This window comes from Carya illinoinensis, chromosome 7 (assembly GCF_018687715.1).
Source record: "Carya illinoinensis cultivar Pawnee chromosome 7, C.illinoinensisPawnee_v1, whole genome shotgun sequence".
Taxonomy (NCBI): Eukaryota; Viridiplantae; Streptophyta; class Magnoliopsida; order Fagales; family Juglandaceae; genus Carya; species Carya illinoinensis.
In genome coordinates, this window is record NC_056758.1 from 43,486,672 (window position 1) to 43,624,568 (window position 137,897).

Here is a 137,897-nt window from a genome sequence, read left to right on the forward strand (position 1 = left end):
AGGGGCAGTGCTCTTAATTTGCAACAGAGGTAGTCAGGTTAAGGTAGCTGGTTTACTTAACAAACCCACAACCATAATTCACAGCGTTTACGGTGGTCAAGGTTCCCAGAATGTCGGTCCATTTATGAATACATTTTTAGATCAAAAATTTCGGTCCATTCATATTTTAGATCGAGACGACGGACCGATTAAAAAAAAATTAAAATCATATTTTCGTCCAACTATATAAAAAAATCCAAATTCTTTCTCTTTTTTAATATCAACTATTTAATTTTATTCAGACATTTTATTCTTGAAAATAATTTAAATAAAGATTTAACAAATTATCAAAATTATTTATAACCATCCGAGAAATAGCAATTATCATAATAAAGTTAAAAATAAAAAATAGAGAACAAAATTAAAAAAATATAATATTATTAAAACTTCAAATAAAATATAATAGAAAATAAATGAAAAAATAGACATAATATATAATGTTTTAAAAAATTATATATATACTTTGGTTTGTCCGGTCCTGTGTATAAAAAAAGAATAATACTTTATCCACAGAAAGTGGACACCGATTGTACTTTCTATTTTTTTTAATATATATATTTTTAATTAGTGATTAATAAAGTGTTTTTAAATGATGTTGTGATTTTTGTTTATTTTTTAAAAATATTTAAACATATTAAAAAAATACATATAAAAATGAAAAAAAAATTATTTTACCTTTTTGGTGGCGTTTCTCTGTAGATGTAACATTTATCTGTAGACGTAGCAGCGTCCATAAAAAAATACACATTGGGACAAAACAAAAGTTATAAGATTATAAATACCAAAACATACTAATATATATTTAATGGTGAGGTTGGTCTTGACTAGAAGCATTTGGTAGAGTCGAGTTTTTCGATCTGAACTGATAAATTTACTCCCCTTGACATTATCATTTTCATTTAAAAATATATATAAATAATTAAGAAAAACGTCATAAAACTATAAAACAAAATTACCGCTCACCTAGCACACAGTTAACCTTTTTGAACGATGAGTAATATTACTCATCATTTTAATTCTTATTATCTTATAATTTGATATTAAATAATTATAAATTATTTATTATATTTTATTTATAAATTCATCATTTAATGACCTTATGATTGGAAGACTGAAAAAAATTAAAATAGTAAATAGATTTTTTCTTTGAATGATTTAAGCACGCAGTGATTAGTCAAATTGACCAACCGTGACTTGTATGTCTTAAATAATCTGTGATCTTTGCCGGGATTAGCCCACTTGTATATGAATCTACCTCTACGTAAGCTATCTGGAAGAGACTGTTGTTGGGCTCAAAATTCAAATTGGTCACTGGAATTTAATTTCCCGGTACTTTCCTAATCTATTTATTATTGTTCAACTTTAAGGTAAAGGTAAACTCATTGAATAAACATGACATCTCAACTAAATTACATTCCATACCAATTTTGGCCAAAATTCCTATCCACTTTATGTCAAAACGAGCCTATACCATACACATGCAACGTCGTTGTCGTTGTTCATGTCCAATCAAACCCCATCTGCAAAATTTACCCTTTTTTTTTTTTTTTGTCTCTTTCTAAAACACAATAGCTAGTGCATGACATATGGAATAATCCAACGCAAAGTTCTGTGCATAACGTATGCACCCTTGATAGTTTTAGTGGTGGAGGATGTTTAATACATGACCAATGGAATTTTAAATAATTTATTTTTTTAAAATTTTAAAATAAAAATAATATTAAAAAATAATATTTTAATAATATTTTATTTAATTATTAATTTTTATCTAATTTTATTTTATTTATGTAACCAAACAAGACTATCTAAAAAGTTTAACTATAAGTAATTATTCAATTGGATAGATTAATAATAATAGTTGGTTGGTTGATGGCTTCTCGTATCCTACTCTTATCACATCATATTGGACCACAAACTGTCGTTAATTATACATTACATCATTCGTATGGATTTGTTATCGTGCATGTAATTAATAGTCGAGCAATTTCATTCATTAACTTAGGACTTTGGACCACAAACGAAAAGGACAGTCTCGTGAGCATGCAATGCAAACAAAGCTGTATATTTAATCATTGATTACTATTGGACACCATTTCCGATACCTCCATGCAAGTTATAGTATGATTAAGATTAAATGCCCAAAACATAAAATTAAAAAACATTCAGATTCATATATTACAAATTTATGAATTTTGTTGGAACACGAAACTGTTTGCATACACAGATTAGACATAAAATTCTTAAAGTTTATCATAAATTTAATTTCAAGATATTATTCAAACAAGAAATATATTTTAGTTTTAAATATTTAACTTTAACATCTAATCATCATTTAATTATTATTTAAATATAAAAATTAATACAATTTTTACTAATTCTAAAATAAAATATAAAAATAAATATAATTCAGAGAAGTGTCCAACCATCCCTATATCAAACTCTCAAAAACTCTGAAAATAAATAAAAACGCAGTCAACTTGATGGTCCCAGAGCTACACATGAAGTTGAAGCTACACATGAAGTTGAAGGGCAGGGCCGGCGGGGTAAGAGTAGGGGACCTTAGGCAGCACATGCATGACTCACATAGCCTACGTTATTCGAAAAATTTGGCTTTCACATTGAGTTTCAGACGCCGAGTCACGACTCACATATCCCATTAATTACAACTACCTCATCATAGTTAGTCCCCTCAACTACTTATGGTCCTAATCTAGCTAAACACACAAATTAAGGTATGCATTATATATATATATATCTACAAATAAAAATAAATTGAAGGGAATTTGCCAAATGCAACTAAGGATGTTGGGATACTATATGCAAACTAAGCATCTCTAGATCAGAAGCTCGTTCTTATACTTTGGTTACTGAGGTTTTCTTCCCTTTTATGTGTATATATACGTTGGTAATGATTGTAAATGGTTAGGGTGATGTAGTGGTGGGGCGGAAAATACAGCTTTTTACCGATCGAGGTGTGATGGGTGAGCACAGATGGTACGTGTGTTTTTAGTTTTTTTTTTTTTTTTTTTTTTTTTAAATAGTTTGAGAAAAAGGCATAAGTTGGCAGTGAAATGATGAGCATGTGTGTCTGGCTAGCTGTTGTATAGAATAAATTTACTGGTGAAATTAGGCGTGGGAATAAAAAGCATCATAAAAATATATATTAATGATGATGGAAAAGATGGCTATGGGGGGAGCTAGGTTCCCCTAATGTCATAATGGTTGGGGGCGTGAGTGGATGGGCTTTTCATTAGCAATGTCCGGTGGTGGTGGGGTGCCCCCTTTCTGCCCTACCTCCTTTCCTGCTCCCTTCCTTCTTATTTTTTGGGTGCTGTTCTTGCTGGGTTGCAACTCCTGCAGATTCTCTCCAGGTTTCATGCTCTAATAAAGTCAGCGTAATGGTTATGACATATGATTTTCTAAATAAAAAACTTAGATTCAAAACCCCTAATCCCTTATTAAAAATAGAGAGTCTGGCATCACTGTACGAATTACTCACTCAGGTATTACTTCTTAGATAGAACAAAGTCCTATACCACATAATTGTATCTAATTAATGCGTGGTTTGTCATTTTTTTTATTTAAAGATATATATTTAAGTATTAAGATAAAAAAATAAAAATTACATATTAATTAGGTGAATATGTGTTGGATAAGACTTCTATGTAAAATTTATCTAAAAAAAGTGAAATTTTTTATTAAAAAATAAATCATTTTTTTCAAAAATTATACTGAACTTATGAATTCTAGAATTATATAAATTATTTTCTTATAACACATTTCCTTTCCCTTAGTGCACAAAATTAAAATGGTTGATACTTGGTGGACAAAATTGCTTGTGAGATAAGTGGGTTGGGACAGAAGTGCTTGTGAGATGTGGGCTTGAGCCTAGTACCTGCTCAAAGTGATTGGAGTTGTTTTGCTGCCATAGGCTCTACATTCTCCTCTTATATATATTGCCAGGCTTCAGTGGCGGGCCTTACCTGATTCGCTCCATCGACCTAAGCGGATATTTTTGCTTACTTTTGGACTTGGGCTTTTCTACTCAGTGTTTATCGTTTCTCGAGAGAACGATAGTAATCTAAAGTCACCACCGTACCCAGTCAAACCGGAGGGACAAACCCAGCTCCCCAGCTCCTTCCTATTTCTTATTATTGACTGTCTCGCCCTTCCATCCTACTATATACAGCTGCGATTTACGAATCTCCCAGATCTCTCGCCCTCTCCGTCCCAAACGAAACGCCATGGCGTTTCGAAGATCGCTCGCTGTCCGTACTCTCTCGATCTCTGCACTCCTTCTGATTCTGGTCCATGGCAGCTTCTGCTTCTATCTCCCCGGTGTCGCTCCCGAGGACTTCAATAAGGTCAGCTCTCTCTCTCTCTCTCTCTCTCTCTCTCTCTCTCTCTATATATATATATATATATTTCTCACACGCATATTGTTACATACAGATGCATCTATGTTCTTGTAGACGTGTAAAGTGCTTGATCTTTATCCATAGCTCGGATCTGTGTGTGGTATAGGCCTTTGATTGTCTCCACTCACTTTGGATTCCAAGAAATTTAATCATATGATTGTACCGTCTTGTTGAATTGTGAATCACTAAATTAAAACAATACTATTGTAACTATACAAGTCTCGGGTGCGCTTTGGTATTTCCATCACCAGATCCCAATCTTGTTGGGAATTGTGAGATTTAGAGGGAAGCAAACTCTTTTTCAGCGAACAAATTCGCTCTTTCTGGAAATACTTGTTTAGAGTTTGTGAAACACAACGGCTTCTTTTATTATTAGCTAAGGTGACGGAGCCAATTGGTCAAGTCTTTTGAGCATGATTATGTACTCTTTTGATTGTAGGAGCGTTTAGGATAGCATTTCAACGTCTTTGAATATACTTCAGATAAGAAAAGAACTTGTTTTAACATTATTAATAATTTTTTGAGTGACAATTCTGGCAGCTAAAAACAAAGAAATTCTTTTATAGGGATTACGTAGTAAGAAATTGTCGTGGATAATAACCTCCAAGCACACTGAAGTGAATGGGCTGTGATCATATGAGGGCTATTTCGGTGCATATGCCTTCCTAATTGACTCAACAAATTAAGTAAAAATGATCAAATCAATTATATGGTGGTGGTGTGACAAGAACTGCGACTCCTCCTGCCACTATCTCAATGTATACAATACTCCAATATGATGGATCATTGAATTTAATGCGATATTTTGGTGGACTGAATGTATGAGGAATATAAACAACTTTCGCACCCAAGTAGTATGCTTGATGCATTTTTTTTATATCGTCTTGAGATGAAGCTACTCAGCTTGAACAATTCAATCTTACAACTGCTGGAGTGGGGGTGTTGGTTTTTCATTTTTTCCTGAAGGTGAATAAGATGGTTTGCTGACCGCATCAAATGACTTGAATTCTGGCCAATGAGTGGTCTAGAAGTATGTAATCCTGCACCATATAGTTTTTATAAATTTATTGATTGGTAAAAGCAGGTTGGGGAACTTGGCTTTATCATTGTGCCAAGTGGAGCTACTTATCCAAAAATTGTGCCGGGTGAAGCTTACGGAAAAGTTTTGGGATTTATCCTGTTCAATTGGCCTATATCTAATAATACAAAAATCACAGTGCTTCTAGGGGAATGAAGAAAACAGAAAAAGATTAAAAAAAAAGTCAGAAAATTACCCAACTGGAATGCAAAATTAGACTGTGTGAGACAACTTACCGTCATGCCCACATGACTCTCTAATGGAGATCTTGATCAATTCTTTGTATGTGCCAAATAGCTAGCTTATACAAAAATGTACCAAAAAGTGAGAGAAATTGGTAAGAATATCCTAGTCCCTAGCTTGTATTTAGGTGCTTCTTCTTATATACTTCCTTGTACTTGGACTATGCCTCTCTCTCTCTCTCTCTCTCTCTCTCTCTCTCTCTCTCTCTCTCTCTCTCTCTCTCTTTAAATTTTATTTTATAAGTAAATGGTAGTATTAATAGTAATAGATATAGCCCAAGTACACAAGATGGTATACAAGAGATTAGACCTATCTAGGTTGCTATAGAGGACACAAGAAAATCATGTTCACTTAGGCCATTAAAGTCTATAGCTATAGCCCAAAGAAATAAAGTGCTGAAAAATAAAGAACGAAACTCCTCTAGTGTCCGCTCCTTCTCTTCGAATGTCTGCTCGTTACGCTCTCGCCATATGCACCACATAATGTAGATAGGGACCATCTTCCACATAATTTTGATTTGTGGAGCGTCACCTGGCATCACCTAACTAGCCAATAATTCAACCATTGTAGCAGGCATCACCTAGTTTAACCCTATTCGAGTAAAGATTTCGCACCATAGGACTCTAGCTGTCTCACAATATAGCAAGAGATGATCCACTATCTCACCGGTTTTCTTACACATACAACACCAATCTAAAATGATTACCAGTCACTTTCGTAGATTATCGGTAGTCAAAATCTTATCCAGGACCGTTGCCCAAATGAAGAAAAGAGCTTTGGAAGGTGCCGTATTCCTCCACAATCTTCTCCATGGGAAATGAGAATTTGGTATAAATGTAAGGGACTTATAGAATGAGTGAATCGAGAAAGTACCCTTACCCGCTAGTGTCCACCACAGCTTGTCGTCATGTAGTCCATTCAACTTCGTAGAGTACACTAGACTAAAAAAAGCCTTGAAACTGTCTAGTTCCCAGTCTTGGGCTGCTCTACTAAAGGTGACATTCCATTGGACTTGGTTCCCTAAACGAACCATGAGACGCGCCGCCGAAGCTTCTTGATAACATGCCGCTCAGAAAACGGATGGAAAATAGTCCTTTAGTGCCACCTTCCCACACCAGATGTCTCTCCAAAATTTTATAGAGTGCCATCGCCCACCATCAATTTAGTGTGGGTAGCAAACACCCCCCACCCTCGTCTTATATGCTTCCAGTTCCCCACACCATAAGACCCATTCCCCTCTCTAGTACACCAACCTCCCAATGAACTACCATGTTTACAATCAACTAATAATTTCCATAGTGCTTTCGGTTCCATATTGTATCTCCAAAGCCATTTTCCAAGAAGTGTCCAGTTAAACCTTCTCAAGTTCTCAAGCCATTTCCCAAGAACTACTAATTTCCATAGTGCTTCCGATTCCATATTGTATCTCCAAAGCCATGCCTATTTACTTGCATTAATACAATCTCTTATTACTTATAAAAAAGAAATTGGTAAAAATTATGGGCCCGCACTGAGATGTGCTTCATAATTCATGTTGTCTAAAATGTGTTAGCTGTTCTCGTGTTTGCTATTATTTAATAGTGATAACTTTTTGGTAAGTGCTATTATTTTATGATAATAATTTTTGGCTCTCTAGGATGCTCGAATTTGTTCTCTGTGCCAAAACACATGTTAGAAAGAAAAAATCTATTTATAAGTCTTGTGGATAACACACCTAATAAATTTTTCAGAAATGATACAATGCCGCTTGCATTGTACTGCTCAAGTGTACCGCTTAACATTTAATTTTTTTTTTTACTTAATGATTAAGGAAGTGATTTTTAATATATTGATATATTTTTTTAAAATTTTTTAAAATATTTAAATATATTAAAAAAATGTGAAAAGAAAAAAAAAAAAAAACAAAAAAATAAAAAACCACAGATGTGCTTGGGTGGTCATTGCTGAGGGCAGCCTAGCACAACTCTAAAGTTTTTACATGGCATAATTTGATTTGGAGGAGAAATTTAGAATTTGAATCTTACAAATCAAATATTGTCATTTAAGTGATATGGATGGTGTGTTCTACACACTAGTTTGATAATAGAATAACTTTGTTAAAAATCATTCTAATAAATTGTGATTTAATTTTCTTTGGATGCAGGATGATACTCTAAAAGTGAAAGTGAACAAATTAATCTCTACAAGGACTCAGCTTCCTTACACATATTATTCTCTTCCTTATTGCCCGCCTAAAAAGATAGTGGACAGTGCAGAGAATCTTGGGGAAGTACTTCGTGGTGATCGTATTGAAAACTCTCCCTATGAGGTTAGTTTTGAATATAGTTTTGCAAGTCTACATCTTATAATTTATGATAATTGAGTTATCTTAGTTGACTGGGAATTTTTGCAGTTTAAAATGCGAGTACCAAAAATGTGCAAGGTTGTTTGCCGGATTACACTAGATGCCAAATCTGCGAAGGAGTTTAAAGCGAAAATTGATGATGAGTATCGGGTCAACATGTATGGGATTCTCTTTTTCATAATAAACACCTTTTCGCTAGTGTCTGTTGGACCTGCCTTCAAGTTACATTCGTTTAAATGCATCTGTCGTGACAGGATCCTTGATAATCTTCCACTGGTTGTGCCCATACAAAGGCGGGAGCCGGAATCAACCACTGTTTATCAGCTTGGATTTCATGTTGGGCTCAAAGCCCATATTCCTGGGGTAGGTACTTTTATTTTTGGCATTTACCTTTGTTCTCTTCATGGGTGTGCCATTTCTTTTGCTTTTTCTCATTTTAAATGATTATGCACAGAGCAAGGGTGACAAGTACTTTATTCACAACCATTTGGCATTTACTGTCAAGTTTCATAGAGATTTGCAAACAGACTCTGCAAGAATTGTGGGATTTGAGGTTAGACCATTTAGGTAAGTTTTCTGGGTCCCCTTCTTCTTACTGAATTATTCCTCCTTGCTGATTCTTGTATTCCATAGTTTCTCATGGTGATGCTATTTGCATGCTGGATAAATACAGCGTTAAACATGAATATGATGGAAAGTGGGATGAGAATACTCGTTTAACAACCTGTGACCCTCATGCAAAACACACAGTTATGAATTCCAACTCTCCCCAAGAGGTTGAAGAGAACAAAGAGATTATATTCACATATGATGTTGAATTCCAGGTAAGGTTTTATAAATTATAGCTTTATTTTGCTATTAGCGTTTTCTTTTGAGCTTGAAATTTGCTTTGTCATCACATCATTTTTCAGGAGAGTGATGTGAAGTGGGCATCTAGATGGGATGCTTATCTACTAATGAGTGATGATCAAATTCACTGGTTCTCAATTGTCAATTCTTTGATGATTGTTCTTTTCCTCTCGGGCATGGTGGCAATGATAATGCTACGGACACTTTACCGTGACATCTCCAAGTACAATGAACTTGAGACCCAAGAAGAAGCCCAAGAGGAGACAGGATGGAAGCTTGTCCATGGGGATGTCTTCCGGCCACCAAATAACTCAACTCTGCTATGTGTCTATGTTGGAACTGGCGTTCAGTTTTTTGGGATGACACTGGTGACTATGATGTTTGCCATCCTTGGATTCCTCTCCCCCTCAAACCGGGGTGGTCTCATGACAGCAATGCTCTTGCTCTGGGTTTTCATGGGTCTTTTTGCTGGTTACTCTTCTGCTCGTTTGTACAAGATGTTTAAGGGAACAGAATGGAAGAAAACTGCTTTCCGGACCGCAATCATGTTCCCGGCAATTGTCTCTTCCATTTTCTTTGTCTTAAACGCTATCATATGGGGACAGAAATCATCTGGGGCTGTGCCTTTTGGTACTATGTTTGCACTTGTCTTCCTATGGTTTGGGATTTCCGTCCCACTTGTATTTGTAGGTAGCTATGTTGGGTTCAAGAAACCAGCAATTGAGGATCCTGTGAAGACAAATAAAATCCCCAGGCAGATTCCCGAGCAAGCCTGGTATATGAACCCAGTCTTTTCGATTCTGATCGGAGGAATACTACCATTTGGAGCTGTTTTTATTGAACTATTCTTCATCCTTACCTCAATCTGGTTGAATCAGTTTTACTACATCTTTGGTTTCCTCTTCTTGGTCTTTGTAATCCTCATCATCACTTGTGCGGAAATAACTGTCGTGCTCTGCTACTTCCAACTCTGCAGTGAGGACTACCTGTGGTGGTGGAGGTCATACCTTACATCAGGCTCGTCTGCACTATACCTCTTTCTCTATGCGACGTTCTACTTCTTCACAAAGCTTGAAATCACAAAGCTTGTCTCTGGGATATTGTACTTTGGATACATGCTAATTGCCTCGTATGCGTTCTTTGTTCTAACTGGTTCCATCGGATTTTATGCATGCTTTTGGTTCACAAGGCTCATCTACTCATCGGTGAAGATTGATTAATCAATGCAATTGGGTGTGCCGGGTGGTCTTTTTCTTTTAAGGCTTCAATAATTGTGTAAGATCTAAAATTACAAGTACCAATATGTTTTTAGATGTAAAACTATACTCAGATTTTGAATTGTGACAAGGCCATGATCTGGCTGTTACAGTAGCTTTTATTTGTTTAATTTTTAGAAGATTCTATCAGAATATTTGTGTTTCGTTTAATAGCCAGACTTGCTGTGTAGATTGTTGGCTAACATAGACATTATATATTTGCCATTGTTTCTTGTGTCGTTATGGTGTTCGTCCTAGAAGATTGCAAAGGAAATGTTTTAACTGGAACGCCATTTATTTGAGAATGCTGAGCAGTGAGAGGCCAGACCTCTCTGCATATGGAGTGTGAATCTTCATTTTGTTTACAATTTCGGGCTTAATTCCCTTCTTGTTGCCTTGTTCTTGAGGTGATGCCAATCAGCTTGTGTCTCGGTTTTGTAATGATTGCCTTATAACCACAGGTAGTATTAATAGGATTTGGATTACTAACTTTTGTTTTCCCATTATGGCCCCAGCCAATTAAATCGTTGTTCGTAATTATTGCAAAAAAAAAAAAAAAAAAAAAAAAGGTTGTCTTGTAGGGATTTTTAGTTTTGAACCTTAAACATGGGTTAAATTCTTGGAGGAAATTGAGGAGGGTGGATGAGTTAGCGGGGAGCATCCCTTGGACTCCAAGCAATTCATCATTTGTCTGAGTGTCCTGGTAGGATAAATTTATTTATGAAACAAAAGATTTCACCTGCCTCGATACATTATGACAGTTCGTATATGTTTCTTCAGGCGCAGACTTCTTCCGTAAGGACCAAAATGGAGCGGCGTGGCGGGGATCTATGTTGTAAGCACTGGGGTGATGCTCACTGGCATCTCAGGCCACTTTGCTTGAAATGGGTGCCGAATAAAGAAAGAAGTCGGCCTTTGAAGTTACGCAATACACGAACGGACCAAGATAATCTGCTTATTCACGGAAAACAAACATGAGACTGTTTTGTTAACAGGTTCGAAATATGAAAAAAATTAAAAAATTATTTTTTTAATGATAAATTCCGTACACGAATGATAAATTAGGGTTTAACGTAGCAAACCCACCAGGCGAGCCAGGCATAATGAATGTAGACAACATTTCCTATATTTTATGCACCTTATTTTTTTCCCTCTTCATTTTGGTTAATGCAAGTTCTTTTTTCTTGCAACCTACTCATGAAAAAAACCTGAAGAGTGAGATCACTTATCGATGACGCATATATGATTAATAGCTGCACTGATAAAACATTTGAGCGTATGTTTATATTAATCTGATTATATCAAGAGCATTTGATCATATTCCCATACCCAAGAAAATATTGCAAAAAGAATGTCCAACAAAACAAACATTTACAAGCAAAACCGCATCTCGGACAACTGATCATAAACATGATTTGCTAAACGTTTTTTTAAATACGATCGAGGAGCTAGCCACTAAGTACTACTTCCTTGGCCGAGTGTCCTCCGGTTCGGCGGCTCCAATAGTCACCTTGGCGACATCTCGGGCGGAGGCTTCGGGCTTTTTCTTGAGGTACAACGTGAAGTAAGCAATGGAGGCTGTAATAAGGAGGCCTCCGATGGCCATGGTCTTATAACTGAAGGGCAGCCTGCTCCTCTGGTGCAGTACTTCCCCAGGGTGTTGGCCAGGGGGCCTCTTGGAGCCCTCTAATCCCGCTGCCTTTACGTCTTCCGGTTTCATTTTGTGGGTGTCTGCTGTTTTCCTCCACTCCTCATCTCCTCCCATGATCTCTCTCTCTCTCTCTCTCTCTCTGTGTGGGTGAAGGTTCTATAGAGAGCTCTGGTGTGTGCGTATATGTTTTCTATTGTATTGGTATATGAGGGCAGGTGGTGGTTGTTGGACACGTAGCTGTGCACGTTTGAGCAATGCAGGGACACGTAGCTGTGGCATGCAACCTTAGCACGACAAGTGTAAATGTTTCCAGTAAACTGTTAGTTTACTATTGGAACCAATCCAGCTTTCAATTGGGTTGGACAATAATACGAAGGTTTCTGAAGAAAATCTCAACCCAATATTTAACGTTAACCCAGCTGGTCAGGTTCGATTGGGTTCTACAAGGAATTGGGTTCTATACGACCCTGCTTATCATCAAAGCACGCACACTCCTATACATTAATAGATTGCGTTCTATAGGGGGACGAGGCGCGCAATCAAGTTGTTCGATATATATATATATATACGACCTTGGTTCAATTGGAATGGGACTGATCTGCTGCTTATTCATCAGGGGCAGTAGCCTAGCCAGGCGTCTACGTGAATGCGTCCTCTGCACGGTTTTCACCAATTGCTCTATGAAATGGCTGTATTATTACCCTTTAGAAAAATTAAGATTAACAATTCCTTATCAATAACGAATGGAATATTTGGGTATGGATATTTTTTCGATTCGTGTTATGTTGGAATTTTTCTGGAATATTGATATGTATAATTTTTCAACTCTCTCTCTCTCTCTCTCTCTCTCTCTCTCACACACACACACACACACACACACACGACATTAAACTTACAGCGACCGGGGTATGAGAAGTAAATATCAGTAACACATGATTGCACAAATCGACATTTGAAAGCGCTTTTTTTTCAGTTACATAAACAGATTAAATACCGAGAATGCAAAAGATAGGTATTAATCATGATATATATTCCGATGATAGCCAAGAGCACAAAACAACACTTGGTGCAAAAGGTCCAACAAAAGCAAACATTTTACAATTAGTACATGCAAGCGAAAAACGCTCATGATCATACACAGAAGTGCTACTGCCACGAGCTACTTCCTGGATAGGTTGTCAGCGGGTTCCGAGGCTCTAACAGTCTTGGCTACATGTCGGGAGGTGGTGAGTTCGGGCCTTTTCTTGGCGTACAAGTATCCAACAATGGCTGCAGTTATAAGGATGCCTCCGATGGCCATGTTCTTATAGCTTAAGGGCAGTCTGCGCCTCTGGTGCAGTGCTTCCCTTTCCCCTTGGTTTCTTCCAGGCTGCCTCTTGGAGCCCTCATCTTCTCCCATGATCTCTCTCTCTCTCTCTCTCTCTCTCTCTCATCTTCTCCCATGATCTCCCTCTCTCTCTCTCTCTCATCTTCTCCCATGATCTCCCTCTCTCTCTCTCTCTCTCTCTCTCTCTCTCCCTCTCTCTCTCCAGGTAATGTATGCTTGAAACCTGCTGTAGTGCTGGGTCTATGTCGGTTTAAGAGGCAGAATTGCCAACCTCGCACAAAATGAAAGGTAGAATAGCCACGTTTGAGCAAGGCGGGCTGCTTTTCTCGTGACGCGTAGCTGCGCAGCATTGAGCACTGCGGGCACACGGAACCGAATCGTGGCGTGGCACAGTCAGCTCGACAAGTGTTGTCTTGGCAGGAGAAAGAGAAACGATGACTTTTTTTTGTTTGTGTATGTAAGGCAGCAGCCCAATCCACCTTTTTATTGGGCTCCACGATATTAACGCATTTAGCCCAGCTTAATGACATGACCCAAGCCCAACTTTTGCAAAGATTTTCACTCGAACACCCTCTCTTCAAAAGTGAGAGAGGCTTTGACCGTTGCTCTTCTCCGTACTACTTTTTATGCTATAAAAAATTGTTATGTATAATACTTTTGTGTATTTTTATACATTTTATTAATATCATTAATTACATTATTTTTTTAATATAAATTAATTAATTTAACTAATCACATCAATTGAGTGTATAAAAAATATATAAAAGTGATTGTATTACAAAATTCTGGACGGTATTCCGACCGTTTCAAGATAGTTTTGAGCATATTTCAGCAGTATCTTTAAACGTTATATAGTCTTTTAAATTTTAAATTTTTTTTATCTTCTTACCGTTAAGATGAATGATAGAGGACAAAACTCAGTAAAGCCAGAGGTCGCAACGGCTATTTTTCTTTCGGCCTTCTTAAATACGCCAAACCCCTAATCCTCCACCTCAATCATCTCTCTCTCTCTCTGAAAGAAAATAAACACACAACTCTACTTCTCTCAGCGTATTTCATTATTTGCTGGTAGTGCTCCTGATGTCCATGGCAGTTTTTTCAAGAGCAATTTCAGCTTTTGTGCTCTTGTTACTCTACAACTTCTCTGAAGCTAGAGAGATATTGGTTGGAGGTAATGCAGATGGATGGAAGATTCCGTCCACTCAATCTGAATCCCTCAATCAATGGGCCGGAAATTCTCGTTTTGTCGTTGGTGACTCTCTCGGTAAATGTCCTTCTTCAATCCCACCTGAATCGGGATTCTATCAGACCGGTCTTTTTCTTCAGTTATGGGGTTTTTTTCTAACACGCCTATTTTCATTTTTCATGCAGTGTGGAAATATGACAGCGGGAAAGACTCTGTATTGCAAGTGAACAAGGAAGATTATATGAACTGCAATACATCTAAACCCATTGAAGAGTACAAAGACGGAAATACTAAGGTGAAACTTGACCGATCTGGGCCATTCTACTTCATCAGCGGAGCTGAAGGACACTGTGACAAGGGTCAGAAGTTGGTTGTGGTGGTTCTTTCTTCAAGACGCGGGTACACTGGCATTTCTCCAACGCCTTCTCCAGTGGAGTTCGAGGGTCCGGCAGTTGCTCCGACTAGCAGTGGTACGAGTTTGCAAGGCGGTTTGATGGTTGCGCTGTGGGTTTTTGCTTTCGGGATTTTTTGATGTGATTCCAAACAAAAGAGGAAGAGGGTGGGTAGGGGGATTCGTTTGATTACCAGCTTTGAGTTATTGAGCTTATTATTTGATTTTTCCTTTAAATATGAAAAACCGGATTCTTATGGAATCCGGATTCAGACTTTATACCCAACGAACAATTGAACACATTAGTTAATTGTTATTCCTTAATTTCTTCTCAGACTAGCCTTTTTGACGTTTTCTTATCGGCTTCATAAAAATATTGCGAAGGAACAATGAATTCATATAAATTTTGCAATTTAAAATTTCAGTAGAGAAAATGCTATATAGGAGCCATGCATCTCCTATCTCCTTAAACTCTGGGCAGAGAACGCTTTCTTCAGTGTAAATTGACCGGCTACAAGATTCGTAGCCATCTGCTAAAAAGAAAAAAATAATATAACCTATGGGTGCCAAGGCTCCGTAGCCGTTCTTCACTTCTGCAAAAAATGTATGCCCTATATTAAAAAGCACGCTAGACTGCGATAGGTTTTATAGAAAAAGAGAGCCTCCGGCCGCCCGGGGGGCGGGGTGAACACTGAAAAAAAAAAAATTATTCATCACACTGAAACCATACCATACAGACAAAAAACATATAAAATTATTATATGATGAATCTTTTTATCAATTGTAATTTTTTTTTCTCTACTCTAAAAACCAATTAAGGGGGTAATTTGATTGATATATATTTTTTCTCCATGGGGCTGAAAATATGCGGAATTTTAGACCTTCAAAGCAATTTGATCTTTTTTTATTGGATATTTTTCTTCCGTTGTCCTTTGTTGTTGTTGATCAAGCGATTCTTTGGCCGCTTCTCCACTCTCAGTGCCTCCCCAACTTTCTTGTCCAGGCTCGGTTCTCCGTCATTCTACAATGACAGCGACAACACATAAAAAACTCATACGCAACAAAGATATTTTTTTGTCAATCCAAAAGGTTTATTACCGAAATAGGTTTCACATCCAGAACTGGATATTGATGTTTTGGAACAGCTTCACCATTATAGTGTATATCTGAATTTTTTCGCTGTACAAATTCTGGTTCACTTTTGGGCGATTGCACCTTCAATAAATATTTATGTCTTTTTCTTAAAAATCTGTAATCAGAACAAAAGGAAAATTAGAAAGGAAAAATGAGCCAGGTTTTTATGTTACTACTGCTTGTAGAAAACATCAAAATCCATCCAAGGAAAAGAAGAAGATTATACCGGACTTCAGCCAAAAGGGTTTCTCTATTCACTGTTGCATTCTGCAAACTTTTCTTCTTTGAAACGAATTCCTATTAAAAATTGACAACAAACATTTGACAAAAAAGCTACATAAAATATATGATACAAAAATATACCAAAAAAAAAAAAAAAATCAAATAATCAAATTATCTAGTTGTCAAAACAAAATCATATCGTGGCCAAGCCAAATTCGATTACTGAGTAAATTTTATTCTATCCATAAAATTTCTGGCGTGATGATAAATCCATAGCCTCCAGAAATATGCAGACGTGGAGATAGGAGTTATTATTTAAAGTGGCCGTTTTTTAGGATGGACAATGTTATGGCTGATATAGAACATCTGGGAGCATGGGTAGTTCAGATTAGTTTATAGCAGTTATTAATAGTTATGTCTTATTTGTGTGGCAGTTTCCTTCTAAGTATACATGTAAATGGCAGTGTGACGAAGAGGCAGATCAGGAATTATCTGTCTTGTGGTTTCCTTCACACCCAAAGCTAAGTGAAGATTTATCCTAATATAAATTCTTATTTAGTTGTATACAATCTGGGACCTATCATTGGTATGAGAGATGGGCACTAACAAAGAACGTATCAAGAAATTGGAGATTGATGTTCAAACAGTCCGTGACGGGGTGTGGCATTTGGAGCACGAGAAGTTAGCCGATATTGACACTCCTCTGAAAGAGATCATGAGCTTCTTGGCTACACTGAAGCCTCATGACCTGTCTGGAGGAGTGTAAGGAGAAGAGCTCCATGTTGTCGGGAGCATCAACATTGGAGGACTCAATGGCTAAAGTTGCAGCTCCGAGATTTACCAAGATGGCTTTCCTCGGTTTACGGTAGATGATCCTACTGAAAGGCTTAACAAAGTTACAATTTTTTTGAGTTTCAAGGAACCTCTCCAAATCAGCGGGTGTCCTTGGCATCATTCCATTTGGAAGGTCAGGCAAACCAATGGTGGCAGTGGACTTTGAAGAATGCTGCGAGAGACAGGAGAACCACTAACATGGGAGCTGTTTGAGAATGAGCTCATCCCCAGATTCGGTCCTACAAAGTATGAGAATTTTGATGAGGCGTTGGCACGAGTCAAACAACAAGGATCTTTATGGGATTGTCAATGAGAGTTTGAACGACAGGCAAACTGAGTTGAAGGATGGCCACAGGATGCTTTAGTTGGGACCTTCCTTGCAAGGTTAAAGGATGAGATTGCCGATGAAGTTAGAATGTTCAATCCATGTACACTGAAGGAAACAATCGGAATTTATAGGATGAGAGATGACAGGATATCACGTAATAAGAAAACAGATAAAATAGAGATGGCTCCACCCAAACCACAGTTACAAAACCCCTTGCTGAAAGCAACTTCAGGGAAAGCAACTTCAGGGACAGCAATGAAAAGCTCTCTTGGGAGGAAATGCAGTGTAGGTGGGAACAAGGTTTGTGCCTTAATTGTAACGAGAGATTTACTCCAGGGCATCGCTGCAACGCAGCACAAGCCTTTCTCATCGAAGGACCACCACAATGGGAGCATGAAGTGGCAGTTAAAGAAGAGATTGATAACTCAGACAACAAAGGAAATATTACTGTTAAACCTTGGGGACAAGGTTCCGGTGGAGGGGAAGGCAGATGATAGAACCCGTAGCCTCCAGAAATATCCAGATGTGGATATAGGAGTTATTATGTAAAGTAGCCGTTTTTAAGGATGGACAATGTTATGGCTGATATGGAAAATCTGGGAACATGGGTAGTTCAGATTAGTTTATAGCAGTTATTAATAGTTTTTTTTTTTTTGATAAACATTTATTAATAGTTATGTCTTATGTGTATTTGTAGTAATCATTATATAACGTGTACTGGTGGTTATTTGTGTGGCAGTTTCCTTCTAAGTAGTGTATATATGTAAATGGCAGTGTGAGGAAGAGGCAGATCAGGAATTATCTTTGTCTTGTCGTTTCCTTCACACCCGAAGTGAAGAATTGTGTGGTCTACTCCCACCCTAAGTGGAGATTTATCCTAAGATAAATTCTTATTTGGTTGTGTACAATCTGGGACCTATCACGTGATTGAGGTCACTGTGGTCATAAACCACCCAGAAACAAATTTTTATTTATTTATTTTTATTTTTATATCGAGGACTTCTACTGGCAAGGCCGACTCACTCTTGTAGAGTAAAATTCAGTCCTGTACACTGTATCTGTAGAAGTTTCTCTATAGGAAACTGATTAAATCGCTGACTTTCACCAGGGATGTGGCCCTAAAAGATTATTTGCACTTATGAAATGTTAAACTTTAGACCTTGAAGGGAGTGATTATCCAAGACCAAGGCCTTCACCAACAGAAACAAAATTTTTTGTCTTCTTTCACACGCACTCAGAAACCACCCAGAGGCTAAGCCGCCAGAGAACCATCATAAGTATAATTACAAATTACAAGAACAACAAGGGGACTTTAATTGAATTCAAAAAAGACGTTGAATTTAAAGACATATATACCATAAAGACTCACACCCAGATAATAATCAATGTTAAAAAAACCATAAAAAATAGAGAATGTGGTTAATTGAAGAGAAAATACTAACCTTCTGCAGTTCCAAGTACTCCTGCAATAAAATTTGATATTTCAGGTTAACCCTAGCCTCTTCATTGATAGGATGAGATTGATAAGGATCCATAGAGACGACCCCTTTCATCTTAGTCTTCAACATTGCGCTCTCAATGAATACAAATGAAAACACCTTTCGCCCTTTACTCCAAAATTGCGTCTTTAAATACGATCCTAAAACCGGCAGTCAGGGAATAGACGAATCCTATTCGAATTGGGACTTTTAGAGATATAAAGGTCAAGACTGAAGATTGATAAGAACCCACCAAAACCACAATTCCAAGACCAAACGAAACTGCAAAGTAAAAAGCTCACCTAATAGGAGTAGGAAACGATGATTTGAGATTATAGAGAGAGAAAGAAAGGGGATATAATACCAATAATAACAATAAAAAGGTAATTTTAGAGAGAGGTGACTCTGTGTATCTTGGTTTGGCTCTCTTTCCGCAGAGTCCTTGAATGTAAGAACCCAAAAAGGCCCATGAAGGTTGGAGATAGAAGGGGAGGAACGAGTGACGAAGATGGGATTCGCAGGAGGGCATTTGTGGCAAGTAGAGTTTGTCTTTGGGAGAGCGCTGTGGTTGGAGGACAATAGAAGACATATCTTTCTTTCCTTCTTCCCGTCCTTCCAATTCTATCTTTCTTTTTTTCTTTTTTTCCTTTTTTCCTTCTCTACAAATTTTGGTCCAGCTGGGTCATTCTTAGAGAGAGAGAGAGAGGGTCTGTTTGTGTAGACTGTAATGTAAAAAGACATTTATGTAGCCTGTTTGGAAGGTTCGGGTATGGCATGAGAGAGAGAGAGAGAGAGAGGGAATAGGGTGGTGAAGAAAAGGCAGGAGATGAATGGCTGCTGTTTGCTGCTGGTTGCAGTTTTAGCCCAGGACTACTTTACTTGCCTTGGAAGTTGGAACGGTAATAAGAGGAGGAGTTGAAAGTACCAATACACCCCTGTTAAATTTTTAGGCTTACAATTACAGACATGTAGAAAAGAACAACTATTAATGAAGTCTGATACAAAAAATAAATACCATCTTAAAATACTATCGTGGGTTAAAAAATAAAATACGTACAGAATTCCTTTTACCGAATCCAATACTTTGTACTAAAAATACCAATGTGCTTTGGACCGTTGGATGAACTCAACAGCCTCGTTTATTTTTAAAAATGAGATCAAATAAGATAAATTAAAATTAAAATTATAAATTAAATAAAATATTATTAAAATGTATTAAAATTTGAAAAAATTAAATTATTTATTTTATTTTTATATTAAAATTTAAAAAAATTGAATTATTTATTTTATTTGGTATAAAAATTAAAAAAATTATAATAACTAAAATGAGATGAGAGTTTTCTAAAAATAAACAAGGTTACCAGTGATTACATATGGTTAAAAAAAAAGAAGAGAAATTATTCTCTCAAAAAGTAGACTGGTTTATCTCTTTTGGGGTAGGGCTTAAAAATTGGGTGTACCAATTATTTCCTTTGGTCCAGCCAAACAACATCCTACTGATTTGTAGCCATATGCTTATATGATGTTTTTTCCTCTGTCCTTTGTATTTAAATACCACTTTTTAGGTTGGAAAAAAAACTGTCTTTTTCGATGCCATTTTTTCAAAACGGAGAAAGATATGAAACACTTCTCATTTCTTTATCCCGAGTAGTCCAGTGCGTGAGATGGGGGAGAAGGAAAGCAGAGGTGCATGAATTATAATTGGTAGGCAAACGGACGGTGGGAATGCGCACCTGCTGTAATTCCCACGAAACACTTTGCAGTCATCATGCGGATTGTTATGAAACTGTACATTTTTTATTCAAGTTTGTGGCATCGAAAAATTCTCAAACCTAAACAAGCACATCGATTACACCCATTTTTCTTAATAATTGATCCCAATATCTTCTAACAAAGCCATCTACAGTTAAATACCTGAGAGCCCATAATTTCAAGAAAATAGGGATTCTCTCGTTTTCTTCTGGTGAAAGTTATCCAGTATAGGATCTGATTTGTGGCTATATGGCAGCAACTATTTTGATTTGCCTTCCTCAATTTCTGATTCAGGATCAGCTAGTTTGGATGGTGAGGATTGATCATTAGCAGATGCTGTGGGCAGAATGTGTTTCTTGAATTGCACCAAGATCATGGTCATGTTGTCACATCCCTCGCCTATGGCTGTTGATGGTGCCAAACACTTATCGAGCACTCTCTCACACACCACAGAGAGCTTGCTTTCCTGCATGATTTACAATGTTTATAGTCAAACAGGACGCAGTACTTTTTAAGACATACAGCTCCATCAGATCAAACAATATGCATGACCTTAACCAGCCAAATATTATAGTCTTCCCTACTAACTATCGAATTGCATTTTCATTCACACAAATTAACCCCATCAAAGTTCTCCCAGAGCAAGATCCTGGTAGAGGTGATTTGTCTGGATTTTGGATAAAAAAAGATATAAAGCAAGCAATGTGTGTTCTAGAAATAGTAATAATAATAATAATAACAATAAATAGGGCTGTTCATCCGGGCCGGATTTTATCCGGCCCAGCCCGGGTCAAATCCGGGCCAGCATCCGAATTTAAAAAATCGGATTAATCTGGTACGGGTATCGGATTTTAAATCCGGATCCAGGTTTTATAAACCAAAAAGAAAAAACCCTAGTTCTAGCGCCACCCCCCCTCTTCTGATTTCCCTCTCTCTCTCTCTCTCTCTCTCTCTCTCTCTCTCTCTCTCTCTCTCTCTCTCTCTCTCTCTCTCTCGGTCTCTGCTCTACGAAGACTACGATGAACTCCTTCGCCTCCCTCCCCAGCTTTTTTTCTGCAGCTTCTTCTTCGTCTTTCTCGGTTCAGCTTCACCCACGAGACTTTCTCGGTTCAGCTTCACGACTCGGCCCGAGTCAGATTGCTCACCACCAAGCTCCAGGTATCCCTCGACGGCGTGAGTGAGTCGGATCTTGAACCCATGAAGACGGAGCTTCGCCCTGAGGACCTGTCCACTCCGATCGTGTCCGGGACGAGCCAGGGTAGCGGCGAGTACTTCTCGCGCGTGGGTGTGGGAAGCCCGCCCAAGCCCTTCTACATGGTCCTCGACACTGGTGGTGACATCAACTGGCTCCAATGCCAACCGTGTCCTGCTTCGAGGCCCAGCCCTGTTCGGACTGCTACCAGCAATCCGATCCGAAAGGTTACAATATTAAAAAAAAAAAAAAAAAAAACCTGGTTTTGATCCGAAACCCGGATTTCCGGGTTGTAAAAACCCGGATTAATCCGGGTTTCGGACCGAGTCATAACCCGGATATAACTGGGCCGGAATCCGGTCCGGATTTTGAATCCGGATTCCGGCCCGGATATACCCGGATACCCGGTCCGAAACCCGGTTGAACACCCCTAACAATAAAGTAATAATAATAATAATAATAACAATAAAACCATAGTAACAAATTACTAAAATGAGAGGGCTAGATACCCATGCACTCACCAAGGTTAGTTGTTCATGAACAAAATCAACCAGTTGCTGGCTCGACATGCAATCCCTGAAAGCAATTAACAGAGACAGTAATCTCCATATAAAGATTCAAAATCACATACCAAGGAGTTATAAGGGTGATAACAGTTAATTACATAATGAAACTCACTAGAAGGACAAATATATCAATAATACTTGTTTGTAGGAATAAACAAAACTACAGTATTTCTTATATTGATTAAAGGCTTTCTATTGGGTGTTCTTGCGTGACAAACAGAACAAAAGAATGCTCAATAGGAATCTGTCACCCAAAGTCACATCCAACTCCCCTGCACAAAATGGTGCCATTCAACATCTCCATACATCCATTTTAATCAGAACAGGCTACCTTGCTCTCTAGTTTCCACAAAGAAAGAGAAACAATTCTCACATTGGTTGAGAAGACACTGAATCTTACTTCTTATTAGCTTTAAACCTTTACCAGGGGAGACAACATGAAAGAAAGAAAATACGAAGGTTACTGCAGTAAAACATGATCTTTTTTACTCAATATGACCACTTAGAAAAGGATACACTAAATTGTAGGGAGAAGAGATTTCATGAGATTTGGGGCGGCTTTGGTGAAGAAACACCTATGTACTTCTACCTCTGATGTTCCCTGACGCAGCTTGGCTTTGCAACCATTCTTTGCATCTTCTATCCAAGTAGACCACAGGTACAATTCATAGAAGTTTGAAGGTAAAGGTACATTTTGTAGAAGTTTGAAGGTTAAGTAAATTTAATTGTACAATCAAGTTTCTTAAAGATCCCCTTCATCAGTGCAATTCCATGATTGGTTTGGCAGAACGTAATTTGACAGTTGAACATCTCCGATAGAACGGACTAACGAGTAACGAGTAGAAAACGTCATATACATTGAAATCATCCGTTGCTGCATTACCCAACTACATAGTTATTAGAGGAGCATGTCTAGCACAATTCTTGATTGCTTGAATGCTATATGTCCACATTAGGAATATTCCTCATACCTTGTTATATTCTCGGAAATAGTAATATGTTGAAATTAAGAGCATGATCAAACATATGTTGGGATATTAATACCAATTGTTATGGCCTGTCCAGTTAAAATAACTTGAGATTTCCCAACAGCCGTTGATTGCAAAATTTATTGATATGGATCGGATGCACATAGCTCCACAGTTATCTATATTTGTAACAGCCAAAGTAAAGCTTCCTTCCAATCTTAACATCCAGTAAGGGGCAACCAATTAAGATGTAAAATCTTGTTTGATGGAAGGATGCAAAATCTTATAACTAGTCATTTTCTTTTGTATACTTCTTGTGTACTCAAGAAAGTTAGGTGACAGCCCTAATGGGTCATTTGAAGGCAGCTGAACGAGAGCCCCTGTAGAAACATCAATCTTTATTTGACATTTTGTTGGTCAGGCTAGCTGTGCATGTCTTGTCACTCAGGGTAATAACTTTATTCTATCTATAAGTAAGAAATGAAAACCTGACCAAACAAGACTGCATACAATTCTTGCAATCAAAAAACTGTGGAAATCTGCAATCTCATTCAATAGAAGGATTGTATGATGCACCTTGCACTTGCAATCAAACAAGAGTGTATGAAAACCACAGCCGCAATGAAATCTAGCAAACCAAAACCACAATTGAAATGACATACACCTCATTAAAAGACACTCCATTTCTTTAAACAAGATGAGCTTCAATTCATTATATTAGCTTTCAGATTTAAATGGTTTGAAAGCATGAAAGCACTCTTGGCTTGGTAAGTCTTATTCCATCATAATAAGCTAAAGCATAAAGGAAAAGAAAAGAATGCTTACCAGATGCCATCACATGCTAACACGATAAAATCATCATCATCCCAAAGCTCAACCTTCAGAGTACAAGTAATTACATATCAATGTCAAGGAAAATTCAATCTTGACAGAGAAATAGATGTTAAAGTATCTATACAAAATGTTTGGAGATTGTAAATTTTAGAACCCAAGATTTATCACATGAGCGCATAATATAAATACCAATTTTTTCAAATTGCCACAAGAATATACATACAGCGTTTATATCTGGATTAGCAGTTACAATTTGCTTTTCAGCAGGCAAAAATTTATTTTGCTTGAATTCCATGTCACCTGCAGTAAATGGAACCTAATCAAATTCTGGAAAATACACAAAAAAAGTTTCCCTCTCCCCTAACAACCATGTAATGTATACCGATATATTTACACACAGGTAATTCACAAAAGCAATAGCTCTAGGCCTGTACTAAAAGAATCTAGCTGCCTACATGGAGGAAGCTCCAAAGAACATGTCCACAAGTTTTGTGTCTTCAATTGAGCTCAAATAATAAAGGCGAAGCACAAGCCAGCAGCTCAATAACTTAAAGAGTAAAAAATATTTTAAAAAATAATTAGAATTTCAAAATCTGGTTTTTAGAGGTTCACATGCATGTAGCCAAGATACCTATAGCTCGAGCGAGATTTAAACTGCCATTGACTCGTCCTGCATGTATAAAACCACCAGCCTTTAAAATCCTTTCCTTCTCAACTTCAAGATCAGGTTTGTGATCCCTAGACAAATTGTATGCCTGAAAAAGAGAAGCCCGGTAAAAAGGAGAGAGAGAGAGAGAGAGAGAGAGAGAGAGAGAGAGAGAGAGAGAGAGAGAGAGAGAGAGAGAGAGAGAGAGAGAGAGAGAGAGAGAGAGAGAGAGGCCACATGGCCACATAAACAGCCAGTAAAGTAAAGTCTAAACCGGATATTTTTATTGGGATCTGCTCCAGTATTAGCTTATGTACTGTGTTAATTAATTTGGGCAAACATCAAGTTTAGTCTCAGCATGCCTGTAGAGTGAGTCCCAGAGGACTTTCATGTTTCCAAATCTAAGAAATGAGTTGTTCTACGGACTTTTCTATGGATCTTTAAGCCCCCATTAAGGATAAAATCTTGTGCTTCAAGTGATATTTTCGTGCAACCGGGGGAGAGAACCCATCAATTGAACGGAGAATAAGCTGATTTAATTTTAATTGAAAGGGAGGTTTACTGATGGGCTCCATAAAATGGGGAGTTGATTTATGATTACTCCTACCCACGAGAGAATAAAGCTAAAGTGTTTTACCCATTACCATACTAAGTGGACAGCATCTTTAACAGCTAAAGCTTATCAAAATAAAATAATAATACTTATCAACAATCAGCAACATATATACTACAGAACTCCAGTAATTTAAAAGTTACCTGACCCTTTCTAGATATCACACAACGAGAATCACCAGCATTTGCAACAACAAGTTGGTTGTTTCTAATAATTGCAACACAGGCCGTGCTCCCAGAAGTTGGTCCAGAAAAGTCAGAATGAGGCCCCTGGCAACAATAAGTTCTCTCTTTAAAACTCGTTTCCTAAAGACTCGGAAAACAAGATTGCAGTCTATGATTGCTCCAGAGAATTACCATTCAGGAAACACACGCTTGTTCAAACTTTGGAGGCTCAAAGGTCTATTTGAAACTCATATAATGGTCAAAGTCAAAGTGTACTCAGTACTGTCATTTATTTATTTATGGAAAACTGTTGTCACTTTTATGAACCAGCATTGTTGACGTCACTTACATTTCATACCTAGGCGTGATGAATTCTGAATGTATGTGTTTGTTCATAATGCACACACATGGAATAAAATTTTTAAATTATGACATTAATCCATTATCAAGTCTAAAAGAAACATCAACGCCTCCAAAGTTTCTATTGACTGATTTCACTTTAAGGTTGGCCTGTCATATGCAGTGATCCAAGTAGAAAACTGGTATACCATGCCTAACATTTTTTTTCCTCAACCTTGCACTACCACTTACCCAGTGACCCAAGCATTGACTAAACAAAATAGCAATATCAGATCAAGCAGATCAGTGTTGACAGTATATAAGGAGAATAACTTTATCTCGTTTTCACCCTACCTCCTCAAAAGCCCAATCATCAGCCTGTTCACTGCTATCACTGCTCCTTGGAGACCAAATCAACCCTTCTATCATGCCAGTAAACTTGTTTATTTTATCACCTAAAACAGCTAATTCCCTCCAGCCCCTTTGTCCGCGCATCATTTCATCCATTCTGCAAAACCAAAACATCAAGCGCTGGAACCAAGAAGAGACTGTACGTGTAAACTCAGGGGATGCTTGGGGAATGAGATGAGATGAGATGAAAAATCTGTGAATACTAGTGAAATGGTTTGTAAATAGTAGTGAAAATGTTTGAGTTATGATATTTTATGGGATTTTGGGAAAGGAGAGAGAAAAGTTGAATAAAAATATTGTTATAAGATAATTTTTCATACTATTTTTTGTTTTGGGATTTGAAAAAGTTGAATTGTTTTTTGTATTTTGTTTGGGAGTTTGGAAACGTTGCAATAATTAGGTAATGATTACATAAAAAAGTTAAAGATTTAAAATTGAAAAGTGTTTGTATTTGAATGATGTTTGAGAAGAAAATGAGATAAAATGAAAGAGATGGGATGAGATGAAACGATCCCATCTTCCAAACAAACCCTTAGCATGGTTGACATCAGAAACATAAATGCACAAACCAGTTGAAAGCCACTTGTAAATGAGCAAATAATGGGATATACAACAGCCTATCCCTCAAGCCATGAAGCATTAACTCCCCATCACAAAAGCAACTCATGCACGAATATGCATGCAATAACACATACTAACATATACACACAAGTGTGTGTGCAGAAAATAATAGATATAGCAGGTATCCATACATAACCTTTTTGCAAAAGAAAAAAAAAACGATGCCACTAAAAGTTTTTGGTGTATACGCATCAGGAGTAGAGTTTTTGGTATGTTTATTACTAAGCAGAACAGCAGCTTTTGAAACAGCATCCAGCACCAATATAGATCCTTATTATAAATGTGATCACATCAATCACAAGAAAGTGATGAGAAAAAACTGGATTATCCAGAAATAAAATTGTTTAACCTGAAAAAGGCTTTCTTAACCGAGGTTCCTATATCTCCAGCAGCATATGCATCACTCTTGAGCACCTGTTGGTGAAGATACTTAGCACAGAACTTTGCAACCACCTTGCCTGCAAAGCTATTGGGTTTACATTAGTATAATTACCTTAGTTGTAACAAAAAGATGAGGTACGTATTTAATTAAGAACAGAGGGGATTCAGCCTTTGTGCTGGGTATTTATCTAACATATAATACACAATTTCAATTTCATCTGGGAAAAAAGAATCTAAGTATATAAGAGCTATTTCTGTAAATGTTGAATTAAGACTATTTTGTGTAAGCCCTCACAACAAAATGCTAATCAAGAAACCCTTCCCTCATCTGCACAGAGATCAGGAACACCAAGTTAGAGCAGAGGAGAGGCCAATTATAAACAGGGTTTAAAATCCATTTCTTTTATCTTAATCATAAGCAGCCTATGGGCAAAAGCAACACCAGAGAATCTAATCTTTAAATGATGCAGGTAGATGAGTCTACTTCTAATGACAATCAATTTTGAGCAGAATGACAGACAACCTTCATCCTTCTAAGATGCACAATAATTTTCCAGCATGCTTAAAGATTCATGCCATGTGGTAAAATCAATCCTTGTTGACCAAAGCATTGGAATAAGGCTTGCTTCTTAGAACCGAAAAAAAACTTTTTGTTTTTGTGTATGGGATATAAATAATTTATAGGCATACTAGCAGGAGTAGATCCTAGGCATTGCCCACGCCTCCTGAACGGTTTGTGGAAGGCTAATCAAACATAAAGTATAAGCTAGAAGAATCTACAGACAAATGAACTGCCAATTTCACATACACCTCTTGACCTTTTGTGATATCCCATTCTGATAAGTGATAAGGGTAGGTGATGCATGAGATCTCACATTACTTGGGAATGAGAAGTTCTTACTCTTTATAATATTCAAATGGGGTTCCAATTGTATCATTGACTAGTCTTTTTGAAGTATAGACTATGTGGTTTGAGCCTTTCATTGAAACGTTACAAATGGCATTAGAGTCTATCCCAACGAAAAAATATGGGACTTGAGCCGTGCCACCTATAACAGAGATTGTGATATCATTTGTAAGTGGGGGAGATTGTGATACCCTATCCTAATAAGTGATAAGGGTAGGTAGTGTATGGAATCCCACATTACTTATGCATGAGAAGTTCTTGCTCTTTATAATGTTCAAATGAGGCTTCAATTGTATTATTGACTAGTCATTTTGAAGTATAGGTTATGTGGTTTGGACCTTTCATTGGGGTGTTACACCTTTGCTAGAAGCTAATACGTGCACACATGCAAATTTCATGGGAAGTTCATAACTAGAGAAATCAAATCAAGTTCAGAGATGATTTCTAAGACTTTGAAATGGACACTTGCAAGTAAAGTTTTTTAATGAATACACATAATGGAACCAATTGAGCAACCATTGTTAGAGCAGTAGAAGCTTGGAAATATTGAATATATTTACGAAAAGATAAAGTTTCACCATAACAACCAATCTGCATGATTAATGCATATAGAAGTTTAATCCTTTTTTTTCGGATAAGTAGAGTTTAATTCAATTATACGCAAGCACACTGTAGACCTCAGAAAATGTAACTAAATAGAAACAGATTGGATCTGACAGAACCCCCTTCTCATAATTTTGTGACATAAGCAATCACCCCTCAGATTTATCTATTAAGTTATATGATTCCAAACGACAGAATGAGCAATGACTGGAAAGCTACAGAAAGATAAATCAACAATGATGCCAAACGAAGAAATCCCAATTACATGAGTCAAAATATATAGATGCAAATATCTGAATCTGACAATTCTTACCTCCATGACCATCAAAAACACCAAAGAACGAAGTAGACGGATCAAGATCAGGATTTGCAGTATGCTGACAAGAGCAATATAAATATCAATGAACAGGATATTAATGATTTTATAAAAAAAATATAATCTAGGTTAAACAGATATAATCAGATAAGTCCAGCAAATGCTAAATCAAGGGAGACCAATAAGTCATTATTTGTGATGTTCCGCATTCCCAAAGAAGCAACTCCAAATACCAAAGATATTGTTATAAGAAAACATTATACCGCTATTAAAAGTGAAAATACTTTAAACTATACTGATGTTTGTTGAAAGCGTGCATAATCAAAGAAAACTATCCATGTTTTATGCTCTTTTTGAATAAGTATATATATGTTGTATGTACTAGATAAACTGTAGTAAGTGAGGCACAAAAAAATTTTCACTAATTACTCACAGCATCCTCCATGGTTGCACGCCAGCCTTGCATGGATGATAAACCAAATCTAAGCCGATCGTTCTCCCCATCTTCAGAGAACTTTTCGGTTTTGGGAGTGCTGAGATATACACCCATATCTGTCTTAAACCATACAAAACCCAATTAAAAACCTTTGCATTGGCTTGTGTGGATAATTATTAAGTTTATTAACAAAATCTTAATAAAAAAATGTGGCATTTCAACCCACAAAATATACCATGTAAGACCATAAGTCCCTACCACAAATCAGCAACATTAATGTCTCTGACTACAAAATGAGCGTAAATGGTAATATTATGTTCGGTTGCGGGGGGAAATGCATGGGAACAGATAAAAGCGGAAAAAAGTACTAGAAATTCTGAATCAGCCAACAGAACCACTTGTCACTTTTTGGAAATGGTAAAACAGATGAAACATAAGATTCAACTTCTTTCGTAGTTCTTTACTGCTTTTCCCTGTTACCTTAGCAAGCAAACCAAGAACCACGTCATCCATACATCGAATACAAACTGCAGGATTAATAGGATGAGATCACACCCACATCATTAAACCCGATCCAGCATCGAACTGTGTCCAAAACGCGTTATTTGAAACAACTAATTGGCTTTCATTGGAAACAGAAAAATTGGATCAGAGCTTGGAGGAGCCTCACAGATCATTTCAGAATCCAATTATTGATTGTATACATAAAGGATAAAATAGAAAACCATACACGTTATTTGAAAACAACCATTTGGCTTTCATTAAAAAAAAAAAAAAAATTATCAGAGTTTGGAAGAACCTCACATATCATTGCAGAATCTAATTATTGATTGTAACCATAAAATGACAAAAAAAAATGAAAGAGAAGAAAACCATACTCAAGATTTACAAAGATATATGCAAGGTGCAGAAGCTGATTTCAAATTTGGATCGCTCAACGATAACACTTCATCATAATAATTGCAGAGAAAAGTGACTAAAATGGAGTAAAGATTAGCTAAAATGGCGTCCGTACAGAGTTGGAGAAGAGGACCTATGAAGGAGGCTTCTTTTGAAGAGTTAGAACGACCCACCAAAACTTTCGGGGAATCCAAGGAAAAAGTACAGGACTTGGCGAGAGACTCAATGAACGGAATTTCCACTGTTCAAAAGGGAGACTCTGATATGAACAGAGACGAGGGAAGAGAGAAGACTTTTTAGAGGACTCGACGGTATGAAGTTTAGGGAATGGATCAGTGACTTGTTGGACTAGGCCAATATTTTCAATCCTCTCTCTCTCTCTCTCTACCCCCCTGTCCTGTATCATCCTCTCTCTCACACACGTTATATCCAATTAATTTATTGGGTAAGATGCATTTATTAACGCCATAGTCACAGAGATATCTTTAATATCCTCCTAAACTATATTATTTGCAATAAACAACCCAATTTACAATGTTACCCGGTCATTCTTTCTATTCGTGAACACACTAGTAAAACACATGTTTGCCTTGCGAACGTAACTAAGAACGCATTTATTCTCTACTCAGGCGCTCGATACCCTCAAAACGTCTTGAGCTGTCGAATGCACTCCATCTTTATCGGGGCAATCCATCAAACAATTAGCGAGCATACACGTGGCTCTTGCAAATGTTCATATCTCTTGTCTTTGTATTTTCTTTTTCCACATGGCACGTGCAAGAAGTTCTGATACACAAATAAAGGCATGAAATAACCGTCAAACTGCCATATTCTGAAAACAACGTTGGATGGGAATATTCATTTGCAGCCAAATGGCCAAATCAGCAAGCAATAGCATATGGCCATTTGAATTTTCTTCGAACATGCTGTATGCAATTCAGCATTTAGATTAATACCTTTGAAGCAGAGTTCGGACAGCAGAATTATCATGTATCGACGTAGAACTATCCACTTGGAGGTTGAAACAACAGTAAGTTGTTAAATAAAGGGCCGGCCGCCTGCCTACGCCAATTAGGGAACCAGCTCCCATCATTTTCAAACTCGATATCATTTATTTTGACACCACGAAAGACTACCAAATCGGTCGGCAAAAACAGAAGGAAAATATATATATATATATATATATGGTTTAATAAATGTGATATTATGTGTGAAAATAAAGAAAAAAAAGAAAAAAAAATATCCATCGTCTATTTTTTTATTATTCTATAATATAATATTAGATAATAAATTTATAAATAAAATATAATACATAATTTTCAATCATCTAATACTATATTATAAAATGATAAAAATTAAGACGAGGCTCCTCAAAAAAGAAAGAGAAGCGTGATGGCTTTTAAATTATGAAATCTTGATTTACAGTGCAGCAAGTAAAAAAGTGCACCAATATATATGCATGCAAGTTAAGAGTTAGGCGGTGCTGTTCCTTTCTACTTCATCGTCTGTCTACTCGCAAACAGCATGAAATTAGAGAATGGGACGACGAGAAAAAGGGCAAAAAGGGGAAAACATGTGCATGCATCCACGTGACGCATCATGTCCTCCCTCCAATGCATCATGTTCATCTAATTAAATCCTAAACAGGAATTAAGATGAATGTCCCCAACGTACAAGACGTGTAATTATGATTATGATCACCCTTTAAAAGATGGCGTCCAAATCATTATAGAATTAATAGTTGGAGATTGCAAAAAAAAACTCATAATCCAAATCCTCTCTCGTGCGTATCTTCTATTCCCTATCAACATGATCACAGTTTGTTGTTATTTATAATTATTATTATAGCCGCAATGAAAATACTATTAGAACACGGGCAAGTTGTAAGCATATTTTTGATCTGTTTAAATAATAATAATAATAATGTTAGATATTTGTTACAGAATTAGTTGATGATGTGGCGAATTAAGAGAATTCTTCTATGTAAACACCAATGACAAGCAAGATTTTATCTTCTCAATGACATGAATATCCATGTTATACTTAAAAAACAATGAATTAAATAAATTAATTTGAGTAAAGTCTGGGGCTAACAATGAATTCCAAAAGAAGAACAGAAGGACGACCACGTGTAGCCACAACTTCCACCGAAACTGGCCACCTTTGGCTCTCTAGTCTTTAGAGACCAGTCCACGGCACGATTCACATTCAACTGGCAACCTTCTTTCCGTGCTTCAACTCTCGAGACATCCTAGTTCTGAAACAAACGAAAATGGCTGCCATGCCTTTGTCTGCTTCTTTGTATGGTTTTTCTCGAACCAAAATGACTCCAAGTTCTTATTCTCTACGGTCTTCAATGGCTTTCTCGATCCCATCCATCAAAACCGCACTCGGGTCCTCCAAATCAGCCATTTTTCAACACGGGATCTCTTTGCAACCGTCAAGTTTTCCCGGGGTTCTGCAATCTCGTTCGTTCACAGTAAACGCCAGAGCGGCTACCGAGAAGAGTATCTACGATTTCACTGTCAAAGTAATTGTTTTAGGGAAGAACCCCTTCTTTTGTCCCCCTTTTGATTCTTTTGTCGTCTCTCTTAGCTGTAAAACTGTCGGTTACTGTTCACATTTCGACTCTTCTGTATTTATTTATTTTTTAAGTCATGAGGTGTGATCACTGGGTGTTAGATGAGTGATATAATACCCGAGTGTATTCTTGTGGTATATTTTGTTTGTGTATATATGGGACTTTCCAGCATCTAATTGGACGTGACATAGGAAAAGAATCAAAATTTATGAACTGGCAAGTGGAAACTCTGTCCTGTATTTTGGCCTTTTTTTTTCAAAAACTGGAAAATTTTTTTTATTGGAAAAACTTGGACAATTAACATGAAAATCGGCCAAATTTATGGCCGATTCGTGGGGAAGTGAAAGTCTAGTTGATTTTCATTGGTATATAGACGTGAAGCGAATTCAATTTTATGTACAGACACGTGTTTTCTACTAGTTTTAAGTTCAGGGCAACTGTATTTGGGGAGGAACGTGGAAATATGTATAATATTTTGTGCTAATGTGTGGAGGTTGTGGATGCAGGATATTGACCAGAACGATGTTTCTCTTAGCAAGTTTAAGGGCAAGGTTCTCTTGATCGTTAATGTTGCTTCAAAATGGTATCCACGCCTCAATAATGATTTGCAACTCTGTTTACTTGTGTTTGAGCCGATGTTTAACCTTTCTTTGTTCAAATCACAGTGGTTTGGCGACTGCAAATTACTTGGAACTGTCCGACATATATGAGAAGTACAAAACTCAAGGTATTCTATAGTAAATGGAGGGTAGTGCCTGGATTTTGTTTGTTTGTAATTTTAGGATCTATGACACTTGCACAAAAAGAACTGTGATTAATGTCTGGCTGTGTACTTTTCATAAAAGTTTCCCTGCTGTTTCCATATGATGTAATTGAAAAAAACAGTAGTGGTCTCTTGAGTATGGAAACGGGGACTCTGAAGTTTGTATACCTTAGTGTTCAAGGATGTGGAGATCAGTCAAACATGCAGTTCGTTTTTGTCTCTCTAATTGTCTTAGAAATATCGTAACAGATTACAATGCATCATCATACATTGTTTCCTTGCTGCAGTGGTTTGGTTCATGCACTGCACATATCATAAAATTGCTAGTATATAATTTATTCAGAGTCAACAAATGATCCAGAAGAGACAAAATGTGGAAATTTTGATTGCCTTTCCCACACACTGCCACCTACATAGACATGCATATATGTATCTACATACGTGTACACACACACACACACATATAGATACATGTACATATTTAAAGCGTCTGAAAAGTCCTGGAATAATTCACATGACTTATTGTTGGTTGTTGATAAATCCCCATAATGTTTCTTTCACATGCTGGGAAGATATTGTTTCCTGTTTTTTTTTTTTTTTAATAGGTGAAAGAGGTTTTATTGATCCACGTAAATAAGCAAAGCCCGAGTATGTTAAATATGTTAGTTCTAAATTGTTTTCTGATTGCAGGACTTGAGATTCTAGCTTTCCCTTGCAATCAGTTTGGGGGGCAAGAACCAGGATCAAACCCAGAAATCAAGCAGTTTGCATGTACAAGGTTTAAAGCAGAATATCCAATTTTCGATAAGGTGTGTTAAATGCTTTTTTCTTCTCTACATAATTTGGTTGGCATGGAATGGTACTCAAGCACTTAGCGTTCCTGAAATCAACAGGTTGATGTCAATGGGCCAAATACAGCTCCAGTCTACCAGTTCCTGAAATCAAGTGCTGGAGGTTTTTTAGGTGATCTTGTCAAGTGGAACTTTGAGAAGTTCTTAGTGGACAAAAATGGTCAAGTTGTTGAAAGATATCCGCCAACAACCTCGCCTTTTCAAATTGAGGTATTCCTTTTATTGTGCAGCCAGTTCTGGAGTTTTGGAAGCTCCTTGATATTAAATACTAGTTGAATTAAAAGATTCAACAGTTACAAATTATTGGCAACATTCATGAGTACCTACACAAACTTGGACATGTAATCATTATAAAAATAATTTTTTTTGGATAACTCCTATGGCGAAGTCAGACAAAATGCCTTTATAATACAGGAATGAGATACAAAGTGAAAAGTTTTCAAAGTACGTGTATGTTAACATAAGTGCACTTTACAATCTATTCTACACCGTTTTCTATTGATGCGTGCACGACTAAGTTAAATAAATAGGCATGTGGATCTAATGGTTTCCTAAATTTACTGGTTGAGAGAAATGTATTACTATTCCTGAAGGCACTAGGGGTTTGGATTTGTTGTTGATTGCAATCCATCTGAAATAAAGGGATTATACCTTACTCCCTTGAAGCTTTTTAGTAAATGGATGAACCTTTTGTTTGAGTCATGACTTGTGCTTGGCTCTATGTTATGGTTTAACTGGTATACATTTGGAACTATTAGCAGCTTCATACCCAAGGTTCCCTCCGTTAAGAAGTTTATGATGTTGGTAGTGAACTAAGACTGTGAATGATGCTACTACAAAACTTTGCAAGTTAGTTCACATGTAATTGGGTTTTAAAAAGAGAATCCTAGTTACATGTCATAGGGTTCTAAAAAGAGAAATCACTGCTCATCACTTTATTATTTGGGGGGATTGGGGGCACAACTTTTGTTTGAATTTCAAGGTGGTTAATCTGCAAAGACCAATAAATAAATGATATCATGTGATGATGCTTCTAGCCATTGGATTTTCTGTTTATATTTCTAAGATAAGTGTTTACCTGTTGACAATGAATTCTTCCGAAACTTTTACCTGCATGCATGTGCATGAGTGTCCTCATACATATTCTTTACATGTAACAAGCACTGGAAGAAATTACTCTCTGCTTCTCTGATGTGTATTGCTTCAATTATTTCAGAAGGATATCCAACGGCTCCTTGCGGCATCATAGAACTGCGAAGGATCAGCTATGCTGAGGGGAAAATAATGTTGGGGAATATCTAATGTAGGGGTATATCTATGTATATATCTGGATTACTCGTTACTGAAGCAGACGTAGCTTCTATGCAATTTATAATTCTAAAGTTGCTCCCTTTTTCCCCCTTCCCCACCCCCAATTTTCTGCGCTGGTATTAATAAATTGCTTAATACAGGTCTACAGCAAGAGAGCCTCTGTGTGCGCATCTGGGTTTGTGATTGTGATTGTGATTGTTTGTCATAACTTCAGCAGGGAACTTAAATCCAGACACGCACATATTCAACGAAAAGGGAACTTAAATCACATATTAACTACGAGTCATCCCCATATTTTTTTCATTGGGTTGAGATTGGATTTAGCAAGCCATTAACTAATATTTATGATTGTGGCAAAGTCTTTTAGAAATATATAAAAGCCGAAACAATTGACCCGCATTAAATAGTTGCAGCACCAAAGTAAAAAGATGGAGGAACATGAAAAGAAAAGGAATTTCAATGATGATTATCAGCCATGCGTCTTGGACGCATTTTTCTTGTTTCCCATGATTATCATAGCCACTTTGACATGCATGCATTGTGAGTTGCCCTGCAAAATTACATGAAGACCTTCGTACTGACTGAATCATCAAGTAACCATGCAGATCATACCTCTCAATAACTGGGTAACAAATTACGACAAAAGCTGACGTTATATTATGTGAGCCTTCCTTTCCAGAACTACAATCTTGTATGACAGGCAGCTATGGATTTGTGGCCTGTTCGGGAAGTCAAAGCCATGAATTTGTATGACACTTTTGTGTTCAAACCCGCGTGGTCTGTCGTCCAACTCTGGCCTGAAATCCTTACCCCGCGCAAATTGCATCCATCCTTTCCGTTAAATACCAAGAGTTTTGATTTTGAAAATAAATAAATAAACAAATGGCGCATCTCGATACTTTTGGAAATCGAGAAGATTATTGTCCAACCACTGAGCATTATGTATCACGCTAGCTGATGAAGATTTTAAAATATTCAATGCTCAAGAATACACCTTCCCCAGTCGTGTTTGATCGATCTGTATTGCCATATAATAATTTTATAGAACTCTATTGGAAACTATTGTCCTAACCACCACAAAGTCAATACTTACGAGTTTACGTTTCTGTAGAATCCCAAAAACTTGCTGAAACACCTGGATAGTGGTGGATATATCACCCTCTTGCGTCGCCTTCTCAGATCTGTTTTCCCTCCCATGCCTCAGCCATGGATGCTAATTTAGAAACCGAAAAGCTCGTCAAAAAACCTGTCCATCCCTCTCAGCTGTCCCCCAATCAAACTTCAAATCATAATGTTCGTCATTTTCTATTAAATTGCTCAATTACTACTACTCCTGTTCTTTCTATCCTTCTTCAACCTTTTCAATGGCTACAAATGCTCTCTTCCCAGCTAAACGCGAGCTTCGTCCTCGGCATATTTCTCGTTCACGGCCTTAGCCAAGGGTTTTCCGGATCTTACTTCAAAGTAGTCTCTGACTACTACTGGAAAGACGTCCAGAAAGTCCAACCCTCAGTGGTACAGCTGTTCTTAGGCCTCTACTACATTCCATGGGTCATAAAGCCAGTCTGGGGCCTCCTCACCGATCTCTTTCCAGTCGGAGGATATCGGCGTCGCCCATATTTTATTTTAGCAGGCGCTCTCGGAACGGTTTCTGCAACAGTGGTTGCACTTGGCGGAAGTATGGCTGTGGTGGTGGCGTTGGGTAGTTTGATAGGCGTAACTGCAGCCATGGCGATCGCAAGCGTGACCATTGACGCTTGTATTGCAAGAAACAGTATCGAGATCCGGTCATTGGCGCCGGACCTCCAGAGCCTTTGTGGGTTCTGCTCGTCGGTCGGTTCTCTTGTTGGGTATTCCTCCAGTGGGTTTTTTGTTCACCATCTTGGAGCTCAGGTCAACTTTCTTTTTCCTTCTTTAAAAAAGAATTCTACGTCGAACTCTTCTCCCATGCGAGATAAAATATTAGTTGATGGTAACTATAACGTGAATCGAATTCATAATATCATATCCCAACATCATATTTTAACTCATTACGTAGCCGTCATATTTTTTTATTTTCTAACTTTGTATCGTTTTCTCTTGGCTTCTATTTAAGATATTAGATCCGTGACAGCTACCATCTTATAAATATATATTTTCAACTACTCATATCAGGACAACTAAATTACTGAGTAATTCAAGTGATCTTATTTCTATGAACTTGAACTGTTGTTAGAGATCAGTTGCTTCAGTTCATTAAAATTATGACATATTGTGTTGCCTATGAACAACTGTTTTTGAAATATTCTGATATAACATTTTAATTCTTTATATTACTCGTAATTCAATCTGTCTATCGTTCTTTGACGTAGGAAGCATTGGGTCTGTTGGCAGTCCCACAAGCCTTATTGATAGTGCTGGGTTTCCTGTTTTACGAAACGAAATCTTCCGTCCGTTCTGGGAAGAAGGTTTCCTTCATTATTTCCCTTTCTTGTACCCTGTAATTTTACTACTGCAGCAGTGCTTATATATGTTTTCTATCATGAAAACTATATATATATATATATATATTCTTTTTTATATGCTTAGGTTACTGATAAAAAATATATACAAACAAAAAAAAAAAAAATCCCCATTGCCACGTACGTACGTACGTACGCCATTTTGGTTTGCAAACTGAATCTAGCTAGTTTGTGTGTATCTATATGTCTTCTGAGTTAGGCAGTGGAGAAAGTAGGAGTGGCAATGAAGGGAATGCAGGAAACAATCAGATGCCCCCAGGTGTGGAAGCCAACACTTTACATTTACCTATCTTTGGCTCTCAGTATAAGTACTCAAGAAGGGCAGTTTTATTGGTACACTGACCCTAAAGCTGGTCCTGCATTTTCTCAGGTTAATTATCCTCTCTCCCATATTTCTCCCTAAAGACACATTGACGTCGATGTTTATTAAATATTATCAAAAGCTAATTTTGCTCTATATATGCATGCAGGAGTTTGTTGGGATTGTCCATGCATTTGGTGCGTTGGCGTCTGTGGCAGGGGTTCTAATCTATCACAAATTTCTGAAAGACTACCCATTTAGAAAGCTACTGTCTTTGGCTCAGCTGCTCTATGCTTCATCCGGTATGCTTGACCTAATTTTCATGCTTAGGTGGAACTTGATTCTGGGAGTTCCGGACTATTTGTTTGTTGTTATGGAGGAATGTGTGTCCAGTACAGTAAGTAAAATTCGATGGATGCCCATGATCGTGTTGAGCACACAGCTATGCCCTATTGGCATTGAAGGTACATTTTTTGCACTACTGATGTGCATTGATAGCCTTGGTACCCTTTCGTCTAAATGGGGAGGAGGAATCGTTCTTCATATATTCCATGTCACAAGGACTAATTTCACAAACTTATGGTTAGTCGTTTTAATTAGAAATATGTTGAGAATGGGAACACTTGCTTTGGTTTTTCTGGTTCCCAATGCTGTTCAGTCAGATAACCTACTTCCATCGGATCTTTTGACAAAGAATTCGACTGAGAGCATAGATGATGAGAGCTTGCAACTTGTTTCTATGGAGAAGGAAACACAAGGAGCAAATGGAAGTATTAGTAGAAATAATTGACCTATCAAAGTAGAATAATGGTTGAAAAACCAGAGCCACAACGAGGATTATCTAAATTGATTAATTTACATGACTTTTTACATATTCTTCTACTGTGTATAAATAACACCATTACAGCTAGCGCATCATTACTCTCTTCTCTCTCTCTCTTTTTTTTTTTTTTAACTGAACTTTTTCACAACAGTTCACGTCTATTATTACAGCATCTTAATTAAATAAATACACGAGGATACCGTGTTAAGAATAGTGAAATTTGACTTCACATCCAGACACACAGCAGGCTCAGCAACACGCATAGCCGCTTGTTGTTGTCCTCAAAAAGGATTACAAACCAATTAAGAACCAAGATCGGTGGCTTCAAGTTTTCGGGTTTTCAAAACACGCAACTCTCCAATCGATTAAGAACTTTACTCGTTCGCCGCTGTTAACCAAATTCAAATTTTAAATTTGCAACCGGAATACATCTTGTTAAAACGTAATTAAGCAAAACGGAAGAAGATTTACTCCTTGAGGTTTATTACAGGAAAGGGAAGGAAACGTTCTTTTCATAACGCGACTTGATATAACCGTTTCATGGCAGCCAGTCTGGCCCAACTAAATGGAAACTCCTCCAAAACATTCCACCTTGATTCTCAAAAGCCGACCCTGCAAATGGCTTACTTCGGTCGTCTCCTCCTATCCCTGTCCCTTTCTCTGCCCCTGTCATGGTCATCCCTCTCTCTGCTTCCACTCTTCTCACGGTCCCGCTCCCTCTCCCTCCCTCTCTCGTTTTGAATATCATGAGTTCTATCTCTATCCCTGTCTAACGTGTGTTCCCTTTCCTTGTCTCGATGTGATGATTTCCGTGGTGGGCTCTCACTTTGGCTCTGGCTGCGGTGCCTCTTTCTTGAAGAGTCACGGGCATCATCCCGTCTGTCCCTCCTCTCTGAAGATGTTCTCTCTGCAAGTTGAAAAGTAAAGGAAAAATATCCTATCAACATCAACCCTAAGCATGAACAATCAGAATCTTGAAATTTACCCTGAGCGTGTTCTGTGTGCGCAATGCTAAAAGAGGACTATAATTGTCAAGACTATGCATTGTTCAACTACTACATAAGGCATTAAGTATATTAAAAACCATACTTAAACACCCTTTAATTATAGCATAAACTGCATAGTCAGTCTAGCAAATACCCATCTTTACAATCAAGCTAAACAAAGAAAAAAGTAATAAATTTTAAATTCTCGACGATTTTGAAAGATCTAACATGCAGCATTTGCCTTTGGTAAACATGGTCTATCGGGAGAATCAATCACTGCAGCTTTTGAAGCACTGATTAACGCTAGAACATTTAATCATTCTAGTTAGCTAGTTCGGAAGAAGGAATACAATATTATATATCCATTGCACCCCCATCATTATTAGTTACACAGGTGCCCATATATTTCTTAAAAGGTAACACAAGATTGTCAAATAACAAAAAGAGTGGGGTTCATTTGAGCACACAAAACCTTTCGGCAAAAGATTGTTGAGAATGTATTCGAATATCCCCACTAGCAACCTGATTCCAACAAGAATAAGCTGGGATTGTTTGGTTATCAGTAATTAACAAGATCTCTACAGAATGAAGCTACAGTTAAGTTGCAGAGACTTCACCTCTAGTTCTATACAATACCAATGAAGATTACCCTTTCAGAAATTGTTTGTCAAGAAATCTCTGATGTCCACAGATAGGTTTTCAGAAAATTTCAGGATTTCCCTCGATCAAAATAATTTTGTTTTTCTAAGGAATCCAGGCAACTAATATTGAGTTGTTGTCCCACTTCTAACAAAATGATAGACAAAACTAAAAGGCTTGGAAAGCAATAGGAAAACCTAAAACTAGCACAGAATAAGGAACAAAACATTACAAATGGAAAGAAATTCACAAATTCAAATTAGATCTTGCCTGCTTACAAAATGAGAACTTACTATTTCCTGACGAATCGTTGTTAGAATCTAATAACCCATATTCAGATTGCAACTGTTTCCGACGGATTGCAACTTTCCTCTCGATTTCATCTGAACTTTTGATTCCCCGTTCTTCAAGGGATTCACGATATTCTATTAAAGCCACCTCTAGACGTCTCAGCTTTTGTCTGTGTAACATAAGCACATTCACGTACTGTAAACACAAATGGACCACAAAATAAAGCAGCCTACACACTTAAGCCCCGTTTTGATACAGAAACGGTTTCATCTCATCATTACAAATTTTTCCAATTTCCACACAAAATATAATAAACAGTTCAACTTTTTCAAATCCCAAAACAATAATAATATTAAAAAATAATATTCTAACAATATTTTAGTCAACTTTTATCTAAAATCATCTCATCTCATCTCACCATCCAAACTGCACCTTAATTGCCAGCAGGCAACATTAAACGGTAGATGTAAATAAACTCATTAAAAGCATAGCTTTCAATAACTTCAAATTTAAATAATTAAGCTCCACCACTCCAGAAAAGGAAAAGAGGACCAAAGGAAAATTGAAAAGAATGAAACTAAGGCAGCAGGTTACTACCATTACCTCTGCTCTTCATTCATTCCGTTGTCAGGCTGCACTGGGATGCTTGTACCAGTTGCAAAGTCCATCTCATCACCCTTGCTAGTGTCGTCACCAGCATTCTCACTTCCAGAAGATGAGTAGCTCAACCCCAAACCCCTAGCACTACCCTTTTGTTCATCATCGCTTTCATCATCCTCTCGAGCCCATTTAGATGCTGGCAGAACAGGATCAACTCTCTCTTTCTTTGTGAAAGCTTTCAGTTCGGGGTTTGGAATGGGAAAGGTTGGAGCCAAAGGAACAGACTCTTCACATTTTGATTGCAAATCGTCCTCCCCATATTGGCTCCATCCAGACAGACCCACTGGCTCTGCTTCCACAGTAGTCCCTTTACGACTATTGGAATATCTACCAGTACTCGAATGGCTCTGTGCATATTTCAAGTCATCATCTAGTTCATAGCCCCTCAGTTTTTCTGCCTCTTCCAAACTTAGCAACCGTGCAACCATCATTTCTCTACCACCAACAAGAGACAATCCATTATGTCTGCAACGTCTCTCCAGCTCAGCAAGGGGAAGATGCATTAGCTCCTTCGTTGCTGCTCCTTTGCCCATTGCCAATGCAGCATCTTGGTTGATCTTAACTCCATCACCTGCATCTTCAGAACTAGTCTTTTTTTCTAGTTCATGCGTATCACCAGATATAGAATGAAATGGGATGACACCAGAGCTCCCAAGTCGAACAAACGTAGCTCGCAAACCATTAACATATGCATCTGAAAACAAAAACCAGTCTGACCATACTTGCAAGACTTTGAGCACTCGTTCCTTTAGAATTGCAGAAACCATTTCAACAAAATCAGAAACAAACAAATAAATTATGAAGGCTCAAAACCCAGAAACAAATTTGCAGAGCTTACCTTAAGAGCCTCTGCAGTAATCCTTCCAGTAACACTACGAAACAAATCATTAAAACTCTCCATAATATCAGGTAATGTTGCTTCAAATTTGGTGCGGTATGCAGATGCATTCTTTACAGGAGCACTACTATTATGAAGAACATCAGAAACGAGCATAAGCCTTGCAACTTTGGTTGGAATGGGAGTTTCCTTAAGTGTCAAAGATTCTGTCAGCACTTCGACTATCTGCAGTACAAAAGATACCAGTTAAAAAACTGAAAGTTAAAAGTAAATTTCATAAGATAACCTCAGCTTGGTCTTCCTCTTTTGTTTTTTTTTTATTACTTTGTTTTAATTAAAATCTAATGAATCTCTGCTTAAATAAGCTTCTTATTAGCAAATGTAACTGGAATAAAGGTGTGGAAAAGTATCAATGGTAGACTAGATGAAAAAATACACAGTTTAAATTTGAAGTATCAATTCCATTGTTCCATCCGCAGAGTCAATTGTGGTAAAGGTAGCTAAACGGAATGACCCTAATATCAGCATTACCTCTCCAGCTGCATCAGCATTATCCAGGGCAAACCCCATAGCTTCCTTTATCTGATTCCTCTCTAATGTTAAAGCACGCAGCATATCCTCGAACTCATCCCTCTGTGAATCAGTAAGTGTTCTTTCTGGTTCCACACGCTTTAGAATTTAAGGAAGAAAGGGAGGGTTAAAGCATGAAACAACACGGACACATCAAACTAATGCTGCTCATGGATTTAAAACTGATAAATACCCTGCTTCTTCCTGCAGCAAATGTGGATCCAGACTCCTTCTCATGCTCTGGGCTCTTTACCAATGGCAGAGGTGGTGGAATCCATCTGGCAATGATAATAAAACAAATATCACATCATAATTGTAGTATACTTCACCAACTTGCAGCAAGACTGGACACCAATAGTCACTGAAATAGATAACAAAAGGTGAAATTACCTTCCACTACCAGTTATCATGATAAAAGGTTCTGTTCGCCATCTTTGAAGGGTATCACCCTGCATTCAAGCCAATATATAAGAACAATTTATATCTCTACACAACAAATACACCTTTCCTTTTTCCAAATTAAGACCAATATATTTTAACGGCATAGCATTAAATAACCAGCAAGCTATGCCTAAGAACAAAATTTAATGTTATTCTTATAAAAAAAAAAAAGCCTGAAATTTTTATAAAATCTACAAGGCAACTGACATGATTCAATTCGATTCAGGAAAATAATATATTTCCCTTCTATTTTGGTGGCTGGAAGGAAAGATGATAAGATGTACCTGAGCAAAGGAATAGAGCCTCCAGACATAGTAAGTATGTTCCTTCGAGCCAAGCTCAAACAAGAAGTTGAAGAGAGGATTCCCACGACCTCTCTCCATAATAGCTTGTTCGAAGGCACATCCTCCATCCAGAACATAGAGAGCCATTGTGTCAATCACATGGTGTAGATGATCATCATTGGGTGGAACCACCGTTATATCGGGAACATTTGGTGTAAGAACCTAGTCACCCATAGGAAATAATCAAGAAAACAATTAAAATAAAAACAATGAAGTCAAATCACTGGCTTAAACATAACGTAAAAACTATAAAATTAGAGAACAAACCACCCCCCTCCCCCCCCCCCCCCCCCACCCCCCCCCCCCCCCCAAAAAAAAAAAATTATTCTGTAATTTTTTAATGACATAAAACCTCACAAAGGAAAGGCCCTTCAAATCCACCCCTGAGGAGTAAAGCCTAGTAGATACATGACCCAGCCTGCCAGAACTATGCATCAGGTAATCCATGAGAACTCCTAGTGTGGAATCAAACCTAATATGTTTTGAGTGTACAGCTGATCCCAAGTACGCCCTTCGACGACTAGGCTGCACTCTAATGAGTGAAGTATTTTGTAAAAATGAAATAACAAAAACTTAAGACCTACCAGTTCAGAATTCTGACTTGGAACAGAGGTGACCGGAGGGCCTGATGGACCAGATAAAATTACAGTGGCACCCTGTCAACCAGAAAAGAAAAATATGTAGCAGTTATCTCCTTTGATATTAACAAATAGCCAAATCATAACAGAAAGTCAAAGTATCAGCCATTTTGAACTGTTCATTTGATAATGAGAATAATGAATGAAGCAGTGTGGAATTAGCTCCACAGCACAAAAAAGCTTAGCATGAGTACACAATTATTTCATCTGAGTATTCTTTAACAGACCTCCTTACTCCTGATTGCCATCTGTCCAGGTGGAGGAGCAGGTAGAGCTTGCGATGGAAGCGCAACAGACTTACCCCATCCAATCTTCAACTCATATTCATATACGACGACTCCTGCACATAAAATACTTTGCTTCAATCCCTTAATGTCTGGATGGAGTGAGGATATTTTAAAAATGGGTATTATGTAACAATAAAAAAACTCCAATCAATCCTAGACTAAGAACTCATAAAAGAATGATTACACAAGTATTGAACATTTTAGCACCCCATGAGAACTAAAACAGTGAGTTTGGATGGTATGATCTAGAGCCTTGCAGGCAACCAACCAACAGAAGTCATTCAAAGGGACCAGAGCCACACGGAGGCACATTTCAATATCATGCTACATTGCAACACAACCAAGGGCACAAGGGGTAATTGATTTATACATTGCAACACAACCAAGGCACATTCAAAGTGTGCTTTCTTATCTGCAAACAACTTTATAAACATAGAAAGCAACTAAACAATACGCATATCAAGCAATATAATTTGAGACAATCATCCAAATTATAGCAAAGAAAAACAGGCTTGAAGGAATCAGACCTTGCATTTCATCCTTTGCAGCTTGCCCATCGGCTCTATTCATGAAAGCTACAAAGCCACAATTTCTTTGCCGCCTTCGTTCCTCTTCAGTCCTAGGCCACATTATTTTCACACTAGCAATGGGCCCAAATCTTCCAAAAGTCCGCAGAAGAAAATTTTCATCGACCTGGAATTATTGAGAAAATAGGAAAAGATGAATGTGACAGGTCATTATTCTCAGAAGCAACAAGTTATGAGAAATTAAAGAACCAAACATATTTAAAGAAAATGATCTTGCCTGGGGTGAGAGATTTCCAACATAGAGATTAGTAGTTTGGGGATCACCGTCATCAAAAGACCCAGGAAGCTTTCCACTTGGGTCAAAATCATCAGGCAGTTCATCAAAGCGACTAGATGGCTGAAAACAGTAACATTACAAACTTCATATAAGAAAAACGAAAGATGAGAAATTGGTGCCAACAATTCAGTGCTTGACAAAGTATAGACAAAGTGATGCAAAAAATCCTAAATGACATCTGCTGTGCTGTTATCACACCATACAATTAATCTTATACATTTTTTTTTATAGGTAGTCAATCTTATATATTTAAGGGTGTGTGATGTGTGCACCTATTTGCCTATGTTTTCCACAACCCACCCTGACAGCCTTGCTCAAGTGCTAGAGAAACACAATAAAAGAAAATATATAGATCAATCAAACAGTGCTGAAGGTATATCTAAAATCAACGGATAAACTTGTCATTGCCTTTTCCAAAAGATTGAAAAAATGCCAGTACGGAATGACACTTACAGCAGAATGCTCATTGTGGCGCCCGTCACGCCAATGTTCACGATCTTGATTTCGCCTCTCCCTCATCTCTTGCTCATGCTTCAGCTCCTCCATGAAATGATCTATGTTTCGAGACTTTCCTTTTTCTTTTTCCTTTGGTTTGTCATCTTCCTTCTACAAAGTTGAATACAGTTATCATTATAGATACCAGCAAATGACTTCTAAATTCTTAAAATAAAGTTCATAACTTCCTATCTATTCACTAACTTTCTTTTCCGATTCTTTCCCCTTAGCAGCCAGTGGAGGTGGTATGAAAGATGGAACATACCTGCAAGAAGAGAAATTGAAGGCAAAGTTTCATTAATTTGAAGGGGTAAAATAAAAGACAGAACCATACCACGGAGAAATGTCAGATTGACCACTTAGTGAAAGCCTAATTTTCAAAGGCATGGAAAGCAATTATCTGCTAGTGTTATGGCCAGGCAAACAACTAAAACACTTAGTTCCTTTAATCATTGGTAAGGTTTTAGCCTAACTCTGCCTTTGTCAAGCTTAATGCACTATACATTTCTTTTTTTTTATAAGTAATAAGGTATTTCATTGATATAAAGAAAGGCATAGCCCAAGTATACTAGAGGAATACAAAAGCATACAACTATTTAAGAACTAGAAACCGTTACAAGGAAATCATGGAAGTTGAGACCATTTAGATCTAAAAATGCACTATACATTACCACCAATGAGTACCTACCAAATATGCCTTAGGCACATATGCAAGATCTTTTCAACCATTCCCACCAGTTCCTTCAGGAACAACAACATAAATATTGCATTGCCCACTGCCATATTCCCCCACTACCAGAAAACAACAATGGGAATTTGAACCACAATGTGCAAAGAAAGCTTTGTTCCCAACCCTTGAGGTCCTCACATATTCCTTCTTCCCTTCTGCTTGTTTCAGACCTTTCACAGTATACCACAAACTGCCAACACACAATCTACCCAGTGAAATTGAACAGTACACACCCCTAATCTTAGTGATTCGAAGCCGAACTGCCCCTTCCTAAAATGGCAAAAACACAGACTTTGGACTCTGAACAATCAATGTGAAAACCCCATAACAAAAATATCTTAAAAAGAAAGAAGATAAACAAAAAAAAAAAAAAAATCAAAACAATACAAAATGTGTCACTGGTGAGAATTAACTCAACTCTGGTAATCAGAACAACCAACTCCAAGAACTTAGTCACCATCACAACCTCCATCTAACTCCACCAAAGAAACTCATAAAGCAACCAAAATGGTGCATGATTCCTAAGCATTAACTCTCATAATCCTGTAGATTCCCATGTGATCTACATGAAAACTCTTTCTCTATGTTCACATTTTAGCTTATATAATCGCACAATTTCATGACATTAAAAGAAACTTTCAACTATTTTGATCTAAACTTCTCATAAAAGGCACTGCTGAAATCATGAGAAGCGAGGAATGAGCGAAACCCTATAAAGCTAAAGATAGTTTATAAATAGCTTGGCGTACATGATTTATACCATGTATCAATTCTATGGAGCCTGAGCTGGTGGTTATGCCTTGGAAGTTCTGGATAGTAGGGATGGTTTTATGTCGATTGGTCTTAATGCTAGAACACTTTGATTACTGTTGTTTTTTTAGGGGCATTTCGTAATTTTACTTTTGTCGGTTAGGATGGTGCATTAATGTTGGGGGGTCTTGTCTTTCTCATCCTCTTTCTTCTTCTGCTAAGTTGGCTTTGTGATACACCATACCAACTAAAAAGTGATAAGGTAGGTAATGTATGGGATCTCATATTGCTTAGGAAGAATTTTTTGCTCTTTATAATAGTTCTAACGGAGCTCCAATTTTATAATTGACTAGCTCTTTTGGAGTATAGGCCCAGATGTGGCTTGGGCCTTCCTTGGGGCATTACAAACTCTCTCTTGTATACTTCCTGTGTACTTTGTGCATTCTTTGGTTGTAATGAATTCCAATTACTTATTTTTTTAAAAAATGCTTTGTACCATTAAAAAAATACAATTATATTAACGAATTGAAAAGTAACAATTTACCCAAAGGTGCCTAAAACTCTGTTTTTGCATGCAACAAAATTTTAGTAGAAAACAAAAAAGGTGCAACCCTAGTACACATGATAATACAAGAGAGACACATATCTAGAAGGAGAAAAAGATACAAGAAAATTGTGAAAGCTAAGCCCATTGTATTCTATAGAAGCTGTCCAAGTATTAATAAAGAAATTTTCGACTTTGCTCAATGTTCCTTCATGATGCTTTGAGTTTCTAACGTTACTTTCCGTCCAAATACACCTTATGAGATGAATAGGAACCAAGTAAGATACCACCAAGCCCATTTCAAGAGTAAAAAAGGCAACTGTTGGAACACACTATGTGAGATAAATAGGAACCGTCTTCCAAAGCAATCTAATTGAGTAAGTTGCTTCACAAAGTAATAGATCAGTCCCAAGATGCCACGACTCTTCCCACAAACTACTCAAACCAGTTAATTCATCCCATAATTTTTTTTTTTGATTAAGAGAAAAAATATTATTGATCTGATAATTCATCCCATAAAATCTTCTTTCGTGATCACAATTAGGCCCATAAACTCCCAAACATTCAAAGAAAAAAATCTTCAACATTCCTAAAAGAACAATCACAATGTATTCTCCCACACACTCCTCCACTTTCTCCACCACCCTTCTGTCACACAAGTAAAATCATTCAGAAGCCCTCTAGAGGCTAAGGAAAACCAATCCATCTGTTGGCATCCCCACAAGCTTCAAAGTCATCTTCTAGAAACAAATTCCATCTGTCTCTTGCATACAAATTATATCCACTTCATATTGTCGAATAAGATTTTTATTTCTAAAACAGTTCTCAGGATCATACAAACCCCTGACATTCAGGCCCGGATTGGTTACACAAAACCAAAAATCTCATCTCATCCCAACTCATCATTATAACTTTTTCATATCCTCATACAAAATATAATAATCACTTTAACCTTTTCAAATCCCAATACAAAATTAATATTAAAAAATTATATTATAACAATATTTTATTAATTACTATTTAAAACATCTCATCTGTGTAACCAAACGGGGCCTCAAAGAAAGTTATTTTAAGTAATGGGAAAAATGGACTTGAAAAGATATAAAAGGAACATCGGAAACAAATACTACGGACAAGAAATATGAACATAGAAAATAACCCATTAAGCAAACCAAAAAGAAAACAAAGTTATGACGATAAAATAAGAAAAAAGACTGTTAGTTTAATTGCTCATAAACAACCCATAGAAAAATAAGAAAGCACGTAAAATCTTACTGAAATGTTACAGCCTTTGTAACCATTTAATTGAAATGTCAACTGAGATGTAAAGGTAATAAATTAGTAGTTCCTAAGAATAGCAAGACCTAATAGATGGGGTACAAAAACATGAGTCTTTTGAGGACAAAATCTCATCTACATTGAGAAGCCAACAACATCAACACGATGGATCTCGTTATAAATTGCAAGTTCCAAAATTATTCGATAAAAAGTTTAAAAGAACTAACTCTACTTTAATTGTGTAATAAACTATAAAGTTCTTTTTTTTATCAGTAATTGTGTGCTCAAAGATAAATTTCTTTTCCAGCCAACAAAATGCTTTGACCAGCAATCAGTTTGTCTTTTGAGTCAAAATACATGCAATAGTCATATACCAAAAAAGAATTTTTTTGATAAGTAAAAAATAAATAAATAAATAAATAATATTAATACTACAGCATATTTTCCGTAGTCTTACATGATTCCATCATCAAGCACCATGTAACGTAACGTGAACGAACGAATAAGTAAAAAAAACTATGACTTTCTGAATGATGAGATTTCAGCTTGTTTTCTCAACCATATGAATATGATTTTCTCTATCAAAGGTAGAAAAAGAACATCTCAAATAGCCTCCTAGGACAGTATTAGAATGAATCTGACTAATATTATTACCAAAATAATTATCCTATTGATGATGTCTGATCAAAACAGTATTGCAACATGGTTAATCAAAAGCATTTCTTTACCTACTTCCCTTCTTTGGAACAGATACCCCATCTTTGGACTTTTCACCTGCCATCCGCGAATGAATAAAAAGGCCCATGCTTTTATTAATGTGTCCCCATAATAATAGAAAATCTATTTATTTATCCATAGTTTTAAAAAAATAAACATGTTGAAAACTGAAACTGTAGGAAGTAAATAAGAGGAGATATAAATTTTTACAGTGACACTGACCTTCAGAATCAGCCTTCACTTTCTCATTGGGGTTTATTGTTCCACCTCGAACAAAAGCCTTCGACCCAGGCGTAATATCCCCTTGAAATGATTCCACAAACTCTTGGTATAGTCGTGCTGTTTCATCCTCTGCCCTCTGCAAAACAAAACGCCATTCACGTGTCCGGTAAATCACTTTTTAGTCAAAAGTCATCAGCTTAGCAGGTTTAATTTATAAAAAAAAAAAAAAAAAAAAAAAAAAAACCTTCTTCTTTGCCTCTTCTTCCTCTCTATGCTTCTGAAAAGGCGTCTTCTTCCGCGTGATGGAGAAAGAACTCATCTTTGCATCCACTTCTGAAAACCAATTTTAAAAGAATGCACCAAAATTAAGGACTCGGCTCCAAACCATGTCAAAGATAAGCATCGAGACTTAAACGACAAAGTCCTAATTTAAAACCTAAACCCTGATCATTGATGTTGACAATGCTCGACCAAAGTTCACAAACCCATACCATGTAATGCCATAAATTAGGATTAAACTTGTAAAATTCCTATCAGAGCTGGTTATAAAATATGAAAAAAGATAAAGAACCAACATCAGACAGCTAGCTAAAAATCCCTATAGTTTACAATTTTTTTTAAACCTAATTGTTATTATTTTTCGAACCAGCGAGCCATACTCAATTAATTCAACTAGGGTTTTCAAATAAGAAGAATCTGAACCAAAACGCCAAAACTCATTCAACTCATACAACAAAAAGCGTCATCTGGAAAACGAAAGCAAAGTAATGATAACGAACGAACCGAGTTAGACCGGAGCGGAGCGATTCGAATCAGTGTCCGTTTCTAGGGATGCTGAAGAAGACAGCTTGCGCGAGTTGGGAGAGAGCTACCAAGCCGAGCGGGACGTGTCGGATCGTAATAGAAGACCGGAGTGAGAAAGAACAACCACCAAAATGGAGAGAGAGAGAGAGAGAGAGAGGGAGGGAGTAGAGAATTCACGTTTGGGGTACCGTTTATTAGCCCCTATGGAGATATTAAATTACTGTAGCGGAAGGACAATTGAGTGGCCCACTTCCAGCCCAAATCTCAGATTAGAGACTTCCAAGTCTTTGGGCCAATTCGCCACACTATTGACCCTTGACAAGCCCTTCTCAATAATGATTTGTTACACTTTACTGGGCTGTGAGGGAAGACTGGGAGCAAATCCTAACGCCATCAAAGGACATGGTCCTGCATTCAAGCTCATCTTCAGAGAAATTAACTGTTGTTCTTGCAAACAAGGGGCAACAGTACAGGGTCCTCGAAAGACTTTTTTATTTTTTTCTGCAAAGGAAATTATAGAAATATTAGGAAAGTTGAAATTTAAATAAAATTTTATTAGAATTTTATATTTTTAATAATATTATTATTTTGAAATTTAAAAAAATTAAGTTGTTTATTATATTTTATATAAGAGTTTGAAAAAATTATAATAATTAGATGAGATAAATTGAAGGGACTTTTGTATCCAAACCAGGCCTACCGATGTTATAAGATCTATACATATTAATTTTACGTAAAGAACATAAGGCACAATTTTGAATTTGGTAATCACAGCTTTTCTCCTCTAAAAATGAGGATTTATAAATAAAGTTTAATAAGAAAAGATTTGTTCAATTTTGAGGTTTCGTATCACATATCCATATATGCATAAAAACTTCAATTCCAATGGAAACTTAACCAGATACTAGCATTGCCTAACATTAAATGTGACCATCGAATGGCTGGCGAAAAATTCACATTTTTCATTTATTCCAAAAAAAAAAAACTTACATATTGATCCAACACCCGTGAAATATAAATCAATCAATTCAATTAGGATTTTAACCACGAAACATTTGAGCTAAAACAGGAATATTAAGGATAAAGAAAGCGCCGAACCAGTCCGAGTGGAGCGATTCAAATTATGTGAATTCTCCTGTTGCAGTAGAGGGCGTGTTGCACTATTTTTTAGAGAGTTTTCAAGAGAGAGAGATCGAGCCGGTCGGATCGGGACTGGGGAGCGGAGGATTGGAATGCCCGTATTATTGGGCCTGGGGGGCCAGCCGCGCCACAATTGAGAGAAGCCCATATTTGCCTGTAGTTTCTTTTTCATTTTCATCATCTGGGATGAGATAATATCCGATTAGCCGAGCTTACTTGGGATGGCAGGCTGTTTTATTTTAATAAATTACTGCATTATAAATGGTACCCCACATAAACCTTTCAAATCTGACCGTCCATAAAAACACTCAAGGAACACTGAGCGTGTATTGCATCATCAATTAACTAAATTCCAATTTGTCATCAGGTTTAAAACAAGGTCGTTTTAATCAGTAAGAGAGAAAGGGAGGGGGGGCAGATAAACTAACAACTTAGGCAAGCACATTCCGGAAAACCATAGAAGTTCACAGAAAAGTACCAGAACCCAATATCACCATCAACCTCCCTGGACACGGGAGCACTTCCATAAGGGAATAATACGAACAAACAACAATAGTTGCTATTCTTTTGAAATCAGAGCATAGAGCCACCTTTGTCCTATAATATAGGAGCACAAAAGAGGTTACAATATGCGTATTAAACACCTTGGGTCAAATGCAAAGCCCACGCACAAATTAATTCTACAGACAATCTGGTAGTGTAACTACAGACTTAAGCTGCAGAATCATACTAAATTTAATGTGCCAATTTCTTTAGATGATGAAATGTCCGCTGTTTGATCCATTGTCTATCATACGGTAAATAGGCATGGATGGAGTGATCATAACTGTAAACCAGAACCAAATGAAAAATATATCAGTTTTCACATCGAAGTGTTGTTGGGGAAACATAACACATTCCCCAAGTTTCCATAGAAAAGTTAATAACCACTATCAACAAAATACTTGGTGTGATGGGTAAACATATATATTCCTTAAGTTTTTATGGTAAAGCAGCGGATCAAAAAAAGAGTTTCTGTAGAAAAAAGAATATTCACTATCACCAAAATAAATTGCACATGCATGTTGCCTGGTTTGGTTTGGTAGATGAGATGAGTTTATCTTCTCATATAATCATTACAACTTTTCCAAACTCCCACACAAAATATAATAAACAATTCAACTTTTTCAAATCCCAAAACAAAAGTTATATTAAAAAATTATGTTCCAACAATATTTTATTCAACTTTCAACTTTTATTTCATCTCATCTCATCTGTGTAACCAAACGAGGCTATCTCTTAAGTTTTGTAATTCACTTTGTTGTTGTTTTGTTAGCAAGTTTTAGGGATTATGGACATGTGCTTCTTTCAAGAGATAACAAGAAGGAAGGGGAGAGAGGGAGGGACATACACTAAGGCGCTCATATCCGCAAGGCCGTCAATAAAATTGTAGAGATCTGCAATGTCATACGTGATGTTTCTGATGGCTGGATTTAACTCTTTAAGCTTCCTTTCGTATAGCCCACATATACCTGTTACACAGAGTAATATAACCTCTAGTAAATGCAAGACCATCAATAGACCAACCACATTAAAGTTTTGGAGCCATTAGGTTTTATTATTTTCCAAAGGATCAACTCCATCAACAAAGCAGACCCATCCCCCGAAAAAGTCCTTAACCATGGACATAATATGGGGGTTGTTGGAACAAGGGCTACATAGGCAAGTAATACCTATTCTGGTCTTATCCTTCTTCAGCTAGCAGATATTTTAAGTCAGAGCTTGGTCCGAGGTATATTTCTTGTCAGAAGCCCTCTTCATTTTATTTTGGGCCTCATGAAACAAATAGTAGTGGATGTTGAGTTTATAGAATCAGGAAAGGAATAAAATGACAGTCGTGTCCTGACCTCTTACAACCAACATTTCAGAAGGTTATTTTTAAGGAATTTCATAGAGCTAGTTCAGATCCTGTTTAAAGGCTACTCTATTAGCTATACTAACAGTTACCAGCACTGAAGAGCAACCTTAAACAATGGATGCAGATGACGATGACTGGTAACTAACAACCATATGTAATATATACACGGTTCATCACATACCATCCATAGCTTGGCTTATCGATTCATAATCCATAAATGTTCTAGAGGCCTTGTTTGGGGAAGTTTGCATCAAAATAATGGTATGCTTATTAGCCTACATATGAAGACAGAAAAAAATTAGTTGGCATCCTATCCGATAAGCATGCAATTAATCACCAGAGGAAAAGTGAACTATTTCACACAAAAATTTGCATGATTGTGAAAGATCAATCATCGGGTTTAACACGAGAAACTAATAGATATTTGATAAGTAATAGATCTTTTATTAAAAAGCACAAACAGTCCAACTCAAGAACACATATTCTGATATATATAACTGCAATGTTATATTGCCACACTCACATGTGTAAATAAAAACAACCAAGTTATAAGTAAGTGTTAATTTTTTTTGTCAGTAAAATAGAAGTTATGTGGAAGTGATAATACTGGATCTGAAGAGTAAAAATGCAAATAGGAGCAAGGAAATATGGGCAACACTTATTCCTCTACACAAGTACAGAATGTTCAGGAACAAATCAATAATTGGCAGTTTATTAATAAAAATAAAACTATGACCACACAGATTCATTGTCCATCATATATTATGAACTCAATTGTTCAATGCACCCTATGGAAGACTTCTATATCTACTATAACCACATCCAATTTGATAAATCACCCGAAGTTTTTAAAGAAGCATAAATAAATGTGATCAGAAAAATGGTAAGGAGGAATACATAATGACTTTTCAAAGATAGGAAAACCAAGATATACTCTCATACCAGAGATCATTTTAGGCCTCAAATGCAAGAATATGTAGATAAACAAATATCGAGAGTTTAAAGCATCAAACATCGCATGCTTAAACTTTGCGCCATCCAATTTCAGTTCAAAATAAAATTACAGATGTAAATCTATTGTACCGGCTTATGCATTAGGGAATCAACTAGAAGTAATCTTATATTTTTTTTTCGCGACAACTGCAATATAATCTAAAAATTTAATGTTTTACCGTTCTTTTTATTCCTGAAAAGGTTATCTTACAAGAAAAAATCCCTGATGAGTTTTCTAACAAAAGCATATTTAATACTTCAATATACATCATATCATACTAATAAAAAAAAATACTTTAATATGCATCGCAGTTACTCTTGGTGAAACAAAACAAATATAGCCCGTGGAAAAAGCTAATAAATCAATAATTTAAAACCTTACCCAACCGTTTGGTTTCATAGAAAACGGACAAAGAGTGGGCAGAGAAAGAATAAAGCCTAATGTTCGATGCTGTTTTCGTTCCCAATCACATTGAAAAACAATCCAAGATTGGTAAAACGTAAAGACGTCTTAAATACTGTTTTTCTTTCCCATAATAAGCACGTAACCAAACAAACCCAAGACTTACCTTAAAAATTTGGTCAAATAGCAGGGCCATGGATGGAAGGAAAAACAAAAAAAGAAGGAAGATCGGAATTTGAGAATAAATTTTTTTTTTTTTTTTAAAGAAAAGGCATGAGATGAAAAGGCTGTAGCACAGTACGGAAACCCTAATAGTTAACGAAAGATCGAACGATTACGTAAAGTAGTCTGTGATTCTCAAGATTAAGGCGAATTTGAATTGAATTAGTTATAAACAAACAAACATATAAATGAATATTAAAAGAAATACTACCATGAGGAACAGTAACCAGACAAAGCTCCAAGCAAGACAATGGTTTGCGTGCAGGTGCAGCGACGAGAGAGACCGTGAATTGGTGGGAATGAGCGATGTTGGAGGGCGATTTGGACATGGACTGGCATATTGCCAGGTCACCAAAGAGGGCAAAAATGGAAATTAATATGTTGGGCCCGACTTGACATGGGTGTAACTAATGACTTTTGGGCTGGTGTTTGGTAGGTTGGGGGAAGAAAAAGTATACTGATATTAGCCCAGTTTAGATCTGCCCGATCGAAAATTTAGAGGTGAACAAAAAAATCTGGCGACTCCGACTCAGGCCGGACTCCGACTTTTCCGACTCCGACACTCTCAAAATCAACCCCCTTTAGGCTTTAATGCCTCAGCCTTACCATTGAACATCGATCTATTTCATAACTAAATGTTAATCACCTTCAGAATAATCCATCTTACCAATCAGAACCGCATATCAAGTAATTTCAACGTTAAGGGACTGACTGTAATCATTCTATCGGATCAAAATCCTTGTTTTCCTACAAATATTAACAAAGCAACTAACAAAAATCTTTTCCTCTTTTTTGCAAATTCAAGAAGAATATACATTTACAAACTAAAGCATCTAATCCAGTCAAGAAAACACTTTTGTTACTCAAAAGTGAGAGATTCGAGACAAAATGGATGTCACTCTCGAAATAAGAAGCTCTAATACTACCGAGGAAGTTTTCTTAATAACCATTTCTTTCTCAGAGCGATATCCAATGCCAAAAACGTTTTTGCTTTTTTCTCATCTTCCATAAGATCGCAAGCATCCAACATTAGCTCATCATCCATGTCAGGTATTGCTTGGAGAGCATCGATTGCACTTTCTATCAATTTATAATTCTTATTCTCCTTGTTATGCACCAATCTTTTTACCACACCCGCCATCTCGGAAATAGCTTCTTCCATTCTTTTGCCAGTCTTTTGTGCCTTTCCAGGACGCTGTGATTTGGATGTTGTCTCAGTTGGTCGCTTCCTTGGATCATCACATGGTTCAGTATTCCCAGCTGGAACTTGTGGATCATCACACGGTCTATCCATTTCTATTTCCATCCCCAGAAACTGATCACTGTGTCTTCCATCCCATACTTTATTTCCAAAGATCTTGCATAGGTCGCTAAAACTGCATAGCAATTTACCTCTGTATGAAATAGCATCAGGGTAGCCCTGCATAATGCGTACATAAACAACTTGTGATTGGCAGGATCAATAATCGATAATTTTGGCTAACATTGAACTTATTTTTACAGTCAGTACAATTATGCTGGAGGCATTGCCGCAATCCCACATTTAAAATAAAATAAAAATAAAAATAAAAAAAGAAAAGGAAAGGCAGCAGCATTAGCTGTTCAACTGCTAAAATTTCCTTCTCTCTCTCAATAAAGCATAGTTCTCACTCCTATGTGATGTGTTGGAGATGGAGCACTAACAGGTGCTGCCCAAAAGAACAACATTAGCATTAGCAGAGAGGGAGGAATGCACCTTAACATAATCTTCCCAGACATTATTTTCAGCCGTAACCATTTGTTGAGATTCATCCCACATAAAACCACTACGATTGAGAATGCTGCTGATGTCATCATACTGTTTCATCAAGCATATATACCAATCTTCTAGAAAATTCTTGCTACATTGGAGCCCGAATTTCCCATTAAATGATTCAATCATATCAGCCCACGCTTGCTCAGTGAATGTGTGAGTCACCTTATTGCCTCTCTGCACTTGGTCTATCATGAGGTCAATAAAATAGAGTTCCATTGACGGTGTCCGATCCATCCTCAAAGGAATCTCACCAGCAGGGGATTGATCATTGTTTGGCTCACCTACAAAATGAGGAAAACCATGAGGATACAAAAGCCGTTATTTTATTTTATTTTATGGATACAACGAAAACAAAATAATTCAGGTTCACACAGCACGCAATACATTTCCTGGCACATGAGACAAATCCTTTACCCAGTATTCATGCTATCATCTAACTTGTAGTTTAATCACAACAGAAAGATAATGACCTGTTCAATTTCATTCCAAGATGATTCATCCAATTCCAGCAATAACTTTGTTTTGCAGGTTTAAAAGCTATTGAGATCAGAACGTACAATTTTGAGCAATTCTCAATTAACAAATATAAAGTGTCAAGAAAATATGTGCATAACAAACGCTAAAGGCATTAGCTTACACCGGCTTAACTAATGCAGGAGATTGCAGCTCACATAAACCCATCCATGTGATCCTCAGACACACAAAGGTTTATAAAAGTGAACTTCTAGAGAATCCAGATGATTTATCTTCGATCACGCATTCAACAAAAGTTTATTATTATACATTGCTGTAGGCAAATGTGTGCATGGGTGAAAGAAGGAAATAAAACCACATGGTATGAGGGGAACTGACATATGCGTAATTATAATTGTTAAAATCTAGAAATGACACAAATGGTTGTCTTATATTCCTAGACACGTCATATCAAGAACAAATCCTCTCAAAGGATGAGTTAATTGTTCCCTTTGTTCAATATGATTGCGTACAATTTTGTTCCTTCGAGTTAGCCTAAGTTCACATAATACACTTCCAATAACTGGAAGCTGTAAATGTATTCTAAAGCCACGCTCTTCATACTAAAGCCACGCTCTTCATACTAAACTCGTGACTCGAGATAATACTTTTGACCACTGCAGCCATCAGGATTTTCAGTAAGATACATACCAGTCATCAGCATAGGTAATTCACCACTGGGTTCTTCATTGCGTGACAAACGGCTGTACCTACCATCAGAATGTTCTTCCCCAAAGATAGCACACAATTTTTGATAGCTTGGAAGAGTTTTAACTCTGTATGATCGAGCATCAGGATGTTCCTGTATGCACTCTGTGTTAGGTGCAGTAGGGCAAAACAAAGTAAAATTAGAATAGACAGTGGTTCACCTTGGTATAAGCATCCCAAACACAATCATTAGCTGTTACCATTTCTCTTCTTTCATCCCACGAAAACCCACTCTGCTCCAGAAGAATCTTTACATCATTGTATTGCCTCCTCAAATGTTTGTATCGATTCTTCAGAACATCTTTGTCATGATGAGATCTGAATTTTGCATTAAAAGATGTAACCATGTCAACCCAAGCCTGGGTTATGAAAGTCTGTCCAAGTTTATTTCCTCCATGCACCTGTTCTAGTAACAAATCTATAAGATAACGGTCCATTGGTGGTGTCCAATATGTTCTTGTACGATCGCTAAAAGTAGGGGTCTGTACCCCCTCTCTTTCACCTACAAACCCAAAGTTATAGTTATAGGAGTTCATCAAAGGTTTCAAACAAATGAAAGATACCAGCATTGGCAAGTACTCAAGACATCTCAAATGAAGAAGCAGCCTTTCTTGCATGACTACACTTTATAACCATCTTCCGAATATTACCATCTTCATCCTTGTAACTCTTTGGCCATGAAAATGTTACAAGAGAACCTTGCTATGATATATAGCCTTGAGAACTCACGTAAATATTGATTGACCAGAGAGATGTGATTAGGAAACCAGAAGACCCAACTACTAAGTTTCATCTGATAGAGGGACTTTAAACATTTATGATTTATAGGCTTGAGAACATGTGTAAATATTGATTGACAGGAGAGATGTGATAAGACCGACAACTAAGTTTCATCTGAGAGAGACTCTAAACATTTACAAAATTGATAAATACTGGTGAGGTTCCAATTTCTCTCTCCATATGATTTCCATTTGATCGATGTTAAGCAAAAACTATCTTATAAAAGTCAAAATCGAGAGAAGCAAGTCGTAACTCACCAGCCTTTCTGTCTGATAAGTCGTCTTCAAGGTTTTTTTCTTGATGTAAATCGCAGGGGATCCCACCATCAATTTCATTTCCATATATTAGAAGCAAATCATAGTAGTTTGGCAAGGTTCTTGTTCTATATGCACGCGCATGCGGGTGTGCCTACATATATTATATGTCAGTAAAGAAACTTTAGAGAAGAAAGAGAACAAAAATATTAAGAACGATGTACCTTGATATATGCATCCCAAACATCATCATCAGCTGCAATCAGTAGTTGTGTTTCATCCCAGGAAAAGCCATTTTGTTTAAGAAGAAGTGTAATGTCACTATAGTACTTCCACAATTTCTTATATCGATGCCTTAAAACCCTTTTCCCATGTTGAGGACCAAATTTTCCTTTGAACGAAACAAGCATATCAGTCCAGGCTTGTTTATTGAAAGTATTATCTGATTTATTGCCTCTTCCTACTTGGTCCAGCATAAGCTCAATGAAAAACTGGTCCATGGCTGGAGTCCAATCAGTCCTCGTTCGCTCATTACTTGAAGGGCCAAGGCAGCCCATTCCGTCAACTACAATTTGAGGAAAACAATTGTAAACATAGTCATATCAGGTTATCAGAGTACATCCTTATTTACATTGAAGAACATTCTGGGAAACAAACCATCACAGAAGCAGTAATCCTACATATTTAGAGTTTTATGCAGCTCATGTTCGGTTGTCCACTAAGAAAGGTCATCTTTTTTTATTTTGATAAGTGAAGAAAGGTCATATCTATTAAACCATATAACATGACAACTAGGCTGCAACTTTTTGTAGAAACAATTTGAAACACTTTCCATTTTGAAGATCGTAAGACTGAATTCCAACTGCATCTTGATTATTCCATATCTCATGTGCAAGTTTCATACACCATGAATAGGACAAGCAGGTCAGAGTTTTTTCAAAATGTGTGTAAAAGCTTAGCAGCAAATAAATAAATCATTATAAAACTAGTCTATAAAACAGAGTATCAACACTATCATATTCAGTCCCCACAATAAAGCCAACTCCACAGCAGGAAAAAGGATAAATACCCATATTTACTCCTTGCACTTCCTCGTCAAAGTCTAGATCATGACTTGATCGGCTGTACCTTCCATCAGCAGTTGTATACCCATATATCAGGCACAAATCGCTAAAATTCAGCACTGCTTTAGTTCTGTAGGAGCGTGCATCAGGGTAAGCCTGCATGCACTTTATGTTCTTAAAAATTATGGACTAGATGCGTTCATGATATTATTTTTTGGATAAGTAATTGGAGACTTTATTTAAAAACACAGAAGGCATAGCCCAAGTACACTGAATATATATGCTTTTATGATATCAACAAATAGAAAAGTAATGTACCTTAATGTAAGCATCCCAGATATAATCATCAGCCACCACCATTTGTCGATTTTCATCCCAAGAAAATCCATTCTGACCAAGAAGATTCTTCACATCATTGAATTGCTTCCACATATTTGTATAACGACTTTTTAGAACATCTTTGTCATATTGAGATCCAAAATTCGCATTGAACACATTGAGCATGTCCGTCCATGCTTGCTTGTTGAAAGTGTGGCCAATTCGATTGCCTCTATGCATCTGCTCTAGCATAAGGTCGATAAAATAACGTTCCATTATTGGCGTCCAATATGTCCTTGATCGATCATTGCTTGCAGCAGTTTGGCTACCCATACCTGGCCCTAAAAATAAGCAATATTATTAGTCAGTTCATTTTGGTTGTATAAACAGGTAGCTGATAGACAAGAATTGCAACAAAGGTCGCAATAGTACAAATTGATATTGAGATATCTCAAAAGAATTAGAATAAGAAAAAGAAATAACAAGATTTTAAATTGAGACGGAAAGGAGTAACCTTCTTAACAAAAAAATGTTCTTAATATAGTATCTTTCGGCGGTAAATAAATTGTTTAGTATAAGGAATTTGACTTCATCTGTTTATCTGAAGAATGATCTTGAACAAATGTCCTATTCAGTACTTGACTGCCTAGATTTTCAAGACTGAAAAACATATAGCCAAACGGTAAGTTTTTTGAGATTTTATAGTTTATCTTCGGAGCCAGGTAGCAGGTTGCTTAATAGCACCTTACCAAGCCAATCTAAACGAGAGCAGTTGATTTTACTCTTCAAAAAAAAAAAAAAAAAAACCAGTTCCAAATAAGTAATAACGTGAGATCATCACATTTCATGTCTAAAAATTTTGTGTTGATTTTCCTACGGATTCGAAGTAACGAGTAAAGTTTCCTATGTTCGACAATAGGATTTAATTTATCGCATTGATGCTGACATGCTGCCAATATAATTATATATCTTACTAGTTATTACTTGAAACTCTATTGCATCAGCTAGCTTAAAGATAAATGAAAAAGAAGAAGCAATACTACTCAAAGATGGTCTCGGATGAGATTAGCAGTGGAAAAGGGCTTGTCCAATGCTTTCGATAACATGGACTACCAACCAAACATCCATGTGAATGAGAGTACAAATTTAGAAAAACCAAAGCATTGCTACTATTAGAACTCATTATATGTAAGAAATAAATTACACAAAGGGATTTGTCTATGACTTCTACTCTTTCCGAAAAGATGGAGGAGCTAACGACTTTTGATTCATCACATCCCAACTATGATCTGATCAGATAATCAGAACCGAGGTTCAGTCAAAATATGAATGCAATTCAACGGACCCTGGAATTTTGTAAATACTCGAGCATTTCGTCCAACAATGGCGTTTTCCAACCATGAAATCCATGACAGAGATAAAGCAGAATCCAGAAGGAGAAAACAAAAACAATACAGAGAAGAAAGCGTAAAAACTTTCTAAGAACTGAAAGATTTTACCTGACGGTGAAAAGTTTACAGCTTTAGCCTGTTTGTACCGACACGAGAGAGGCTGAGTTGCAAGCGCTTTGGTTGGCGCCTAAAGCGAGCCTGTGAACTGCGATTGTGAAGAGTGTAACCCTAATCCGGAATAAGGGCAAAACGACCGAGGTGTTTGGTCACAGAGGAAGTCTGTTATCTACGCCGTGGTCGTCAATCATCGAGTAGGCCTCCCTATGTTATATATATCAGGCCGGCTAAGGCCCATATATCTAAAGCCCATAGTAGCCCAACTTAATCACAACCGTATTTAGACCCAAGTATATGAGGTCCAACCCAGACAAAATGTTGGAGAGCAGGGAACGTAACAGAATTTAGGCTAAGTTTGGATAGTGAGACGATATCACATGACCTATAAATAGTAATAAAAAATTGATGAAAAAATAATGATAAAATATTAAATAGTTGTAATCTTATATCATCACATTATCTAAATGCAATGGGTCTCGTTTGTTTCACAAATGAAATGAGATAAGTATAAATGAATTAAAATTAAAGTTAAAAATTGAATAAAATATTATTATAATTTTTTTTAAATTTAAAAAAATTAAATTATTTATTTTATTTTATATAAAAATTTAATAAAATTATAATAATTAAATAACATAGATGAATTGAATTGAATTGAAAAATCAATCTTCAGTCAAGTCTTGGGTAAACGAAGAATAAAGTGCAAACACATGGAGGACTTGATTAAAAAAAAAAAAAAAATGAGCGCATAAGTTTCAAACTTATATTCTCCATTTCAAGATATACCAATCCAGCTTTCAGTTAGTCATCAAGGTTGAATTTAGCTGTTGAATCAAATTTAATTCATTTCAAACTAATCATTAATAATATCCATTACTTTTTTAATTTCTTATAAAAAAAAGTTAAATTCATCTCAACTCACTTCATATATATCTAAAAAGTTAAACTCAACTCATCTGAATCTATTTTATATATTTTAACTTATAAAGTTAAACTTATCTTAATCTAAAAAATAAATCCAATTTAATAAATTTATAAAATATTATTAATTGATAATTTAACTCACCTCATCTCACCATCTAAATGTAAACCAATCTCGTTTTGCTTGGATTCATTTTATTTTCCCAGTTGGGATATACGTGCACATGTAAATTATACAAGGATTTTGTTTTTTTTTAGGACTGGATTGTAAATACACGTGAAAATAGAACGCGTATTTTCCGAAGAAAACCATGAAATTTTGTCAACGAAAACCGATAAAACAAAACATTTTTAGTCTTATTATTAATTGTTTTGTGTAAAGTTGAATATTGACAATTAATTGAATAATATAAATAAATAATAGAATAAAGCGTGGCTCCGTACTTTTTAAATTTCTCATAAATAGTACTAAATCATTTTAATATCTAAAAATATCTAAACTCATATTAAATTGATTCTATAAAATTTATTCTATTATCTCAACTCACTACTATTTATAAAGAATTAAACTCAGCTCAACTAATCTCAAATTTCAAACGCAACCTAATTAGTTAAACTCAACTCATCTCAACCTAATTAATATATTTTAACACTCAACTCATCTCAATTTATTTCATATATTTTAACATAAAAAATTAAGGATAGCACTACTATACATTCTCAATTTGCTTACTTGTTGTGCCTTTAGTATAGGGCTGTTCATCCAGGCAGGATAAAATCCGGCCTGGACCGGAACCGATTTTCGGCCCGGATCAAATCCGGGCCGGAATCTGGATTTAAAAAACCGGATTAATCCGGTTCGGGTACCGGATTTTAAATCCGGGACCCGGGTTTAAAACCCGGTACCCGGATGTTATAAACTAAAAAAAAAAAAACCCTAATTCTTCCCCCCCGAGAGACCCATTTCAAATCGGATTGAATCATCGATCTCTCTCTCTCTCTCTCTCTCTCTCTCTCTCTCTCTCTCTCTCTCTCTCTCTCTCTCTCTCTCTCTCTCTCTCTCTCTCTCTCTCTCTCTCTCTCTCTCTCTCTCTCTCTCTCTCTCTCTCTCTTCTGCTCTGCGAAGTGCTTCGCCTCCCTCCCCCAATTTCCTCTCTCTCTCTTCTCTGCTCTGCAAAGTGATCTGCTCCGTGAAGTGTGTGAAGTGTTCTGTCTGCGAAGTGATCTGCTCGATTTACTCCATTTGCACACCCACGATCTCGTCGTGGTCTCATCGGAGTAGAAGGTTGCGATTTTGGTGAAAAACTGGGATGGGTTTTGGAGATCGGCATATTTGGTGAAAAACTGGGATGGGTTTTGGATTTTGTTGTTCTTTTTCAGTTGTGTTTCAATCTCCCTCCCTTGGTTTAGTTTTTATTTTTTTTCCTTCTCTCTTTTTCTCTTCGAGTTTCATCTAATTTATGAAGCTGGGTCTACCTCAAACTTGGTTGTTATTGAGCTTGAACATGGCAAAGCAAGTTTCAATTACAGAGCATGTAAATAACAGAGCATATTTATCCTTTCATTGCAGAGCTTGAACATGGCGAAGCAAGGCTAATCTGTTTGACCCAAATAAAACCTTTCAGTTGTGTTTCATTTATCATATTAAAAAAGAAAAAAAAATGATACGGGTTTAATTCGAAATCCGGAATCCGGGATTTGAAAAACCCGGATTCATCTGGGTTCCTGCCCGTTTCTGATCCGGGATAACCCGGTCTGGGTTTCGGCCCGGATTTAAAATCCTGGTTCTGGTTTGGGTCTAACCGGATTTATGGGTCGGAACCCAGATGAACAGCCCTGCCTTAGTGTAAATTGAATGTTTTTTGTTTTGTTTTTTATTTCAAATGTTTTTTAAACATGTTTAAATATTTTCAAAAAATAAAAAAAAAAATATCAATATACTAATAGTTATTTCTTTAATTATTAATTTTTTTTAAGAAATAAATAAATATTTAAACGGTCAAAATGAAGGAACATATTAGTATTATTCAAAAGTTAAATTCATCTCAATATAAAAAATTTAAATCCAATTAAACAGATCTTATAAAATATACAATTCAACTTAATTTATCTCATTTTAAAATTTAAATATATTTCAATTTCGTCTTCGATTCATCTTAATTTCCCAAAGGGGAATATACGTGCACGTGTAAATTAAACACGTATTTTGTGTTTTTGTTTTTTGGACGGGATTGTAAATAAACGTGAAAATAGAACACGTATTTTCCGAAGAAAATTATGAAATTTTGTCAACGAAAACTGATAAAATAAAACTTTTTTTTTTCTTATTATTAATTGTTTTATGTAAAGTGTAATATTGATAAAAATAATGTTATATATAGTTGTTGAGTGTATAAATACTATACAATTATTTTAAAAAAAATAAAATTAATAATTAAAAAATTATTTTATTTTTTATGTGAGTCTTGTATTAAAAAATAATTACGTAACATTTATATATAATTAAAAATTTATTTTATTTTTTATATGAATTTTATATTTAAAAAAAATTATGACTATAAATATTATTTTTTTGTTTATAATTATCTGTGGAACGTGGAACTCAACTCGAGTAGTTTGAGAAACTTTATTGACCGAATCGGAAAGGGAAGGGGGGCGGCGCAGAGGCACAAACGTGGCCGCCCTGGGTTCGCTCTCATAAAGTACACGGCGCTGGCCGACATTCTTCCCCAAAATTTGAAGGGCCATACCTGACACCACTACGGCTGCTTTACCATTTTCCACTTCTCATCAACTCCTTCACCACCACGTGTTGACACAAGGTGCCTCTCTTTACCATTGTTAATGTACATTTGGTTGAAAAATATAAAGACCCAATGATCAGATGTCTTATAATTTATGCTCGATACCCAAGCGATCATACCCAACAACATCAGTTTTGGAATTTATCAAATCAAGAACTCGATTTCATCTTGCATATGAGAATTACAAATCAAGGCTCATCACAAATTTTCAAAACCAAAACGTCATAACAACATGTGTTTTGAATTTGAGTTTTACTATTTGTCATTCTAGTACACTATAAATTATAATTTAAAAAAATAATTTTATTTTTCTTTAAATTAAATTTTTCTATTTATCATAGATATCACATATTTAATGTGAGAAAAAAATATAATATTTAGTGTACCAAGATAATGAATTTATTTTCTTTTGATTTTATCAATTCAGCAACCAGAGACCAAAACATTTGAAATCCTGGAGATAGCCATTTTTATTCTTGTATCACGATTCACCTATTACCTTTTGCCAAGCCGTTGAAATACTCGTAGGCCGCCATTCTTTTTTTTTGTAACGAAAATTCTCCAATCGGTCATTCTAGGGGACAGAAAGAATATGGGACGGCAACAGTCCAACCCCACCCGCACGAGGTATTCGGTCGATTCCCAACCGCCAAGTCTTGTGATGTGTTACTTAATTTACTGTACAAAGAAGGGGGAAGGAAGCGACTCCTTCAACCGCACCCACGCTCTGCTCCATTCTCACGAGTTTCCCACTTACTAGTGTGTGAAACCCTATCGCGTGGTGAATAGGATAGATTACATGGTTTATGACACAATCTTCCTTCTTATCAAAGTCAATGCCTATATACCTCATCTCTGATTATCAGAAGAAATCAAAGCAACCCAAAGTTAAAAATAAAAAGCAAATAGAATTGACGAATGAATATGCATGCATTTCTTCTTATAGCCATAGGGGGGACGGATTGACGTAAATGTTCCCCTTCTTCACACAAGAGAGGGTTATGGACACAAGTACAAAAGCATCAAAATGATATAAATATTAATAATAATAGATATGCGAAATGAAAGTACTTTCCTCATATAGTCTTACTTTCCGTTTTCTAACGATGGCCCAAATACGAAAGGGACACACTTTGCATACGACAGTGGGAATCACATGTTATATCGACACACGCTCTGATTGGGAGTTTCTATCCAATTAATTCACCTTAAATTTGGACACAAAACCCCTGAATCCCAGTCTATATATTCATGAACAGCTTCTGAATCCATTCCACCCAGGCCGGACACGGACAGCACGCCTGGCTTGGTCTATTACAACATACTTTCATTCACCATGTCTCCGACCAGCCTTCACTTCCTGAATTTTCCCTGCATTTTTCTCTTCGTTTTCTTCCAAATGTTTATCCCCTTTGCCCATCCACTTTCCTTCCGTTTTGATCGTGATTTCGGTAATCTAAACATCAGCTATGAAGGCGATGCCAAGCATTCCAGCGGAAAAATTGTGATCCCCGCATCAGATTCGCAGTATCGCGTGGGGTGGGCTAACTACCCCAAGCCCCTGCACCTATGGGACAGCTGCTTAACGGGGAGTTATGGGGCCGACTTTACAACCCATTTCTCTTTCACCATTGACAATGTTAATGTTAGCGGGCCTAGCGGCGGCCTTGCCTTTTTTCTGGTTAGTGTTGGGTACGACCTTCCGCCCAACTCTGCTGGTGGAGAACTGGGATTATTCAACTCCACCAGCGACTCCGACATGACCAAGAACCGTATCGTGATGGTTGAGTTCAACACTTCGATGCAGCTCGTTGGAATCTGTGAAAACTCACCCCATTCATCCGACAACAAAAGTTGGGATGTTAAATCGCATGCTGGGAAGACGGCTAACGTGTGGATAACTTACAAAGCTTCGACCAAGAACCTTAGTGTGTTCTGGACATATGAGAATAACCCTGTTTTCATGGGTAATTCCTCTCTTTCTTCCATTCTCGATCTAAAAGACGTTCTGCCCCAGTATATAAAGATTGGTTTCTCAGCTTCTACAGGCTCGACGCATGAGCGGTATACCATTCATTCATGGGATTTTCACTCAAATTTGACTCAAAGCTGCAATAAAATGAGGAGGACAATTTTGGCAACGTCTGTTGCTGCGGGTTTCTTGATTATGATGTTGCTGATGAGCATCATCAGTTGGATAGTTCTGAAGAGGAGGAGAATCGGCAATGATCAAAGCAATGGAAATGACGCGGATTCAGAATCCTCCATAAGTACAAATCTTGAGAGAGGAGCGTTGCCCAGGAAATTTTCTTACCTAGAACTATTAGCAGCCACCAACGGTTTTGCCAAGGATGGAAGGCTAGGACAAGGAGGGTCTGGCCTAGTCTACAAAGGAACGTTGTCCGATCTAGGACGCCCAGTTGCTGTGAAGAGAATCTTCACTGAATCCGAACACTCTCAGTCTCTATTCATCAACGAGGTGAAGATAATTAGTCGTTTAATACATCGGAATCTGGTTCAGTTCATCGGGTGGTGTCATGAGCAAGGTGAATTCTTGCTTGTTTACGAGCACATGACTAATGGCAGCCTCGATCATCACCTCTTTGGCAAGGGAGAAGCGCTCCCATGGAATGCCAGATACAAGATAGCTTCAGGCTTGGCCTCAGCCCTTCATTATCTCCATGAAGAAGCGGAGCAGTACTGTGTCCTTCACAGAGACATCAAGTCTGCTAACATATTGTTGGACACAGATTTCAGCACCAAGCTTGGTGATTTTGGGGTTGCTAAGTTGGTGGATCCTCGGTTGACTCCTCGGAGAACTAGCGTGGTAGGGACTTATGGCTACTTGGCCCCGGAATATGCAAATGAAGGGAGGGCCAGTAAAGAATCAGACATGTTTAGTTTTGGAGTAGTGGCTTTAGAAATCGCTTGTGGCAGGAGAACTTTTCAGGATGGAGAATTTCATGTCTCACTTGTGACGTGGGTTTGGGAGCTCTACCTTGCAGGAGATATTCTCAAAGCAGCTGATGAGAAATTGGGCATGGATTTTGACGAGGATGAAATAAAACGCTTGTTGGTTGTGGGATTATGGTGTGCTCAACCAAATGACAGGGAAAGGCCAAAGGCAGGGCAAGTAATTAAGGTTCTTCGGTTTGAAGCACCGTTGCCAGAGCTTCCACATGACATGCATGACCCTGGGTTTCATCAATTTCTCCCTCAATCCCAGGATCAAAGTTATTCCTTTCAACTTACCTCAAGCCTCGACGACTTGGGTCGGTAAAGTAGTGGTGCTGCTGCAAATACCAAGCAAAACCCTGCTGGAATTTTTACTGTTTTTCCCAGTCGGACCCTTGTATAATTTCGCCCCTTGAAACTCATTACATTATTTTCCAAGTTAGGCAACCATCAACTAGGAGTTTTTTTCTGGTAATTTTTCCCAGATAAATGTTTCTATGGAATCTCTTATTTTCTTCTCGAACAATATTTTTTTGTTGTTGTTGTTTCCTCTAACGCCCTTCGCGCGTCTTTTTTATGTGGTCTGGGCTGCGCATATTTTTCAATCAATAAAATTTGATCTTATAAAAAAATGAAAGTAAAACCTTTTCCTACTACTGGCAAGGTCTAGTTTGGCACTATTGTTACAACATTAAATTGTTTTTTTTTTTTTTAATGTCCTTTGAATCCTACAATCCCCATTGTTTTGGGCTCAGGTGGTGGTACTCCCAAGGTTTTTTGCAATGGTAGCTTGTGAGCTATTAAAGTCAATCAATCTGCTTCTAAGGACAGTTTTATAATTTGAATGGAAAAGACAGTATAAGTGACTGCTAATTTTGGATTTTATTTTTTCCTTTGTCATTATTCTATGAAAGATGACTCAATTTGTAGTTAAATACAAGCCTTTTCTATCTGATATGTCCCCTTCTTTTTTTTTTTTTTTTTTTTTTTGTGTTTATTTATTTATTTTATGTCTTTGGATTTGTTGTCCTTTTTTAGCTATTTATATTTCATTTGTCGTTTTTTTTTAGAGATTGACATGGGAACCTTGGTCTTGGGGTATCACTCCCCTCAATGTTCAAGATTTAACACTTCATAGGTGCAAACAATTTTTTGGGACCACACTCCCTGGTTAAAAGTCAACGATTTAACCAGTTCCATCTAGAAAAATTTTGGAGGGTGCGGTGCAAGGGACCGGAGTTTACTCTGCAGGGGTGGGTCTGAAGGGCCCTACCTTGGAGAGGTTCTCCGACGTCCAAAAAAAAAAAAAAAAGATATTTGATTTAACCTAGAGATAATTGGTGTACAATTATATTACCAACAGTTAAACTTTTGCCCGGTACAATTAGCATAGACAGATGTTATTTATGTACAAGAGGCATCACCAGTCATGGTATTTATTTATGCCCCCAAAATCAGGAGGCCCATAAAAGCTGCATTGGCTGCTGCCTCAGAGCATCTTGCTGGTTTGCTTCCTCTTCATCTTGTCTACAGTCAAGCTCATGGAACTGCTATTGAGGTATGTCATATGTCACTATGAGAAAACTATACTGATGCATTGTGTTTTATAATGATTTTATAATCAAAGTAGCACTGACAGGTCTAGTTAGTTTTCCCTCTGACTGTAATGATGAGGTTGTATGATGATCCTATTGTGCTGGCATTGATCTTCCATGTTCTAAGGCATGCACTGAAAAGATGAATGAATCTAGGCCCCCGCGCGGGGGGTGGGGGGAAAGGAAAGATCGCATGTAATAAAGTAACAGACATGCTTATTCTGGCAAGAAGCAGATATCTGTGATTCCTCTCGATTTGTAATTCAATTTGGGTTTTTCATACCAAGGGTTTGAATCCCTCTCTTTCCGCTTTTGTCAATGAACATGACAGGTATGGGAAACACTAAAGGTACTAAAGAAACAGGAACAACAACTACTAATTCATCAGCTAATCATGACTTCCTATACACACTTATATTTAGGGAGTATATTTATGCACTTTCTCATGATCATGGTTTGATTAGATCTATTTTGTTGGAAAATATAGTTTATGATAATAAATCTAGTTTACTGATTGTAAAATGTTTAATTACGCTAATTTATCAACAGAATCATTTGATGAATTCCACATGTTTAATTGTGTGAATGTATCAACAGAATCATTTGATGATTTCCACAATGACTGCAAATCCTTCTGATATAATTTGAGAATACAAATTCTTGTTGTATCCTAAAAATGGATTTTGGTTTGGGGTGGGGGTGTTGCTCAATGCTCACTGCATTATTAGAAACACTCATATGGAATAAAGTAAAAGGTTAGGTTTAATATTGTTTTGATGAGTAAAAGATTGGATTTAATATGTAAATGCCATACATGCTTTTGTATAGCCTTCTCATTAGGGACTGGTGCTTGAATTACTAATAGCTTTAATATCTGTGTGGCATTCCTGTATGTTTACCATTTTAAATTTTGATTATACCTCTCTCTCTCTCTCTCTGGGTATGTGCTTTTGTCTTTGTATGTATGGGAGTGCATGTGTACACTCATTTATGCTGAGGCTTTTGGAAGTTTTGTCTGTGGAAGTTTGCATTTCCTGTCGTAATTTGGTTGAACTGCTATTTTTCAGAAAATAAACGTCTGCAATTTGGTAGGATTGGATATGGTCGGTAGGATGCAACCCTTTTTCTGTTACTTCTCAAGGCTGGCATATATCACAGTATTAGTCTGATACAATTGCCCGGAGCTATATCATCACAACGCTTGAAGAGTCTAGTCAACTGGTTAATTCAGCCATTCATCTTCTAGTCATGGAGCATACAAGTATCCTTTCAATTAGCTGTATGTGCCATATGTATTTGGATAGTGACTTTGTGCTCATTAATAAATTATCTAATGAAAAATAGTATTGCAACAAATGAACAGTACGAAGTTTTCTTTCTGAAAAAAGTCGGAATACTCAGTAGAATGGTGAGATGAGGAAGGGAAACCTAGTTTACCAATCCATATAAGATCTCCTTGTTAGATGTTATTGGATCTGGTCTGGCAGCAGCTTTATGTATTTAGTACTCAACTGCATTACCTTAAGTTATGGCCTCTCTCTCCCTCTCTGTTGTTTTTTAACTTATATGAGTATATAACAATGTATGTAAAAGTTGTTAAAGTTTTCTTCTACCGTGCAATAAAATTTTTCTTCTAGTTTCAATTGATAGAGACTTAACCAAAAACCAGTGGAAAATACCTTTCAACTCTTTCAGGGTCAGGAGCGTGAGCTAGTGAACAAATATAATTACGTTGTAAGCTTGTGGAGAAGGGTGAGTAGCTTATTCTTACTCTGCTGTCAGTATTTACTCTGCCCTTTAGTATTTCTCTGGTTTCTTCTTTTGTTGTCATATATTATTATATTTATTTCATTTTTTGTTTAATCTCTTCACTTTTACAATCGTATAGAAAAATGTGGCTTTTCAGGTTTCAACTGTTACTGGAGAATTGCGTTATGTGGATGCCCTAAGGCTGCTATATATTCTAGAGGAAGGATCGAAAGGGTAGGCACTTGAACCTGAACCTTAATTTCTTGTTACCATTGGTCATCAATAGTGGGTTAATGAAAATCTCCTTGAGCAAAAAAAGGAAGAAAAAACTTTATGTGCCTGTGTGGTTTAAGCTTCGCGTAATTAAACATTCCTGCTGTCCCTAGAAGTAGTCAATCACTATTCGTGGTGCAGTGTACGTTAAGTGCATGACAACAGTTTATAGTGCTTGTTTATTTGGTCTCTAGACATGTCATTATTAAAAGGAACTGGACTTCAGAAACCAAGCCATATAATATATATACTCATATCATTTGTAAATATTGGTAAGTGTTGCTTGTAGGTGCTACCTGCCCCAAACGGGCGTGTAGCCGCCTTCCCTGCACCCTGCCCCCTGCCCCCGCCTGGGTGGTGTGGCAGATTTCAACTCTGCCCTTGTACCCCCGCACTCAGCTCCTATCCAACGGGCGGGTGGATTGCACTGCCCATTGCCCGGATCTCCCACCGATCAAAACCCAATCAACTCAAAATCAAACAAATCAACCCGAAAACAAAACAAATCATCCCAAATAAGGGTATGAGGGAACCAAATCAACCCAAAGATTCAAACAGAGATCCAAGGAAGGGAGGGAGGGAGGGTAGGTAGGTAGGTATCATCTTTAAATTCAAATTCGGTGTCTCAAACATGTTAATTACTGATGTGATCAATTCTGTTTGAACGAATAAAATCTTTTACTCATAAAAATACTAATATGGTAAATTTGAAAGTGATAACTGCTGATGTGGCAAAATCCTTGCCATAGAATTTGAGAATAGTGGTTGATACTTGGATAAATCCACCTGGTAGAACTTCCTAAGAATTCTAGGGGATCTTCATCCTTACCTAAATATTTATCTTTTGATAGTTTTTTTCCAGTCCCAAATGCTTAAAATCCACTGTAGAACATGTACCCTGAAAAGAAAGCCTAAATACAATAATTACCTCAGATGGGTAAGGTGTAATTTTTTCAACCCAAGGTCGACAATTTGAACTTCACCTGAATTGCCGTGGGCTCTTGAATTGTATGCCCTGATTATTTCTAGCTCTATCAAGTTTCATGCTTGTTTGCATCTTGTGTAAAAACATTTTTCAATGTTATTGGAAATTGGGCTATTTTCAAATCTCTTCGGGACAGTTTGTTTGTATATTAGATAGAACTACGGGAAGGACAATGATGAAAAATGATCAAGGAAGCTGTTTATGAGAAATTTCCCCTTCTATCTCTTATTATTCCTGAATTCAATTAGACCTTGAGATTTAGGATTTACTTCCTAATTGCTCAGTTGGGCAGAGATACGTGTCATACAAGGTTGTATAACAAGAACGCTAGACCTGTTTTGTTTAATGCTCTTCTGAGCATTTATTGTCACTAAATTAATAACTGGTGTAATTCTTGTGCGTTGTCTTGTAAGAAAGTCGATTTGAATGATTGCCTTTCACACTTGAAAATAGAATTTGAAATAGCAAAGGCAAGCATTTGACTCATGTTTGTACGTAAAGATGGCTTATTTCTGAATTTCATCTCTCACAGGTTTGTTGATCAAGTAAATGCAACTATAGCCCTTCTCCACCCAATTCATTGCATGAAGGAAAGAAAAGTACATGTATTGTTCTACGTGACTACAAGTCCTGCTTTCTTGGTTGTTTTAGGCATACTCTATTTTGTGTTGAGGCCAAAACGACCAAAGCCTAAAATTAATTGAGTTTCTAAGAAAAGGTAATGACCGTAGAACATTGTGTTATTGAACAGCTTTAGGTGGTCCAACGTTGATCAATTTGGCCTTACGGGAATGCAAGGCTAAATTTTACTGTATTCGAATGTTGGTCTGCGGGAAAAATAGGAATACAATGCGGTGAAATAGCCACCCAGCCAAAAATTTATCTTAAAGTGGAAAACTTACTAAGCTTCAACCAAGAACCTCAGGTTGTTGTGGACTTATTTGAAAAACCTTGTTTTCATGGTAACTCTTCTCTTTCTTGCAAGGTTGATCTAAAAGAAGTTCTGTCCCCACTGTGTGAAGATTGATTTCTCGGCTTCTACAGGCTCGAATCTTGAGCGGCATTCTGTTCGTTCATGGGATTTTGACAAAATTTTAAATTCCTTGAAGGTAAGCTTCAGCAAAATGAAGAGGATAATTTTGACGTCTGTTGCTGCGAGTTTCATGATTGTGATGCTTCCAGCGGACATCGGCTGGTTGGTTCTGAAGAGGAGGAGAACTGATATTAATGATCACAGCCATGGAAATGATCAGAATTCAGACTCCTCCGTAAGTACAAATGTTGAGAAACGCCAGAGGAGCGTTGCCAAGGAAATTTTCTTGCCCAGAACTAGCCGCAGCGAAGATTTTTCCTATGGTAGATGCCTGGGACGAGGGGCTGGTCAAGTCTACAGAGTGTATTAGGAGGCCGCCGGGTTGCTGTGAAGAGAATCTTCGCTGAACCTGAACACTTTCAATTTTCATCAACGATGTGAAGATAATATGTCGCCTAATAAATCGAAACCTGGTGCAGCCCGACTAAGTCATGAGCAAGGCCAATTCTTGCTAGTTTATGCCTACTGGCAGCCTCGACCCTGCACTTTGGCAATGAAGAAACTGCCAGATGCAGGATAGGTAAAAGTTCGGCCTCAGCTCTTCATTACATGATCTCCATGAAGAAGTGGAGCTGTAATGTGTCGTCATTGAGACATCGTCTGCCAACGTACTGTTGGGGACAGAATTCAGCACTAAGCTTGGTGATTTTGGGGTTGCTACGTTGGTGAAACCCTGGTTGAGGACTCGTAGAACTTGTGCGGTAGGGACTTGTGTCATTGGCGCCAGAGCTTGCAAATGAACGGATATATGGCCAGTACTAAAGAATCGGACACGTTTAGTTTTGGAGTAGTGGCTGTGGAAATCGCATGTAGCAGGAGTAGTAGTTTACAGATGGAGCATTAATTTCATGTTTCACTCGTGATCGAGGTGGGCTTGGGAGCTCTACCTTGCAGGAGATATTCCCAAAGAAGCACATCGGAGATTGAGCATGAGTTCTGATGGGGGGGTGAAATGAAATGCTTGTTGGTTAACCAAACCACAAAAAAAGACTGAAGGCAGGACAAAGTTGACAGAGTTAAGGAAACCAACCCGATACGTGTGGGTTTAGAAGGGCCGCGTTGTTTTAAGCCACGCAATGAGCATGGCATGGCTAAGAATGTTCGCGCATCAGGAGCCATTACCTCATTCATGTTGTTGAAAGCATCCCAATACTGGAAATTCCATTCACGCCAACCTGAAGAAACAGGTTTGGTGACAAAGAATATCAAATAGTGACTGATGGGCATATCACATGGGTGGTGGTCATAGATCCATTAACACCAATCATCAGGAGGAAGAGAATCTATGGATTTAAATTTATTACGTCGTCACGTGGCTGGCCATTCAACTTTTAAACGTCGATTAATTTCTTCAACTGCCAATTGGAGTAGCAAATGGAACGAGCTGTCAAAGCCCCCCCCCCCCCCCCCCCCCCCAGTTTAAAAAAAAAAAAAAAACATAGTACACCACTTAGAGCGGAAACTGAAGGGATTTGTTTCCTTGTTTATCGCGAAATAAAATACAATAAAAATGGAAAAAATAATAATACAATATTCATGACGAAAGTGGGCTGATAGTTCAACGGGAAAGGACCGAAAGGTTGAAAACTTCTTGTAGCAATTTAACATATAACTAGACATTAGGCTTCATGAGTAAATGAGCGATAACGGTATCAAAATTTTTTGGTCTTTCATCCAGTCAATATTCTATGAACATTAATTCTAAAAACCCTGCAACAAAAGTCTGAGGGAAAGACTGAAGAGAAGATAAATGCTACAATCAAATTAGGGCCACCCACATAATTTCAAGAATGCACCTCTCCAGCCTCAGGCCTGCAACTTTAGCTTCATCTACATATGTTTGTAATTGAAAATCCAAGAATATTTCGCTCTGAATAACTTTGTATTTAGCTATTTGACATCAACATCATTTATGAGGGAAACCAATTCAATATTCTCAGTTTCTTGCCTTTCAATCCCCTCTTTTGTACCCAAGACTTCACTTGGAAGAATGGAGGAGTTCGGATCACCTCTGGGTATCAGATACAGCAGACAAAGTGGACTAATTCTCAACAAGTTCCGAATCAATATGGCCAACCATAGACCATCGAATTTGGTCCGGGTAACCTCCAATATATGAAGGAGGAAGCCTCCTCCCCATGATGCTGAGAGAATTCCGACGTTGTCAATTGACATGAGCAGAGCAAAGAAAGTGCCTGCAATACCTGAGGGACAAAGCTTTGAGCTGAGGACAAGAAGAGGCATCCATTTGAGCCTTGCAATCATTTGATATACACTTTCATCAATAACTATGAAAAAGTAATCTGACAAGCCAAATTTCAAATTCAATCGCAACACCAAGATCAAATCCAGCATTCCTGATAAACCAAAAAGCAGCTGAGTCCAGAAGAGCAAGTCTCGGAAGGGGTAATCCTTAAGAACATTCTGGTAGAGGATCGCCCCCAAGAGGGAGCCAACTGAACCAATTGAGAATATATAGCCAACACTCTCCTGCATAAATAATAAGAACCAAAAATTTAATAGCATGCACAAAGTTCTCTTCATAAAGCCACAAATTAGAAGCAAGATTTTCATCTAGTCACTAAATCATAACTTGCCCAGAAAAATTAAACCATTCTAACATATAATCAATCCTGTCTTATATTGTGCAATTCAGAGCTGACACAGCATCTCATCTATATATGTTTGTTACTGTGTGTGGTGTGTGCATAAATTCATTTGTAAAAAATACAATGGACTAGGTTCTATATTCCTGCCAAGGCCTGAGAGTGAATTTTAGCTGGAAGTCACTATTGCCTATCACTTTGCAACTCCTTTGTCTTCTTCCCATATTCCAAATTCACACTATCATACTGTTCAACAATCTCATGGGTTTTAGATTCCTCTTGGCTGTCTTAAGGATTGGGAATTGCTTAATGACAATTGCTAGATCAAATACCTGAGATAAAGAGGGCCCCCCCTTTGAGTCGGTGTACCAATAGAACATTCCCTCATGGATATCCAAGCTCAATGCAATGGATAAGTACATATATAAGCATGGCTTCCAAACGTCTGGGCATTTCAGTGTTGTCCACATAGCCTTGACAGCATCTAGAAACTTCTGGTTTACCTGAGTCCAGCCATATATTAGACCTTGAGCTTAAAAGGATCAAAGATTTCACGGGGGTAAAGATTACCTGTCTGTAAGCGAAGTTGGGCATATAAGGCTCGTCAAGCAGACTTCCAACTAAAAATACAAGTCCAGCTGGGATAGTCAGCAAGCCAAAGACTCCCTACCAGGAAAAAGAAAAGAAAAATCTGAAAAATACAAAAAAATGATACTTTAAATTGAAGATATGAAAAATATAAAATAGCTTTTAAATTTGAAGATACGAGGATAACCTTAGGGCCTATGAGGTGAACAAAGATCCCACTTATGAAGAATCCTACCAGTGCTCCAATTGAGGAACTCAACGCACACAAGCTTTGCATGTCAGCTGCAAGAGAGGGATGTTTAATACTGTTCTGTGCCACACAGGCATCTATGGTCACATCTGCTATTGCTACCCCAGCACTTCCCGCTGTCAATGACAGTAGGGCCAATACAAGATGTAGCTTTTCATGCAATGCTAACAAGAGCATGGAGATCACACCGAGAAAACCTGAATTACACAACAGGAACTGTCTAATGAGAGAACTGCATCAATCCTTCATGTAATAGGTTACTCACTAAATAAAGACTAACTTTTGTTAAAATCTTATGGACAAATCAGGTCTAAGAATATAAAACTTGAACTGAAAATCTCACAAGAATTTACTTTTTCACTCTCCCCCTTTTAGGCTTCTTGTACTTTTGTTAAGTGACCACATTGCAGATCATATGAGAATTCTCAACATAGATGCTGTTGTCATTATAATTTCCACTAAAGGAACAAGGGGAAAACGTCCCTGCTAGTTGAATAGTCTAATTGGATAAACCAAAAAGATATGTAGAGATTGATTGTGAACCCCTGTGATGATTGCAGGGAAAACAATATGAACAAGAGTATAGAGTAAATATAAGGTAGGAATGTTCTTGCTACTGTTGCTTCTGTTTCAGACTCATGGATCTCCTTCCCACCTCCATTTTCCCCACCGGAAATGGGTCCCTATCCATGTTCTTTCTGTGTCACTCATTTACAATTGAAGCCCACTTTGATAGAACAATCACCCATGATTCCCAAGTACATCTAAATATAAGATGATTCGATCTTTAATGACTAAAATCTTTCTTAAGGGTGCAACCTCTGTTCACATCATCATCACTTTATCTCTCACTTTTCACAAAATATCCAATAAATGCTTCCGCATAAAATATGAAGAAGAATTCTTAGTCATATGCAGATATCTAGCGTTGTTACTAACATGGAAACAAAAATAAATAAATATATAAATCTAGCTTTGTTACTTACCATTTGAAAATTCAGTGAAACAACGTGGAAACAAATTTTTATTCACTAAAATAAGCAACTATAGAATGAAATTAATTCCATTTTGAACACTCAAAATGGAATCTAAATTTGACGCTTTTATGGTAAACTATAAACATATCAGCGAGATCCCATAAAGCTAAATTGCATATTCAAGAATGACTTTAGAGGTGAAAGTTATATGATGTGTCATTTACCAGCTAAAATGAAATAAGGCCGCCTGTGATACCCCAAAATGGGAAGAACATCGGTAAGAAGGCCCCAGAGAGGCTTGACAATCCAAGGAATGGAAGTTATCGCTGTATAAATCTGTGCTTCAGAAGGCTGCACCTTCTGGACATCCTTCATGTAATACTCCATGCCTACACGATTAAGAGCTCCACCCAATCCCTGACTTATTCCATAAACAACCACCACCCCAAATACAAAACTCCAATGCATCTCAGAGGCAAGCATTTTAAACCAACGGATTGGAATGCAAAAACAACCACAAAAATCCCTTTGAGACTCTTTTTCCCTCTCAGTATAACCAGAGGCTTCTTCGAGATTCTCGTCCTCCACCATTATTCACTTCTTCTGATACAAACTTTGAGAAAACAACAAAAACCCAGTGCACGAATCAGTGTCTCCTGATCTGGAAATATCAAAGTGATCGAGTTTCCTCAGGGAAAAAATAAATTCCTGAAGTCAGTTGTGTTTTCGACACCATATTTCTTGAAAAACAAGAAGTCAACAGAACAACATTTACTGAAATGGGCAACACCAGAGAAGATTGAAAATAAAATAAGATCTCTGATCCGAGCTCTGTTTCCTGAACTGGGCTTCTTCAAACCGACGGAAATTCCTCAGGAAAGATTGAGATTTCGAAACTGGGTTCTGGTTTTTGCTTGGACCATCTTTGACTTAAAGCAAGCAATTTTTGAAAAGAGACCGGTAATATTCCAAAGCCACATCACAGATTGGGAAGCGATTTGTTTGGAGGTAGATCAGAAATGTGGTTGTTCTTGAGGTTGCAGATGGATCTCTGACAACAGGTTTTGTTTTACCAACTAAACGGTAAAACCCTATTTTTCCAACCCATTGGTTTATTACTGGCTTTACTGCCGGGGTAACCATTAACAAGTAGAAAACAAATTACTTCTTGTTTGTGAGCCTGAAAAAAAAAACATAAAAAAGAGAGAGAGAGAGAGAGAGGGGGGGGGGGGGGGGGGGGGGGGGGAGGAGGAGACAGAGAGGAATATAAAGGAAAAGACCAAGAACCCAAAATCTACAGTTACTAGTTAGATAAGATCAAAACATTTTCAGCCATCAGAAATTATTGAAAAATAAATAAAGCGCCAAGCTTTTATTTATTTATTTACTTAACCAATTAGCATTAAAATGTTGAGGAGAAGGAAAGTTTCAACAATCATAGCCTCGTAGCAGGTCCCTTGCTTGTTTTACAGACACGCGTCGATGTCAGTTTTGCTGAAAATTGAAGTACTTACGCCAGCCAGCAGTAATTAGTAAAGATGATTTTATATAAGGTTTGTTAACAACTAATTATTGGACACAGTTTGTAGAATAATTGGTTGTTTGACTTCTCCTTCAATAGGTGACGTCGTCAACACGTCGTTTTATTCCTTTTAGGGGAGCCGCAAAGCAACCTCATAATACGACACTGCCGAGCTCCTCGGCCCTCTAGCTTGCTCCTTGTGGTTCTGTAAAGAGTCAAAATCGAGTTTTACAAATAATTAAATCGCTTTCACACCATTCTTTCTTCCCTCTTCTTTTTTTTTTTTTTTTTTTTTTTTCTTTTTTTAGCTGTGGTTCCCATAATGCTTCTAAGATATTGGCCTTCTGCAAGTGAATTGAAAAACTCGTCTACAAAGTCCACAGTGCACGGAGTTCTAATACCATGGTTGGGGAAGCAGTTTATCTAACATTTAGGTAATCTGGAAACAAAATCTGAAGAAAACAACAAACATTAGAAGTAAAAATAAAGGAAAATGAGTATCTCCATTTACTGAAAATGAGATATTTTGATCATTTAACTTCAAATATCACTTGTTTTATGTTAAATAGATAGTAATAAATAATCCATGAACATCGGAGTAATAGGGATGCGTCACAAGATTATTAATTGACAGATTTTTACATCATCGAACCTAGTAGTTGATATCGGATAGAGTTGGGTTCTCAGATTACACGAGTTACGAACCCCCAATGCTTGGGTAATGAAAGTACTTCAAAAAAAATAATGTGAAAAAGTGTGAGACTGCTGTGTAAATTTTTTGTTCATAAAATCATTTTATAAAAAACTCACCACAAAGACAAGCGTTGTAAAAGATAATTACGTGTATTTTTTTTATTTTTATTTTTCAGTTTGAACATTAAGACCACATTTTTTAAACTAATAATTTGGCTCTATGCAGTTTCATCCAATTTAAATCGAAGGCTTCCATCAATATTTCCCCACATTATAGATGAAAAGTTACTCAAAATGAGACCCACACAAGACAACATTTCATGGAAGAAGAAGAAGCAGCAGCATAAGCAAAACAAGTCTTCGATAGGGCCTCTACATGGAGAGAAGCATGTTCTGCATGGTAAAGAAGAAGCATGATGATTGAAATGGAGCATAGGCCAAGGAGTTTCCAGGAGTATTGTGAGCATACATAACCTTGTGAGCATACATAACCATTGTGAGAAACCCAACAAAAGAAACCCTCTTTGCGATGACATATGGTAGTGAGGCAGTGACGCCCATGGAAATCGACATACCAAGTCACCATGTTCAACATTACTACGAGGAAGCAAATAATAATGCCTGGAAAGGAACCACAACTTTGTAGAAGAAAAGAGGGGAGAAGCCGAGGCAAGAGCAACAACCTAATGGAGAAAGAAAACGGAGTGCTTCAACAAGAAAACGGGAATTACAGTTACTCAACACTTCTCAATATACTCTACTACTGTTTATTATTTTATTATTACTTTTCACTTACTTTTTATTACTATTTATTATTTTTTACTACTATTCAATATTATATTATTACTTTTTATCTACCATTTTACTATTGTTCACAACATACCACAATACTTATCAACACCCAAACTTAAAGCAGTCGCCATTTTCATTAATGTTTTTCTTTACTCTTCTCCCCATCTATCAGAAAGAGAAAACTGTTCACCACAAAGCGTGCAGAGAACTTGCCCGGTGATTTCTACTTCTACAGAAAAGCTACTTCATATTTTACAAAAGAACATGACAATGAGACTGCTATATAATGAGCATAACATTCATAATTTCATAGTGTTTAGGACATATATTGCAGGGTAATGAGATAACACCCCGAAACCAATCGTCATTTATGTGGCCAATCACAAATTGAAGACCACCCGTGAGTAGAATCCAGATTAAAATAGAACGCCTTTAGTCGTGAAGTTTTATTTTGCAAAAGTGAAAAAATCTTGAGCGAAAATGTTGTTAAATGGCTGAACAAGAGATTGGCTGTGTGTAGGGTGATTATGGCTTAACCTTGACAACCTGTGAATTATGACGATGTTCATGCCCTCCAGGCCAATTGATTTCAAGTTTTCAAGCTTGAAAACTCCCATCAACAATTAGGAAGTCTTTCTTTTGCTCCGTCTCATTGGTTTTTCTTGACTCTTTAACTGGCCTTAAATGACGTAGAAAGCCCATTTCATGCTCTGCCAACCGTCAGCCTGATCGGTTATAAAACACTCTTCAGCAACATCCAGGAATGGGAATAAATGTGTCCCTCAGTGGGGAGATTGGCAGGTAACTCAAATCCTCGTTGGCTTTGTGGTAAAGCATTTTCTGCACGTAAAACATCATATAACACTGTGAAGCTCTCACCATCGCCTCATCAACCTCATTAATCCAAGCATCATCACATTTGTACCATTGGTTTCTCAAGCGTAGATAAGTAACATAATGGCCAGATTCAAGCGTTCCTGCATGAGTAACCACAGCAAAAATCTCAAATTCTGTAGAAATGTCTGACTCGTCACCCTCAAAAGCAAAGATTCTGTTCCCAAATCTGTTTCTGACAATCGAGGAGGACAAATATGGGGTCATATCCAAGGAGAAAGGAAAGTGCAGATAGCGGTCAATTTTTCTTGACATTCTTCTGACAGAAGAATGCTCAAATCGTTTAATATGCAAACACAGCACCAATGGGAGCCTCTTTATGGACATCTGCTTCACCGAGTCTCGCCTTTCTTGACAGTTTTGGCAGTAAAGTTTCGGATCTGATCCCAACTTCTCCTGCCTTGTGAACAAATCTAAACAACCAAGAAGGGTAGACATACTACTGTTTCCATCCGGTTTGATAGGCTTGTTAGCTATATTTGTTGGAGGGAAATTGCTTGTGTCCAGGTCAAGTGAGACGTCCACACAGGGGTCAAAGGTTGTTGAAGTGAATCCACAGGTCATGCAGGTGACATCTGATCTCAGGAGTCCAGAGAATACCCTATGAGCGATACATTGGCAATCTCCATTATCTGTAAAAAAGATTAATGATTTATATAAGAGGCATAACCACTAAGAACCAAAACAAAACTATTAACTATGCGTCTTCTTAGTGAATTATACCCACATTTTCGTTGCACTACTTCAAAAAGTTCAAGGAACGTTTTTAGTTATGTCCGAAAACTGGCCTGTTCATTCACTTAATAGGATACATCCAGTCCAAACTCTCAATTGTAGATGCTACATGACTAAGAACCAGACAAGCCTCCTTTTTCTTGGGAATTAAATAAACCTAATAGATGTCCAATTTTAATTACCTCTACTTTGGTTCCTTGATTTGCCCTCTTTCTCATGGATCCCATCTAAGACTGAAATGAAAAACTCATGAGCATCCTGCTGCTCATTACTTGCCAGATTTGCTGAATGCTGCCACCAACTTGAAACGTAAACAAAGTTTCATCATTTCAGTGTAGTTTTATCTCCGGAAATTATTTGAGGAGGAAAAAAAAAAAAAAAAAGCTAAAGAATTAATAAAATATCCAGATCCAGGATCCCATCGAACAAAACCAATGACATTATTGTAAGTGATTCCGTGCAGCTTTCAATTAAACTGTGTAGATCCAGCTCCAAACACATAACAGGTGATGCAAAAATGACGTTCACAACAATATGGATAACTTAATTCAAAATCTATGAAAAGAATTCTCATTATGTAACTTTGCATCGGATAAAACATGCTCCAAAAAATATAGATCATGAAATCATTAAATTCAATCCAATCGATTGATCTGCTGAGGAGGCTCAAGCTCGATCAACCATCAAATAACGATTTGAATATTCAGCATAAAGTAATCATCAAAATCGTGCTATTTAAATTCATAACCAGCAAGATTTGCGAGAATCAAAGCGGCACATGCAGAGCAATGGCAAACCTGTAAAGAAACTGAGCAGGGCTATATGGTGCCCGATCACCTGAAAACGCAGCCGAGAAAATAACATCAATGTCACAAGCTAAGCATAGCCGATCCACCGATCTTTTCCGGCAATTTTCCTGATTATGCCCCTCACTCAAGAAGTAGTTCCTGAAAGGGGGTGCATGTAACAATGCTTGCAAGACGGAGTTCATGAAACAAGTACTCCCCAGATTATTTAATCCCCTCAAACCCAATGGATAACAAGATTTCGCCCTCCGATCCCGCAAGGAAATTAAATGTTTAGATATCTTCAAATCCACCAATTCCTGTCCTAAACCAGAGCCCAACCTCCTCCTCTTAACCAATCTCTCTCCAATACTCTCATCACCATTCTTACCTCTTGGGATGCCCATGATTTGCTTGGACATTACAGCCCTATCAAAATCAGGGTCGTAGACCTGATCACAGCACACGCAGCAGTAAAGCTCAGCCCTTTCAATGTCCACAGCTACATCATGACCATTCTCAGACTGGGTATGCAATAGGGTATGGTCCAAACAGGAGACCGAGGAGCAAATCAGGCAAAAATAGAGTCTACCTTGAATACCATCACAAGAAATGCATCTGGGTATCTTTATATCGGGTTTCTCAACACTTGTTCTCCCAGGTGGGGTGGTCTTGAGGTACTTTTGGAGGTAATTATAGCCACTCAGGCCATGGCTGAGCTTGTAATCTGCAAGGTGCTTGCAGGGTTTTGGGCTGGTGTATGAAGGGTTTCCGGTGGTCATGTTGATAGAGATTGAAAGAGGCTTTGATTTGTTGCAAATCAAGAAAATATTAGTTAAGAAAAATGTCGATACTAAAAATGATATAAATAATTGAGTTATTGAAAAAGAAAGATGCTATTTTTTCAACGGAGTAATTGAAGAAAAACAAACGGACGAAGAAAAGGAATTAATATTGGATTTGAAGGTTTTGGGGAATAAAGAGCGATGGATTTGTACTTTGGAGATTTTTGCTAAGTTGAACCTCGGCGTAGCTTTGGTTAGTGTTCACTAATCTTGTGAGAGAGAGTGAGAGAGAGGGGCAAAGCTTTAAGCACTGTTTGGAAACAGGGAGGAAGATGAAGGTTCATTCGTGACTAGTGAAGCCGACTCATTCGCACGGTTTCCAAGTATATCGAGCAGAGCAATGAGCACGTTAACTTTCGACGCGGACAAATCTGAACCGACTACTAGTTTGACGAGAAGTTTCATCCAGTGGAGATAAACGGCTCTGGGAGATCATTGTCCTCAATGTCGGTCCTTTTGTCCGGATGGCGGGTTTTAATTGGGTGCTCAAAGCTTAAAGTCTTAGAAAGATAACAGAGAACCAACTGTTACATAGGGCTCACTCACATAGAAGAATATGGAAAAATCTAGTAATAAGGTATTGATATGTGTATTAATTTAATAAATTAATAAAAAATAAATTTTATTAAAATTAATATTAATTTAAATTTTAAATATAAAAAGATTAATATTAATACGTAAATTAATAAACGAAATTACTTACACGTACAAAATTCGAAGAACATTAGCCATTGAGCACTGATTTTTTTTTTTGTTTTAAGAAAAAAGAAAAAGATTTGGAGCCGCACAGTAAAGTCGTAATTGACCGACAGCAATGGTTTGTTTACAACTTTACCCCACCCACCGATGAAAAATTCCAAGCTCGGGAAGAAAATGTTGGGGAGAGAGAGAGAGAGAGAGATGGAGAAAGGCCAAGGCTTGTGCCCTTGTGGTCCGTGGAAAATCGAGGCTTATTGGTCTTCGTCTTCGTCTTCGTCTGCAATTGTTTCGTTTGTTTTTTCCTTTTCAATTTAGATTTGTAAATAAACCATTGGAAAGTAGTTTGTTTTTAGGTAAAGGAAAACACTAGTCCTACACAAAGGGTTTACCGAAATTTTTTACCGAAAATTGTTTTAATTTTTTTTTAATTAATGATTAAGTAAGTGTTTTTAAATGAATATGTAATTTTTTTTAATTTTTAAAAAATATTTAAATAGTTTTAAAAAATGTTAGAAAGAAAAATTGAAAAAAAAAAAAAAAAAGAGAGAAATGCACTGATCGGTAGAGGATTTCTTCTGTGGACGTAGCAACGTCGTAGGTAAATGTTTGGCGGCCATCAGAAAATATCTCCCATTCCAAGGAAAAGCTTGCTGTTTACCGATTCATGCTGATGGGTTAAACGGAATTACCTTTTTCTGCAACTTTGGAGCTCAATGATTCAATATATAGATAAAATACACCAGTATGATTAAAAATTAATTATATTTGTAGCTAATGATTCAAAATTACATTATCAGTCCGGGAAAATTGTAAAGGTCACTCACCTTTTTTATTTTTGCAGGACGCTCACTTAATCAAAAACAAAAAGTGGGGATGCCAATAAAGAAATTGAAATTGCCTGAGAAATGAGAACAAAAATGTTGAAAGGTAGAAAGATTTTAGTGCTTTGTACTACTTCCATCGGTGCATGATAAGGCATGCTAGACATGAATAGAGCAAAGCATCTACTTTATTGCAAGCAAAGCGTGGAAAAAGTTCTGGAAATGAAACTTAAATGAGATTAGATGCATACTAAACGAACGGTTTAGAACCTCCATTATAGGAAGTAGTGCATCTATGAATACTGCCGATACTGCCATGGAAGAAAAGTTAAGTTCTTGATCCTGGCTTGGATCGGATGAGGGATCTGCTCAAGAGTTGGGATGGCGAAGACACTTCAGGGTTATGTGGATGGTACTTCGAAAGGGCACCCGGGTCTAGCAGTAGCACAAGACACGATTCCAACAATGACCTTGGGACCAAAAGCTTCCTGTAAAGAAGGTGCCCCACTACATTATTTCCCGATCTCTAAGAAGAAAATGACTTCAGTTGGATTTTCCTTGTCGGGTAGTGCTAAACCACACTCATTCCATTATTTGTGATACATTTATCATCGTTAGATAATAAAAAATCATCTAATGATGATAAATGTGTCACATCTTACATAGTAGAATGATCGTGAAATAGTAGTATAGTGGATAAAATTTTCCTTGTCCATATACTTAATCAAACTGCACCAATTTTAAAACGCATTCGAACAACAGCAGGATGAAAATCAACAGGCCAGTCTATCTGATGCTTTAGTAACGGTAAAGCTCTGGATTCAAGTTTACCGATAAATTTGGGGCAATCATAACAATTGAGAAGAGGAATGGGGCATATCCAAATAAAAAAATTGAGGTTTAGGTTAGACTATAAGCAAATTCAGGGAAAATGCTTCAACTTTTTAGAAAAGCAGCAAAAAGCACAACGAGCTTTCAACTCCACCATGAAAAGACCCAGCTTTTAGCATGAAACTATGAAATTTGTTAAAGGCGATAATACTTACAAGAGTGATTAAGTTTTCACCACAAACTACCACCAATTTTCTAAATTACAATAAGTTTACATTCGCACCTTAAACTAACAATAATCTGACCTTTAAGAACGTAGGTTAGGTACAGATGAAAAATAGACTCTAGTTTCTCGGTGAAAAGTATAATTTTTCCTATTTTTAAAGAGACATATATTCAATCAAAAGAAGAAGAAAATGGCATATCGCATGCGTCCAAAAAAAAAAAAAAAAGAAGACAGAAGGAAAAAAATCATATACATCCATGCACCGAAATTACTGGAAGCAAGCCAATTTGACAAATAATACAACTTCCTGCACTGCCGCAAACCAATCTAAGATGCTATATTATATGATTCATACCAACAAAGATGTTGGAACTTAGAAAACCCCTCTGACACAACTTTGGTTATGATTCATGAATGTGGCATATGCAAAGCAACCAAATAACAAGCCATTCCACAAACATTCTTTATAGCTATCTTTGCAATGTATTATTTTTAAGCATTATGGTAGGAAAGGAGCAACTCATGTTTAAGGAGCCTCAATTTTCGAGTATCAAGTCACAAGATGAAGCCAAATCCTTGCATAAGGCGTTTGATAATCCTACTGCTGATGTACTACGGCTGGAAAAATTATCTCAGAGAATATAAATATTTATACAGGGAATAGAAGACAGAAGCCCCAATTCAACCAACTCATATATACTTCTTTTATATAAGTAAACACGTGGAAACAGAAAACCAAGTCATATGTTGCAATCCACACATTGATGCAATTATGCAATCAAACATATATGGAAGATTTTAACCCCCTCATCACCAGATCGGCTAGCATAAACAGCCCCTAGGGTAAACAAATTAATTGCATCAAACGCACAAAGCACCAAACGTGCACAGAGAGATGGATGCCAAGATGCCCAAATTTATTATATTTCCCAAGCTAAAACACAAGACAAACCCTCTCGCACATGACCCGCAAGATTAAAACTAGCAAAGCAACAATAAAGTCGCCAAATTCCAACATTATACATAGAAGCATATTTTCTCCATAACACCAGTACGAAACGTCAAATACATTCATAAACACTTGTGTATAAAACATATAGCGGTAAAATGCTTCAGCTTAGAGATTAAGAAGCGACGCGACCAACCACAGGGTACTTAGCTTCGAACTTCTTCTCCCAGTCGTTGAGGACCCCGATCTCCTTCTCCGAGAGGCCATCGAGGGAGGGTGACACGTCCTCGTCGTTCTTGCTCATCTTGGCCAGAGCTCTGCTGGCATCCTTGCCGGCGAACATGGCGTAGGAACCTCCGGGGCCGTAGAATGACTTTCCGTTTGTGACGTCGAAGATTCGGCCCTTCACAGCCACATAAATGGGCTTGGATGGGTCGGTGCCGTTGTACTCGCTCAGCTGCTGGGCTGTCAGCTCCATCGATCTGCGTTCGCTTAGAGGGAGACTGCGTGGCGTGATGGATAAGATGGAAAGAGGTGAAGAAGTGAAAAGATGGCGTGTGGTCGGTACCAGTACTGTCTACTTTATTAAAATTTATTTAAATTTTATTCGGTTAATTTTAAAGAATAATGATATATATATATATAAAATATTTTGTGCAGGCTTTTAAAAAAATAATTTTATTATAAAAAAGTATGACAAATTTATTTTTTGTGAGATTTATTTTTTAACAAAAAGTTAGAGAAGGCTTGTGTATTTATTATACGAATAATTATTTTTATCAATCACTATTTATCATTTACATCTTCACACTTGATGAAAAATATCTACACACCTTATAAGTGACTCATCATTCACATCTTCACACTTTATGAAAAATATCCACACATCCTATAAGAAAAAATTTCACATCTTATCTTGTAAGCGTAGAGTGTGATGTAAACAGTTACTGATTTGTGACAAAACTCTTATTATTAGACTTTTCAAGTTGAAAATTAACTTATTTCAACTAATTTAATTGACTTGCAATTAATAATAATTTAATGTAAATAAGTTAATAACGATTTATTTCTAGATTCTTTTATGATTTGGAACAGAAAAGAGGTTTTTTATTTTTATTTTTTTTTCTTTATTTATTTATTTATAAAAAATTATTAATTTTTATTTTATTTTAAGGGGGTAATGGAAGCAACACTATTATTAGACAAAAGGATTTTTCAAGGTTCACATGCTACCACACCAGCTGCCAGTACAATTCACCCTCTTGAAACCACCCTTTTAACTCAGCCCACTCCAATTGCCATTATCCTCCAACCGAATGCATAAAAAACTAATCTTCCTTCGCCTCCTTTCGATCAAACAAGATGCAAGACCACAACTTTTGGAGCTTAGCTAGCTAGGAGAACTAGACTTCTCTAATATTGATCCTTCGGTAGAACTAATATTTCCCACAATTTAACTGGGGTGTTATGTATAATCTATTTGACAATAGGAATAAAACAAAAATACTAACATTCTGATACAATCCGTATCTGCTTGCTAGTAATCGTAGCATTAATATTCCAGCAACATACACTGAATCATCACAATCGTTGTTGCCACAAAACTCAGTTACAGGATTACGGTGGCCATGCGTCATAAGCCATTAGCCAATAAACGATATCAAAGTCTCTTCCTCCAAAAAGTCTCCACTACATTCAGATCAACGGCTGATTAAACCAAACATGCATATCAGCGTAGCAGAATCCCCCCACCAGAATGTTCAACCTCCTGAAAATCAGACAAGAAAATGTCAAACAGAACTCCCTAGAGGCTATACAGTAAAGTTTGTAAAGCATTCTAGTCAATACACAAAAGACCACGTTCTTCAACCGAACAGCTAGGATACGGTACCAAAAAGAATAATTACCATGAAGAAATGCTTAAAGCGAAATATCAATCTAGTTCCAAGACTTATAGCATAACTTGAAATATGATGCCATTGGGTTCAGACAGGGACACACAGCAAGTAAACCGAAGCAGTTTGAGGGAAAGGGACACTTTTATGCAGCTCTTCCTGTTCCTTTCCTAGATAGCTATGGATATTTTTAAAATTGCATTTTTTATTTACTTATTTTTAAAAAAAATTATAACATAACATAATGAAAAAGGAGGTGGCATGATTTCAACTCAAGAACATGAACCGTAGATGCGATCTCAATTCTATATCGGACAGGAACTCAACAAAAATTGAGATTCTTTGTGATGCCCAAATGGCAGCAAATAGCTAGATTATTTAAGCTGCTGATCAAGCCAAACCATATCATCAAGACCAAGATGTACTCAAAATTGCAGCCAGCCACGACTTTCAGATCTGTCCCAGGATAAAGTATGCCTTGAAAAGCATGAACTTGTCAACAACAGTCTAAAACCACAGAGCACTTGTCCAGTGAGAACATTGTAACTGCAAGTTTGTAACCAAGCATGGTAGAAAAAGAGGTAATGTTGATCCTTTCCCACAGTGAGACTTTGACACAAAGGCAACATGTCTCTCTCACTTTATAATATCTTGCAGAGAAATCTACCTATACTCAGGCAATAGGTAGGCTCTTTTTTTTGTTATAAGTAGGCAAAAGGTAGGCTTAATTGGTTAAAACATGAGAGTTCAAGTTTGGGCGAGTATATGTGCACATGCTAAATAGCAAGACATTTAAACCTAGCTACAGAATACTTTTAATTGTCATGCAATCATTTCCAAAAAAAAATAATAATAAATTCAGCTAACTCAATTATAATAGGAGGAAGATTTTAACCTGTGCAGGGGGTAAGGAAAAAACCCAGTCTGAGGCATGTGTAGGAAGAAGACCCAAAGTGTTAAGCTGCCAAAAAAACAATTATAACAAAATAAAAGAAATTTGACTATGAAGAAACAAGAAAAAATGTTGCACAAAAAAACAAACTGAAAATACATCTCACCTTCCAAACACCCAGTGCTAAACCACCCAAATTAAGGGCAATAAAGAGTAACTTGGGCCCGAGAAGATCTACTCTACTGTCTTTATAAGACTCAAAAACTGCATAATCCAATTAAATTTTCTTCAATTAACCTAAGGATCAAATACAAATCCAACTAGAATCTGCAGGGAGAAATGAAGGTGAAAAAAGAATGCAAAAACTTCAGGAACCAAAATACATGTGCTAGAATACCGTAAGTCATGTCAAGCTAGATCAGTTATTGAAAAAGATATTCACACATGATTCAATACATTTAACAAGCATATGTGTCAAGCCAAATAATAGAATTTTATGCAATGAAACAGATTCTCAAACCCCCATCCCCCACACCGAACAGAAAATGCTATATACTACACCATCCATCCTATCTTACTGTGATAATTTGGCATTACCTATCAACCATTTAATTTGTTATATTAAAGGGACAGTGTGATGAAAGTGGGACAAGATGGGGCATCTAGCATAACTAAAAGAGAAAGGGACAAAAAAAGAAACAATTGTGTATGCAGGGCAACACCGTTTGTGAAATCGAAATTAGCACTGAACTAGCATTCCCAGGCCACATTCTTACAGTTATCTTACATACATCACTAGATTAGGAAGGGGGAAGGACCATCTTAGGTAAAGTGAAAAAATCATAGGATTCAAATCTTCACCAAAAAAAAGAAAAGAAAAAAGAAGATAAATATGTGTTTTCGTACTTTTTAGATCATTTACATTATCATGCTGCTTCTATAACCACAAAGTAGACAGCATTCAAATGGTTACTAAAAATTACAAATCAAGACAGGGGACCAAAATTAGTTCGGATAAGTTAAAAGAAAAAACACGGGGGCATGTATAAACTACAGTCATGTTACCCTTGCCAACCCCTTGTAAGGCACTAATTGGCTGCCAAAGAGCAGAAAATGTGATACCAATGCTAAACAAATGCACAGTACTTCCAGCCATCCACATCATGAAGCCCATCATTAGCAAATTCTTGAAAGGGGCCTGTGCCACTTCCCAGGCTTTCTGTTCAAATAGAAACAGATTATGATATTAATTATTACGTTATGATCCAGTGTATTCGAATAATAAATGAAATCAATACCTGTGATGTTTAACAAGGTTAGAGAGTGGCTTGTGCGAGAGAAGAAAATGTCAGCGAATGACAATACGAGGAAAGAAGCGTATTGGTTTCATAATTTGACTGACCTACTGGTTAACAGAAACGAAACCTCGATAATCTTAAAAGTCGTTTAGACCAATTAATCTAATCAGAATTTTCTTCAACGTCACAACCATAAACATCAATGTCCCAAAAACCTATTACTTTGCATTTTCCAATTGCAGTGTTCACACAAAAATTTTTCTCCAAACTACAAATACTTAGACCAAGGTACAGAGCGACGAAGCGTGAAAAGGAAACAAAAATTGGGACTGAGCCTTCGGATTAAAATCCTACATGGCTACTTTGATCAAAGCACAAACCTAATACAATATATCAGAAAGTGGGAAATAATAGGATATACTTGAGATTTCCAGTTCGATTCTGCATCCTTCTTTTGTCGACTGAGCGTTGAATCATCCTAAAGAAACGTCGACCAAAAGAATTAATAGAAGAATCGATTTTTTTTTTTTTTCCTTAATAGAAAGAAAGAAAGACAATTAAAGAGAGAACCTGATCTTGAGAGGAGCGAGAGAAACCCGGGGGGTCAGGAATGTCGCGGGAAGAAGGAGAGGTGGAATTGTCAGTGAAGTCAACGGCCCATCTTCTACCCCCAACCATCACACCCTTACCCTTGTCCATTACTTGTGTGATTTTCACCAATCGATCTCTCACTCTCGCACTCTTCTGCTCGTTGCGCGATCTTTTTTTTTTTTTTGCGCGATCGATTGTCCTAAGGCGCTTGGGGAACCGTTACCCGTACCCTCCTCAATTATTAATTACTATTATTATTATGATTATTATTTTACAGGGTAAAGAAATTTGTAGGTGGGCTTTTTACAAGTTCCCCCACGACATAGGCCCAGCTAGCTTGATTATAGAAACCAGACTTTGAGACTTGGTGGATGGGCCCAGTTAATCACCCGTAAGGTACATAAGAATATAAAATAATTGTTTTGAATAATCACATCAATAGAATACATAAAAAGTACATAAAAATAATTACACAGAAAATTCTTAATATATATAAAAAATAATATTTACAATCATGAATATACAAACACTGTATAATCATTTTGAAAAAAGTAATACAAGACTTATATGAAAATAAATAAATTTTTTAACAGTAAATCTCACATTTTTTAAAATGACTATATGATACTTGCATATTCTATTACTGTATGTAATATTACTCAATATCGTTGACAAATCAAGCAACCATTTACTACTTAATTTACTTAACATGCTAGTTTGATGAGTATGGTCAGATAGAGGTTTACTTCCAAAGGCGGTGGATCTAAAAAACCCTTGCCTTGGTGAGATTCCACATCATTTTTTTATTTTTCAAAAAGAGAAGAAATTAACATTGGTTGAGATTATAAGATAAGAGTGTACAGACCAATAATATAGATATATATATATATACTAGTAGTTGGGCAACGTCCAAGGGACGTTCGTCCAGTGTATAGAAATATTATTTTTATTAAGGAAAAAATTTTGAATAATAATGTAATATTTTTAGAAAAAAAATATATAAATTCTAACATCAAATAGTAAGATAGACTTAAATCAGTTTTAAAGCATTTAGAATTTATAAAAAAAATAAAAAATAAAAGAATCTTGAAACAAACATGTGCAGCACAGGAGATAAACTGTTAACAGTAAAGGAACGTGCATAGCACGTTTTCTTAATTTAATAAAGCGATTATTTTTAAAAAGTAACATAATTTTTATAAAGAAATAAAATACTAAGGTTTTTATAAGATATTATTATTTGATTTTAATGTTTCATAATGAATTTAAATTGATAAATAAATAATATTTTATTAGGATAATTGTATTCATAAATGTAGTTGGTAAATATATTTAAACTTAATTATTTTACATTTCTCTTTGTTTATATAAGGAATGAATAAAAATTTTAAATCACATAAATAAATTGATATATAAATTATAATTTATATAAAAGATCATATATATATAATAGAATATAGAATATATATTTATATAATTTATATAGATATATATAATAGAATATATATATATATATATATATATATATATAGATATCTAATATACCTCATAAATAAATGATCATCAATGCATAGGTTACAGGATTATGCATGCTGCATGAATTTTAATAATTATGAATTTATTCATAAGTGATTGGGGAGAGAGATTAAAAAATTAAGAACTTTTAAGAAGAGAGAGTCACTTTAATTTATTCATGTAACTAACGGCGTTAATTTTAACGGTAAAACAACAAAAACCGTTAAACCAATAAAATTCCGTTAGATAGCCACTTTATATATAAAGAGATATATATAGAACCAAGCATTTCATTTCTCGAGACAACATGCTACTCTGATCTCATAATTGCACAAGAAAATTGTCACATTACAAGAAGAGTCAAAAGGTAGACAGTTACGTAGACCGTTAATCAAGTGTTAAGTCTATATACAATTTTATCTGCTTTTCCGAAATCTGTACATGGCTGCTATGACTCTTCTTTCCTTGAAAACTTGTCTGAAAGGTTTGCCACGACAAATCCAGCGAATACCTGAATCCAGTTGAACATAGTTTAAATGTAATAAACTCTCTGCTGTGGTAAAGTTGAAGTAAATCACTGGATATGATGTCAACTGTGCTACAAGGGAAATGCAGAGACAGACAGACAGACAGACAGACAGAGAAAACATACCTGAATGCATCCAATAACGTAGATTGCAGAGTAGTGGCGACCATGTAATACCATGTCAGCTACCATTGCGAGAGGAATTGTCAAGGACATGCCTAAAGTTGCAACCAATGGAGTCGTCCAAACAACAGAAAGGGCCCTGTAATTTTTATTTTTTATTTAAAAAAAAAAAAAAACAGTATTACTGAAAGAATCTATTTGCAATGGTATCTAGAGTTGACAAGTATATCAGAAGAAATACACTAGTATGATTGCTGATCTGAGCATCATGAAACAAAATGGAACCAAACCAATATTTGCGAGTCAAATGGGAAAGTCAGCTTTTGAGAGCTTAAACAATATTCCCTTTAATTTGATTAAAAAATGTGTGGTTCTCTACTCATCCGTGGTTTAGGTAGCAACAAATCCAATAATTGCTTCCTTTTCCTGGTGGGTGTAGCAAGACTTCATTGGAAATTAGGACAAAAAGTTGAAATGTAACATTCTCATGTTCTCGTGTTGTCCAATCAAACCTTGCTCTACTACTAACCAAAAATAATCTGACAGAACACTTCCCACAAAGCCATTTAACAGCACGACTTCGCCAACAGATGTTGAATGTGGAAATTTAAATCGAGGTTCAATCCCCACTGCATTGAGTGGCCACACTGCATGGAATAACATTGTTGTGAAAAATCCAAGCACAGGAAACTGATAGGTAAGAACTTTTTTATGAGCCTTGAGACTATCACTGCATTCTCAAAACATAGTCATCAGAATAGTAATACATAAAAGAAAGAGGGAGGAAAGAAGAGAGAGGAGATGAACAAAATTATTCAATTGATTAGAGATGATACAATTGACAATTATATTTGAAGCTAAAACTGTGAAATAGAAGGACGGCTTAACTAATAACAACTGATTCCAGAGGCGCTCCAAGGTTCCAGAATCCTAATTACACGAACTCATTACCTAATTAATCAAGCACAAACATAACCACTTACACCCTGCTTTCATAATTGAAATGAACACCGCATGTGGATGGGAATTATTAACATTGAAAAAAGGAAAGAAAAAAACCCCCCACTTCAAGGAGAGAACATGCTGCTACTATTTCTGAGCAAGAGTGTGGTGCTTTGCCATTCAAACGAGGCATAATGTAGCTCCATTAGACCCTAATTATTGGGAGAACTTGTCTAAATTAAGAGGTGGCAGAATCCAAAGGAATAAGATAATAGGACATCATAAAAAGCCTTTGACGTATAATTCAAAAAGCAACCACTATACCGATTTGGGTTTCTCCAACTCCTAACACACCATTTTCCTTCAATTGAGGCACATTTCCAAGCAAAATTCCTCTTTGATCTTCAAACTTAGTTATAATCACAGTGAGATAGATAAACCACTTCCAAATTCTCATGACTAATCAAGGATTTGCAGCAAGAAGTGACACAATAAATTACTCTTGATAGACGTCTGAGCCAGCTGTGATTCAGTGGTCTGATTTTTTTTATAGTTGATTCAGTGGTCTGAAGTTATCAACTTAGTTAAACTACAACAGTTTCAGCACATAAGTTTTCTTTTTATTATTGTCCGAATATGAAAAAGTTTATCATAAAAATCCAGGAGAACAAACTGCTAAGCTCTAACTCCAGTTCAAGCATTTACATTCTTAATCATATGAATTCTCAGTGCTAAAGACAATTCATCACAAAAAACACTAGTTCACTTACCAAGCCACCAAAGACCGAGGAGAGAGAAGAGACCAATGTATCCAAAGAACTTTTGTACATCAACCTTGTCTCCTTCTGATCCAGAAGATTTCTTCAGCAGCACTGCAATAAGTAAACCAGTAATCTAGAAATCAGGCTGGGGACTTGGAAACAATCTATCAAATATGTATCACCAAGTTATTCATGGAATGCAAATGAAAATGAAAAACAAAAACAAAGAAAAGAAACATGGTTTCAGAATGCCATACCTGTAAATAAACCATATGATAATGCTGAGAGAAGACCAAAAATGTCCCCTGTGATAGAGTGCTTTCTAGTTTTAAGTAACAAGAAAAGGGGACAATTTCAGGTAATATCCCACATAAAGTCAAGCTAACATAACTATCTCAGCACGTAAGGCAAAAAAGAAATAAGTGAACTCTCATAAATATAATAGGTTTTGTTTGCTGTTGTAGGCATAAAGATGTTTTGCTTGCATTCATAATCACAACTCACCCATTTGCAAACGTTAATTATCCAATCACATTGACATTATTTCAATTCTACTCTACGGCCAAGATAGACAATATCTTGATTACAGGTGGCAATTAGGTTCTCTTCTTTTTGTATTTTTAAATGTGGAATGTATTAAAATTAAATCTGATTAGTGCAGCAACTTCTCTCTTTTTTTGTTCATTTGCACCCATTACGTTTTGCCAAACATGACTTCCAGAGGAGAAAACTGGGGAGGCAATTTCTCCAGTAAAATTGTATAGATTACTTCTATATATTTTTTTGATCAGTAAAGATTACTTCTGTGTATTATCCAATCCAACTCAATAATATTGTCTCAAACTCACAGCAAAAGTGAAAAACTCGTGATCCTAAAATAAGTTTCTTGGTTGTCAAGATCCAGTTTGGCTCCATTCACCCGACCGATCAAGTCTCAATCAAGGAATGTAAACAATATTCTACGATTTTTTCCAATGATTAATTTTGGATTTTTTTTTTAAACCACATCTGACTGAGTCAAAACTTGCATGTTTAGAGGAAAATGAAAAAACTCTCCAATGTTAACCAATTGATGTTCTTTGGCACAAAAAATATTTCAAAGGTTGAGATAATCTTTTTATCGATGAAAAACGGATGCCTTAAGCTTTCTGCTAAAGGGAGCTGAAAACAGATTCCAAATGATCGAATGGCAGCTGATCAAATATGCACAAAGGCTGCCTTTGGTACACATTGTACCCCCCAAAGCTGCCCAAAAAAGATGAAAACCCTGAAATAAAACCACCAGATGAAAAACTTCGGGTTTTTCTGCGAAATTACTGAAGTAAATGAGCTACCTCATAAACCTGTAAAGTTTACTTCAAAACGGACAGAAGGAAGAAATGCACAAAAGTCCCTTTAGAAGCCTACCAATGCTGAGCAAAAAGCAATTAGCTTACTCAGAGATGCTCATCAGTTCTCTAGGAGTCCAAGTTTTTCCAAATGTGGTCATGGCAACACCAGCCATGCTGATAAAAACAGCAACAATCTTTGTGAGATTTATTGAGTCCTGGCCAAGAAGAGCTCCAAAGAAAAGTGTGAACAGCCCTGATGTTGAAGTCAGGACAGTAGTACTTGCAACACTAGTATTTGCCAGTGCAGAGTTCGATAAATACTGCATGAGGTCAAAACAGATTAAACCTTCATTAGATTGTTTAAGAAAGTGTTTTTTGTTGACAGGCATATCATCAATCAAGCCAAGAAACCAACGCCCAGGTTGTACAGAACCTTCAATTTCCCTCAAAGTCATCATTGCGAAATTGAACCCATGATGACTAAGTCTACATCTCATCCCACACCACCAGGCTCCACCCTGACAAGTAACTCTCAACAAGTATATGTATCTAACTTTCATTTTTTTCCCTTGTAAAATAATCGATACAAATTCACTTTGCCCTTTGTAGCATGTCCTGATTTTCAACTTCAATACGGAGGCATGCAATTGACTCAGTCTACAAAGCCATTCTAGCAACATTAGCATAGATGGCTACAAGGATTATTAAAAAGATATGCAGTGCTGACCTTGCTGCATGTGCATAGATGGACTGACCCAATACTTTTGAAGGCCTTTACCACTCATCCACTCAGATTTTCTTATCCGTTCATACAATTTCATTATCCCACAACCTTATAAAGTTAAAGAAAATTCCAAAGGGTCATATACAGAGAACATTAGATAAAAATTAGAATATGTTTACCTCTGTTACAAACCATATCGGAGTAAGATATAAGCTACACTTAGCAATATCCCATGAACTGAGTTCACAGCTTTGTTTGAGCAAGTGAGGCTCATCTCGCTCATTCTTAGCTGTCAAAGGCTGGCCCTCTTCCCTTTCACTAAGATCACTGTCAGTAACGAGGCCATTTCCGGGTACTGGTCTGTGGTGCATTTCATTGATTATAAAAGGGATATCAAGTCCGGTTGAAGTGCTCATAACTTTCGCATCATTGCAAAGGTTCTTATCTAACTTTGCGTTTGCTAAGCTGCAGATCCAGTCTTTAAGAGCAGCAATGGGTAGATAGATTACCATAAGAGACACCCCCAAATAAGTGAGTGCAAATGGCTGTTTATAGTCTGCGAAAATTCTCTGCAGCAAATAGGTCTTGGTAGTTTAGTTTATGAAATCTCAAACATGGGAAGAAGGATCCTTTAAAAATCTTGCAGTTTAACATGGATCTAAGAGAATCGAAAATTACATGAAACCCTTTCAACCCATTGACTAGCAACTTCAAATTTACATTCTGTTTAAACAACTTTGGATATGAGAGAAGTCTGGTTTTTATTAAAAGTTATCACTCTAACTTCAAACAAAAACATTCCCTTTAAACAGGGAAAAGGCTTACCAACAAAGACCACCATGGAAAAAAGTTAATTTCTTTTTATTACCAAAATCATTATAATCAGATCAATCAGCGCACACAGAACCATGGAAAAGGAAACAAATAATAGAACCTTAAACAAGTCGGAGTTTTTTTTTTTTTTCCTTTTACCAGCAACAAAGATTCCCAGTTCGGCCTGTTCTATTATTTTCCTATCTTCTTCAGCAACCAAACAGAGCAAAGTTTAAGAAACGCGTAACAATACCGCATCATGCTAATGAAAGAATCCAAGAAAAGTGGTCGTTGATATAACTCCTAACCTGAGTGATCTCTGCAGAGGCAACCCATATGAACACGACTGTGACAATCAACGCCAAACCAGCAGTATATTTCCAACCCATTAAGCCAAGCGCCAGTAAAAACCCCCAGAACAAAAAAGGTTTGAAATATGAAGTGGGTAAGCTCAAGTTTTGTTATGAAACAAGCATCTTGTGAGAAGCTCTGGGCACCAGAACAGATTCAAGATGAAATGAGATCCAGAGGATTTCGGTTTGTTTGGCATGTATAGATAGTATTTGTGTTAATAATAATTAGCTGGGATTGGAAAAATAAAAGTTTTTTCCAAATTCCAAGTGGACATTTGTTGCTGTTGTTGAGGAAAGTTACAAAATATAGTATTTGTGTTAATAATAATTAGCTGGGATTGGAAAAATAAAAGTTTTTTCCAAATTCCAAGTGGACATTTGTTGCTGTTGTTGAGGAAAGTTACAAAGTATGGTGTCAAACGACCGTGAGGGATTTGCTCAAAGTCGTCGGTTTCACTCTGGCTTTCTCGAGGTGGTTAGAGTTTAGACCGATGAGAGTGACAAATGGTAGTTGTCTTATTAAGTGATACCGTTGAAGTATAAGATGAAGTGGGTAATGTGGCCGAGAGATGAATCCAAAAAACGGATTGCTTCGAAGTCATGTTCTGTCGACCTTAGTTTACCAGGACGAGGTTGTCGCATAAATAAATAAAGGAAAATTTTATGCTACTTTCAAGCCGATATATACATTGAGCTGTGCTTACATCTTCGAAAACTCACCAAATAAGTTAATCTTTTTTATTAAGTTTTTTATTTTTAAATATTTAAAAAAAAATTCACAACATCACTAAAAATACTTTCTTAATCACTAAATCAAAAAAAAAATCTCATTTGAGACCCACGTTCGGGTCCTAAAGTATTTCTAATATACACTTATTGAAAAATATCAAAATACAATTTTTATTTTTATTTTTTACCAATAGATGTAGCAGACATCCCCGTTAATGATTTATTTGATTTCTCATTAAGCAGATTTGTAAAAATATTTTTTCTCTATCAAATGGAGAGAATCACAAGTACCATTATGCCAAAGCTTTTATAAATCATAACCTTACAGTTGCTTTTTTCGCACTTTCTGACAATATAAAAATTAGATCAACCATTTTGATACATTTATAATTCCTTATCTTTTTTATTTTGAAAGTTCCGACTTACGTAATTTTTATACGTCTTAATTCAAAATTTTCATCTTATTATTATAACTTTTTAAAATTTCTACACAAAATATAACATACAATTCAACTTTTTAAAATTCTAATACAACTTTTTTAAATCCCAAAACAATAATAATACTTAAAAATAATATTTTAAATTTTTATCTCAATTCAAAATTCTCATCTTACTTACCAAAACTGCCTTTAGGATGAGAATTTTAAATTGAGATAAAAATTTAAAATATTATTTTTAAGTATTATTATTGTTTTAAAATTTGAAAAAATCGTATTTAAATTTAAAAAAATTGAGATGAAAATTTTGAATTTGATAAGTAAGATGAAAATTTTAAGTTGCGATGAAAATTTAAAATATTATTTTTAAGTATTATTATTATTTTGAGATTTGAAAAAGTTGAATTGTATATTATATTTTGAGTGAAAATTTAGAAAAGTTATAATGATGAGATAAGAATTTTAAGTTGAGATAAAAATTTTGAATTGAGTTGTTTTTACCCAACCTGGAATTCCCTACGTACAATTATCCAAGAAAATACGAATTTATTATCGTTGACTGAAAATCATATAAAAAAATGAAAAGGGCAGGAGAAGGCTAATGTAATTAATTTGCCCAATGGCGAACTTAACGGGAGACATGCACCAAAACTGAGAGTGAGCAATGGGGTTAAGTTGTACAGGAATAATGAGGTACGAAACTTCTTTGTCTAACAAGCTCGTGAAGATCATGAACAATCTTGAATACAGCATCAGGCCGAGCCAGCTTCAATGCATTTAGGGACATTACCTTAAGCTCGTCAGCTTTTGGACCAAACCACTCGGCAACAATATTTGCTATCTCTTTTGGCGATTTAGAGAACTTCCCACATCCGTTTTCGACCACATATGGTACGTTTCCAACCTCCTGGAAGAAGGGGTCAAAAAAAAAAAAAACACTAGTAAAATAAAACAGAAAAACTGCTACATGCTTTTTTTTTTAGTTCCCCCCACCCCCAAACCAGCCCATTTAATGACCATGATGTTCAAGTATTTTGATAAGGGACTACGGTGTTCCCATCATCTACTCAGCACATGCTTCTCTAACATAACCAACCACGTCAATGGCATTTATTAGACAATCTGACTTGACTTTTCAGTAGCAACATCATATCCATATAACGTAAAACATGGAAAATCACTGCAAATCATATGCTATTTTTCTCAAGGAGCATTAAGGGGGCCTGTAACCACGTGCAGTTCATTGTTACACAAGTAGTAACTTATTCAGATATTCTTCATTGTCATGGGCCTCGTAAAATCTAATCGTCAAGTTCATTGGCTATAAAACTGTAATTCATTCATTCACCAAACAATGGATCTAAGAAATTTTCAAAAGTAAAATAGTCGGGCTGAAATTACAAGATTCCTGAAATCAAGTTAACAGAACATACTGACAGAATGTATAGAACTCGTTAAAATACCTGGCCGGCAATGAAATCATTCAGAATGATAGGGAGGCCACGAATCATGGCCTCTGCAATCGTCCCTGGGCCAGCCTACAAAGGCAACTTGTGATTAGATGGCTAGTATATAGTAGAGGTAGAAAATGATAGTTTCTGTTCCAAACTTACCTTTGTGATGATGCAATCACAAGCTCCCATGCACTCCTCCATTTTGGTGACAAACCCCTTCACCTATATATATATATATAAGCAAGTAACCTCAGCCAGTTCTATTTATACACACATTTATGCAAATATATTATCATAAACCAATTTACAGTACATATTTCATATACATGAATCAATTTAAGATCCATTAGGCTAGGTTTGGGTAACCCAAAATACCTGAAAAATCTGAGAAGTTTCGTATGGATGAAGACTTTTGTCCTCCCAAACACGTTTGAAACGCTTCAAACACTCCTAAAACCGTATGAAGCACAATAGCATGAAATGACTTCTCACCTACCCGTCAGTCAGCCTATTATTTTTTAAAAATGTTGGAAATTATTCCTAATAATAATTCTATTTATCAATACAACATATAAATAAAATTAATATTTCACCATCATTACCAATAAAATTAATCATTGATGGGACCCACACATTTTTCAATTTCCTACTCAAAAGTCAACAACTCAACATACTTCATATATCCAAACACATCAAACTCATCTCAATAGAACCCACAAACCCACTCAATCTCTACTCACAACTATTCACAATTCTTCTCAACTATCTTCAACGCCCAAACGCGCCCTTAAGTGTTTTTCTTACTTGAAAAACACCATTCTATATGGCCAATGCTAATCACATAATTATCTTAAATTTGTGTGGCTCCTTTTCCCTTTTAGAAAGAGGGAGGAGGGAATTGAGGGGTAGAAGTGTTGTGAGACTCAGAGTGAATAGAGGAAATCAGAAGTACAGCCAGTCAAGGTGGAATCTGAGTCCTAAGGATCACTACGCACCAAGTATGTAGCTAGCGCCATACCTGTAGTAGGACTACTTTAGAACTACTTTATTTTGGTAACTACATAAACTACCACACATGCCTTTCTAAAGCTTCAATCGGAGATCCCATAGAATGAAATGGGTGCCATCTAGTTCAATAGTCACCAGGTTTGGGACATTTATTGAAAAATAAAAAAGATGAAGCAAATGGATCTGACGTTAGAACAGATCAACGTTGAGACATGAGGCATAGAGGGGTCTGACGTTAAGATCAAAGGATAGATTGGACAGCTATAGTATATTACTTCTGATGATATACTTTGAAATGGTTTTTGTTTTTTGTTTGGTCACTCTACTCACACACTCAAGGGGACTTGAACCTTTGATTTCACCCACTAACCCATATTTTGTAATGAATTTCAGGGAGGTAATGTTGATTATCAATGACAATGCATTTTTAGTAATTAGAAACAATGGTAACAATTTCAAATGCAATTCAAAATGTTAAGGTATCATTCAAGCACGGTAAAACTCTCTCTCTCTCTCTCTCTCTCTCTCTCTCTCTCACATTCATTTTTTATTTTCTTTGATTGTGTTTCAGCTTTAGTTTATATTTTCCGGAGTACGTTAGGTTTTCGTTCTTTTCCAGCAGTTTTTTAATGTGGAATCTAAATGCTTGGGCTTTCTGATTTTCAACTCAAGGGCTTCAATCAAGCACTTGTAGAAGAAAGGGCTTCAATCAAGCACTTTAGAAGAGTGGTTGTTTGGAACAAGAGATTGTTTTGAGGCACATGAAAAGGGCCAGCATGTGACATTAAATACACGTAAAATAGAAGTGGCAATTCAGCACTAACGAAAAAACCTTCAAACACAAACGATTTAAGTTCGAAAAGGCAAACTGCAACCAAGGCAGTGGCATGCTTTTGGAGAGTGTGTAATACCTGGACAGGAATCTTCCAATCTATGGAAAGCAGTTTACTCGAAAGCTTTTTGTTGCGGCCACAAATTACAAGCAACTGACCAATAGGCTCCCCGTGATTCTCATCATATAATGCACCCCCAAGTGCTCGAGCAGTAGCCTCAATGGGGCCCATCCCTTCTCCTCCTCCCATCAGCAACACAGCAGGAAGATTCTCGTCCATTCCTAGCTCTCTCCTTAGCTCAAACTACAGGTATTGAACGTGAAGTGGGATAAAACAAGTCAATATCAGGGTGTTAACCACATTTATAACAGAAAACAGACATTAGTATGCATAAATCCAACATGGAGAAGTCCCAGTCAACAACATATCAGAGGAAAGATGCTTTAAAGCACATTCAGTATGTAGTATAAAGGAGCTTGAAAAAGTTCTACCTTTAGTCAAAAGACAATTGAACCCCCCCCCCCCCTCTCTCTCTCTCTCTCTCTTAAAAAAACAAAAAAGCACACAAAAGAGAACGGGAGGGGAAAAAAACACAGGTCAGATACTCTTTTCCATGTACAGGCGTACAAGGACATAATTTCTTTACCAGACCTACATTGCAACAGAGTACAACTTGCATTGAACAGGGTAGCAAAGCCAAAGAGTAATCAAAATAAAGAAACCAACCTTTGAACGAACAGGCTTAACGAAGGAAGGTCGCACAGGAAGTCCATAAACCTTAATTTGGGCAGGCTGGAGTCCAGCTTTTAAGGCCCTCTTCGCTACCTCAGCTGATGGGCAATAGCATCTGGTTACAAGCTTGTGAAACCTGAAGAGAAAGACATCAAAGGTCAAGACCATACCATCGGAATATCATTAAAATAGATTATGTTTAGAACTGACCATGTAGGATGGCAAGTGCTTAGATCTGTGACTACAGTAGTGAAGACAATCTTCTTCAACAGGCCCTTTGACCTCAAGACACGAAGGGGAACATGCTGCATCAGTGGGTGCACACTGATAATAATATCTGGCTGGTACTTCATCAGGCCTTTAGCAACCTCTCTATAAACCAAAAGAAAATCACAGAGGTAGGTTATTCTAAAGCATGAACCGCCATGCCTATGTAGGACAATATATATACAGACTTCAAATGTACTATCAATATATCCCTAGTTTTATAATGTTGCACAATTAATTAGCCAAGAAAGAATAGAAAGTATTCTAGTCGGTGACAAGCCTCACCGAGCTATAAATGTTGAGGTTGCAGCAAAGTTGGATTGATGCACCACGCGGGGAGCGCTTGCATAATAAGTCATTTTCCACAAGGTTCCGTGTTTCACCAGAAAATTATAGCTCCTGGGAAGTTGATTAAATGGCCAAGGAGTATGATCCGTCCATAAATCGGTAATAAACACCTGCAACACGCACTCTTAACATGCAGAAATAATCAACAAACATGAAATCACACACCCACTGACTTCATTACCCAACGCCTCCTATTCAATTTCCGAGAAATCGTGGGGAAAAAGAGAAAATTTTAAAGTCTCTTCGGCTTCCTAGAGTTAAAATGTGATCCCAGTTAAACCAGATACACACTTTACCAAATGTTCTTATTCTACCATGTGACTCACGTCCATAAGAATGCGAACTTCAAGAGTGAAATTTCTAAAATTATGTTCTCTTCCCACATTTTTCTAAGCAACGGAACACAAGAAACTGATTGAAACAGAGTCATACAGACTAGATAACACCAAAACTGACCTGATACTCATCGCCAAATTCTTCATGAAACGCGGCCTTTATAGCCTCAGCCGAAGCCCGGTGGCCCCCACCGGTGTCACTCATCAAAATCAAAACCTTTTTGGGGGTCTCAGCCTCCACACCGTTCAAGGTCAAGCCATCATCCTCCGATACAACACACCCATCTTCTCTAAGCCCATTGCTGTCCCCCGAGCCAATCCGAACCGAGGCGAACCCAATTGGAATTCTCTCGCAATGGAACTTTATAGCTCTGTTGAAGTCATTGAGAACACTCCTAATACCCGAAGCGCCTCTACCGCCCAAGCTCAGTGAGGCACGCAAGTTAAGCTTTTTTGAGCCGCCAAGGGGCTCGTAGTAGAGAGAATTGGAAAGGAAGGACGAGCATCCATCCGAGCCTGAGTTATGGAGCCTTGTATTGAATGCAAAGCGACCCAAATGGGATACCAAATCGAAGACACTACTTGTTTCTTGGGATACGGCGGAACCACCGTGATGCATGGTTGCTGTTTGTTCTATTGTCAGGAGAAATCAATGCTAAGATCAACCTACTAGCCCATGGTGGTCTATTGTCATCTAAACCGCATGGGTTTCCACTAAAGAATAGATAAAGGCAGCGGTAGAATACAAGAAGACAAGTAAGAGAGAGAGAGAGAGAGCGAACAGAAGTACACTAGTAGAGAGAAAGGACAGAACAGAACAAGTGAGCGGGGCGTTTTGAGTTGTGGCGCAGAGAGAGAGACAGAGAGGGAGGGAAATCTGGGAGGAGGGTTTGTGGCCACAGGGACAGGATTTTGTGAGAGAGAGAGCAAGAAATAGGCTTTGGAAATAACAACAGGGGAGCTGCAAGGAAGCGAGTGCAGAGTGGGCTGGGTTGGCTTAAATTCGGTCATTGTAGAGTAGTAGGTAGTATATCATTTTTTTCTTCTATATTATTTGTCAAAGGAAAACACTTATATATTTTTATTTTTTATATATATTTTTTAAAGGTATTAAAGTGAATATTAATAAATTTATATATTTTCTCTTTTTTTAAATAGTTAAGAATATTTAAAAAATGATTAAAAAAAGAAATATCAATATATTTAAATATATTTTTTAAATACCAATATATTAATAATTATTTTTTTAATCATTAAGTAAAAAAGAAATATTAAAAAAATATATGAACAGTCAAATTGAAGAAATAAATTCAGGAGACATAGTATTATTTTTTTTATATTTTAGAATCCTATCATTTAATATATTTATTCCAGAATTTTCGGTTCTATTTTTCTTTTCTATAACTACATATTTGCATGCACGATTTTCATTTTTCACTACAATAAGTTCATCACATATTTTAATAAATCGCTTTTCTACGCACTCAAATATGACAACTTTACCCAAGCGGAATTAAAAAAATGACAGGTTTAAAGCTAATAACTCGTACACAGTCTGGTAGCATTTATCCCATCGAATCCTTCTTCTAATGTATAATTGTACGTACTTAGTCCGAGTGTAAATTTGTCGTAGGATCGTAACAAGCTTGATTTTCTTAAAAACAAAAAAAAAAAAAAAAATTGAACTTGGCAAATGTGAAATGAGCCGATCACCTAGTAAACCCAGCAGGCTATACATTCTAAATTTCTCAGAGTGACCTACTTTTGGCCCAAGTTTTTGTTTTTGACTTGGACATGTAACACATGCTTGACGCATTTGTGGGTCTTTTATCTTGTCTGAATTAGAATCGTGATCCTTGTCATTCTATAGAGATTGACATAAACATACTTTAATCATAGTCAACGAAATGGCGATGAGCTAACCACAACATGGTTGGCTTGAGGATGCGATGCCGAAGCCAATTGCCATTGAGCAGTACTTAAAATGATGTGAACATAGAACAGAAAAAAGGTTTGTTTTGGGGGTGGTTATCGTGAGGAAAGGGGAATGCAGAAAACACAACAATCATGTGATTTTGATGCAATTTTAGTATTCGAAACATAGTTGCGGCAGCCCATGTGGTGCACGTTCACAATTGTACGAGTGTTCTAACTTCCAATGCCGGCTCGTGTATCACATTATCTAGAACACTTTTGGGCTCACCAAGACAAAGGAACGAACGTGCTATTTTCATTGTTTTCATACAGAACTTGAACATTTAGAAATTGTAAATAATAGTTTTCATTTATAAACCATAATAGATAGATATAGATATATACAGCATCATCTTATACGTGAGATGATTTCGTTTTGAGAAACTTTATTTTACCGTTTTTTCAATCTATTTATATTTATTTTTTGAAAAGTTCATATCGTGTGATGAGCAGTAATTAACGTTTTTAATCCGTGCACGTACGTACACAGATTATACATTGTCTCTGTGATTAACAGTGTCTCATCTTAACAACCACCAGGAGCAAACCCAATCCTGCTTCTGCCAACATCGTACACCACCTCCAACGTCTTCTGTTGAGTATTCCCAAATATCGCCGTGTCATTGGCATTCTTGTTCCCAGTAAAAGCCAAGCAAACCTGAGAAAGGTTTCGAACAAGTAACACCCCGGACTTGTCCACTTCCACGTCGACGCCACCGCTGAAGGAGAAGACTATCCTCGGTATGTAAACGGTTTTGCGACTGCTGAAGTCGTAGCAGGTGTCGAGTATCGAAAAAGGCTCACCCATCGTATAGTTCTTCATCGCCTGTCGGAACGCCGTCCTCAACGCATTGTACACCGTGGGCGGTAAGTATGTCAAGGTTGTCCCAGAGTCGATGACCAACCCTGCAGTCGAGAAAACCGAAGGCGGGATCGCTAGCTTATTTCCTGCGACCCTGATTCCAAGCAAGTCTAGGCCGTAAAACGACGATTTGGAGTATGATTTCGAGAAGGGGGAGAACTTTATGGCCTTCGAAGCTTTGTCAGAGCCTTCCCCGAAAGTGAGGTGCCCTGTTGAGCTGGAGGTCGAGGGAAGGCAGTAGGAGAAGATGCGGCCGTACCTATTTGCAGTTTGTTCGACTAAGGAGAACTTGTCGCGGCCGAGGCCGAGCAACCCCGCAATGGCGCCGAACAGGCCTTCGTTATCTTGACCGCAGCCGAATAGGAAATTTTGGAACACGTCCTTATCTGTTAAGGTTAACTTTTCTTTACCAAAAAATCCCAGCGAAAACGACCGGTCGCCATACAGTACACCGTATACGCATGTTGAGGAAGAGCAAGCGGGTCGATTTCCTGCATGCAATATTATTGAGAGAGAGAGAGAGATCAGAAATAAGTCTAATATGAGGTGCGTACTAATGGAATCGTCAAAGGGAATCAAACGTGAATGGAAGAAAATCATGTGTTATATATGGATTTAACACAGAAGAAATGATTTCATCCAAATTTTGGACATCCCAACTTCATCCTAAACAAAGCAAAGGAGAGTTGACAAGCTTCTAAACATCAACAGCAGCAGATTGCACAGATTCAACAGAGATGGAGCCAGGCAAAGAAATTCCATCTTGTATTCAATGGATTGTATCTCAAGAAATTTTGTAAGACTTGTTGAGCAATAAAATTATTCCTTTATAAAAAAAAAAAAAAAGAAAGTAGCCATTCATGGATATTTCTCGTACCTGTTTGACTGTTTGGGTGTTTCTCTTTATAGACTTTATTAATTGTTGCAGGGCTTATGAATCTTGCATATATAACAAAATGAAAAAAAAAAAAAATACATTTTTTGACTCACAGGCTAATCATCAACAAGTGGCTTAAAAACCTGAAATTATGATCGCCATGATATTGATAATCTAGATGCATACATAAAAGTCATGACATTAATAAGTAATAATCAGTACCTGTGGCAGAAAGGAGCTGAGAGCACAACGGAGAGCTACAGGTAATATTGGTGTAAGTCGAGGAATGAGAAGGGTTGAAGATGACATCGTCTTGGTCGTAGCAGGACCCGGCGCAAGGCTGACACTGAGTCCAGGTGAGGTCGCTACCGGTGTCAAATGCGAGCGTCAAGCTCCTTTTCGGTGTACCCAGGCCGACCGTCACAATGTAGTTGTTAGTGCGGAAAGATCTGCCTAAATTGGCTGGGATATTGGCGGAGCCCTTTGACTCTGACTTCCTCCTCAGAACCTTGCCGCCCAACCTCTTGGAGTGCCTGGAATATTGAATAAACTCCGCCCTTAATTGGTCTTGCTCCAGAATTTCAACGTCGGTGGGAATTTTTGTTTTGTCTTGGTTAAGTTGAGAGCATGGACCATTCTTGTGTACCACTTTCAAGGACCCCTTTCTATGAGGACCTGCAACTCCAATTCTTATTCATAAATTAAGATGACATTTTTCTTTAAAGATTCAGAACATTAATATATCAAAGATACAATATTTCAGTTGTCATGACCACTGATAATATGCACAGCACAGAGACTAATCGTTTAATCTATCTAGCTGTCAAAAGAATCTCTTCTCTTTCCGAGTGATCTGGGACCTCCCCTGTTCTTACTTACACCTTTGTTGGAGAACTTATCAGCTCTAACTATTATTTATCAGAATTCCCAACATGCTTTGAAATAAAAAATATGTACTCCTTCAAGAGCAAGAGCAACGTCTATTCGTTCCATTAGATTATTAATTGAATGAGTAAATCTGGTTTTTATTAATTTAAGTTTTCTCCTTTGGGTACAAATGACAAGTAATTAAGTAGCTAAATTTTCTTGCTAGTTTTTATTATCCTCTGTTCTTCTTTTCATTAGAAAGAATGAAAAGATAGTAAAGTGCAGGAGTAACTAGTTGTAAGGATCATTAGAATGTAAAAGAAGGCAACAGATGGAAATTTCTCTACACATAGAGATTAAAAAAAAAAAAGAGAGAGAGAGTGATGAAACCTTTGGTAGAAGGGGTGCAAATAGTTGATGGTAGTAGAGAGCTGACTTGAACGGTATGAGTGTGGTGAAGAAGGTTCTTCTCTATTGTCTCTCTTCCTTCAGAGGCAAATCCAAGCGCCTTCAAAGAACAAAGACATGCAAGAGCACAAACGAGGAAAAGCCTTGGAAACGAGGAGGAAATGGTATTGATGGCCATTGTCTTCTCACTTGTCTCTCGAGTTTATTGCTGGCATGGGCAATCTTAACGTCTTTATAGGCCCTAGAAATAATTTTGGTAGACTTGGATTGACTCCTCAAGTTGTAAGTAGAAAGATTATAACCTAACTTATGTTTGTCATTTTCCATTAATTATTTCCGTGTTTAGTGCTTTCAACTCGGTTGCATGGAGATTGGATAGAATTTAAAATGTGAAAAGATAATTGTCATGACCATCAAGCTGATAGTGGGCAGTGGAAGAAAGCTGGAATCTGCCCCGTACGTACATACGTACGTACGTGTGTGTGAGAGAGAGAGAGGTTTTCTTTTCCAAATGGATCCCATTTTTTCCTCCATGGCTCTATTCCCTCAGTGGTTTGTATTGTTTTTCAGTGTCCCACAATAAGCGGAAAACTAGAGAGGAGTTAGGCAACCATTACATCATGAGGATATTTTCCACGATGAACTAGATAGAACCACTAGGGAAAAAAGAAAGAACTTTATGTCATTGAGCACAAAGTCCTCCGACACCATGAGAAGCATACCATATCATAAAGGTAAGTGGGTGAATGGGGATGACCCATTTTTCTCTTAGCACTCAAACTACAGAGGAAAGAGAGAAAAAAAATATTAGGTGTACAAAGAAAATTGTAAAGATAGGAGTTTGCAACTCGCTGTTAAATAATTAGATGTATTGTCTATTTTATAAATATAGTTTTACTATCTGAAATATTGCATTAATTTTGATTTTTATAATCTCAGTTAAGTGTGGTACTTCAAATAAAGAGTTTTAGGTTCGGTTTGACAGTATAAATGATTTATTCAGCTAGCCTGACTGATATCGACTTCCCAGCCGTCGTTTTTGAAGTGATTTTGTACATCATTGTACACGGATCCGCAATACTCGGTGGAAAATTTTCAGTCATTGCACTTTCATGTTTCTATGGATATTTCTATGGATCCGGACTAGGTTCTGGTAAGTGGTATAAAAATTTTTAATTTAAAATAAAATATTAAAATATTATATTTTAATATTATTATTGTTTTGAAATTTTAAAAAGTTAAGAAAAAGTTAAATTATTTATTATATTTTGTATAAAGATTTAAAAAAATTATAATGATTAAATGAAAATTTTGAATTTGAAATGAAAATTTTTTGTTACCATAACCATAAGTAAATCTATAAAGAGTGAAGCTACAGGCCAGACGGTGGTTTTCACATTTTTACTGTGACGCCCCTAAATTTCGTTTGGGATTGGACGGATATTTGAAGCGTCGAGACATGCAACACAAGGTTACCTGCCCATGTTCATGACATATAAGATGCAATATTCCTAACATGCATCTAACATTATGCAATATTCGCAGTGAATAATTTTTTTTTAGTAATACTATGCACCAAACTGAAAATATCACAAATACTTAAAACATACTTCATATATAAAGATCCATTGAATAACTAAGATCACAGCACTAGTCCAAAATAGTTATGATCCAAAAGTACTGGAGATGCAACTCCATCGTACAAGTAGTAATTTAACTACTATATTAACATTAACGACGCACCGTCGTTTAGTCGACTGTGTCTAGTTGGTCAGCTCCTGATCCTCCTTCAGGTCCTGTAACAAGATCTACCATTCGGAGGGAATGGTAGTTGGGACTACCACTGTGAGATTTGATTACAAATTTCAGCAAGTTAACAAAAAATTTCACACAAGCTAATGATGCATGGATCACAGTAAAAGCATAAATGTATAATCAAATTCATAAATAATTAAAGCATAACTTAGCGTACAACATAACATAATTGACATAACTTAAATTGAAACATGAACTTGGCTCGACTTGACATGAACTTAATCTGAAACTTGACTTAGCATGAACTTGCTCTGAAACTTGAATTAACATGAAAAATACATACTCCACAGTTGTTGTGGCCCCATGTATTCTACGTGTAAATACATACTCCACAGTTGTTATGGCCCCATGTATTCTACACAAACTTGACTTAACATGAAAAATACATACTTCATAGTTGTTGTGGCCCCATGTATTCTACGTGTAAATATATACTCCACAATTGTTATGGTCTCATGTATTCTACACATCGCAATGCAGTTAAATACATACTCCACAGTTGTTGTGGCCCCATGTATTTTACACAAACTGAATGTACTCAAGATGAAACGTGACTGGAATACTAAAGGACTGAAGTCCTGACGTAACATAACGTGATTTGAACATAACTTGAAATACATGACCAACTTGGTATAGAAACATTTCGTAACATGGCATAACATATAATAGACAACATATTTAACATGACATACTTGTAATGTACAGTAATACATGACAGAATATGTAACAGCCCGCTAGAAATTTAATTATGAAATTTCTATTAACTTTAAGAACCTCGTGAAAACCCCATAAGTTTTCACGAATCCATTAATCATATAGGTTTTTGTCTAATTACATAGTTAGTGTTATTATTTACTATGGTATCAGAAGTGTGTTTTTGATTATTGGAGATAGTTAGAAGTGTCAAAATGTATTATGGTTTGTGCCATTAGACTCGGAGGGTTATTTAAAGTCTTATGGCGCAATAACATTTTTTCATATTTTCGGTCAAAACGTCTGTTTAAAACTGTAGATATTATTGGATAAAAAGAAATATCTTGAGGTAATTTTCATGAATATTATTGGGTAAAAATATTTTGAGTTGATTTTTATAGATATTATTAGATAAAATATTATGAGATAATCTTTTATAGATATTTTGGGTAGGAGAAAACTACACTCAACTCTCAACTCCAGCCTCATTTCTTCCATATCTTATCCATAATTATCTCCAGCCACCTCTCCCCACGAAATTATCTAATTACACCTTCCAATAAAAGATTATCAAACACTCTCTCTCGGACAGCTTTTAGGAGGTCTTTTGCACGCCCATTTCGAAGCTGTTGTAAGTGTTTTATCATAAAGTCTCCTTCATATAAGTTGTTCCTTTTTGAGTCTAGTTTACATGGATATCTTATTTGCCCCATTTGAAGATCATTTGGTCAGTCAAATATTGTATAAACTATAGAAAGGTCATTCTGGGAGATAAATTGGAGAATATGTTATAGTTTGGAGTTTTTGACCAAGCTAATGGATAGATATTGGTCCGAAATTTTTATGGAGTATTGTTAACATGTATATGTGACTATTGGTTGAGGATTTTTGCATGATTAAAGGTTTTGATGAAATATTTACTTAGATTTAGAAACTTAGAAACTGGAAGAAGAAAAACAGTTTCTGTTTTGAGAAAGTTTAACTCTTTGGTGGTCTAAACCTATTCTAATGACTTTAATAATTTTATTGGAGGATCCTAAGTATCTTATATACATTTTATATTATTATTTTGAAGATATTTGATGTTAGTTTCAAAGATATGAAATTTTATGCAAAGAGATATTCAAACAAGCCAAAGTGTGGATATTCTTGGCTAAATTTATGTTTTGGTTAATTTCTAACCATGTGATCTTGAATTAGAAGCTTATATATGTTTTAGGACATCTTTTTAAACCATGTGATGGTTTGGTTTGAAGATCATATATTTATAAGTCATAGATCAAGATATTTATCAAAACTAGTTGAGGAAAAAGTTTCTGTTTTTGGATTAAGTGTAAAACTAAAAACTCCAAATGTTATTTTGTGATTTTGGTGACTTTGGTTTGATGATTTAAAGCATGGTTGATGTTAGGATGATATTATGAATATGTTAGAAGTAAGATTTGATTTTTTGAAACTCTTGGAGATGTTTTGATTTAATGTCAAAACTTGTGATTCAAGTGCTTGGATCTTTTTACAAAAAAGTTTGGTGTTAATTATTAGCTTTTTCTAAATGGATGTTTTAAGTATGATTTTGAACTTAGGATTGGAAGATGTTTGTTGCAAAATTTTGGTTTAAGCATGAGTTTTGAAATTTGAAGGAATTGCAACAAAAATCAATGGAAATGGCCTATGGATGTTTCGGCCATAATGTGTTCTTCATAGTTATGTTTTGTTTTAAATTTTTCTGAGTTGATATTTAAGTTTAGGACAAAATTTACATGATGAATGTAAATTTTGGAAACTTTTGGAGTTAGTATGCAAAATCCTTAAGTTATGGGTAAAACGGTCATTTTCCCACATGTAGAGAGTAAAATGAAAATTTTACTCTTTAAGTTAGTATTTTCCATATTTCAAATTATTAGTGATTTAGTTCTAACTTTTAGAATCACTAATTACAGTTCCTCGTGATCGCACTTGAAGTTTTATAAGAAACGCGGAGATCGAGGTAAGTTAGCTTTTAACTTACTAGCAGTCTACTGTGTATGTGTGCTAAGTAAAGGAACTACAGTGTATGTATGTATGTTATCAAATATGTCATGCCATGCCAAGTTATCACGTAATTGTCTATTATACAGAATTTATTCTGTCATCAATTTTTATCTGTTACATAATATATTCTGTCATGTATTACTGTACATTACAAGTATGTCATGTTAAATATGTTGTCTGTTATATGTTATGCCATGTTATGAAATGTTTCTATCTCAAGTTGGTCATGTATTTCAAGTTATGTTCAAATCACGTTATGTTACGTTAGGGCTTCAATCCTTTCGTATTCCAGTCACGTTTCATATTAAGTTTGTGTAGAATACATGGGGCCACAACAACTGTGGAGTATGTATTTACACATAGAATACATGGGGCCACAACAACTGTGGAGTATGTATTTTTCATGTTAAGTCAAGTTTATGTAGGATACATGGGGCCACAACAACTGTGGAGTATGTATTTACACGTAGAATACATGGGGCCACAACAACTGTGGAGTATGTATTTACACGTAGAATACATGGGGCCACAACAACTGTGGAGTATGTATTTTTAATGTTAAGTCAAGTTTGTGTAGAATACATGGGGCCACAACAACTGTGGAGTATGTATTTACACGTAGAATACATGGAGTCACAACAACTGTGGAGTATGTATTTTTCATGTTAAGTCAAGTTTGTGTAGAATACATGGGGCCACAACAATTGTGGAGTATGTATTTTTAAATGTTAAGTCAAGTTGTGTAGAATACATGGGGCCACAACAACTGTGGAGTATGTATTTAACTACAAATGTGATGCGTAAAATACATGGGGCCACAACAACTGTGGAGTATGTATTTTTCATGTTAAGTCAAGTTTGTGTAGAATACATGGGGCCACAACAACTGTGGAGTATGTATTTTTAATGTTAAGTCAAGTTTGTGAAGAATACATGGGGCCACAACAACTGTGGAGTATGTATTTTTCATGTTAATTCAAGTTTTAGAGCAAGTTCATGCTAAGTCAAGTTCACTTCATGATTCAATTTAAGCTATGTCAATTATGTTATGTTGTACACTAAGTTATGCTTTAATTACTTATGAATTTGATTATTCATTTATGCTTTTACTGTCATCCATGCATCATTAGTCTGTATGGAAGTTTTTTGTTAACTTGCTGAGATTTGTAATCAAATCTCACTGTGGTAGTCCCAACTACCATTCCCCCCGAATGGTAGATCTTGTTACAGGACCTGAAAGAAGATCAGGAGCTGACCAACTAGGTACAGTCGACTGAACGACGGTGCGTCGTTAAGGTTAATATAGTAGTTAAATTACTACTTGTACGATGGAGTTGCATCTCCAGTACTTTTAGATCATAACTATTTTGGAATAGTTCTGTGATCTTAGTTATTCAATGTATCTTTATATATGAAGTATGTTTTTAAGTATTTGGGATATTTTAATTTGGTGCATAGTATTGCTAAAGAAAAAAATTATCCGCTGCGAATATTGCATAATGTTAGATGCATGTTAGGATTATTGCATCTTATATGTCATGAACGGGGGCAGGTAACCTTGTGTTGCATGTCTCGACGCTTCAAATGTCCGTCCAATCCCAAACGGAATTTGGGGGCGTCACAGGGTGGTATCAGAGCAATACGTCTCTGGGCAGTAAATCCACATGTCCTTAGGAAATGCACCAAACATTAGGCTTGAAATTTTAGTCGTCAGTAGGCTTGAATTTCTTAAGGTACGAAGGGTAGTATGTGGTTTTAATATATATGCTCGTGTGTTTCAAGAAGGGACACATGACTCGTGATAGAATACCTCGGAATCCTAAGGGAGATAACAATCAAGAGGATCAGAATTTTCCCGATGGATGAAGAATTAGTTGAGGTAAACATAGTTAACGTTGATCTGATTGCAATTGATGGTAGTATTGCATTATTGTTATTTTGGAGTAGGTCAAGTCATTGGAGTTGGTAAATTGTACATTGTTTGATTCAAACGAGTCATTGTTTCTATTAATTGTGGTGCTTGAGAATTCAGCTTGGAAGTTAAATTGTTACCCTAGTGGTAAGAGTAACAATTGTCATTAGAAGTATTATTGTTCATACCAATGTAGATATAGAATACATTTTAGTAATATTAGAAAGGATATGTAGGATTGATGAATGGTATTCCACATATTTGGAGAATTATTTTGATTCTAAAAATACGATAGAAATTGTGTTTGGAAGAGTAATTTGATTAGGAGAAGCTTTAGCCTTAGTAGGATTCATTTATGATAATAGTATTACCACACCGCCAGTAAATGATTTCTGGCAAAGCACTATCTTTATGGATACATAGATCGATCTTCTTTTGAAAACTATTATATGGAGAGTAAAATATTGGTCTTGAGGATTTATGTGAACATTAGGAACAAATTATTTAGAGTTAGAATAATTGATAACTTATGATGGATAGAAGAGTAGAGTTAGAATAATTGATAACTTATGATGGATAGAAGAGTTATGACAATCATAAGAGAGAAAGTTTCAAGTTTAAGTTATTAATTGGTCAGTTATCAAAGTACCACCTAGGAAGATGACTGATTGTTGCGATTATAAAGAAGTAAGTTAGTCCTAGACCAGTAGAACTCCTTGAGGTTTTTATTAACTTGAAGATTACTGAGAGTTTGGATATGCATGATTAAATGCATATTTATATGAGTCATTGGATCATGTCATATATATGAAAATCCCTGAAAGAAATAAAATGGAGTACATAAAACATATACCAGAAGATAGAAACACAAATATGAATATTTGTGAAGTATTATTTTATTATCATAAAGCAAAATTACATAAATTTGAGGCCCTTTGCCTCAATCTTTAAACGTTCTTGCTCTTCAAAAATCTGCATGCCTCTCCTATCTAAAGGAGTAGCCACTCGAAAAGAAGAGTTAAGCAAAGATTTTAAATCTCTGTTCTCTCGCTTTACTGCTTCTATCTTCATGTTGGATTCCATAAGAAGCCTCTGAAGCAGAGAAATACTCTCGTGGAGTTTGTCAACCCCACCAGTCCTGGATTGCAGTCTCTGAGAATATGCGACAATGGCTGATGAGTATCGAGTAGCGAGACTCACAAGCTCGTAGATAAGTTCATTTTCTGACTTATTAGTCAGATCATTATTTAATTGCATAATAGCACCTATGAAAGAAGCAGAAACAACTGGGGAACGAGGTGCAGAATACCTCATGTTTTGGCAATGAGAAGATTGCTGAGCCATTGCAAAGTGAGTAAGCAGAAAGAGATTGCAGAGTAAGAATGCAGATTAATTTCAGAAAAGTGAAGAAGATGAGATGAGAAAGAAAATGAACTGAATAATTCTTTTATAGAGAAAATTATGACGAATTATCTCTCGTGAATCATTTCTCTACAAAAGATAAGGGCAATGTAGTATCATAGCTGCGGTGCCTGACAATTACAGAAGAATAAAGTAGTGTCATAGCTATGCGGCGCCTGACAACTACAGAAGACCTATAAAAATCACGCGGATCAGAGTTGTCTGGTCTAAAACAGAGTGCCACCGATTTTGTTAAAAGAGAGAGAGAGAGAGAGAGAGAGAGAGAGAGAGAGAGAGAGAGAGAGAGGTTAACGGTTTAATTTTGATGAATTCTTTACTAACTATGGTATTTACAAGAACATTTAAAGTATATCACCTATGTTTTTTTAAAGAAGAGTTTCGGAAGATTATTTACTTAAAGTTTTAGGTTTGGAGAGTATGTCGTTACAACTTGGCCAACCTTGTGCAAAGAAGTATAATCTAATTGTTGATTTAAGTAAGAGAGTTAAGGAATGACATAATCTCGAAGGCATATATATACGGGATAGACAATAGGTTGGTAAGCAACACCTCTTCATTAAATTGCTATTTCTTACTTACTTCGATTTCGAGGACGAAATCTTTTTTTTAGGAGGGGAGATTGTAACAGCCCGCTAGAAATTTAATTGTGAAATTTCTATTAACTTTAAGAACCTCGTGAAAACCCCATAAGTTTTCACGAATCCATTAATCATATAGGTTTTTGTCTAATTACATAGTTAGTGTTATTATTTACTATGGTATCAGAAGTGTGTTTTTGATTATTGGAGATAGTTAGAAGTGTCAAAATGTATTATGGTTTGTGCCATTAGACTCGGAGGGTTATTTAAAGTCTTATGGCGCAATAACATTTTTTCATATTTTCGGTCAAAACGTCTGTTTAAAACTGTAGATATTATTGGATAAAAAGAAATATCTTGAGGTAATTTTCATGAATATTATTGGGTAAAAATATTTTGAGTTGATTTTTATAGATATTATTAGATAAAATATTATGAGATAATCTTTTATAGATATTTTGGGTAGGAGAAAACTACACTCAACTCTCAACTCCAGCCTCATTTCTTCCATATCTTATCCATAATTATCTCCAGCCACCTCTCCCCACGAAATTATCTAATTACACCTTCCAATAAAAGATTATCAAACACTCTCTCTCGGACAGCTTTTAGGAGGTCTTTTGCACGCCAATTTCGAAGCTGTTGTAAGTGTTTTATCATAAAGTCTCCTTCATATAAGTTGTTCCTTTTTGAGTCTAGTTTACATGGATATCTTATTTGCCCCATTTGAAGATCATTTGGTCAGTCAAATATTGTATAAACTATAGAAAGGTCATTCTGGGAGATAAATTGGAGAATATGTTATAGTTTGGAGTTTTTGACCAAGCTAATGGATAGATATTGGTCCGAAATTTTTATGGAGTATTGTTACCATGTATATGTGACTATTGGTTGAGGATTTTTGCATGATTAAAGGTTTTGATGAAATATTTACTTAGATTTAGAAACTTAGAAACTGGAAGAAGAAAAACAGTTTCTGTTTTGAGAAAGTTTAACTCTTTGGTGGTCTAAACCTATTCTAATGACTTTAATAATTTTATTGGAGGATCCTAAGTATCTTATATACATTTTATATTATTATTTTGAAGATATTTGATGTTAGTTTCAAAGATATGAAATTTTATGCAAAGAGATATTCAAACAAGCCAAAGTGTGGATATTCTTGGCTAAATTTATGTTTTGGTTAATTTCTAACCATGTGATCTTGAATTAGAAGCTTATATATGTTTTAGGACATCTTTTTAAACCATGTGATGGTTTGGTTTGAAGATCATATATTTATAAGTCATAGATCAAGATATTTATCAAAACTAGTTGAGGAAAAAGTTTCTGTTTTTGGATTAAGTGTAAAACTAAAAACTCCAAATGTTATTTTGTGATTTTGGTGACTTTGGTTTGATGATTTAAAGCATGGTTGATGTTAGGATGATATTATGAATATGTTAGAAGTAAGATTTGATTTTTTGAAACTCTTGGAGATGTTTTGATTTAATGTCAAAACTTGTGATTCAAGTGCTTGGATCTTTTTACAAAAAAGTTTGGTGTTAATTATTAGCTTTTTCTAAATGGATGTTTTAAGTATGATTTTGAACTTAGGATTGGAAGATGTTTGTTGCAAAATTTTGGTTTAAGCATGAGTTTTGAAATTTGAAGGAATTGCAACAAAAATCAATGGAAATGGCCTATGGATGTTTCGGCCATAATGTGTTCTTCATAGTTATGTTTTGTTTTAAATTTTTCTGAGTTGATATTTAAGTTTAGGACAAAATTTACATGATGAATGTAAATTTTGGAAACTTTTGGAGTTAGTATGCAAAATCCTTAAGTTATGGGTAAAACGGTCATTTTCCCACATGTAGAGAGTAAAATGAAAATTTTACTCTTTAAGTTAGTATTTTCCATATTTCAAATTATTAGTGATTTAGTTCTAACTTTTAGAATCACTAATTACAGTTCCTCGTGATCGCACTTGAAGTTTTATAAGAAACGCGGAGATCGAGGTAAGTTAGCTTTTAACTTACTAGCAGTCTACTGTGTATGTGTGCTAAGTAAAGGAACTACAGTGTATGTATGTATGTTATCAAATATGTCATGCCATGCCAAGTTATCACGTAATTGTCTATTATACAGAATTTATTCTGTCATCAATTTTTATCTGTTACATAATATATTCTGTCATGTATTACTGTACATTACAAGTATGTCATGTTAAATATGTTGTCTGTTATATGTTATGCCATGTTATGAAATGTTTCTATCTCAAGTTGGTCATGTATTTCAAGTTATGTTCAAATCACGTTATGTTACGTTAGGGCTTCAATCCTTTCGTATTCCAGTCACGTTTCATATTAAGTTTGTGTAGAATACATGGGGCCACAACAACTGTGGAGTATGTATTTACACATAGAATACATGGGGCCACAACAACTGTGGAGTATGTATTTTTCATGTTAAGTCAAGTTTATGTAGGATACATGGGGCCACAACAACTGTGGAGTATGTATTTACACGTAGAATACATGGGGCCACAACAACTGTGGAGTATGTATTTACACGTAGAATACATGGGGCCACAACAACTGTGGAGTATGTATTTTTAATGTTAAGTCAAGTTTGTGTAGAATACATGGGGCCACAACAACTGTGGAGTATGTATTTACACGTAGAATACATGGAGTCACAACAACTGTGGAGTATGTATTTTTCATGTTAAGTCAAGTTTGTGTAGAATACATGGGGCCACAACAACTGTGGAGTATGTATTTACACATAGAATACATGGGGCCACAACAACTGTGGAGTATGTATTTTTCATGTTAAGTCAAGTTTATGTAGGATACATGGGGCCACAACAACTGTGGAGTATGTATTTACACGTAGAATACATGGGGCCACAACAACTGTGGAGTATGTATTTACACGTAGAATACATGGGGCCACAACAACTGTGGAGTATGTATTTTTAATGTTAAGTCAAGTTTGTGTAGAATACATGGGGCCACAACAACTGTGGAGTATGTATTTACACGTAGAATACATGGAGTCACAACAACTGTGGAGTATGTATTTTTCATGTTAAGTCAAGTTTGTGTAGAATACATGGGGCCACAACAATTGTGGAGTATGTATTTTTAAATGTTAAGTCAAGTTGTGTAGAATACATGGGGCCACAACAACTGTGGAGTATGTATTTAACTACAAATGTGATGCGTAAAATACATGGGGCCACAACAACTGTGGAGTATGTATTTTTCATGTTAAGTCAAGTTTGTGTAGAATACATGGGGCCACAACAACTGTGGAGTATGTATTTTTAATGTTAAGTCAAGTTTGTGAAGAATACATGGGGCCACAACAACTGTGGAGTATGTATTTTTCATGTTAATTCAAGTTTTAGAGCAAGTTCATGCTAAGTCAAGTTCACTTCATGATTCAATTTAAGCTATGTCAATTATGTTATGTTGTACACTAAGTTATGCTTTAATTACTTATGAATTTGATTATTCATTTATGCTTTTACTGTCATCCATGCATCATTAGTCTGTATGGAAGTTTTTTGTTAACTTGCTGAGATTTGTAATCAAATCTCACTGTGGTAGTCCCAACTACCATTCCCCCCGAATGGTAGATCTTGTTACAGGACCTGAAAGAAGATCAGGAGCTGACCAACTAGGTACAGTCGACTGAACGACGGTGCGTCGTTAAGGTTAATATAGTAGTTAAATTACTACTTGTACGATGGAGTTGCATCTCCAGTACTTTTAGATCATAACTATTTTGGAATAGTTCTGTGATCTTAGTTATTCAATGTATCTTTATATATGAAGTATGTTTTTAAGTATTTGGGATATTTTAATTTGGTGCATAGTATTGCTAAAGAAAAAAATTATCCGCTGCGAATATTGCATAATGTTAGATGCATGTTAGGATTATTGCATCTTATATGTCATGAACGGGGGCAGGTAACCTTGTGTTGCATGTCTCGACGCTTCAAATGTCCGTCCAATCCCAAACGGAATTTGGGGGCGTCACAGGGTGGTATCAGAGCAATACGTCTCTGGGCAGTAAATCCACATGTCCTTAGGAAATGCACCAAACATTAGGCTTGAAATTTTAGTCGTCAGTAGGCTTGAATTTCTTAAGGTACGAAGGGTAGTATGTGGTTTTAATATATATGCTCGTGTGTTTCAAGAAGGGACACATGACTCGTGATAGAATACCTCGGAATCCTAAGGGAGATAACAATCAAGAGGATCAGAATTTTCCCGATGGATGAAGAATTAGTTGAGGTAAACATAGTTAACGTTGATCTGATTGCAATTGATGGTAGTATTGCATTATTGTTATTTTGGAGTAGGTCAAGTCATTGGAGTTGGTAAATTGTACATTGTTTGATTCAAACGAGTCATTGTTTCTATTAATTGTGGTGCTTGAGAATTCAGCTTGGAAGTTAAATTGTTACCCTAGTGGTAAGAGTAACAATTGTCATTAGAAGTATTATTGTTCATACCAATGTAGATATAGAATACATTTTAGTAATATTAGAAAGGATATGTAGGATTGATGAATGGTATTCCACATATTTGGAGAATTATTTTGATTCTAAAAATACGATAGAAATTGTGTTTGGAAGAGTAATTTGATTAGGAGAAGCTTTAGCCTTAGTAGGATTCATTTATGATAATAGTATTACCACACCGCCAGTAAATGATTTCTGGCAAAGCACTATCTTTATGGATACATAGATCGATCTTCTTTTGAAAACTATTATATGGAGAGTAAAATATTGGTCTTGAGGATTTATGTGAACATTAGGAACAAATTATTTAGAGTTAGAATAATTGATAACTTATGATGGATAGAAGAGTAGAGTTAGAATAATTGATAACTTATGATGGATAGAAGAGTTATGACAATCATAAGAGAGAAAGTTTCAAGTTTAAGTTATTAATTGGTCAGTTATCAAAGTACCACCTAGGAAGATGACTGATTGTTGCGATTATAAAGAAGTAAGTTAGTCCTAGACCAGTAGAACTCCTTGAGGTTTTTATTAACTTGAAGATTACTGAGAGTTTGGATATGCATGATTAAATGCATATTTATATGAGTCATTGGATCATGTCATATATATGAAAATCCCTGAAAGAAATAAAATGGAGTACATAAAACATATACCAGAAGATAGAAACACAAATATGAATATTTGTGAAGTATTATTTTATTATCATAAAGCAAAATTACATAAATTTGAGGCCCTTTGCCTCAATCTTTAAACGTTCTTGCTCTTCAAAAATCTGCATGCCTCTCCTATCTAAAGGAGTAGCCACTCGAAAAGAAGAGTTAAGCAAAGATTTTAAATCTCTGTTCTCTCGCTTTACTGCTTCTATCTTCATGTTGGATTCCATAAGAAGCCTCTGAAGCAGAGAAATACTCTCGTGGAGTTTGTCAACCCCACCAGTCCTGGATTGCAGTCTCTGAGAATATGCGACAATGGCTGATGAGTATCGAGTAGCGAGACTCACAAGCTCGTAGATAAGTTCATTTTCTGACTTATTAGTCAGATCATTATTTAATTGCATAATAGCACCTATGAAAGAAGCAGAAACAACTGGGGAACGAGGTGCAGAATACCTCATGTTTTGGCAATGAGAAGATTGCTGAGCCATTGCAAAGTGAGTAAGCAGAAAGAGATTGCAGAGTAAGAATGCAGATTAATTTCAGAAAAGTGAAGAAGATGAGATGAGAAAGAAAATGAACTGAATAATTCTTTTATAGAGAAAATTATGACGAATTATCTCTCGTGAATCATTTCTCTACAAAAGATAAGGGCAATGTAGTATCATAGCTGCGGTGCCTGACAATTACAGAAGAATAAAGTAGTGTCATAGCTATGCGGCGCCTGACAACTACAGAAGACCTATAAAAATCACGCGGATCAGAGTTGTCTGGTCTAAAACAGAGTGCCACCGATTTTGTTAAAAGAGAGAGAGAGAGAGAGAGAGAGAGAGAGAGAGAGAGAGAGAGAGAGAGAGAGAGAGAGAGAGAGAGGTTAACGGTTTAATTTTGATGAATTCTTTACTAACTATGGTATTTACAAGAACATTTAAAGTATATCACCTATGTTTTTTTAAAGAAGAGTTTCGGAAGATTATTTACTTAAAGTTTTAGGTTTGGAGAGTATGTCGTTACAACTTGGCCAACCTTGTGCAAAGAAGTATAATCTAATTGTTGATTTAAGTAAGAGAGTTAAGGAATGACATAATCTCGAAGGCATATATATACGGGATAGACAATAGGTTGGTAAGCAACACCTCTTCATTAAATTGCTATTTCTTACTTACTTCGATTTCGAGGACGAAATCTTTTTTTTAGGAGGGGAGATTGTAACAGCCCGCTAGAAATTTAATTGTGAAATTTCTATTAACTTTAAGAACCTCGTGAAAACCCCATAAGTTTTCACGAATCCATTAATCATATAGGTTTTTGTCTAATTACATAGTTAGTGTTATTATTTACTATGGTATCAGAAGTGTGTTTTTGATTATTGGAGATAGTTAGAAGTGTCAAAATGTATTATGGTTTGTGCCATTAGACTCGGAGGGTTATTTAAAGTCTTATGGCGCAATAACATTTTTTCATATTTTCGGTCAAAACGTCTGTTTAAAACTGTAGATATTATTGGATAAAAAGAAATATCTTGAGGTAATTTTCATGAATATTATTGGGTAAAAATATTTTGAGTTGATTTTTATAGATATTATTAGATAAAATATTATGAGATAATCTTTTATAGATATTTTGGGTAGGAGAAAACTACACTCAACTCTCAACTCCAGCCTCATTTCTTCCATATCTTATCCATAATTATCTCCAGCCACCTCTCCCCACGAAATTATCTAATTACACCTTCCAATAAAAGATTATCAAACACTCTCTCTCGGACAGCTTTTAGGAGGTCTTTTGCACGCCAATTTCGAAGCTGTTGTAAGTGTTTTATCATAAAGTCTCCTTCATATAAGTTGTTCCTTTTTGAGTCTAGTTTACATGGATATCTTATTTGCCCCATTTGAAGATCATTTGGTCAGTCAAATATTGTATAAACTATAGAAAGGTCATTCTGGGAGATAAATTGGAGAATATGTTATAGTTTGGAGTTTTTGACCAAGCTAATGGATAGATATTGGTCCGAAATTTTTATGGAGTATTGTTAACATGTATATGTGACTATTGGTTGAGGATTTTTGCATGATTAAAGGTTTTGATGAAATATTTACTTAGATTTAGAAACTTAGAAACTGGAAGAAGAAAAACAGTTTCTGTTTTGAGAAAGTTTAACTCTTTGGTGGTCTAAACCTATTCTAATGACTTTAATAATTTTATTGGAGGATCCTAAGTATCTTATATACATTTTATATTATTATTTTGAAGATATTTGATGTTAGTTTCAAAGATATGAAATTTTATGCAAAGAGATATTCAAACAAGCCAAAGTGTGGATATTCTTGGCTAAATTTATGTTTTGGTTAATTTCTAACCATGTGATCTTGAATTAGAAGCTTATATATGTTTTAGGACATCTTTTTAAACCATGTGATGGTTTGGTTTGAAGATCATATATTTATAAGTCATAGATCAAGATATTTATCAAAACTAGTTGAGGAAAAAGTTTCTGTTTTTGGATTAAGTGTAAAACTAAAAACTCCAAATGTTATTTTGTGATTTTGGTGACTTTGGTTTGATGATTTAAAGCATGGTTGATGTTAGGATGATATTATGAATATGTTAGAAGTAAGATTTGATTTTTTGAAACTCTTGGAGATGTTTTGATTTAATGTCAAAACTTGTGATTCAAGTGCTTGGATCTTTTTACAAAAAAGTTTGGTGTTAATTATTAGCTTTTTCTAAATGGATGTTTTAAGTATGATTTTGAACTTAGGATTGGAAGATGTTTGTTGCAAAATTTTGGTTTAAGCATGAGTTTTGAAATTTGAAGGAATTGCAACAAAAATCAATGGAAATGGCCTATGGATGTTTCGGCCATAATGTGTTCTTCATAGTTATGTTTTGTTTTAAATTTTTCTGAGTTGATATTTAAGTTTAGGACAAAATTTACATGATGAATGTAAATTTTGGAAACTTTTGGAGTTAGTATGCAAAATCCTTAAGTTATGGGTAAAACGGTCATTTTCCCACATGTAGAGAGTAAAATGAAAATTTTACTCTTTAAGTTAGTATTTTCCATATTTCAAATTATTAGTGATTTAGTTCTAACTTTTAGAATCACTAATTACAGTTCCTCGTGATCGCACTTGAAGTTTTATAAGAAACGCGGAGATCGAGGTAAGTTAGCTTTTAACTTACTAGCAGTCTACTGTGTATGTGTGCTAAGTAAAGGAACTACAGTGTATGTATGTATGTTATCAAATATGTCATGCCATGCCAAGTTATCACGTAATTGTCTATTATACAGAATTTATTCTGTCATCAATTTTTATCTGTTACATAATATATTCTGTCATGTATTACTGTACATTACAAGTATGTCATGTTAAATATGTTGTCTGTTATATGTTATGCCATGTTATGAAATGTTTCTATCTCAAGTTGGTCATGTATTTCAAGTTATGTTCAAATCACGTTATGTTACGTTAGGGCTTCAATCCTTTCGTATTCCAGTCACGTTTCATATTAAGTTTGTGTAGAATACATGGGGCCACAACAACTGTGGAGTATGTATTTACACATAGAATACATGGGGCCACAACAACTGTGGAGTATGTATTTTTCATGTTAAGTCAAGTTTATGTAGGATACATGGGGCCACAACAACTGTGGAGTATGTATTTACACGTAGAATACATGGGGCCACAACAACTGTGGAGTATGTATTTACACGTAGAATACATGGGGCCACAACAACTGTGGAGTATGTATTTTTAATGTTAAGTCAAGTTTGTGTAGAATACATGGGGCCACAACAACTGTGGAGTATGTATTTACACGTAGAATACATGGAGTCACAACAACTGTGGAGTATGTATTTTTCATGTTAAGTCAAGTTTGTGTAGAATACATGGGGCCACAACAACTGTGGAGTATGTATTTACACATAGAATACATGGGGCCACAACAACTGTGGAGTATGTATTTTTCATGTTAAGTCAAGTTTATGTAGGATACATGGGGCCACAACAACTGTGGAGTATGTATTTACACGTAGAATACATGGGGCCACAACAACTGTGGAGTATGTATTTACACGTAGAATACATGGGGCCACAACAACTGTGGAGTATGTATTTTTAATGTTAAGTCAAGTTTGTGTAGAATACATGGGGCCACAACAACTGTGGAGTATGTATTTACACGTAGAATACATGGAGTCACAACAACTGTGGAGTATGTATTTTTCATGTTAAGTCAAGTTTGTGTAGAATACATGGGGCCACAACAATTGTGGAGTATGTATTTTTAAATGTTAAGTCAAGTTGTGTAGAATACATGGGGCCACAACAACTGTGGAGTATGTATTTAACTACAAATGTGATGCGTAAAATACATGGGGCCACAACAACTGTGGAGTATGTATTTTTCATGTTAAGTCAAGTTTGTGTAGAATACATGGGGCCACAACAACTGTGGAGTATGTATTTTTAATGTTAAGTCAAGTTTGTGAAGAATACATGGGGCCACAACAACTGTGGAGTATGTATTTTTCATGTTAATTCAAGTTTTAGAGCAAGTTCATGCTAAGTCAAGTTCACTTCATGATTCAATTTAAGCTATGTCAATTATGTTATGTTGTACACTAAGTTATGCTTTAATTACTTATGAATTTGATTATTCATTTATGCTTTTACTGTCATCCATGCATCATTAGTCTGTATGGAAGTTTTTTGTTAACTTGCTGAGATTTGTAATCAAATCTCACTGTGGTAGTCCCAACTACCATTCCCCCCGAATGGTAGATCTTGTTACAGGACCTGAAAGAAGATCAGGAGCTGACCAACTAGGTACAGTCGACTGAACGACGGTGCGTCGTTAAGGTTAATATAGTAGTTAAATTACTACTTGTACGATGGAGTTGCATCTCCAGTACTTTTAGATCATAACTATTTTGGAATAGTTCTGTGATCTTAGTTATTCAATGTATCTTTATATATGAAGTATGTTTTTAAGTATTTGGGATATTTTAATTTGGTGCATAGTATTGCTAAAGAAAAAAATTATCCGCTGCGAATATTGCATAATGTTAGATGCATGTTAGGATTATTGCATCTTATATGTCATGAACGGGGGCAGGTAACCTTGTGTTGCATGTCTCGACGCTTCAAATGTCCGTCCAATCCCAAACGGAATTTGGGGGCGTCACAGAATATATTATGTAACAGATAAAAATTGACGACAGAATAAATTATGTATAATAGACAATTATGTGATAACTTGGCATGTCATGACATATATGATAACATACATACATACACTGTAGTTCCTTTACTTAACACACATACACAGTAGACTGCTAGTAAGTTAAAAGCTAACTTACCTCGATCTCTGCGTTTCTTATAAAACCTTAAGCGTGATCATGAGGAACTGTAATTAGTGATTCTAAAAGTTAGCATTAAATCACTAATAAATTAAAATATGAAAAATACTAACTTAAAGAGTTTACTCTCTGCATGTAGGAAAATGACTGTTTTACCCATAACTTAAGGATTTTGCATACTAATTCCAGATGTCACCAAAATTTACATACCTCGTGTAAATTTTATACTCAATTCAAATATCAATTTAGAAAAATTTAAAACTAATCACAACTATTAAAACTCCATAAGGCCGAAATTCTCATATGCTATTTCCATTGATTTTTATTTTCTAACTTGTTTTGATCAACCTTTTGATTTATGACTTATAAGTATGTGATCTTCAAACCAAACCATCACATGGTTTAAAAAGATGTCCTAAAACATATATAAGCTTTTAATTCAAGATCACATGGTTAGAAATTAACCAAAACATAAATTTAGCCAAGAACATCCACACTTTGACTTATCTGAATATCTCTTTGCATAAAATTTCATATCTTTGAAACTAATATCAAATATCTTCAAAATAATAATATAACATATATATAAGATGCTTAAAATCCTCCAATAAAATTATCAAAGTCATTAGAATAGGTTTAGACCACCAAAGAGTTAAACTTTCTCAAAACAGAAACTGTTTTTCTTCTTCCAGTTTCTAAGTTTCTAAATCTAAGAAAATTTTTCATCAAAACCTTTAATCATGCAAAACTCCTCAACCAATAGTCATATATACATGTTAAAAATACTCCATAAAAATTTCGGACCAATATCTATCCATTAGCTTGGTCAAAAACTCCAAACTATAACATATTCTCTAGTTTATCTCCCAAAATGACCTTTTTATAGTTTACATAATATTTGACTGACCAAATGATCTTCAAATGGGACAAATAAGATATCCATGTAAATTAGACTGAAAAAGGAACAACTTATATGAATGAGACTTTATGATAAAACACTTATAAAAGCTTCGAAATGGGTGTGCAAAAGAACTCCTAAAAGCTGTCCGAGAGAAAGTATTTAATATTCTTTTAAAGGAACGTGTAAATGAAGATAAGTTCGTGGGTGATGGCTGGAGATACTTATGGACGAGATAAGGAAGATGATAAGGTTGGAGTTGAGAGTTGAGTGTAGTTTTCTCCTACCCAAAATATTTATAAAAGATTATCTCATAATATTCTATTCAATAATATTTATAAAAATCAGCTTAAGATATTTTCCAAATGTGGAGTAGACTTAGAAGAGTAAGGTGGCTAAAATCTTTCCATGTGTCCAAATAAAACTTTCTAACTATCTCCAATAATAAAAAACACACTCCTGATACCACAGTGAGTAATAACATTAACTATACGATTAATAGATTCATGAAAACTTATAGGGTCTTCACGAGATTTATAGAAATTTCAACGTTAAATTTATAGCGGGCTGTTACATTTACACTCACTAATGACCATAAGCCACGTAGGAGTTGCAGCTTGTAGCATACTACATCTGCATGTATGATAAAATGTGACCAGAAACATCACCGATAACAATCTCTCCCTTGAGCAGCGATATTTCCTCTTTCCCTCCCTCGCGAAATTTTTTTTCGCATCAACTGAACACATTTCCCTCCTTCCTTTCCCTATAATCAATTTCCTCTCCCCATTGAAAAAAATGGATGAAGCTAGCTTATTGAAACTGGTATGCAACGATGGATGAAATGGGTATATTGGTATGCCAAGGGATGGATGCAAAATAAATAACCCGGAAAGAAAAAAAAAAAAAAAAACACAATCCAGTGCAAAAACAATACAAATTTTCAACTAAAAAATAGCACAAATAACTCAAAAACACGTGTAAATATAGAATTCTTTTCTCCACGCCCTAAAATCTCCAACAGGAGCCCCTCGGTAAAGGAAGAGCGAGTAGCGGCTTTTTTTCATACTAGCAGCTATAGCGGCGAGTCCATCGAAAATGAATTTCAACATTGCAAACCCAACCACCGGGTACCAAAAGAAGCTTGAAATATACGACAATATCAAACTGTAAGAACCATATGCTCTCTATTTCTTTCTCTATGAAATCTCAATTTTTCTTTACAGTTTTAAGTTTTATGGTTGATGTTGGAATCGATTTTTTTTTTTTTAATCCGATATATACCTTTGGTTTGTACTTGTGATTATGGATTTGTTTCTTTATTTCTTGAATTATGGGTTGGTTGCCATGGTGTTCCTTGGAAAGTTTGTACGTAAAACAAACCTATTGTTAGTGACAGTCCGATGCAAACTTCCAAATGAACCATATCCCTTTAAAAATAAAAAAATAATAAAAAAAATAAAAAACCTGGAAAACACATTAAACCAACTAGAGAAAATCGCTGTGTGAGGGAGGGAAAGTGTTTAGTTGATGTGAAAAATTTCTGTGTGAGGGAGGGAAAGTGTTCAGTTGATGTGAAATTTTTTTTGCGAGGTAGGGAAAGAGGGAAGATCGCTGCGCAAAGGAGGGATTATTCGCATTTTTATCATGCATGCAGGTGTAGAATTTCACAACCTGCAACCCCTACGTGGTTTACCGTCGTTGGTGGGTGTAAAAATATAAAAACCACCCGTCCGGCCTTGAATTTTTCTCCTCTATAAAACCGAATAAAAAAAATGTTACTATTAAACTAAGAAATAAATACATCATGGAGAAAAATGACGAATGAGCTGTGAAGAAGAAAAAAAGAAGAAAACCTAAGCAAATTTTTTTCAAAAGCTCACACCAGCAGGAACCTTCATGCCCAGCTGAGGCATGTTGTGCTTTGAAGGATCGTATACCATTTAAATAGAGGCACTGAGGCTCCGAATGGTTATCACTAACAGAATTTGAAAATGTATAAAAACCTGCATCTTGATGCAGCACTCTTGATATTCCTTGAGGGTATAGAAACACTCATGTACAGATAAGATGCTCTTTTGCAGCACTATAAAATTCCTCCGCAGTATCCAATGACAGAATTTCAGTGAACATAACCTGAGTAAAAGTATCTAAAAATGTAGCGGTACAGTAGGAGCCAAGCATGCATGTGTGCGTGTATATGAGAGAGAGAGAGAGAGAGAGAGAGAGAGAGAGAGAGAGAGAGAGAGAGAGAGAGAGAGAGAGAGAGAGAGGACTCAGCCAATTGAGCAAATTATGTAACGTTTTCTCCTAAAAAGTAAACAATTTTGCAGAAAACACTTGTTCCCAATAAAAAAACTTGTAGTGACTGGCTCAAAACTACTCTACAAGCTTTCCAGAGTTACAATCAATTACTTTCATGTTGTCTTTGTTTTCTTGGAAGATCCCTTCTTTGAAAATGAAGATCCCTTCTTTGAGGATGAAGATCCCTTCTTTGAGGACTTCTGATGCGGTTTTGTATTTGGTTTCAACTTGCTTGAGGTTGCTGACGACTTCCCTTTCTGGTTCTTTCGCTTCTCTTTTTTCACGTTGTACATGGTGACCGCCTAGATCCCAAGCATTTTAAGTCCAAATGATAAGCATAAAACTTACATTTGACTAACAAAGTTGAAGATTTAACTACCAGGGGAAAATTAACCGAACGGCTAAAGATTACCTTATCTACGTTGAGTATGTCGTGGGAATTCTTAGAGATTAGCTTGTTCAGAACTTTCTCAGTTTGCTCCTTCTCTTGTGAGCCTACTATGCCTTTTCCTTCCACGACAGGTAGGAACTGAAAGGATATATAGAGGATGTTGAACCACTCCATTACCGAGTACAACTTTTAGCAGAGAATCATTTGCATAGGTAAAATTAACAAACCTTGCGATATTTCCCTTTATGTTGTGCAGGCTTTTCTCCAGGCAACTTCTTGTCAAATTTCCCACCACTGGCTGTTGCACTTGCTGCTATTCCAGCTACATTCACTAGTTCATCTTTAGTGACTTTCTTGGGTGCAGTCTGGGTTCCTGTTATAGGCAACGCTGTGGCAGCTAGTTGGACATGGCTGCAGAAAAAGTTTTCTCAGGTCCAGTGTTGCAATATAAGAAATGGAAAGATAATAAGAAAACACAACATATATTTGACCAAAGTAACCAAGGCTAAGCCAAGAAGTAAAAAAAGTACTAAGCCAAGAACTACTCCAAAAGCATTGTCAAGATGACAAAAGCCAAAAGGCAATGAGATATTATGGGCAAGAGAAGGAACTCGGGGACTGTCAATGACTAGATTCATGAGAACTTGGGATAGTCCAGACTAAGTCAAGATGAAGAATCAATTAGGATGGTTAGGCCATCAGAAGGGACAAGAAACAGGGTTTTCAAATTGATACTCCACAAGGTCCAGTAAGTTGTTCTTGAATAGTTGGGAAAACAACTTATGGTGTTCAGTGGATAACCGATATGGTGATGTTACAAGAAAACAACCCAGAATTCAGCTACTCGTCAAAGAAATTTTCTTGAAAAGGCTGAACAACTAGACAATAAACATCATCAACTTTGGAGATTGCATAATCATTGATTCACTCTTAAATTGCAAACGTGAAACCACCATTAGTGTCTAGAAGAGTCCTCCGGCAAAGGGAAAAAACATGTGAGAAGGGGTAAATCAAAGGAAATTACTTGTACTGATTTTTTTTTTATAGGTAACCAAGAAATTATATTCATAGAAATAGGCAAAGCCCAAGTACACAGGAAGTATATATGAGAAACACCTAGCTAAAGGTTACAATAGCTTGTACTGATTAAGAAAATATCTATACTTTCCGATCTGCAGAAACTTTATAAATCACAAACCTCGGTAAAGCATCAACTTTTGCCGCTTGTTTCAAGTTCTGTAGCCGATTTTTATCTTGCTTTTCAACACGTTTCTTTTTATCTGCTTGCCTTTTAGCAAAAGGATCCTCGCCTGGCTCTGCAAAAAGGTGATTACCATGTCATAACGTAAGAATGTGATGAGATATTTGATGCTTGTAAATTAGTGGATAAAGATTCTTGCTTTATAGTTATGATATCACAATTAGATATCATTTTTCAGTACGGTAATTTTTATTTTTTTACTTATAAATAAGTGTAGTAAATATTTTCATCATTTAGACAAAAGAAGAAGTACCAATAGAATGCTATTCATTGCAACAAAGGATTCTTTAACACAGTAAGGTCTTGTTGAATTATTTACCATCAGTTATCTTGGCCTCAATGATAGGTATATTTTCCTCATCATTTGCCCGATCATATCCATAACGACGTTTCCAAGTACCAGTTGGCTCATCATATGATATCTTGTCTTTTTTGCGCTTCTTTATACCTGCAAGGTATCTCAAAAAGTCATAACCAATGACATCAAAAACTTACCCATGATAAATCAGATCTAATAAATGTATTGAGAGTCCAAAGATCATAAAGATAATAACCTCTTGCTTTGGCAAACAGTTCCCATTTTGTAGGAGGTTTAGGCTTTGGAAGCTGAAAATACAATGTATTAGAGATAATCAATTAATCAATCAAGTATTAATTCTGTATACCCAATTAGGAACTGTATGGCACACTGTACAATTTAGTTCTAAAAAATGAGAAGATAAACAAATACAGATTCCTCTACTAGGAACATGCATCTCCTCATCATATTGTAAGTTTCAGAAATAGTTTCTTTCACCAGTCTTGAAACTTCCTAACCAACCAAACCATGTGCCATATCCACCTCTCTCTCTAAATAGTTAGCAAAAAAAACTTGTTCCCAAACTAGCAAGTTGCAGAAGCTACTGTAATGTATTGTATTTTGGCAACTTATAAAAAAACAAATATTGTATTTTGGCAACAGAAATCCAACGAGGTAGAAAGTTCAACAATGCCAGTTATAAGCCATCCTACTTATATATATATATATATTGATAGGTAAAAAAGAGATTTTATTAATCCACGTAAATAGGCAAAACCCAAGTACACAAGAAGTATACAAAAAAGAGCCTAACTACAAAAACTAAGCGCTACGGAAAGTGGCATAATCCTAATTATATATGAACTATGCATTACATATTAATAAAAAGTATGATCTAAGGTTTCTCCATTTAGCCCAACCGGAGAACGCAGAGAAACAGTATCGATTACATGGTAAAGATGCAGCACGGATATACGAAATATATATATCTGGAAGACAAAATAGAGATACATA

At 36.2% G+C, this 137,897-nt stretch overlaps 20 protein-coding genes and 2 long non-coding RNA genes across 35 annotated transcripts in view; 6 read left to right on the top strand and 16 right to left on the bottom strand.

Moving 5' to 3' along the window:
* The first annotated feature begins 4,141 nt into the window (after positions 1–4,141).
* LOC122314790 (transmembrane 9 superfamily member 8) lies at positions 4,142–10,465 on the top strand. The gene is made up of 7 exons (XM_043130382.1): positions 4,142–4,403; positions 7,922–8,086; positions 8,171–8,280; positions 8,377–8,485; positions 8,577–8,689; positions 8,796–8,946; positions 9,034–10,465. Exons 1-7 carry the CDS (start codon positions 4,284–4,286, stop codon positions 10,189–10,191), a joined length of 1,926 nt encoding a protein of 641 aa, XP_042986316.1. The 5' UTR covers positions 4,142–4,283; the 3' UTR covers positions 10,192–10,465.
* Positions 10,466–11,523: 1,058 nt separating this feature from the next.
* LOC122314793 lies at positions 11,524–12,063 on the bottom strand. The gene has a single exon (XM_043130388.1). It carries the CDS (start codon positions 11,990–11,992, stop codon positions 11,690–11,692), a length of 303 nt encoding a protein of 100 aa, XP_042986322.1. The 5' UTR covers positions 11,993–12,063; the 3' UTR covers positions 11,524–11,689.
* A 2,129-nt stretch (positions 12,064–14,192) lies between these two features.
* On the top strand, positions 14,193–15,106 carry LOC122314791 (early nodulin-like protein 1). Its single transcript, XM_043130383.1, has 2 exons — positions 14,193–14,469; positions 14,577–15,106. Exons 1-2 carry the CDS (start codon positions 14,286–14,288, stop codon positions 14,921–14,923), a joined length of 531 nt encoding a protein of 176 aa, XP_042986317.1. The 5' UTR covers positions 14,193–14,285; the 3' UTR covers positions 14,924–15,106.
* A 52-nt stretch (positions 15,107–15,158) lies between these two features.
* Positions 15,159–19,644, bottom strand: LOC122314792. 3 transcript variants are annotated; one of them, XM_043130386.1, is made up of 5 exons: positions 18,743–19,644; positions 16,143–16,213; positions 15,881–16,031; positions 15,664–15,803; positions 15,159–15,473 (listed from the first exon to the last, which is right to left on the bottom strand). In XM_043130386.1, the coding sequence occupies exons 1-4, from the start codon at positions 18,866–18,868 to the stop codon at positions 15,687–15,689; spliced, it is 465 nt and encodes a 154-aa protein (XP_042986320.1). In that variant the 5' UTR covers positions 18,869–19,644; the 3' UTR covers positions 15,159–15,473; positions 15,664–15,686. The 3 variants fall into 3 exon arrangements, with proteins under 3 accessions (XP_042986320.1, XP_042986319.1, XP_042986321.1); XM_043130385.1 differs by having other exon boundaries at positions 15,159–15,375; positions 18,743–19,642; XM_043130387.1 differs by lacking the exon at positions 15,159–15,473 and having other exon boundaries at positions 15,489–15,803; positions 18,743–18,970; positions 19,081–19,636.
* A 909-nt stretch (positions 19,645–20,553) lies between these two features.
* On the bottom strand, positions 20,554–30,843 carry LOC122315976 (probable protein phosphatase 2C 60). 7 transcript variants are annotated; one of them, XM_043132359.1, is made up of 11 exons: positions 30,543–30,843; positions 29,525–29,643; positions 29,089–29,152; positions 27,234–27,342; positions 26,207–26,360; positions 25,493–25,618; positions 24,722–24,845; positions 24,314–24,390; positions 24,082–24,134; positions 22,244–22,298; positions 20,554–20,996 (listed from the first exon to the last, which is right to left on the bottom strand). In XM_043132359.1, the coding sequence occupies exons 2-11, from the start codon at positions 29,639–29,641 to the stop codon at positions 20,790–20,792; spliced, it is 1,086 nt and encodes a 361-aa protein (XP_042988293.1). In that variant the 5' UTR covers positions 29,642–29,643; positions 30,543–30,843; the 3' UTR covers positions 20,554–20,789. The 7 variants fall into 7 exon arrangements, with proteins under 7 accessions (XP_042988293.1, XP_042988297.1, XP_042988294.1 ...); XM_043132363.1 differs by having other exon boundaries at positions 29,525–29,647; XM_043132360.1 differs by having other exon boundaries at positions 30,406–30,843.
* Positions 30,844–32,566: 1,723 nt separating this feature from the next.
* LOC122317490 (probable phospholipid hydroperoxide glutathione peroxidase) lies at positions 32,567–36,084 on the top strand. Its single transcript, XM_043134610.1, has 6 exons — positions 32,567–32,957; positions 33,515–33,591; positions 33,674–33,735; positions 34,462–34,580; positions 34,665–34,832; positions 35,839–36,084. Exons 1-6 carry the CDS (start codon positions 32,700–32,702, stop codon positions 35,869–35,871), a joined length of 717 nt encoding a protein of 238 aa, XP_042990544.1. The 5' UTR covers positions 32,567–32,699; the 3' UTR covers positions 35,872–36,084.
* Positions 36,085–36,761: 677 nt separating this feature from the next.
* LOC122316585 (probable folate-biopterin transporter 6) lies at positions 36,762–39,636 on the top strand. The gene is made up of 4 exons (XM_043133226.1): positions 36,762–37,826; positions 38,285–38,380; positions 38,634–38,804; positions 38,905–39,636. Exons 1-4 carry the CDS (start codon positions 37,140–37,142, stop codon positions 39,523–39,525), a joined length of 1,575 nt encoding a protein of 524 aa, XP_042989160.1. The 5' UTR covers positions 36,762–37,139; the 3' UTR covers positions 39,526–39,636.
* A 313-nt stretch (positions 39,637–39,949) lies between these two features.
* LOC122316584 (protein RRC1-like) lies at positions 39,950–51,852 on the bottom strand. 2 transcript variants are annotated; one of them, XM_043133224.1, is made up of 18 exons: positions 51,636–51,852; positions 51,097–51,185; positions 50,853–50,988; positions 50,642–50,687; positions 46,816–46,876; positions 46,570–46,722; positions 46,057–46,176; positions 45,780–45,945; positions 45,193–45,305; positions 44,912–44,983; positions 44,268–44,489; positions 43,933–43,991; positions 43,736–43,820; positions 43,504–43,641; positions 42,973–43,197; positions 42,078–42,880; positions 41,477–41,643; positions 39,950–40,465 (listed from the first exon to the last, which is right to left on the bottom strand). In XM_043133224.1, exons 2-18 carry the CDS (start codon positions 51,169–51,171, stop codon positions 40,182–40,184), a joined length of 2,925 nt encoding a protein of 974 aa, XP_042989158.1. In that variant the 5' UTR covers positions 51,172–51,185; positions 51,636–51,852; the 3' UTR covers positions 39,950–40,181. The 2 variants fall into 2 exon arrangements, with proteins under 2 accessions (XP_042989158.1, XP_042989159.1); XM_043133225.1 differs by lacking the exons at positions 50,642–50,687; positions 51,097–51,185; positions 51,636–51,852 and having other exon boundaries at positions 50,853–50,990.
* A 902-nt stretch (positions 51,853–52,754) lies between these two features.
* Positions 52,755–57,236, bottom strand: LOC122316587 (enhancer of rudimentary homolog). 4 transcript variants are annotated; one of them, XM_043133230.1, is made up of 5 exons: positions 56,523–56,782; positions 54,875–54,968; positions 54,187–54,307; positions 53,275–53,393; positions 52,755–52,977 (listed from the first exon to the last, which is right to left on the bottom strand). In XM_043133230.1, the coding sequence occupies exons 1-5, from the start codon at positions 56,523–56,525 to the stop codon at positions 52,898–52,900; spliced, it is 417 nt and encodes a 138-aa protein (XP_042989164.1). In that variant the 5' UTR covers positions 56,526–56,782; the 3' UTR covers positions 52,755–52,897. The 4 variants fall into 4 exon arrangements, with proteins under 4 accessions (XP_042989164.1, XP_042989162.1, XP_042989163.1 ...); XM_043133228.1 differs by lacking the exon at positions 56,523–56,782 and adding an exon at positions 56,256–56,490; XM_043133229.1 differs by lacking the exon at positions 54,875–54,968 and having other exon boundaries at positions 56,523–57,236.
* Positions 57,234–59,277, bottom strand: LOC122316433 (uncharacterized protein At2g29880-like). Its single transcript, XM_043132950.1, has 3 exons — positions 59,271–59,277; positions 58,047–58,387; positions 57,234–57,731 (listed from the first exon to the last, which is right to left on the bottom strand). Exons 1-3 carry the CDS (start codon positions 59,275–59,277, stop codon positions 57,234–57,236), a joined length of 846 nt encoding a protein of 281 aa, XP_042988884.1.
* A 24-nt stretch (positions 59,278–59,301) lies between these two features.
* LOC122316586 (L10-interacting MYB domain-containing protein-like) lies at positions 59,302–63,440 on the bottom strand. The gene is made up of 7 exons (XM_043133227.1): positions 63,243–63,440; positions 61,744–62,084; positions 61,431–61,581; positions 60,586–60,926; positions 60,365–60,515; positions 59,489–59,829; positions 59,302–59,395 (listed from the first exon to the last, which is right to left on the bottom strand). Exons 2-7 carry the CDS (start codon positions 62,074–62,076, stop codon positions 59,390–59,392), a joined length of 1,323 nt encoding a protein of 440 aa, XP_042989161.1. The 5' UTR covers positions 62,077–62,084; positions 63,243–63,440; the 3' UTR covers positions 59,302–59,389.
* A 4,754-nt stretch (positions 63,441–68,194) lies between these two features.
* Positions 68,195–70,478, top strand: LOC122316588 (L-type lectin-domain containing receptor kinase IX.1-like). Its single transcript, XM_043133232.1, has one exon. It carries the CDS (start codon positions 68,313–68,315, stop codon positions 70,254–70,256), a length of 1,944 nt encoding a protein of 647 aa, XP_042989166.1. The 5' UTR covers positions 68,195–68,312; the 3' UTR covers positions 70,257–70,478.
* An 869-nt stretch (positions 70,479–71,347) lies between these two features.
* Positions 71,348–73,507, top strand: LOC122315261. The gene is made up of 4 exons (XR_006243980.1): positions 71,348–71,489; positions 72,619–72,787; positions 73,196–73,278; positions 73,433–73,507. It is a non-coding gene; the product is annotated as an uncharacterized LOC122315261 (long non-coding RNA).
* Positions 73,508–75,291: 1,784 nt separating this feature from the next.
* LOC122315262 lies at positions 75,292–76,993 on the bottom strand. Its single transcript, XR_006243981.1, has 2 exons — positions 76,657–76,993; positions 75,292–76,562 (listed from the first exon to the last, which is right to left on the bottom strand). It is a non-coding gene; the product is annotated as an uncharacterized LOC122315262 (long non-coding RNA).
* A 258-nt stretch (positions 76,994–77,251) lies between these two features.
* LOC122317033 (probable folate-biopterin transporter 2) lies at positions 77,252–81,268 on the bottom strand. The gene is made up of 5 exons (XM_043133924.1): positions 80,272–81,268; positions 79,008–79,267; positions 78,803–78,898; positions 78,565–78,735; positions 77,252–78,116 (listed from the first exon to the last, which is right to left on the bottom strand). The coding sequence occupies exons 1-5, from the start codon at positions 80,636–80,638 to the stop codon at positions 77,517–77,519; spliced, it is 1,494 nt and encodes a 497-aa protein (XP_042989858.1). The 5' UTR covers positions 80,639–81,268; the 3' UTR covers positions 77,252–77,516.
* A 2,063-nt stretch (positions 81,269–83,331) lies between these two features.
* On the bottom strand, positions 83,332–86,627 carry LOC122316482 (ubiquitin C-terminal hydrolase 22). Its single transcript, XM_043133035.1, has 3 exons — positions 85,481–86,627; positions 84,866–84,984; positions 83,332–84,580 (listed from the first exon to the last, which is right to left on the bottom strand). The coding sequence occupies exons 1-3, from the start codon at positions 86,248–86,250 to the stop codon at positions 83,802–83,804; spliced, it is 1,668 nt and encodes a 555-aa protein (XP_042988969.1). The 5' UTR covers positions 86,251–86,627; the 3' UTR covers positions 83,332–83,801.
* Positions 86,628–89,786: 3,159 nt separating this feature from the next.
* On the bottom strand, positions 89,787–90,403 carry LOC122315981 (probable steroid-binding protein 3). Its single transcript, XM_043132370.1, has one exon. The coding sequence runs from the start codon at positions 90,315–90,317 to the stop codon at positions 90,015–90,017; it is 303 nt and encodes a 100-aa protein (XP_042988304.1). The 5' UTR covers positions 90,318–90,403; the 3' UTR covers positions 89,787–90,014.
* An 894-nt stretch (positions 90,404–91,297) lies between these two features.
* Positions 91,298–94,755, bottom strand: LOC122315980 (ER membrane protein complex subunit 4-like). The gene is made up of 6 exons (XM_043132369.1): positions 94,495–94,755; positions 94,346–94,402; positions 93,692–93,845; positions 92,793–92,890; positions 92,630–92,695; positions 91,298–91,607 (listed from the first exon to the last, which is right to left on the bottom strand). Exons 1-6 carry the CDS (start codon positions 94,621–94,623, stop codon positions 91,569–91,571), a joined length of 543 nt encoding a protein of 180 aa, XP_042988303.1. The 5' UTR covers positions 94,624–94,755; the 3' UTR covers positions 91,298–91,568.
* A 1,568-nt stretch (positions 94,756–96,323) lies between these two features.
* On the bottom strand, positions 96,324–102,093 carry LOC122316550 (uncharacterized transporter C405.03c-like). The gene is made up of 8 exons (XM_043133162.1): positions 101,559–102,093; positions 100,617–101,006; positions 99,819–100,033; positions 98,640–98,704; positions 98,392–98,493; positions 97,209–97,326; positions 96,683–96,818; positions 96,324–96,541 (listed from the first exon to the last, which is right to left on the bottom strand). The coding sequence occupies exons 1-8, from the start codon at positions 101,637–101,639 to the stop codon at positions 96,479–96,481; spliced, it is 1,170 nt and encodes a 389-aa protein (XP_042989096.1). The 5' UTR covers positions 101,640–102,093; the 3' UTR covers positions 96,324–96,478.
* Positions 102,094–103,295: 1,202 nt separating this feature from the next.
* LOC122316603 (monogalactosyldiacylglycerol synthase, chloroplastic-like) lies at positions 103,296–108,750 on the bottom strand. 2 transcript variants are annotated; one of them, XM_043133268.1, is made up of 9 exons: positions 107,868–108,750; positions 107,349–107,521; positions 107,007–107,168; positions 106,791–106,932; positions 106,143–106,367; positions 104,599–104,673; positions 104,383–104,445; positions 104,233–104,307; positions 103,296–103,676 (listed from the first exon to the last, which is right to left on the bottom strand). In XM_043133268.1, the coding sequence occupies exons 1-9, from the start codon at positions 108,363–108,365 to the stop codon at positions 103,440–103,442; spliced, it is 1,650 nt and encodes a 549-aa protein (XP_042989202.1). In that variant the 5' UTR covers positions 108,366–108,750; the 3' UTR covers positions 103,296–103,439. The 2 variants fall into 2 exon arrangements, with proteins under 2 accessions (XP_042989202.1, XP_042989204.1); XM_043133270.1 differs by lacking the exon at positions 104,599–104,673 and having other exon boundaries at positions 107,868–108,748.
* Positions 108,751–110,011: 1,261 nt separating this feature from the next.
* LOC122317381 (aspartyl protease family protein At5g10770-like) lies at positions 110,012–112,975 on the bottom strand. The gene is made up of 3 exons (XM_043134450.1): positions 112,717–112,975; positions 111,682–112,134; positions 110,012–111,073 (listed from the first exon to the last, which is right to left on the bottom strand). Exons 1-3 carry the CDS (start codon positions 112,910–112,912, stop codon positions 110,247–110,249), a joined length of 1,476 nt encoding a protein of 491 aa, XP_042990384.1. The 5' UTR covers positions 112,913–112,975; the 3' UTR covers positions 110,012–110,246.
* Positions 112,976–134,913: 21,938 nt separating this feature from the next.
* Positions 134,914–137,897, bottom strand: part of LOC122316903 (ribosome biogenesis regulatory protein homolog) — a 3,702-nt gene continuing 718 nt past the window's right edge. Inside the window, exons 3-8 of the mRNA XM_043133746.1 lie at positions 137,140–137,191; positions 136,905–137,033; positions 136,523–136,640; positions 135,552–135,735; positions 135,346–135,462; positions 134,914–135,235 (exon numbers count right to left, since the gene is read on the bottom strand). Of these exons, the coding sequence (XP_042989680.1) occupies positions 135,047–135,235; positions 135,346–135,462; positions 135,552–135,735; positions 136,523–136,640; positions 136,905–137,033; positions 137,140–137,191 (789 nt within the window). The 3' untranslated portion in view covers positions 134,914–135,046. The remainder of the gene's footprint in view (positions 135,236–135,345; positions 135,463–135,551; positions 135,736–136,522; positions 136,641–136,904; positions 137,034–137,139; positions 137,192–137,897) is intronic.

Bases quoted from the DNA above. Each gene is read 5' to 3' on its own strand.
- LOC122316603 (XM_043133268.1), bottom strand. From the start codon at position 108,365: ATGCATCACGGTGGTTCCGCCGTATCCCAAGAAACAAGTAGTGTCTTC. The intron at 107,522-107,867 runs GTCAGTTTTGGT...TGCGTGTTGCAG, and splicing joins AATTTGGCGATGAGTATCAG to GTGTTTATTACCGATTTATG. The intron at 103,677-104,232 runs GTATTTTAACGA...CCCTTCTTCCAG, and splicing joins ATGATTTCATTGCCGGCCAG to GAGGTTGGAAACGTACCATA.
- LOC122317490 (XM_043134610.1), top strand. From the start codon at position 32,700: ATGGCTGCCATGCCTTTGTCTGCTTCTTTGTATGGTTTTTCTCGAACC. The intron at 33,592-33,673 runs GTATCCACGCCT...TTCAAATCACAG, and splicing joins GTTAATGTTGCTTCAAAATG to TGGTTTGGCGACTGCAAATT. The intron at 34,833-35,838 runs GTATTCCTTTTA...CAATTATTTCAG, and splicing joins CCTCGCCTTTTCAAATTGAG to AAGGATATCCAACGGCTCCT.
- LOC122315981 (XM_043132370.1), bottom strand. From the start codon at position 90,317: ATGGAGCTGACAGCCCAGCAGCTGAGCGAGTACAACGGCACCGACCCA.
- LOC122317033 (XM_043133924.1), bottom strand. From the start codon at position 80,638: ATGGTGGAGGACGAGAATCTCGAAGAAGCCTCTGGTTATACTGAGAGG. The intron at 78,899-79,007 runs GTTATCCTCGTA...TTTTCCTGGTAG, and splicing joins TTCACCTCATAGGCCCTAAG to GGAGTCTTTGGCTTGCTGAC. The intron at 78,736-78,802 runs GTAATCTTTACC...GGCTGGACTCAG, and splicing joins CCAACTTCGCTTACAGACAG to GTAAACCAGAAGTTTCTAGA.
- LOC122316586 (XM_043133227.1), bottom strand. From the start codon at position 62,076: ATGGGTAGCCAAACTGCTGCAAGCAATGATCGATCAAGGACATATTGG. The intron at 61,582-61,743 runs GTACATTACTTT...AAGTGCATGCAG, and splicing joins TCTGGGATGCTTACATTAAG to GCTTACCCTGATGCACGCTC. The intron at 60,516-60,585 runs GTACATCGTTCT...TAATATATGTAG, and splicing joins TTTGGGATGCATATATCAAG to GCACACCCGCATGCGCGTGC.
- LOC122314790 (XM_043130382.1), top strand. From the start codon at position 4,284: ATGGCGTTTCGAAGATCGCTCGCTGTCCGTACTCTCTCGATCTCTGCA. The intron at 4,404-7,921 runs GTCAGCTCTCTC...CTTTGGATGCAG, and splicing joins CTCCCGAGGACTTCAATAAG to GATGATACTCTAAAAGTGAA. The intron at 8,947-9,033 runs GTAAGGTTTTAT...ATCATTTTTCAG, and splicing joins CATATGATGTTGAATTCCAG to GAGAGTGATGTGAAGTGGGC.
- LOC122316482 (XM_043133035.1), bottom strand. From the start codon at position 86,250: ATGACCACCGGAAACCCTTCATACACCAGCCCAAAACCCTGCAAGCAC. The intron at 84,985-85,480 runs GTTTGCCATTGC...TTACGTTTCAAG, and splicing joins CCTGCTCAGTTTCTTTACAG to TTGGTGGCAGCATTCAGCAA. The intron at 84,581-84,865 runs GTAATTAAAATT...TCTTTTTTACAG, and splicing joins ATCAAGGAACCAAAGTAGAG to ATAATGGAGATTGCCAATGT.
- LOC122315976 (XM_043132359.1), bottom strand. From the start codon at position 29,641: ATGGGTGTATATCTCAGCACTCCCAAAACCGAAAAGTTCTCTGAAGAT. The intron at 29,153-29,524 runs GTGAGTAATTAG...TGCTCTTGTCAG, and splicing joins GTGCAACCATGGAGGATGCT to CATACTGCAAATCCTGATCT. The intron at 25,619-26,206 runs GTAGGGTGAAAA...TATTGTTGCCAG, and splicing joins ATGATTGGGCTTTTGAGGAG to GGGCCTCATTCTGACTTTTC.
- LOC122314793 (XM_043130388.1), bottom strand. From the start codon at position 11,992: ATGGGAGGAGATGAGGAGTGGAGGAAAACAGCAGACACCCACAAAATG.
- LOC122316588 (XM_043133232.1), top strand. From the start codon at position 68,313: ATGTCTCCGACCAGCCTTCACTTCCTGAATTTTCCCTGCATTTTTCTC.
- LOC122317381 (XM_043134450.1), bottom strand. From the start codon at position 112,912: ATGGCCATCAATACCATTTCCTCCTCGTTTCCAAGGCTTTTCCTCGTT. The intron at 112,135-112,716 runs GTTTCATCACTC...TTGGAGTTGCAG, and splicing joins TTGCACCCCTTCTACCAAAG to GTCCTCATAGAAAGGGGTCC. The intron at 111,074-111,681 runs GTACTGATTATT...TATTGCATGCAG, and splicing joins TCAGCTCCTTTCTGCCACAG to GAAATCGACCCGCTTGCTCT.
- LOC122316433 (XM_043132950.1), bottom strand. The intron at 57,732-58,046 runs GTGCATTCCTCC...CGCATTATGCAG, and splicing joins TCTGGGAAGATTATGTTAAG to GGCTACCCTGATGCTATTTC.
- LOC122316587 (XM_043133228.1), bottom strand. From the start codon at position 56,285: ATGGCCCTGCTATTTGACCAAATTTTTAAG. The intron at 54,969-56,255 runs GTAAGTCTTGGG...CTTCATATGTAG, and splicing joins TATTTGACCAAATTTTTAAG to GCTAATAAGCATACCATTAT. The intron at 54,308-54,874 runs GTATGTGATGAA...TCTGTGTAACAG, and splicing joins GATAAGCCAAGCTATGGATG to GTATATGTGGGCTATACGAA.
- LOC122316550 (XM_043133162.1), bottom strand. From the start codon at position 101,639: ATGGGTTGGAAATATACTGCTGGTTTGGCGTTGATTGTCACAGTCGTG. The intron at 98,705-99,818 runs GTAAGCTAATTG...ACTTAAAACTAG, and splicing joins GAACTGATGAGCATCTCTGA to AAAGCACTCTATCACAGGGG. The intron at 97,327-98,391 runs GTAAGTGAACTA...TATTCCATGCAG, and splicing joins CCTCGGTCTTTGGTGGCTTG to TGTGGCCACTCAATGCAGTG.
- LOC122316584 (XM_043133224.1), bottom strand. From the start codon at position 51,171: ATGAGTTCTTTCTCCATCACGCGGAAGAAGACGCCTTTTCAGAAGCAT. The intron at 50,688-50,852 runs GTCAGTGTCACT...CGCGGATGGCAG, and splicing joins AGTGAAGGCTGATTCTGAAG to GTGAAAAGTCCAAAGATGGG. The intron at 44,490-44,911 runs GTAGGTCTTAAG...ATGGGTGACTAG, and splicing joins CAAGTCAGAATTCTGAACTG to GTTCTTACACCAAATGTTCC.
- LOC122314791 (XM_043130383.1), top strand. From the start codon at position 14,286: ATGTCCATGGCAGTTTTTTCAAGAGCAATTTCAGCTTTTGTGCTCTTG. The intron at 14,470-14,576 runs GTAAATGTCCTT...TTTTTCATGCAG, and splicing joins TGTCGTTGGTGACTCTCTCG to TGTGGAAATATGACAGCGGG.
- LOC122316585 (XM_043133226.1), top strand. From the start codon at position 37,140: ATGGATGCTAATTTAGAAACCGAAAAGCTCGTCAAAAAACCTGTCCAT. The intron at 37,827-38,284 runs GTCAACTTTCTT...TCTTTGACGTAG, and splicing joins TTCACCATCTTGGAGCTCAG to GAAGCATTGGGTCTGTTGGC. The intron at 38,381-38,633 runs GTTTCCTTCATT...CTTCTGAGTTAG, and splicing joins CCGTCCGTTCTGGGAAGAAG to GCAGTGGAGAAAGTAGGAGT.
- LOC122315980 (XM_043132369.1), bottom strand. From the start codon at position 94,623: ATGGACAAGGGTAAGGGTGTGATGGTTGGGGGTAGAAGATGGGCCGTT. The intron at 92,891-93,691 runs GTAACATGACTG...TGGATTATGCAG, and splicing joins CTTACAAGGGGTTGGCAAGG to TTTTTGAGTCTTATAAAGAC. The intron at 91,608-92,629 runs GTTAAAATCTTC...TCTGATTTTCAG, and splicing joins TTTCCTTACCCCCTGCACAG to GAGGTTGAACATTCTGGTGG.
- LOC122314792 (XM_043130386.1), bottom strand. From the start codon at position 18,868: ATGTTGAAGACTAAGATGAAAGGGGTCGTCTCTATGGATCCTTATCAA. The intron at 16,032-16,142 runs GTATAATCTTCT...TTCTGATTACAG, and splicing joins ACCCTTTTGGCTGAAGTCCG to ATTTTTAAGAAAAAGACATA. The intron at 15,804-15,880 runs GTAATAAACCTT...CTGTCATTGTAG, and splicing joins TGGATGTGAAACCTATTTCG to AATGACGGAGAACCGAGCCT.